The following is a 142045-nucleotide window of genomic DNA, read 5'->3' on the forward strand; positions in this document are numbered from 1 at the left end:
CAAAGGCCAGCCGTGGGTGGGGACTTTTGGGCGAGTGGGCTTATTAACGAAAGACCCTCCTCATAAATGTACAGCAGAGTAACTTATTAGCAGCAGCATGACCCAGCACCAGTTGCCAAAGATGATAAAAAGAACACACAGACCAATGTTATCTCTTCCATAGGAGGCTTTTCTTTGTAGTAAAATAATATGGTTGCACTATTTACAACAACAAGGTTTCCATAACACAAATAAAGTTCTCATGCTTCCTTCTTTGCTTCTACACTGGGCTTCTTTCTTTGAACAGAAAACCAGCTTCACTCTCACAGAGATTCTTCTCACACCAGACTTATACAGGAGCTCCACAAAGTAGCTTTACACACAGCAGCCTTCACACTGAAGCTTCACACACAATGGCCTTCAACCTGGGGCTTCCTCATAATGAGGCGTTCTCTCACACCAGGCCTACTCACACCTAGACCTAATAACGCTGAGGCCTACCTCACATTGAGGCATTTCTCCCACTGAGGCCTTCTCACACTGAGGGCTCTTTCACACTGAGGTGAACTAACACCTAACTAAGGTTTCCATAACACAAATAAAATTCTCATGCTTCCTTCTTTGCTTCCACACTGGGTTTCTTTCTTTGAACAGAAAAACAGCTTCGCTCTCACAGAGCCTCTTCTCACACCGAACTTATACAGGAGCTTCACAAAGTAGCTTTACACACAGCAGCCTTCACACTGAAGCTTCACACACAATGGCCTTCAACCTGGGGCTTCCTCATGATGAGGCGTTCTCTCACACCAGGCCTACTCACACTGAGACCTAATAACACTGAGGCCTTCCTCACACTGAGGCCTTCCTCACACTGAGGCATTTCTCCCACTGAGGCCTTCTCACACTGAAGACTCTTTCACACTGAGGTGAACTAACACTGAGGCCTACTAACACACTGAGGCCCTTCTCTCAGATCTGGCGCAGACTGAGGGGTATCTCAGAATGAGGCCTATCACACTGAGGCTTCTCTCACTGAGGTCTAATAACACCAAGGGCTCCCTCAGACTGGGGTCTACTAAACTACAGGAACACCTCCTTATATTGAACTGCAGCTTTTGCTGGGTCATTGTATCCATTTAAACTTTTCAGTGCTTGACTCACATTTTTGTAATTAAAAATACCTAGTTAATTTAATATTTCTGACAGGGGGCATCTTGGAAAAAAGAAGTGTTGAAGGGAAAGGCAGAATCCAGATGGCAGGAGTGTCTTCTGGAGAAGGCATTAGACCTCTTGGAGGAAATGCCAAGGGTGTGCTTTTCTGGCGCAGACATGCAGGGTGGAGGAGCCATAAACCTCTTTGGACAGGACTAAGCGGAATGGTGTAGAGTAGAAGCCATCCTGAACCAGTCTCACGGACCCTCCTTTGCCCTTGCTTCTTCCTTTGCAGAAGTGAATGCTGTCTCCTGCAAGCGCCCGACGTACCTTTCCCAAAGGCCCATCGTCGCCCTTGGGAATGTCTCCTTTGCCCGCTGCCAGGAGCCCTGGCTGAACTCCAAGGACTACGCCTTCTTCCTTCTCATCGGCCCCTCCACCTTCCTCACCAGCATCTGTGCCTGTGTCTTGGCTGGCTCACTGGCTGTCGCCCGCCGGAGGATGATGACAATGATGGCAGTGGCGCACAGGAGGCCAGGAACCCTGGCCAGGCGGGCAGAGCACCACCGACACTGAGGCCGCTGCAGGAAGACCCTGCCTTTCTGTCCATCCTGGGCGGTGGGCCAGGATGCCTCTTGGCTGTTGTTTTGCTGGAAGAGCCAATGGAAGAAGGACTCACAAAGAGGATCAGTCTCTCAGTTTTCAGTTGTCCCCTGAGCAATAGAGACGAAGATGGGTGGGTGGGCCAGCTTCTCCTCTATTCCTTGTTGCGGGTCACAAAGAGCTCTAGGGGTCTTCCCTGCCACTTTCTCTTGCATCTTCTACTTTCTCAGAAAGGACAACAAGGCAGAAAGTTCTCTTCCTTAAAATGCCAAAATCTCTGTACATGTTAAGAGGCCATGTTGCGAGCTCAGGGCATGGAATTGCATTTGTGGTAAGCGGGCAGGTGGGAACTGGGGACGTTTGGTCCAGTCGCTGTCTGGTGTTTGGAAGAGCAAGGCCTGAACTGACAGGAAGTCAGATGGGGAGATAAGTACAAGGGTTGAATAAAAAGTAATGCCTCCACCTTTTTAACTCCTCAACAGATGTAGTACTGGCATGCGGCAGGTCCTGGCTTGTTCAGTAGACTCTCCTCTACAGTTTCATTTTGGCGGGAAGCCTTAGTATTGAACGGTTGTGTTGTTAAAGTGCGAAGTATGGCACCCTGCACAGATGGTCTGTCAATGCGCCTTAAGCAACGTGCAGTCACTGAATTCTTGACAACAGAAGGTGTCACCCTAAAGCAGAGTCATCAGAGAATGCAAGCTGTTTATGATGATTGTGTTGATGTGAGTACTGTGTGTCATTGGGCGAGTTAGTTTAAAGATGTTGAGGTGGGAACATCTGACTTGCGTGACAAAGAGTTGGACGTCCTGTGACAGCAACCACCGAGTTTCACAAGCAAAAGGTTGACAGATTGATTCAGGACAATCGTCATATCACTCAAAAAGAAATTTCAAGCATAATCGACATTTCACAAGAACATGTGGGTCACATTATTGCTTTGCTTGGCTATCGGAAAATCTGTGCACGATGGGTACCCAGGATGCTGATGCCTGAAATGAAAGTGCACAGACTTGAAACTTCAGAGACTGGATCTCACCACCGTACGACATCCTCCATACAGTCCAGATTTAGCATCGCCTGACTTCCATCTGCCCCTTATAATTAAAGAAGATCTGTGGGGACATCATTATGCCGAGAGAACTGTGAGACGCTGGTTGCGGAAACAGAGTGTCGACTTTTCCCGTGACGGCTTCAGAAAACTTGTTCATCGTTGGCAGAAATGTATCCAATTGTCTGGTGATTATGTGGAAAAGTGAATAGTGGTAGTTAAAGAGCACATTTGAAAGATTATTTCTGCGTTTGAGTTATTAAAATATTCCCATCCAAACCCAAGTAAAGAAGGTGGAGGCATTACTTTTCATTCAACCCTCATAATCCAAAAGGGGTGTCGGTTGTATGTCCCATAGGTGTGTCTGTTGCGTTCCCCAGAAATGGGAAAATGGGAATCTAGTCTTGTCGGTTTTCTTTCTTTTCCCAAAGATGGTCCTACAGCTCTGCTTCTGGGTGTCTGCTATGCACATCGAAGCCACAGGTCCAGCCTTCCCCCGTCCTTTGTGGGGCCAGGAGTGTTGCCAGTTTTGCCTCTCCCTCCGCCACCCCTCCCCTTATCATTGGCTCAGGAACAGACAGAGACGCACACTCCTGTTGGCATACGAAGTTCATTGAAGAATACCCGTCAGCTGTTACAAAAATTCACAGTACAGTTGTAAATAAATATGGTGATTATTCATCATGTACAGATGCGGATGCCCCGTTAAGATGCCACCCCGACCTACCCAACATCTATTTACAGGAGAGTCCAGGGCAACCCTGACTGCATGTTCCATGTTGCTCTTACTGGGGAGATGTACCTCTACCTGGGAGCAAGCCCTGCACATGATGCAAGGGACCTGCTCCGAGGCTGAGCTGCTGTTCTTATCACAGAATGGCCAGTTGTGTGTGTGTGAATGCCTCTTCATCCATGGTAGGCACTCTGGCACATGTACTCCAGACTAACGTTGGTCTGGGACACATTGCCAGAGGAAGAGGAGGAGGAGGAAGGGTCACTTGGAAAAGCAAGAGGTGTCGTTGTGTGTTACTGTGGCTGTGCTGAGTTCCTTGCTTGCAATGAGAGGCTTCCTGGTTGGATTGTAGGGGCTTCCTGGCACAGCTGGCTTGGTTAAAGCTAGGTACCCCATCCAGAGACAAAGTTGAAGTACTTTGGCCACATCATGAGGAGACAGGAAAGCCTAGAGAAGACAATTATGCTGGGGAAAGTGGAAGGCAAAAGGAAGAGGGGCCGACCAAGGGCAAGATGGATGGATGGCATCCTTGAAGTGACTGGACTGACCTTGAGGGAGCTGGGGGTGGTAACGGCCGACAGGGAGCTCTGGCGTAGGCTGGTCCATGAGGTCACGAAGAGTCGGAGACGACTGAATGAATGAACAACAACAACCCCATCCAGGTTTCCTTTGCTGTTTTACACAGAAACATCACCAAAATCAAAACGTTGATCTAGCCCAGTGTTTCTCAGCCTGGGGATCGGGACCCACGGGGACGGGGGTCACAAGGTAGGCGTCATTAGGGTTGCCAAAGACCACCAGAAAATACAGTATTTTCTGTTGGTCATGGGGGTTCTGTGTGAAGTTTTCCCCAATTCCATTATTGGTGGAGTTCGGAATGCTCTTTGATTGTAGTGGAACTATAAATCCCAGCAATTTCAACTCCCAAATGTCAAGACCTATTTTCCCCAAACTTCACCAGTGTCCACATTTGGGTATATTGTGTATTTGTGCCAAGTTTGGTCCAGATCCATCATTGTTTAAATCCACAGTGCTCTCTGGATGGAGGTGAACTATAACTCCCAAACTCAAGGTCAATGCCCACCAAATCTTTTAAGTATTTTCTGTTGGTCTTGGGAGTTCTGTGTGCCAAGTTTGGTTCTGTTCCATCATTGGTGGAGTTCAGAATGCTCTTTTGTTGTAGGTGAACTATAAATCCCAACAACTACAACTCCCAGATGACAAAATCAACACCTGCCCCAACCCCATCAGTATTCAAATTTGGGTATATTGGGTATTTGTGCCAAATGTGGTCCAGTGAATGAAAATACATCTTGCATATCAGATACTGACATTACGATTTATCGTTGGTGGAGTTCAGAATGCTCTTTGATTGTGGGTGGACTATAAATCCCAGTAATTACCTTACATTGCATTTCATAACAGTAGCAAAATGACAGTTATGAAGTAGCAACGAAAATAATATTATGGTTGGGAGTCACCACAACATGAGGAACTGTATTAAGGGGTCGCAGCATTAGGAAGGTTGAGAAACACTGGTCTAGCCCATGGAAGCCAAATGTAGTTTTTGAATTCAGGCCTTGCAATCTGATCTCCTTGGGAAAGCCTTTGCATCTACAGTTGGGCAAACACCACCCTCATGCCTGTCCTCACAGATTCACAATTGCCAGAGAGACCAAACCAGGCCCAGAGTTTTCTTCTAGAGCCTGACTGTGCCTCTCCCAGTACTCTGGGCACAAAGTCATGCTTCAGAATGGGTGGCAGCCCTCGCCTGTTCTCCACCGAAAGGTCAGCTACACAGATCCTGGCCTTTTGAGATTCAGGGGTCACTGCTCACTGGCAGACCCCGGAATGAAACCACATTAGTTGGTATTCGTGCCCACCACCTGCCATAGGCTGAGCACAGGGGCCTCGCTCTTTGCAAGGATGGCCAAGGCAGAGCCTCAGGGAGATGCTTCCAACCAGAGCTGGCAGCCATGGGTTAGTCAGAGAATAGGGTGGCCTGATGTCTCTTTCTGTGGTAGCACAGAGAGGGCAGGAGAGTTTGCCCCAGACCTAGCCTTCTCCTTGCCACAAAGCCCCCTGCTGCCCAACACAGGATGTGAGTGTGGACAAGAGACCAGGCTCGGCTGCATGCTCAGCCTCACATGATCCTGGAGCCGGAGACCTCTCAGGATGGAGTTTGAAACCATGTTTTGCTGGCCTGCTTTCAGTTGCGTGCCCTGCTGCCTTGGCACCCATTCTGTAGGCTTTTCTAAGTCAGGTAGGAGCAGAGGGTCTGGGATCCAGGTGAGTTTCTCCTGCAACCCACCAGGATCCCAAAACTAGAGTGGGACAAGGAGAGAATCAAGCCCCTTAATATGGACAACCATCTTTAAGACAGTTGAAAACATTCAGAGTCGGGTGCTAGGAAATGTTTCCCTGCGCTGTCTGGAAAGGATGAAGGAGGAGGCTTTCCCCATTTGCCATCACTTTGGAGAAACCCTTCTTTACCAAGGCCACAAAGTCCAAAAAGTGGTCAGCAGGAAAGGAACGGCGCTGGCTCCTTGGTGAAAGAAGAACAGCTTCTTTTGGGAGGGATCTCCCCAAGAAGAGCCAGAGAACATGCATCGCCGAGGCACTCTCTCCGGATGAGATGAGCCTGAAGGGCTATGTACAAGATGGCCCACGAGAAGCCCCTCCATCTCCCTCTGTTGTGGTGTGAAGAGATTGGACGTGGTGGCCATGGAGTGGAAGAAGTCCTGCGCATGCGTGTCGGACGAAGAGGGTCTCTCCCACTGCCAGGGAAGCTCCATCCGCTTAGAGAACGCCCAGCCTCCCCTTTGTGGCTGTTGGGAGCCACAATCCCCGTCTCTGTTGGCATCACAAAGGAAGGTGACTGAAAAAGGAAGGGGGTCAAGTGGGCCTCGTGTTTGTGTGGTTCATCCAAAGGGCCCAGGACAAAAAGAAGGCCAGGAGGGGAGGAAGCAATGCAGACGCTGCGGATGGCTGGCCAAGCCTGGGCTTTGGTGCCTCCGGACAGGACCCGTCAGAGTCTCCATTGGTCTGTCCCCTTGGGGTCTTGGGCATCACACCACGGTGCTGACCGAGGGGTCGGAGAGGTTGAGCTGCCCGGCGATGTCTGTGGGGTGATACTGCTGCAAGAGACAAAACAGACAGACAGAGAGAGCTGGGCGTTAGGCAGGGCTGAGACCCGGTTGAGACGCACGCCCCGGGGAGGCCGCTCAGGGATGATGCAAGGGCCGCCGGTCCAAAGAGGCACTCGGGGGTCCTGCCGTTGTCCCACCATCACTGCTGCGGCTGCAGAACGTGGCACCTGGCGTGGGCCAGGGATCTGGGCCAGCCCATGCAGAGGGCGGCTCGCCAAATGAGGGCCAAGCTGGAAAGACTCCCACTGCCTCGTGACTCCTGGAGTCTGTGGCACAAGCCCCCTCCTCCCGATCCCGGTCGCAACCCCAGCAGCCTTGAATTTGGCCCCAGTGGCACCCATGGCTCTGCTTGTTTGGGCCATGGGCAATTGAAAGGTGGAAATGCCAGAGACAAGCCTACGAGTGGGTCTCTGCTGTCCTTGCCGGAGAAGGGTTGGTGCCGCCTTGGAGGAAGCACCAATCAGTTTTTGTTGTATTATGGATGGGGAAAATACCCCAAACCCTTTCGTCTTTGCTGTCTATGCGCATGTTTGCAAACACCTTTATGTGTTCATTTGAAGTCCCATTGACTTATTTCACCTTATTCCAAAACTCTTACTCTCAAACAAAATGGCAGACAGCCTTCCCTCTGCCCCATGGCGATGGTGGGCTGCAAAAAATGCAAGTTGCTGGTGCCGTCCCGGAAGCCCCCAGGCTTAGATTTGTTTTGGCCTGAGAATCCAAGAGGGTTCTTGTCTCCCTTTCCAAATTGTCTCTACAGGCCAGGATCTGTGTCACTGACCTTTTGGAGGGATTTGCTTCCCTGACCTCCCGCTTGACGCCTCACCATGTGGCAGAATTGGGGCTGCTGCCGGTCCCATTGGAGGGCCCCGTTTTGTCCTTGGGCCGGCACCTTCCCGGTCTCCCTGCCGGGACAGCAGAGACATGCATCATCTCTCAGGGGCTCCCCAGAAGACAGGGAGGGGAAGAGGACAGCATCATCATCATCATCATCATCCGCTAGACCCTTTGCTTTCCCTTCCACACAAAGCCAGCCAGCGACCAAAGACAGTCCTGGAGGGGAGCGTAGAGGTGCACCTGCGAAGAGGCTGCCGAGGGGCTCCTTTGCCTAGAGGAATGCTCCTGGCCCATGCACCTGACCGCCAGCCCCATGGCCCCCTTCATCCGTCCAGCCATCCGTCTGCCTGTCCCTCCCTGTCCCTTCTCCTCCTGCAGTCCCTGGCTCAGCCTCTGCGCTCCCTGGACCCCATTATCATCGTTGTCATGGTCATCATCGTCATCATCATCATCATCATACAGTAGGACTTTGGATACAGGACAAAAGTGCATGAACATTCAGGACAAGAGCCCCACCCTGTGCCGAGCAGCTCCTGAAGCCGGGGTTTCTCTACAGGGCTTATCTGCAGCTCACGGATTCTGGGCGTGGTGGTGGCATCGCGGGGCGGTCTGTAGGGAGCAGGCGCATCAGAGGGAGGGTCTATGACACAGGCATCCTCGGCCGCAGGTCCGGCGTCCCAGGCGGCACCCCCGGCCCTCCGTCCAGCCGCCCGCCCGCCCCAAGGGCCACAGAAGGGCAGCGGGCAGCACCCACCCGCACCCCCCACCCCACATGCACACGCATGCACACGCACACACACACATAGAGAGAGCCCCCCCTCCTCCCCAGACGCGGTGGGGACGGGAGACGACATGGCCCTGACTTTGGGGGTCAAGGGGCTATTCCTGGCCACAATGGGCCTCTCTGGGCCTGGGTCCTGTGGGACGGGCTTGGGCTATGTTTGCCTGCATGGGCCTTCCAACTCTGGGATTCCAGGATCTGAGGAGGCCTCTCTGGAGCTCATAGAAGCCTGGCATATATTCCAAAGCCAGCCATGAAAGGGCAACACCTCTCTCTTTCCTTCCTCTGATGTGAGACAACCTGGGAGTTTGGTCTCCCCTTTTCATTCTCTTAGGACAGCTAGGTCTTAACTTTCCTGAATGAAAATGTCATTCTTCCAATATTGTCCTGTTGTGTCTTTGAAAACTTGACTCTGCTCTGGTCATTGGTGGAGCTCATTTGCTCTACTGCTGCACTCAGAAGCTTCTGCTCTGCTAAAACTGCTGCTGTTGCTGCTTAACCTTTTTTTCCCTCCAGTTTGGAAATCCCCCAAAAGCTCCCTATTTCTTTGCTCTGGGGTAAAAAAGCTACACGGCCAGTACTTGGCTAGTACTTGGATAGTTTCCCATGGAAGTGTCCAAAGTGTCCAAAAAGGACACGGGCATTAGTGAGAAAGCCTATACCAAAGATAATACATGGAAGATGGGACTCCCCCTCCATCCATCTACCCATCTCTGGCAGCCCAGAACCCAGTGGAAGTTTATCGACTGACACCTTTGTGGGGAAACTTACAATATCTGCATCACAGAATTAAACACCATTCTTCTCTTTGTGCTTTTTGAAAATGCTGGCAATTTGAACCCTAAGCTGGCCAGGTTTGGGAAATTTCTTTTGGGTCTTTTCTGTGCCAGGCAAAAATTGTATTCAAGTGGACAAGAAACCTGGCAAAGAGCTCCATTATCATTATCATTATTATTATTATTATTAGAGCTGATAACCTCCATGATGGTGAAACAGCCCTGCAAGAAGGCATTGGAAACACATTAGTATTACTCATAGTATTATTATTAGGGCTAAGCAAGGGACTTGCAAGATTGGAATTGCAAGCTAACCTGGCCAAGAGCTCCATTATTATTGATGTTATTGTTATTATTATTATTATTAGAGCTGATAACCTCCATGACAACGAAAGAGCCTTGCAAGAAGGCATTGTAAACACATTAATATTACTAATAGTATTATTATTAGACCTAAGCAAGTGACTTGCAAGATAACCTGGCCAAGAGCTTCATTATTATTATTATTATTATTATTGACACAAAAACACAGTATGTCACAGCAAATGAGATCTATATGCTGGATTTTGTATCACAAAATCACAAGTTGAATCCTTCCCAAGCTCTAGGACTGTGTGATGTTTATTATTATTATTATTATTATTATTATTATTAGTTCAGCAAGGGAAGTGCAAGACTGGAATTGCAAGGTAACCTGGCCAAGAGTTCAAATATTGTATATTATATAATATATTATTATTATTATTATTATTATTATTATTTGTTGTACCCACCACGCGTTACTGTGGCCAACCTTCCCTCCCTCTTTCTCTCCTTCTTTCCCTCCTTCCTTCGCTTTCTCTTTTCTTCCTTCCTTCCCTTTTCTTCTTTCCTTCTCTCCTTCTTTCTCTATCTCCTCCCTCCCTCCCTTTTCCTTTTCCTTCTCCTTCCTCTTTCTCTCCTTCCTTCCTTCTTTCTCTTTCCTTCTCTCTCTCTCTCTCTCTCTCCCTTTCTTTCTTTCTTTCTTTCTTTCTTTCTTTCTTCCCTCCCTTCCCACTCTCTTCCTTCCCCTTTTTTCTGTATAGTAATTTAGCTTTTTGGGGTTTTTAAGCCCTTTCCGCTGGTTTTTTTTGGGGGGGGGGGGTTGTATGAGTGATGGTCACTCGGTCTGTTAGGGGTATAGTGTCCCAATTTCATGTCAATTCGTCCAGTGGTTTTTGAGTTATGTTAATCCCACAAATGAACATTACATTTTTATTTATATAAGATTATTATTATTATTATTATTAAAAGAGTTAAGCAAGGGGTGTGCAAGACTGGAATTCCAATATCATTGTTATTATTGTGTTGTCGAAGGCTTTCATGGACGGAATCACTGGGTTGTTGTGAGTTTTCCGGGTTGTCTAGTCATGTTCCAGAAGCATTATCTCCTGACATTTCACCCACGTTTATGGTAGGCATCCTCTGAGGTTGAGAGGTCTGTTGGAAACTAGGCAAGTGAGATTTATATATCTGTGGAATAATGTCCAGGGTGGGAGAAAGAACTTTTGTCACCTCCCAACAAAGGATTCCCCCAGGCAGGAAGCAGCCAGGCTTTGAAAACGCAAGGCTATTCAATGCTAATGAAGCTGGCCAATTGCAATATTCACATGTACCTCTTTCTCCCACCTTGGATATCATTCCACAGATATATAAACTCCACTGGCCTAGTTTCCAACAGACCTCACAAGCTCTGAGGATGCCTGCCATAGATGTGGGCGAAACGTCAGGAGAGAATGCTTCTGGAACATGGCCAGATAGCCAGGAAAACTCACGGCAACCTATTATTATTATTATTATTATTATTAGAGCTGATGACCCCCATGATGGTGAAGGAGCCCTGCAAGAAAGTATTACTAATTACTAATTACCTCTGAGGATGCTTGCCATAGATGCAGGCGAAACGTCCGGAGAAAAGCCTCTAGAACATGGCCATATAGCCCGAAAAAACCCACAAGAACTGAGTGATTCCAGCCATGAAAGCCTTCGACAATATATTATTACTAATAGTATTATTATTAGAGCTAAGCAAGGAGTGTGGTGGAGGCTCCTTCTTTGGAAGCTTTTAAACAGAGGCTGGATGGCCATCTGTCAGGGGTGATTTGAATGCAACATTCCTGCTTTTGGCAGGGGGTTGGACTGGATGGCCCATGGGGTCTCTTCCAACTCTTTGATTCTATGATTCAAGGGACTTGCAAGATTGGAATTGCAAGATGACCTGGCCAAGAGCTCCATTATTATTATTATTATTATTATTATTATTATTATTACAGTTCAGCAAGGGAAGTGCAAGACTGGAATTGCAAGATAACCTGACTTTTACACAGCCTTCCCCCACGTTTACCTCTCTTTTATTGCTTTTAAGAGCTTATTCTAGTATTTCCCATACTTTAGTTCCAATGTGTGAGTGACAGGCGGCGTGTCCAATGGGACACCGCTGAAGGTCTGATAGACAGGCCGTGTGTCCAATGGGAAGAGCTGATATTGAGGGAAGGATGGAGAAAGGCGCCTCCTTTGTGGACTACCACTCCCAGGATGCACTTGGCCGAGCGCTCCGCGGACGGCCACGGGGCCGCCGCGCAGGGCCTTCTGAGAATGGTAGTCCAGAGAGCCTCAGGTAAGAATTCGCCCTCTGTTGGCGGCGTCGAGGCTCCTGAGGAGACTCCGCCCGTTCTTTCCTCAGGTAAGCTGCAAGGCAAAGGAGTAACGTTACCAGTAACGCCACCACCGCTTGAGGAAGTTACTTCTGTCACCTCAAAGAGTTTTTCATAACACACTTTATCATTATAATTTGTATATTATTGTAATTGTGTAGTAATAATACTAATAAATATATAATATGTATATAATATATATATTATAATATATATAATTCTATAGAAATAATAAATTATACATATAATTATATATAATTGATATATACTAATATAATAGTATAGTAATTATAAGAAAATATATATAATTAATATATAATATGTTATATATAATTGTATAGTAATTATACTAAAGTAAAAATATAATAAATATAATAATTGATATATATATTATAATATATATAATTGTATAGTAATTATACTAAAGTAAAAATAATAGATATAATAATTAATATATAATATATTAGTATATTATAATTGTATAGTAATTACAATAATAAATAATATAATAAATATAATAATTGATATATATTATAATATATATAATTGTATAGTAATTATAATAAAATATTATATATATAATTAATATATAATATGTTATAGTATATATAATTGTATAGTAATTATACTAAAGTAAAAATATATCATTATATAATAGATATAATAATTAATATATAATATATTAGAATATATTATAATTGTATAGTAATTACAATAATAAATAATATATATATACAATAATATATATACAATAATAAATAATATAATAATTGATATATATTATACTATATATTATAATTGTATAGTAATAAGAATATAATAAATATATATATAATTGATATGTATTACAATTGTATAGTAGTTATAATAAATAATAATAATATAATTAATATAATATATAATTATATATTTATTTAGAAATATATTGTTATAATAATAAATCTATATATATATATATATATGTTATATATATGTATATGTAATATACATAATTATAAACATATAATTATGTAATATATATATATATAATATGTAATTCTAGATATATAATATATAATAAACGGATATGTATAGATTTATAATACAATATAAATCTATATATATACCAAATATATATATACCAAATATATAATTATATAATCATAGAATATATTATAAAAATATTATTTTTAGAATACATTTTAGATTTAACTCATTGGGTTCTTTCATAATACATTTTATTCTTTTTTGAATCTATCTATCTATTTATATAATATGCTATAATTATATCATTATATATTAGAAAAAATAATTTTTAAAATACATTTTAGATTCAACATGTTGAATTTTTAGAATACATTTTAGCTTGTTGCATTACTATTGGGTTGCTGTGAGTTTCCCGGGCTGTCTGGCCATGTTTCAGAAGCATTCTCTCCTGATGTTTTACCCACATCTATGGCTTCTTCAGAGGTTGAGAGGTCTTCTGGAAACTAGGCAAGCGGGGTTTATATATCTGTGGAATGATGTCCAGGGTGGGAGAAAGAAAGAACTCTTATCTGTGGGAGGCAAGTGTGAATGTTGCCATTGGCCAGCTTGATTAGCACTGAATGGCCTTGCAGCTGCAAAGTCAATCACTGAGGGTATTTGCATAGAGGTCTGTTGGAAATGAGGCAATACGACTCTCTCTATGTGTATGTGTGTGTTATAATGTCCAGGATGGGAGAAAGAACTCTTCTCTGTTGGAGGCAATGCAAATGTTACAACTGGCCACCTTGATTAGCATTTAATTGCTTTGCAGCTTCAAAGACTGGCTGCTTTCTGCCTGGGGGAATCCTTTGTTGGGAGGTGTTAGCTAGCCTTGATTGAAAGACAAGAGTTGGACATTATTCCACAGGTATATAAATCTCACTTGCCTCGTTTCCAACAAACCACACAACCTCTGAGGATGCCTGCCATAGATGTGTGCGAAACGTTAGGAGAGAATGCTTCTGGAACATGGCCAAACAGCCTGGAAAACAGTTGTAGTACAGTAGAGTTTTGCTTATCCAACTTTCGCTTATCTGACATTCCATCTTATCTGGCGCCCCCTTTTCCTCCAGCATTTCCCCTTTAATTAAAGGAATGCTCCCCTACTCTCTCTCCATTCCCAATAAGTGAAGAAGACAAGACAAGAAAGAGTAGGAGGGAGGAAAGAAGCAGGACCGGAAGCGGAAGCATCCTCCCTCTTTCCCACTATGATTTCCATGCTCCTTTTCCTCATCCGGGCACTTCCTGCTGGGCCGCTCTAGCACCGAGGCGTCACCTTGCCTTAATCCTTTGAGTCCCTATTGTTAATTGGTATTCTAGGTGTCTAGCGCCATGTCAGATGGGTAACAGTCAGAGACTCCGTATTATCCGACACTTGCGTTTATCCGACATTCTGCTGGCATGTTTATGTCGGATAAGCGAGACTCTATTGTACTTCTGTAAAGCTTGCAGCCACTACATAGTCATATCCAATTATTTTTCATGCTGGGACTCTACAGCAGCTGATTATCACTACTTATATACATACTGTATATATACTTGAGTATAAGCCTAGTTTTTCAGCCCCTTTTTTAGGCTGAAAAAGCTCCCCTCGGCTTATACTCGAGTCAAGGTTATTTATTCTTTTACTCTGTTATTAGTATTATTTTATTCCATTTATTATTTTACTATATTATTATTATATTTACAGTGTTTTACCCTATTATTATTACATTTATTATTTTAATCTTATTATTATTATTAATACATTTACAGTATTTTACCCTATTATTATATTTATTATTTTAATCTATTTATTATTATTATTATTATTATTACATTTACTATATGTTACACTATTATTACTACATTTATTATTGTACTCTATTACTGTTTTTATTGCATTTTCATTATTTTACTCTATTATTTTTATTATATTTATTATTTTAATAATAAGCACATTTACATTGAAGGAGGTTAGAATAATGGTTTAATAAGAATTGGGCAGTCATATCTTGAATTGCGGTTTTATGTAAATATTCAGAAACATTTAGCCTATTGATGTCTCAGTTAATGTAATTTTATTGGTATCTATTTTTATTTTGAAATTGACCCATAGTGGATGTATTTCCCACCCTTGGCTTATGATGAGATAGGATTGTTGTTGTGTGTGATTTCAGGTTGTTTCAGACTTAGGTTGACTCTGATCGAGGGCCAGGTAAATTACCTTGGAGGGCCGTATCCGGCCCCGGGCCTTAGTTTGAGGACCCCTGTTCTAGAGCACTGATTATCGTATTACTACTATAACTACTACTACTACTACTAATAGTAATAATAATAATGAAAAATGTGTCAGCAGTGCCTGCCCTTCTGTCAATAGGAAAGTGGCCTTTGTTGACCTGATGGGGATGGCGGCCCTGAGTCAGATCCCTGAGAGGCTCAGCATCCCCTGCTTCTCATTCTTCTGGGTAGAGAGTGCCAGAACTCCCAGAGGAACGACTCCAGGCCTTGCCAGTTCTCTTCTAGGGAACTGGGAAGCTCCCTCCTCCTGACCCCTTTCCCATCCCATGAAGGAAGGGAAGAGCACAGAGGCTAAACTGGCCTGGACTGGGTCGACTTTTCTCTTATTGTAAGAAGTTGAGGAGAGACTGTGGCATCGCTTTTCTATCTCTAAAGGATTCCTTGGGATGCCCACCCTTCCGTTTCCTTAAACCCCCCACTGTGCACCAACTATGGTATCTGTTGGTTGTTACTCTGCACTCTTTGGTGTCGTCCCCTCGCCAGCGTCTGCACCTTCCTAGGTGTGCAACCCATCTTAAAGCCTCCCTGACCAGGTCCTGATCCAGGAGCAAATGACCCCAAAGCCAACAAAAGAACACAGCCCTTCCCTGAAAGGAAATCAAGAAGTCTACTTCCAAAATAAAATGGGGGTTGGATTGAGGGGAAGGGGGTGAATGAAGGACAATTTAGAGGCAGTTTTGTGAGCCCGTTCTTTGTGCTGCGTAGCGCAAAACAGAAATTGCATTTCCCTGCTGACCAGATGTCCCAGCGTGCAATCAGTGGCATCCAGGCGAGGGTCCATGCAAATTGTGGCGGGGAGGAAGGGAGAGGTTTGTCCTGGTCTTGGTGGAGTTGTGCATGCAATTCCCCCCCCCCACCCCACCCCTCAGCCCTCCCCCCAGAGGGGCATGTTGGGAAGCAAGAAGCTTAGAGCAAGCAAAGGTTTCGGCGGTTGCATCTCTCACCCTGTGGGAGACGGCGTCCGCCAAAACGGAATAACTTTTCTTTCCAGTTGGGCCCCCTGCCTTCTTTTCCTTTTTTAAAAAATTGTTTCTTCCTGGTTTGGCTCTTTTTAATTTTTGTTACCTTCCAAAAAAAAGCTAAGGCTCCAAATCACCACTGGCTATTTTCCGGACCTGGTTAGTTGTGATCAGAGAGAGTTGTCACTTTAGTACAAAACCCTACATCAGGCATTGGCAAACTTTGGCCCTCCAGGTGTTTTGAACTTCAACTCCCACAATTCCTAACTGCCGGCAGTTAGGAATTGTGGGAGTTGAAGTCCAAAACACGTGGAGGGCCAAAGTTTGGCCACGCTCGCCCTATATCCTGTCTTCTCTCTCTCTTCCTTTGTTTAAAAACACAAACAAAAGTCACATGTCAGGGATGCAGTAAAGGTAAACAGGTGGCCTCCAGGTGAGGTAGGTTAGATAGACGTGGCCTGAATAGAACTGGGGCAGAATGGGGGTTAGAATAAGGGGCGTCGGGGACCGCTAGAGGCGTACAATGACAAAAACAGGTACAAGAACACTCAGAAAACAGCAGGAAGGGTGGGGGGGGGGGAGATCATTTTAAAAGGTCGGTGAGGAAAATTTAAGGAAGGAATAAAAGGATCCAGTTGGAAGAAGAAGAAAAAAAACGAAACAAAAACATAAACAGGAAACTCACTGCAGTGATCTCCAAACTCTTCACAGAACACTACAAGGGTATTCAAGCCTTTTCCTTGCCCAGCGGGGCTTTGAAACTTTTTCGAGGGACACGGGAATGACTGACTGACTGACCGACTGACTGACCGACTCTTGACGGACATGAGGCTATGGCAGCTTCGGGATGGGCGTGTGGTAAGTTGATGGGATGGCAGAAGAGAGAGGGGGAGAGAGAGAAAGAGAGAGAAAGAAAGAAAGAAAGAGAAAGAAAGAAAGAGGGCATAATTGTTTTTCTTCCTCTTACCGTATCTTTGGATGACCTACGTCTCTTGAAGCTGGAGGCCAGGGTAGAGGTGATGGACCTAAAAGTGGCTTTCTTTTTAGGGTCTGGTTCTGCTCTACCACTTTTTCTATCCTAAAATGAATATGTATATAAGCGATTAGATCTCCAGTGGGTGGCTTGGACCTCTACACCTACATGAACACTGCCCCACGGTCCTTGGTTTGCCTCGGTCTCTTTTTTATTTTTCCTTTCCGGCTCACTTTCTTTCATTGGCGGTGGCAGTGGTCAAGACCATGACTGAGTCATCCTTAGCAGCTGTCAGTCCCAAAAGTGGCACGTGGCCCCTGACTCTGGGTCCTGGCACTGGGCGAGGGCTTGGTCTGAATGAGGATTGGAGGAAAGGAGCCCCTGGAGGGGAATGGAGGGGCAGGGAAGGGGCCGTTGGGGGGCGCTACAGGTCAAGAGGCCTCCAGTTGGAGTGGTCTTCCCCGCGAGAGAGTGGGGGTCCCTGGGGGAGCCGCCTGCGCCCGACCCCTTTCCTGCCACGGCTGGCCTGACTAGAGGGAGAGGGCGAGACACTTTCACCTACCACTAAATAAAAATGCTCGGGGCCTTTTCTGAAGCTGAATCCTACGGCCACAAGAGAGAGAGAGGACTGCATTGAAAGAGAAGGTCATCGTGTGTTAAAAAAAAGGTATTCCAAAAAATTTCAATGACGCTAGGCGCAAAGCTTGAACTTGTTTGTTTTGTTTTTTCCGAAACAATATTTTGAAAACAACAATAACAAAAAATAATAATAAACTATAACAAGAACGGAACTTCTGAAACGAGGAAAAAGAAAGGGAAGAAGCAAAGCGTTTAGGCTTTGAATGATGTTAGGGTCAGCAGGAACTCAAAGGAACAGAACCAAAGAGAAAAAAAACCACAGCGGCAGAGCTGAGCGGTAGGCGGCCAGACCTGGTCCACGGGGCAAGTGACGGGGCAAAAGGGGACCCCAAGCCAATCTCCCTGCTTCCCCTGCTTCCCCTCCTTTTCCTGAATCCATTTGCGATGTTTGTGGTGGGCTATAATGGTGGCTGGGACCAGGTCTGGCCCTATCCGCCCATGGTGGGGGTGACCAAAAATGTATCCCGCTGGTGCACGGAGCATGCACAGGGGATACATTTCCTCCTCCTTTTCCGGTTATTTTTTTCTCGGTTTTTTGTTGTTGTTGCATGCATGCACAGAAAAAGAAAAGCTAGCGAGAAGAGAATGGGATGGGATGACTTTTTTTGTGCCTTCCCATGGCATTGCCAGAAATAGCCATGGCAAAACTGTGATATTCCCCCAGAAACAAAAGAAAAAGAAAAAAAAAGAACCCATTATAGATAAGATATATTTGCTTTTTTTGTTTTTTTTTTCTTGAACAAAGAAATCTTTCCACTTGCCTACCTTCTAGCAATGTACCAGATACTAGTGGTCTGAGGAATCCTCCTGTGAAAAAGTCTTACATTGTCAAACGGATCTAATGAGCGTACTTTCTTTGTATCTTTGTCATAATATCCCGTGGGGTGGCATGCTTGGCTGGCAGCCCCAAAAGAGTCTGTCCCCCCCACAATGGCCCCGGGCAGGGTTTTTTCTAGAAAGTTGGCAAGTGAAAAATGACAGTGACTAATGTGCTCTGGTTCCCTGCACATTGCGCCCCATTTGGTACGGCTGCCTGGGATTTTTGGGGAGCTGGAGAGGGACAGAACGAGGGAAGGAGAAAGAGAGGGACGGAGGGAGGTGGAACACAAGGACGTGGTATTAGTGAGGAGTTTTTGGTCTGTTTAACAGGGTCATACACAGCAGGCTTGACTTTCCCCTTCTGCTCTGCACCTTCTCTAGCAGGAAAGGGCATTTGGAGGTTGCCAAACCCTCCCTTGGGAAGGTGTACCCTGTTTCCCCAAAAATAAGACATCCCCTGAAAATAAGACCTAGTAGAAGTTTTTCTGAATTGCTAAATATAAGGCCTCTCCTGAAAGTAAGACCTGGCAAAGTTTTTGTTTGTTTCCCCTGGTGACTGGATCCTTACAGTCTCCAGACAGTGTGTGGGAGCCAGGGACTTTACAACCCTTTTTTTGTGGCCCTGTGTATGAGTCAGGCAACCAGTGTGACCAGACAACTATGGTGTTCCCTCACTTACTGCAGGGGTTCTGTTCCAGGACCATCCACGATAAGTGAAAATCCGCGAAGTAGGGACGCTATATTAATTGTAATATTTTTACATTATTTATACATTAAATATTACATTAATTGTAATATTTTTACATTATTTATATTTATATAATATTTATACATTATTTGTACATTAAGGAATGAGCAAAAAAATGACAGGACGCAACAGGCCGCACACCAGCCTCCCTTTCTGAGGCCCGTTGTAATGTAAATATTTTAAATTCTTTTTTAAAAAAAATTGTGAAACAGTGAGTCCATGTAAAGCGAACCGCGAAGTAGTGAGGGAACACTGTACTGTACAGTATATAATAAATGTTCAGTTTTTGTTCAACAATAAATGTGAATTCTTCATTGAAAAAATAAGACATCTCCTGAAAACAAGACCTAGAACATCTTTGAGAGCAAAAAATTAATATAAGACACTGTCTTAATTTTGGGGAAACAGGGTAGGCCTGGTTCTCTTGAGTTGACCTATGGGCCCCGTTCTCTCCTGGCTTGGTTGGTGCTCTTGATAGTGGGGTGTCTCCTTGGGAGATCCTGGTAGGCTTTGTTTACTTCTGGTTGTTGCTTCTTTAAGATAATAGAGAGGGCAGGGGTGCAGATCTTCCTGGCCAGAATGATATAACCCTGGGCTTTGATGGGAGAGACATGGTTACCCGAAGAGCAATAGCCCTTCGGTTGGGCTGACTGTATGTTAAAATGCCACAAAATAGATATGATAGGTAGGGGCACTGAATGACATGCACCAATAAGGCTGCCCATGGGGTGCAAAGAGGGGAAGTCAGCCCACCTCTTCTCCGATTCTGCTCCAGGCTCCTGCAGTCTCTTCTGCCAGCCGTTGGTGGCGCCAAATGCACAGGAGTTAATGCAGTGACCGGCGCTCTTGGTGGCGCAATGGGTTAAACCCTTATGCCGGCAGGACTGCTGACCGACAGGATGCTGGTTCGAATTGGGGTGTGGGGTGAGCTCCCATCTCAGCTATAGCTTCTCATGTGGGAACATGAGAGAAGCTTCCAACAGGATGGTAAGACATCCAGGCGTCCCCTAGGCAATGTCCTTGCAGACTGCCAATTCCCATCTGTCAGCCCCAAATTCTCATGCAGGGAGATGAGAGAAGCCTCCCACAGGATGGTAACACATCCAGGCATCCCCTGGGCAACGTCCTTGCAGACAGCCAATTCCTGTTTTTTAGCCCCAGCTTCTCATACGGGAACATGAGTGAGGCCTCCCACAGGATGGTAACACATCCAGGCGTCCCCTGGGCAACGTCCTTGCAGACGGCCAATTGTCTCACCAGAAGCGACTTGCAGTATATTCTCAAGTTGCTCCTGATATGAAAAAAAAAATGGAGTGACCCTCTCACAGCCCCCCCCCCCCCAAATCCTTCAGGTGTGGGCAGAGTCGCACATTTGGGCTGCTCTTGGGCCTCTTGCCTGGGGCCCTGAGGCTTCCTTTTCTCGGACAGGACCCATGAGGCAACAGGTTGTGACTTGCCCAAGCAGGCCCATCTCAGAGGGGAGGGCATGGCGTGGGGCGTGGCGGGCCATTCCTTGCCAGGGACCTGGGCCTGAATGGGGAGCAGGACGTGGGGCCGGGGCTCGAATGCAGATGCCAGCCGGAGGGGCAGGAGCGGATCTTTGCCCCCGTCGCCAGGGGCAGGCCTGTGGGGAAAGTGGGGCTGCAGAGGGGTTTGGGCTCCTGTCCCTGTGCTATTCCCACATAGCACTGTAGTCACTGGTTGGGTGAAGTAATGGGAAAAACAAAAACGAAACGGAAAAGAAAACCAACCGCACCTGTTTTGGAGGTTTTTTTTTCTCTAAAAACGGTCTGTCCTACCTGCAGGTTTTTCCGCCACACATTAACCGCTGCAAACGCCAGTTGCATCTGCTTCCTCCGGGCGTCTTTATGCCTTTTGTATGCTATTTCTATGAATATTAAAAATATCCCGGCCACAATACCTCCAGCCACCAGCATGAATACACCTGAAAGAAGCAGGAAAGTTAACGCCAGGGAGCAAGGAGGATGCAGGCCCCCAATGCCCTCCCTAACGCCTCCCCTTTGGCTTTGCGAAGGTGAAACCAGGCCTCTTCAGTGCAGTCAGTATAAATACACACAGCTTTCTGGGAGGGGGGGCTTTGTTTGTGCGAGGGGAAAGATTCTACCTGAACATGAGGAAGACCTTCCTGACCCCAAATGAGTGAAAAACTTTGCCTTGGAGTCCAGTGGAAGTCCCTGGATGACCATCTGTCAGATGTGCTTTGATCATGCCTTCCTCTATGGCCGAAGGGAGTTGGATTGCATGGTTCCAGGGGTCTCTTTCAACTCTAGAATTCTATGATTCTGGCTGTGCAGTATCTTCCCAGAGATATTTGTAACTCCTCTTGTTATTAGTATGCATGTTGTCAGTTTCCATAAACCAGGGAGCATACTATAGGCATTTAAAGAGGCAACTCCAGGGCAAAGTTGTCAGAAATATTAAAAATTAACAAGATATTTTTAATTACAAAAATGTGAGTCCAGCACTGAAAGGGTTAAATGAATGCAATGACTCAGCAAAAGCTGCATTTCTATATAAACAGGTGTGCCATCTTAGTAGCCATCAGTCTGAGGTAAACCTAAGTGGGAGAAAAGTCTCAGTTTGTGAGGATATTTCACAATGTGAGGTAGGCCTTAGTCTGTGAGAGAAGACGTCACAGTGTGAGGTAGACCTTAATCTGTGAAAGAAGCCTCTATGTGAGATAAGCCTCACAGTGTGAGGTAGGCCTTAGCCTGTGAGAGAAGCCTCTGTGTGAGGTAAGCCTCACAGAGTGAGGTAGGCTTTAGTCTATGAGAAGGCCTAGTGTGAGACGCCTGATGTAGAAAGAAGCCCCAGGGTAAAGGCCTCGTGTGTAAAGCTGTGTGTAAAGGTACTACGTGAAGCTTCTGTGTAATTACAGTGCGAGAGAAAGCTCTGTGCGAGTGAAGCTGTTTATCTGAATGAAAAAGAATCCCAGTGTGGAAGCAAAGAAGGAAGTATAAAGGAGTTTATTTGTGTTGGGGAAACCTTGTTCTTGTAAATAGTGCAACCATATTGTTTTACTACAAAGAAAACCCTCCAATGGAAGAGATAACATTGGTCTGTGTTTTTGTTCTTTTGTCACTTTGGGCTACTGGTGCTGGGTCACTCTGCTGCTGCTAAGTTACTCTGCTGTACATTTATGGGGAGGGTCTTTTGTCAATAAGCCCACTCGCCCAATAAAAGTCACAGAGAAAGAGAACTGAAATCAGGCAAAGGTATGGGCACTTAAGGAAACCTGGGGCCTTGTCTGACTGTGCAGTACAACTCAGATCTCATCAGTCACACAGTTTGGACCAGAGTAGGAGGGCAGTCTCTTTACTTGAGGGCATGTCATGGAAGGAGAGAAAGAAAGGTCTAGTGTGGGAGACATGTGGGCATCCAGTGCCAGGATAAACATGGGCTGGAACACGTGGCTGAGTTTTGGGTTTGGAGGAATTGCCGTTCCTAAATTGACCCAATGCAGCGCTGTCTACTTGGAGCTTATTGACCTCAGCTATAAATTTTATTGCAACACAGTAAGAGAAAGAAAGGGTTGCACTGCTATGTCTTTTGGCCCAGACTCATGTTTGCTGTGCCCTTCCCACATATGAATGACATGCTGTGAAAAGAGGGAGTGTAATGAGCCTCGTGATATTAGGGCCAGTGTATTTCGGGCAGGGGAGGGGGGTGGATTTGGAGCTGGATTGTGATTCAAAATGAGACAGGGGTGAGGACTTGCCCTGCTTAATGCACCCTTTTCTGCCGTGCTTCTTGTAGTTGCTTCTCTTTGGTGGCTCATAGCGCCTCTCAAGGGAGCCATAAAGGACTTGAGACACTCCCAGAGAGGCTAGTGTTTTCCTTGGGACTTAGTCTCCCAAAGGTGTGCATTTGGATAAGTACGGAGGGAGTGGTGAGCAGGCCGAACTTGGAGGAAATTGTTTTGTCAGAGGGTTTTCCCCCACTATATGTCTCTAGGAAGACAGAGGAATTTCTGAAAAGCCCTATGAGGAGCAGCTTTAAGAGCTGGGCATGTTTAGCCTGCAGATGAGAAGCCTGAGAGGAGACATGATGAGGGCCATGTGTCAAGAGGTGAGGGGAATATGTCATAGGGAGGAGGGAGCAGGCTTCCTTTCTGTTGCCCTCGAGATTAGGATGCAATGGAACTATGGCTTCAAACGACAGGAAAGAAAGGAGATTCCACCTGGAGGAAGAACTTCCTGACTGTAAGGAGTGGAACTCTCTGCTCTGGAGTGTGGTGAAAGTTCCTCCTTTGGAGGCTTTGAAACAGGCTGGGTGGCCATCTGTTGGTGTGTGTGTATGTGAATGCTACTTTCCTGCTTTTTGGCAGAAAGGGGTTAGACTGAATGACCCATGAGGTCTCGTCATAAAACAATGATTCTATCTCAGGCCAGGGAAGAGGTTGCCTTCCAAATGTGATTGGAGTGCCCTCCCCATCAGGAATGACAAGGGATGATGGGAATTGTAGTCTAGTGCCACCTGGGTTGTTACCCATTCCCCATTCTTCTTCTGAATCAACCTATCCCAACTCTAATTATTCTGAACCGTGGCTCCCACTATTCCAGATCGTTTGCTACACTGATTGCGGCCCACGGGATTCGTTGACGAAGATCTCGGGTCCTGAGGGCTCTCTCTCAAAGCAGGGGTGTGAGGTAGGCTCTAATCTGTGAGAGAAGCCTCTATGTGAAGTAAGCCTCCCAGTGTAAGGTAGGCCTTGGTCTGTGAGAGAAGGAGTCACAGTGTGATGCAGACTTTAGTTTGTGAGGGAAGCCTCTGTGTGAGGGAAGCCTCACAGAGTGAGATAGGCCTTAGTCTATGAAAAGGCAAGGGGAGGGAGGAGGAGGAGAGACCCACCTGCCATGTTCTCAAAGGTGAGGGTCGCTGGGGCGTTGCTGCGGGAGTCGCACTCCTGGTACCTAACCCAGGTTTTGTCCAGCTCTTCCATGAAGCCGTTCTCGTGGAGGCTGGGGGCAAAGGGAGAGATAATGTAGAGGGGTCACTAGGGCCGGGGACCCAATGGGGAAGGATGCAGGGTTTGCAGTGGCAATGGGAGAAATGCACAAGGTGGGACCTACTCTGCCATATATCCTAAGTGGCTTCAGTGAGGATTCAAAACTAGAGTCAGGTGTCACTATTATAAAGGGCCTTGCTCAGGAGAGCCTTCGTACCACAGATATGCAGAGGTCACTGAGCTGGGCCTGCTTCCTGAGGGAAGGTGCCAGAAATTGACATGGGAGCCAAGTTTGACCATTGGTAATTCAGGAGGAAGGTCCTGCAATAGGCTTTTCATACATGGCAGATGGCCCCTTCCTTGCAGGACATGTATGTGTGTGACGTGGGGGGGCTCCCGTGCCTCGTGGACTTTTGTAAGGATGCACTAGTATGCCCCAGTAGGCTTGTCCTATATTCCTGATAGGCAGATTCACCAGGTGGCCCCCAACGCCATCTCCTTTGATAGAGAGAATGTAAGAACCTCACTCAGGACCTCCTTCCCGGCCAAGCAACCCCCTTTGTTGCTCTTCTGAATGCCCCCCATGCAACATATGGAGCGTCTCGCGCTCCCTTTTGGAAGACATTAAGATACAGACTTGAGGATGGCCAGAGAGACGTTCTGCTTCCAGGGGCTGTCCTTGCGCATCCCGATGCCGAAGCCGGAGCGGAAGAAGAGCTCTCCTGTAGTCACCAGGTCACACTTCTGCGAAGCTTCGAACTCCAGCACTGCTGAGTCCCAGATGAAAGCGTGGAGTTTGCTGTTATGGGGAGGAAGCGGGAGGTATAAACAAGAGAGGTCAATGCTCCTTGACAGGAAAAGTCAAAATGTTCAGCAATGAACTAACAAAGCTCATTTGCAGAGCAGTCCTGCAGGTCAGTCTGAAATCAGCTGTGCAATGAGGCATCCCAACTCTAGGGATCCCAGGGATGACCTGGGAGGATGCACTGGAGCATTGCAGCACACCAAAATACCTGGGAATCACTCTGAACTGTGCTCTGACCTATAAGAAACGCTGCTTGACTATCAAGCAAAAAGTGGGTTCAAGAAATAATATACGAAAGCAGAACTTGGGGACCACAATCAGACACAGTGAAGACATCTGCCCTTGTGCTTTGCTACTCTGCAGCTGAGTACGCATGCTCAGTGTGAAATACATCACACCACGTCAATACAGTGGATGTGACTCTTAATGAGACATGCCACAGGATGTCTATCCCCCACACCGCTGGAGAAATTTTACTGTTTAATTGATATTGCACCACCTGACATCTGTCGGGAAGTAGCAGCCTGTAATGAAAGGACCAAGGCATTGACGTCTCCGGCCCATCCTCTCTTCAGATATCAGCCAGCATACCAATGCCTTAAATCAAGAAAAAGCTTCCTAAGATTGAGAGAGATACTTGCAGGAACACCTCAGCAAACGAGAGTCCAAAAGTGGCAGGTTAAAACCCAGTCCTTTAATCAGTAGCTGATGAGAAACTCCCCCTTGGGCACACAGAAGGTGCTGAACAGAAGGTGCTGAACAGAAGGTGCTGAACAGACTGCACCCTGGCACCACGAGATGCAGAGCTAACCTTAAGAAATGGGGTTACAAAGTGGAGTCCATGACATGTGAGTGTGGAGAAGAGGAAACCACAGACCACCTATTACAATGCAGTCTGAGTCCTGCCACATGCACAATAGAGGACCCTCTTACAGCGACACCAGAAGCACTCCAAGTAGTTTGCTTCTGGTCAACGGACATTTAGTGTTCCCTCACTACTTCATGGTTCACTTTTAGCGGACTTGCTGTTTCATGGGTTTTTGAAAATATTAATAAAAAATATTAAATATTTATGTCCAGTGGAGGCCAGGGAAGCTAGGGACCCCGGAAGTGCGGTGGCCTAAGGCGCACCAGGGAAGGCCAGCCTCCCTAGCCTGCTTCTGCCTGCACGGCTCCGGAGGCTCTGCGGAGGCCAGGGAGGCAAGGCAGGTGCCCTTGGATGGGCCAGGAGGTGGGTAAGGAAGCACGGGTAAGACAAAATATATAAAATAATGTATAAATATTAAAATTAATATGGCGTCCCTACTTTGCGGATTTTCACTTACTGCAACGGAACCCCCGTGATAAATGAAGGAACACTGTAATGCCAAGTTTTTAAAACTTTGTGTTTTTAAACACATTTTAACTTTACCCTCTAGTTGCTTCTGACATGATAAATAAAATCTCAACTCTAATAAACATTGTGATACGTTGTAGGAACTTCTTTATGCAAAATCACCTGGAAATCCTATTTCCTATTCCCTGAAGAAGTCCTGGACAAAGAGTGGCTATAGACTGCACTTGCTGGCCTTTTTTGCCAACTAATCCTGTTTGGAGATGCCTGTTCTCAAAATATGTTCTTTGTTCTGTTGCATCATCCAACGTTCCCAATCATTTGACTTCATCTGACCAGCTGACTATTCATCTGTAATAGTCCTAATACAGACCCTACTCCACTGTTGCCTCCGTTATGAGAACTGTCTCTTTGTTTCTGCTTGCTGCTTCATGTGATTTAATCATGGATTGATCCAAAAGTGGGACAGGGAAGTTGTGCATCTGGGCAGAAGCACAACTGAGGTGGACATTGAACATCACTGTTTGTGTGGGTCAACTCTCAGTCTCCGAAAGACCACCCGATCCCCCCACAGATGTGCTCCAGCCGGCCCCCTGATTTACTTGTCCCGGACGGCCTGGATGGCTTCGGCTGCGCTCTCATAGTTGTGCTTCTCCATGTGCCGGTACATCGTGCTCAGCTCCACCTGACGCCGGAAGTAAATGTCCACAGAACTCTGCTTCACGGTGGCGTAGATGAACTTGTCGGAAGGGTTCCGCAACTGGAAAAGCAAAGCAAGAAGAGTCCGTTCTTTAAAAGGAAAACGCCAAATGATGCTGGAATTTGGAATTTAAGGTGTGTGACTCCTGTTTCTCCCCTAAAGTAAAAACTCAGCAAATTGGATTGCTCTCAGTACAGTGTTGCCCCCGTCTCCTCCTGTGGCCACACCTCCAGCACCCACCAAGTTGCGTTCCTGCCAAACTGCTTCTGCTGCTGTTTATTACCCTGGGGTCGTTGATGCCAGTGATGCGTTCCTCCGGTCTGTCCAACACCAGGAAGGCAGCCAGGTTGGCAGTGTAGGAGGCAACGATGATCATGGCAAAACCGGCCCAGACCATCCCGAGGATCCGAGCAGAGAAACTCCGAGGAGCACCTGGAGGAGAAAGAGTATCATGGGACAGGAATCAACAATGAGGAGGCCTGGGGTGGAACTGAGGCACAGAAACCCCAACAAGAGGAATGGCACTGGCGCTCTCCATCCAACCTTGTTGGGACCTCACGTTTTGCCCACTAATGAGCTGAATGCTCAACTTTTGTATCCTGTTTGTTTTTGGATGCTCTGCTATATTTTAGTTTTCCCTAACATCCTTAAGCTCACATTTCTGTTGCCCTGCCATGTTAAACTTCAAATGCTTCTGGTTACTCCCTTCTACCTCTTGTAGTCTCTTGTACCTGCCTGAGACCCACCTTCTCCAATACCAGAGTTCAGGAGGACTCCCCAGGAAAACCACATGGCAGAAGAGAGCGTCAGGGCATCCTCCTCCTCTTCTTCGCTGTTTACTTTAAACCGGCCAAATGGACTGGAAGAGAACAACCAAGTACAGCAGAGTCTCACTTATCCAACCTTCACTCATCCGATGTTCTGTATTATCTGATGCAGTTTGCCTCCCACCCGGAACCACAGCAGTTTCTACTGTAGATGGTTTCGCTGCTCCAAGGTAGTCATTTGAAAATGGGTGGTTTGCAAAAGGAAGGAGGCTGGAAACTTGAGGAGAGGTGGGATCCTAAGGATATCAGTCTAAACATCAAAAATGAGGGCAAAACTGATATTGAGAGAGGGAGGGGAAGTCAGGGGATGAGCTTCCTACCCGTTATGGCTCTTCTCGCGGCCTGGGTCGCCCCAGAGTTACCTGAAGCGGTCCAGGAGGTATAACATCACCGCCACCACATGCACCGAGAGCCCCACTAGGAGCCAGAGAGTGCTCTGGAACGGCTGCATGAATGAGTCCAGTGTGCTGCGGGGAATTTCCTGGAAAAGAACAGGACCAGAGAAATGGGCCGCAGCTCTGAAACAGCCCAAGGCAAATCTCGCCAGCGTGTGACTACACAAGGCAGCTCTCTGTTTGGGGGAAAACATGCTGGTGAATCCCTGAAAATATGTGTGTGAAATGGCATTCTGGGTCTGCCTCCTGACAGGCGGCAAAGGGAGCCACCACTAGCCATCCGGCTATCTAGGAGAGGATTACCTGCTGGGTCAGGCCACAAATGGTCCATCAGGTTTCCTGCTGCGAGCAGCCGGGTGCTTCAGAGAAGTCTGCAGGTGACAGCCTGGGGCTGGACTGTTTCATGTGGCGGATTTTCCCACACCCACATTACCTTTTTGACGAGGATGGTGAGCCCCTGGTACTTGAAAGGCTTGGAGAACTCAATGTACTGTGCCCGCTCATTGTTGATGGTCAGTGGGGCCACAATCATGTCGGCTTGGCCACTCAGCAGCTCCCCCATCATCCCATTCCACTCCTTCTTGTTGCTGTTGTTCACCTGCCGTGAGAAAGTAATGCACCCATCTTTGAGAAAGGGAAGAAATCTCGCATTTAGAGGTACTCCTGAGTCCTCCACACTGAAATACCGAATTAGTATTCCCACTTTGGCTCATTGTCTGTTGTACTTTGGTGGAATCGTGAGGTGACATAGCTCACAATGCTCAGAAAGTGGAAGAAGGGAATGGAAGATGGCGTTAGGGAAGGAGAGATTCCACCAAGGAAGCCATGGCTGCTTGATGGAGTTTGCAAGCACTGTGAGCAACAGAGAGAGCTGGAGGGTTTTCATTTTGGGAGGTTTGGCCTAAGCAGTGTTTCTCAACCCTCCTAATGTTATAACCCCTTAACACGGTCCCTCAAGTTGTGGTAATACCCAACCATAAAATTATTTTCGTTGCTATTTCCATAACTGTAATTTTGCTACTGTTATGAATTATAATGTAAATATCTGATGTGCAGGATGTATTTTTATTTAGTCGACCAAATTTGGCACATATATGCCCGATTTTGAATACTGGTGGGGTTGCGGGGTGATTGATTTGGTCATATGGGAATTGTAGTTGCTGGGATTTATAGTTCACCTACAATCAAAGAGCATTCCGAACTCCACCAGTGATGGAATTGAACCAAATATGGCACACAGAACTCCCACGACCAACAGAAAATACTGGAAGGGTTTGGTGGGCATTGATCTTGAGTTTGTAGTTTGCCTACTTCCAGAAAGCACCATGGATTCAAACAATGATGGATCTAGACCAAACTTTACACAGAAACTCAATATGCCCAAATGTGAACACTAATAGAGTTTGGGGGAAATAGATCTTGACGTTTGGGAGTTGTAGTTGCTGGGATTTATAGTTCACCTGCAATCAAAGAGTACTCAATGGATCTGCACCAAACTTGGCACACTACCTATATGACCAACATTGAATACTGGTAAGGTTGGGGCGGGGCTGCTTTTGAATTCTGGGAGTTGTAGTTTGCCAACACCAAAAAGGAAGAGAAGGACAAGCAGAAAGATCTTCAGCCTTCTCTACCAAAGGGGTTTCTAAGACCATCAGAAATATGTGTTTTCTGATGGTCTTTGGTGACCCCTCTCAAGCCCCCCTCATGAGCCCCCCAGGGGTCCCAACGCCCAGGTTGAGAAACACTGACCTAATGGGTCAAAGGCACCTTTCAGTGCCATTCTGATTATATAATCAAATTCAACTGAGCCAGTTGGAAACATGTCAGGTGGATTGCGGGATTCTGGGACTTGGAGCCCCAAAATATGGCTTTCCCAGCTCTGGCTTGGAGTCACCATCTCAGGCTGGAGTTTGTCTCTGGACTGGGTTGAGTCCTGGCAACAATGCAGAATCCAAGGCTTGGCGTGAGCCAAGATGGTTCTCTAGCTGCTCCTTCCACCTGCAAAGGAAATGCCTGGAATAGGAGGCACTTTGAGAATTGAATGTTTTCTCTGGGACTCTTTCTCTACTCTCCCAACCCAAACCGGGAGGAAGAGGTGCTTTCGCAGCCCACACTTACCCGCTCTTGGGTGCCAAATTTGCCATCAGCCACCAGGTGGACTTCATAGGTGAAGTTCATGGTCTTGGCGAGCTTGATGAGTAAGTCAATGCAGAATCCGTAGCAGCACAACATTACGCTGGGCCGGCCTGCGTCGCCAAATTGGGAGAAAGCAAAAAGGTTTTATGGCAGCGTTTCTAGGATCCGCCATTCAGGCCAATCAGGGATTACCTAATTCCATGCCATCCAACAGCTGTCTGCTGTCGGAAAGAGTGGAAAGCAATCCCAGGCTGGGCTTCATCACTCATTCGTTCACTTTGTTAGCACGCTCTCCTAGAAAATTGTGGTCTTAGCTGGTTTTGGCTTGGACCTGATGTCTCAAATTTTGCTTATGGCTGTGTGATCAAGTTTTCAAAGCATGCACAGAGTCCTGTGCTGCAGCACCATGGGATTTTGAGTGAAACCCATTCTGCCTCTGCCCCTTGCATCGTTCCCCACAAAACAGTTCTGGGCCTGTTTGGGGTCAGGGAACAGCCTGCAGAGGGCTCGGGAGGCACCTTGTGAGCTCCAATCTACCCCAGGGATCTGGTTCCACTGCATACTTGAATGAGGGGAAAGGGTCTGAGAGAATGTGTGTGTTTTTATGACACAGCATTTGAGTTACCAAGAGACAGCCTGCTTGGGGCCTCCACCCAACCCCTAGTCCCCCATGGCATGCAAATAGTCTCTGTGGCAACCTGCCTGGAAATGTATAGGAACACAGTCCTCTCAAAGACGCAGAGGCTTCCCTTTGTGTAAGGAAACACATGGTGATGCCAGTTTCCTTACAACTTTGTTTGGAGGTTAAATAAGATCTGTTTTCAGTTGGATTTACATTGCAGGGCACCGGCTCAGGTGAAGGGCAACAGGGCTCTGCTTGGAAACTGTGGGCACGTTTTGGAGGCAGAGCCTGCCTTGCTCTTGAGCAGGAATGGGCAAACCTAGGCCCGGGGGCTGGATGTGGCCCCTTGGGCTCTTTTCTCAGGTCCTCTCTCTCTCATCATCCCATCCTTCCTTCCTTATCTCTTTGCTTCCTCTTTCCCTCTTTCCCTTCCTTCCTTACCTCCCTCTTTCTCCCTCCCCCTCCTTCCCTTCCATCCTTCCATCCGTCCTTCCTTCCCTCCCTCCATTCCCTTCCATCCTTCCTTCCTTCCCTCCCTCCATTCCCTTCCATCCTTCCCTTCCATACTTTTGTCCTTCCTTCCCTCCCTTTTGTCTTTCTTTCCTTCCCTCTTCCCTTTTTCCTTCCCTGCCTTCCTTGCCTCCCTCTATCTCCCTCCCTCCATCCTTCCATTTCAGCCTTTTGTCCTTCCTTCCTCCCTTCCTTTCCTCCCTCCTTCCATCTCTCCCCGTTTCTCCTTCCTCCCCTTTTGTCTTTCTTTCCTTCCTTCCTTCCTTCCCTCTTTCTTGTTCGCTCCCCCTTCCTTATTTCCACCCTTTTGTCCTTCCTTCCCCTCCCTTTTGTCTTTCTTTCCTTCCCTCTTTTCTTTCTCCTTCCCTTCCTTCCTTGTCTCCCTCTATCTCCCTCCCTCCTTCCTTCCCTTTCAGCCTTTTGTCCATCCTTTCTTCCTCCCCCTCCCTTCTTTTCCTCCCTCCTTCCCTCTCTCCCTGTTTCTACTTCCTTCCCTTTTTTCTTTCTTTCCCTCTTTCCTTCCTTCCTTGCCTCTTTGTTGCTCACTCCCTCATTCCTTCTTTTCCACCTTTTCATCCTTCCTTCCTTCCTTCCTTCCTTCCTTCCTTCCCTTTTGTCTTTCCTTCCTTCTCTGTTCCCTACATCCCTCTATTCCCTTCCATCCTTCTCTTCCACCCTTCCTTCCTCCTTTTTTCCTGGGGGATGTTTAGCTGGGAGAAGAGAAGGCATGAGAACCATGTTTCACAATTTCAAAGGGTCTCCCATTCAGGAAGAGGAGGAGGAGGGGGACAACTGGCTTTCTGCTGCTCTAGAAACCAGGGCACAAGGGACCAATGGGTTCACATGGCAGGGAAAGAGATTTGACTGAAAAGATGAGGAAGAACTTCCTGGAGAGTGGCCTGGGCTGCCTGGGAGTGTGGTGGATTCTCCTTCTCTGGAGGCTTTTCCGCAGAGGCTGTCTATCGGGAGTGCTTTGATTGTGCCTTCCTGCATGGCAGAGGGTTGGACTGGATGGCCCTTGAGGGGGTCTCTTCCAGCACTAGGATTCTATATCTGGAGTAGGCAATACAGGGTCTAATGGATACACTTTTTCTCTCCTGTCCACCATCTCATCTTGATCAAGGCCAACCCTTTTTTAGGATCCAAATGTTTCCCATCTTTCCTTCACTTTCTGCCTCCAAAAGAGAAGAAGAAAGGGAGGAAAGGGCATGGAGGGGACTTGGGGAGAAACCCTTCCCTCCCAGCCCCCAAGTTAGAAAGTTTGCCCATGCCTGCTCTATAGCAGCCTTCACAGCATCGAAAGCAGACTTCCTGCACTCTACCAATTCTCCACTCCAAATCTTAGTATCAAACACCAACATGGAAAAGCTTGAACATTGCAATATATTAGCTTCTAACATGTTACTTTCACACTTATTGTCAGTGCCACCATCCTACTTTTGGTCAGAGACAAAGAGCCCTGACATGAAGCTCATTCGGTGACTTTAGGTGACTTTCCTTCACACACAGCCTGACCTAATGGTGAGGGCAACGTTCACCTCTCGCAATATGGATGTCAGTTATGACTTCAACCTTTGATATTGAAGTCAGAATGGCCAAACGTCCTCCATGGCTCTTGGCCCAGACTGGCTTCCAGCCCAAATGCCTTTCACAGAGCTGGGCCTCACCTGGCATGGTCTCATTGGGGCCGGTGCAGAGGACCTGCTGCACCAAGCCCCCAGTGCTGTTGTGCCGGGCCTCGCACTTCCCATCCAGCTGGGTTTGCTTCACATAGACAAACGGCTCTTGGTGGATTGTGACAATCTGTGGAGAGAGAAGGTGGGCATTCACCACTTTGGACCCAAGGCTCCCTTGCGAAAGGGGAGCGAGAAGGATGTGGTGTTGACCTAGATTCAGCCTGAACCTTGCCGACAGTGAGGGAGGTGCTAAAAGGTCCATTTGGGGGGGGGGGGTTCTGCACCCCTACCCAAGTGCAAGTGCAAATAGAACCTGACTTGTCTTGCATTTCTTGCATAGAGGGAGGTGCTAAAGGATCCATTTGGAGGGTTTCTGCTCCCTTCCCCAAGAGCAGGTGCGAATCAAAGCTGATCTGCAAGTGCAAATAGAAGCTAACCTGTGTTTCTTGCACATAAGGCTGGGACACACAGAGGAAATATCCCCCCCCCCCCCCCCCGCCGCCGCCAATCTCCTTGACTGATGAAAGCTTCTGGGGAACTTTCTGTGATATTATAGTGCTCCTGACAAAGGTCTTACCTAACATGGATATTTGGATTGTCGAAGGCTTTCATGGCCAGAATCACTGTATTGTTGTGAGCTTTCCAGGCTGTCTGGCCATATTCCAGAAGCACTCTCTCCTGACATTTCACCCACATCTATGGCAGACATCCTCAGAGGTTGTGAGGTTTGTTGGAAACTAGGCAAGTGGGGTTTATATCTCTGTGAAATAGTGTCCCAGGTGAGAGGAAGAACTCTTGTCTTGGAGGCATGAGCGAATGTTGCAATTGGCCAGCTTGATTAGCACTGAATAGCCTTGCAGCTTCAAACTGGCTGCTTCCTGTCTGGGGAATCCTTTGTTGGGAGGTGTTAACTGGCCTGATTGTTTCCTGTCTGGAATTCCTCTGTTTTTTAGTGTTGTTCTTTATTTACTGGCAGTAAGAAGCCAGACAGTAAAGAAAGAGCAACACTCAAAAACAGTGGAATTCCAGACAAGAAATAATCAGGGCCAGCTAACATGTGTCAACAAAGGATCCCCCAGGCAGGAAGCAGCCAGACCTTGAAACTGTAAGGCCATTCAGTGCTAATCAAGCTGGCCAATTGTAACATTCACTCATGCCTCCAACAGACAAGAGTTTTTTCTCCCACCCTGGACATTATTCCACAGATATATAAACCCCACTTTCCTTGTTTCCAACAGAGCTCACAACCTCTGAGGATGCCTGCCATCGATGCAGGCAAAATGTCAAGAGAGAATGCTTCTGGAACATGGCCATACTGCTTGGAAAACTAACAACAACCCATGTATATTTGGCTTAAGCGGAATAAAACCACATGCATTAAAAGAGTATTAAAACTGCTCTGGAAATAGGGCTGGGAGGTGCATCGGTGATGTTTGTGTAGTGCATTACACGCACATCACCCTGGACATTATTCCACAGGTATATAACCCCACGTGCCTAGTTTCCAACAGACCTCACAACCTCTGAGGATGCCTGCTATAGATGTAGGCGAAACGTCAGGAGATAATGCTTCTAGAACATGGCCATATAGCCCAAAAAGCCTACAACAACCCGGTATTTCCAGCCACGGAAGCCTTCAACAATACAATGCATAGATATCTATGGCAACGACCAACAAAACAACAATGTATGTGCATGACTCGCAAAACTCTGCCTCAAAATAGGTTACTTCATGCTGTATTACTATGTCAAAAGGACTTCAAAATTCACAGTAGTAAAAGTACAATTCTCATATTATAATTCACCAAAGGATAGGCTATGAATGAAATAAGTAACAGACATAAAGAAAAGCATACAAAAACAACAAATCCTAATTAGTCCTGGAGCTGCGAAAGGTCTTGAGTCCAATACCAGTAGTAGTAAAAAAAAAAAAAAAACAGCCTCCAAAATAATGACTTCTATATTACAGTGGATTCTTCATTAACTTGTAATTTTGTTTAAACTTAAAAGTAAAATCTATCCCAATACCAATAATATTATGATTTTTTTTTTGTCGTGTCAGGAGCGACTTGAGAAACTGCAAGTCGCTTCTGGTGTGAGAGAATTGTCCGTTTGCAAGGATGTTGCCCAGGGGATGCCTGGATGAATTGATATTTTTATCATCCTTGTGGGAGGCTTCTCTCCCATATGAGGAGCTGGAGCTGATAGTGGGAGCTCATCCGCCTCTCCCCGGATTCGAACCTGTGACCTGTCGGTCTTCAGTCCTGCCGGCACAGGGGTTTAACCCACTGCACCACCGGGGGCTCCTAATATTATGATATTATGATAAAATACTATGATAAAAACATTTGAAAAAATAGTGGAATGAGATATTAGTAGACTTTCAACATCCAAGGCCAAAACCTTTCCTAACATGTCATTGTCAGAATTCAGTATCATCAAAAGATATAGCAAATATATCTGGAAACCAGCAGATAAGGGAGCAATGGTGGTATTGCTCAACAGACCTGACTATGTTAAGGAAGTAGAAAGACATCTTTCTGATAATCTTTTTTACAGGCGCATTCCTAACTATCCCATAAATAAAATCCGATCCTTCACTTGCGTAGTTTGGTCTGAAAGTCTCTCTTTGGTATACATTTCACTATAAACTTATGAATTCCTCCAGAATCAATCCCCGAGAACACCAGTTTTTTATGTTCTTCCTAAAATCTACAAAAGGTATCATTCCTCCACCATGTAGACCTATCGTTTTAGGCACTGCATCTATTTTAGAACCTTTAGCTCAGTATATTGATCATTTCTTACAACCCTTTCTCCCATTAACTACATCATTCATGAAGGATAAGTTTTCCCTCACTTATCGCGGGTGTTACGTTCCAGGACCACCCGCAAAAAGTGAAAATCCGCAAAGTAGGGATGCTATATATGTATATTGCATTCCAAGGGTGAGGCAGAAGCGAGGAGAGATTTAACGGCACCATGCACTTTTTTTTTTGCAAGCTATAAGTAAGCAGCTATGATTTACATACTGCTTGGTATCTCCTTTCTCTCTTGATTGGCTGCCTCTCCTGAGAGGGAGGGTGAAACCTCCTTCCACACTCCATCGTTGACAGGAGGCGGGATTAGAACGTCACTCTGGGCAACAGCAACTATTCATAAACTGGGAGGCAAAAACCCACGAAACAGCGAGTCCGCGAAAAGCGAACCGCGAAGTAGCAAGGGAACACTGCTTTGACAAACAACTTTATTTGCAGACCTTTGGGATAGTTATGGGCAGTCCTCTGGCATCTTCAGTAGCCAATCTATTTGTTTCCCATTTAGAAACTAAATACATTTTAAACACAATTACCAATCAATTTGTGCCATATATTGTATATTATGGAAGGTATATTGATGATATTTTTGCAGTAGTTCTCAATCTGTAGCCAACCAATTCTGCACCTGGATCAACACACTTCACAAACATATTAATTTCACTAGCCATTGTAGTCATACCAACATGAACTTTTTGGATATGATGGTAATCAAGAATGGACAAAAACTATTAGTGAAAAATTACAGCAAGCTGACAGATACAAATTAAATCCTTCATTTTTCTAGTTTTTACCATAATTCACTGAAATGCACAGCTTTTAAGATCGAAACATACAGTGTTCCCTCACTTATCGCTGGTGTTTGTTCCAGGACCACCCGCAAAAAGTTAAAATCCGCGAAGTAGGGACGCTATATATGTATATCACATTCCGAGGGTGAGATTTAAAGGCACCACGCACTTTTTTTTTGCTAGCTATATCTGCTTTGCTTTGCAACCTCTCTTGATTGGCTGCCTCTCTCCCAAGGGGGAGGGTGAAACCCCCTTCCACACTCCATCGTTGCCAGGAGGCGGGATTAGAATGCCACTCAGGGCAACGGCAACCATTCATAAACTGAGAAGCAAAAATTCGCGAAACAGCAAGTCTGCGAAAAGCAAACCGCGAAGTAGTGAGGGAACGCTGTAATTCTAGCACTCAAAAGGATTTTGAATAGCAAATATGTTGGGGAACTGTATTTGGGATTTTAACCCCCCCCCCCCCCCCCCCAAATCTATCAATGTATGAATCTTTATGTAAAGAGGGGAAGCATCACTTATCTTTGCCTCCCTGTTCCTCCTGCTCTGAAGTTTTTACCTTTAGCTTCGTAGACATTTCGTAGCCCTGTGGCGTCTCCGTCTCTCCTCCGGGCCAGATGATCTTGCGGTCGTTGGGCAGGAACTGGGGAAGGAGAGGGGAAACGGTAAAGTGCAAGGCTGGCCAAGGGCTGCAGTGGGGGTCAGTTGGCCTGCAAACCCACATTAGTGAGAGTGGTGTCGTGCATTTCGCTCTTTCATGGCATGCGCTTACAAACTAGTATGAGGCACAGGTGTCAATTATAAACACTGAACAACATCTTAGCCCTGAAGGCAGGAAAGGCTTAAAAGTAACAGTCAACTCTCAAAAGATATGCTAAAATCAAGAGAGTTGACTATGTATGACTATGTATGTTGGCTAAGCATGTTTCCCAGAGTCAAAGGCAGGATTTCAGTAACCTGTTCATTCTCTTGACTAGAATCATAGTCAAGGGAATCATAGGAAGAGACCTCGTGGGCCATCCAGGCCAACCCCCTGCCAAGAAGCAGGAAAATTGCATTCAAAGCACCCCCGACAGTTGGCCATCCAGCCTCTGTTTAAAAGTCTCCAAAGAAGGAGCCTCCACGACACTCCGGGACAGAGAGTTCCACTGCTGAACAACTCTCACAGTCAGGAAGTTTTTCCTAATGTTAAGATGGAATCTCCTTTGGCGAAAACCAGAATGATTTGGGTACAGTAGGCCTTTGAATCAAGGAGTAATTTGTACAGTTTCCAGCAATTGGGATCTGGATGAAGAGGGTGGTTTATGGCCCTACTCCTTCTTTACCTTCCCTTCCCTTTGCCACCTCTAAGGATTGGCCCCTTATCCACCACCCATCCGGGTTCCACAGGGAGTTGTGATTCCATTGGCACTTATGGAGGAAAGGCCCTGAGAGGTGGGAAGGGACCCCAGCCTAGTGTCCGCCCTACGTACGTGGCTACCATTGTAGACTCCAACTTGAACCAATTTGTTGTTCTGTAGGTTCATGACACTGTAGTTGGCGTATTTCCTGTCGCCATCCTCATTGAACTCCACTCTGCCGGTCACGCCATCGGCATACTTGGTCTGCATCAGCACCCTGGGGAGAAAGGCCCCTTGTTTAGGCATCTGGAGTGATATGCTCTCTGGTCCGGAGAGTATTTGGTGTTCATCTTGGGTCAGCGGAACAGGAGGTGGTCATAGAATCCTAGAGTTGGAAGAGACCTCATGGGCCATCCAGTCCAACCCCAGTCTGCCAAGAAGCAAGAAAATCGCATTCAAAGCACCCCGACAGATGGCCACCCAGCCTCTGCTTAAAAGCCTCCAAAGAAGGAGCCTCCACCACACTATGGGGCAGAGAGTTCCATTGCTGAACGGCTATCACATTCGGGAAGTTCTTCCTAATGTTCAGGTGGAATCTCCTTTCTTTCTGTAGTTTGAAGCCATTACTCCACTGCACCCTAGTTTCCAGGGCAGCAGAAAACAAGCTTGCTCCCTCCTCCCTATGACTTTCTTTCACATATTTATACATGGCTATCATGTCTCCTCTCAGCCTTCTCTTCTGCAGGCTAAACATGCCCAATTCTTTAAGGCGCTCCTCATAGGGCTTGTTCTGCAGACCCTTGATCATTTTAGTCACACTCCTTTGGACACATTCCAGCTTGTCAATATCTCTCTTCAATTGTGGTGCCCAGAATTGGTTACAGAGAGCCAGCAGGTGGGAGAGAAGCTCTGCTAGGGCTGCTGGGTCATCCAGCAAGGCTCTAATAGAAACCCCAGTGAGTCTCCGTCTAGGTTGGAAGCAGCTATACTATGATATGTCCCCACCCCAACCGTCAGTGTGCCAAGGCCCCTTCTCCCTTGGTGGACCTTTCTGATGGGTGTAGAGAGGGAAGCCACACAGAGGAGGATTTGTGGGGCAGGGAGCAGAGGCGCAACAAGGAAGTGGCATTTCAGTCACTGGATAGCTCCGTAATGAGTCAGAGTGAGCTGTGCAGCAAGAGGTGGGACAGGGCTGGGCTTGATAAGTGTGTGCCTATAGTCCAGAGTATTTGTTTGTTAAAGGGTTGTGTCTTCCCCTTAAAGCAACGTTTCTCAACCTGGGGGTCAGGACCCCTGGGGATCGGTCATGGGGGATCTGTGTGGGAAATTTCTGTCGGTCATGGGGGATCTGTGTGGGATGTTTGGCCCAATTCTATCATTAGTGGGGTTCAGAATGCTCTTTGTAGGTGAAATATAAATCCCAGCAACTACAACTCCCAAATGTCAAGGTCTATTTTCCCCAAACTCCACTAGTGTTCACATGTGGGCACATTGAGTATTCATGCCAAGTTTGGTCCAGATTCATCGTTGTTTGAGTCCACAGTGCTCTCTGGATGGCGATGAACTGCATCTCCAAAAAATGAGGTCAATGTCCACTAAACCCTTCCAGTATTTTTTGTTGGTCATGAGAGTTCTGTGTGCCAAGCTTGGTTCCATTTCATTGTGGAGCTCAGAATGTTCTTTGATTGTAGGTGAACTATCAATCCCAGCAACTAGAACCTCCAAATGACAACATCAATCCCCCTTAAACCCACCAGTATTCAAATTGGGGTGTATCAGGTATTTGTGCCAGATTTGGTCCAGTGAATGAAAATACATCCTGCATATCAGATATTGGTTCAATTCCATTGTTGGTGGAGTTCAGAATACTCTTTGATTATAGGTGAACTATCAATCCCAGTAACTACAACTCCCAGACTCAAGCTCAAAAGCCCACCAAACCTGTCTAGTGTTTTCTGTTGGTCATGGGAGTTCTATGTGCCAAGTATAGTTCAACTCCATCATTGGTGGAGTTCAGAATGCTCTTTGATGGTAGGCGAATGATCAATCCCAGCAACTATAACTTCCAAACGATAAAATCAACCCCCACCAACTCCACCAGTATTCAAATGTGGTTGTATTGGGTATTTGTGCCAAATTTGGTCCAGTGAATGAAAATACATCTTGCATATCAGATGTTTACATTAGGATTCTTAACAGTAGCAAAATTATAGTTGTGAAGTAGCAATGAAAATAATATTATGATTGGGGGCCACCACAACATGAGGAACTGTATTAAGGGTCGTGGCATTAGAAAGGTTGAGAAACACTGCCTTGAAGTGTGGACCTTACTCTTCCTCCCTGCCTCTCCTTCCTCCAGCCTCTTCTCCCCTCTCCCACTTCCAGCGCCATTTTCCTCCACCTCCTGCTTCTTCTTTGCTTTGGTGGTAAAGGCAAGGTCTGAAGTGGTGGCCAGGTGTGATGCAATGGGCTTGCAGCTCCTGTTACCTTTTGAAGAGAGGGCCTGTCTTCCAGATGTTGGTGTTGCCCACGCAGCCCCTTGGCGGGTCTGTGATGTTCTCCTTCTCAAACAGGTCGTGCACGGCTTGGGCCACCACAGCCACCGCATCCCTGATGTGAGCCGACTCGTTCTTCCCATTCATGAGCTGCAAGCCAATGAGTCCTGGAACAGCAGAGGGTCAGTTAGGCTGGGCACAAGGGGTCTGGGTTCTGCCTGTAGCTCATGATAGGGTCATGAGCTAGACGCCCAAGCCGTGCACGACCTTCTCCCCTTCGGCCGCTTAAGCGGAAGCGTGCTGGGCCAACTTGCCTCTTATCATTCAATTAACCAACTTCAGACAGTTGTTTCTGCTTCAGCAGCAGCTCTTATTGCAAATAATGAAATGTGAATAAACATAAGAGCTGCTGTTGAAGCAGAAACAACTGTGCTTGAAGTCAGTTAACTGGATGATAAGAAGCAGGCTGGCTAGCTAATGGCATTGATAAGGGTTATGGGCCCAGCACGCTTCCGCTTTGAACTCTTTTTCACACATAGTGGAACCTCTGTGATTAATGGCCAGTGATAGATGAGTCTGATTTTTTTCCTCTAAGCTACTGACCCTCAACCCCAGTGCCCTATATGAAGGGCCAGGTCTGAGGCAGTGGGCAAGCAGTATCCATGCTTGACTTGGTTTGGGGTCTTTGGGCACTGAATATGACACTGCTCTGGTTTCTCTGCACTGTGGGTCACTCAGGGGGAGTGAGATGTATCCGTTAGAGGCATGCCACTCATAGAATTATGGAAACATAGAGTTGGATGAGACCTGGTGGGCCATCCAGTCCAGCCCCATTAAATCAAGAAGAAGGAAGATCACATCCAAAGCACCCTTGACAGATGGCCATCCAGCATCTTCTTCAAAGCCTCCAAAGAAGGAATCTCCACCACATTCTGGGGCAGAGAGAGAGAGAGTTCCACTGCTGAACAGCTCTCACCATTAGGAAGTTCTTCCTCATATTCAGGTGGAATCTCCTTTCTTTCCTGCAATATTCCATTGCGCCCTAGTCTCCAGGGCAGCAGAAAACAAGCCTGCTCCCTCCTCCCTATGACTTCCCCTCCCATCTTGATTCTGGCCCTCATCCTGTCTCCTCTCCGTCTTCTCTTCTGCAGGCTAAACATGCCCAGCTCTTTAATCCGCTCCTGATAGGGCTTGTTCTCCAGACCTTTGATCCTTTGAGTCTCTCTCTTCCAGCTTAAAGTCAACCTCTCTCTTCCATTACAGTGCCCAGAATTGGACACAGTGTGATTCTAGGTAAAGTGGTCTGACCAAGGCAGAATATAATTGAGGGGGAGAATGACTTCCCTGCATCTGGGCACTTGGCTCCTATTGATGCAAGCCAAAATCTCATTGACTTTTTTAGCCGGAACATCACATTGTTGCGGTAGCTACAAAAGCATAGGAGGCCAGCCCTGGGGGAGACGCATCTGGTAGTAGGGGAGGGTCGAGGGGTACCTTCTGGGGCGCTGCGCAGGGCGTTGCCCGAGATCTCCCTCTCTCCCACCAGCCAGACGTAGCCGGGACCAGTCATGTTCTCTTTGGCTGCCGCTGTGTAGACCGTAGTGGCATCATCCTCACTGGAAGAGAGCAGAGAACTGTGGGCCGGGTGGCGCAAACATAGGAGCCCTGGGCTTAGCCAAGGAGTGCTTGGAGTGGCAACCATGGGACCAGGGGCCTTGGGGCTGTCTCTCTGTGAGTGTCTGTGTGTGGACACACACTCTGTGCTTCTCTCTCTGTGCTGATGAGCGATGCCCCAAGCCCCCACCAGTTCATGCCATATGGGAAGAGGAGGGTTGTCCCAGCAGAGACACCTGCATCCCATTGGGTTCAGTTTCATCTTGGGGGAGGACCCCATCAGCAATCCCTTGAGATGAAACCAGCCGTGCTGTGTTTCATTCCTAGACTGCACAAGTGTCTTGTGTCATCAAGTCTCCAGTCCTCAAAGAGTAGCAAGACTAGAGATAGGATTAAGCTGAGGGGTTCCGCCCTCACATTCCTATGCATGTTTCCCAAAAGGGCTTTCTCTTTCCTCTTTGTGCCAGCTACTATCTCCTCCCCACAGTGTAGCAATGGAATTGATATCGAGCTGACTTCCTTTTTGAAGATATTTCCCCCGGGCGTGGCCATGTGGCCATTCACCACCATTGTCTTCTGCATTTTTTTCTTCCAGTGAGTACACATTTTGTGTCTCTTTTTAGGCAAAATGTAGCTACATGGATTTTTTGACTATTAATTTTTTGAGATTTAGTAAGCTAGTGAGCACCAAAACCTGTTTCATCTAGAATATATTTCTTTTACTTCAATAAATATTTTGAACCTAAAGTTCTGACTCTGCAGTCCTGTGCCATCCTATGGAGTAAAAGCTTATCCCATCTCACCACATGTAAGTTTCTGCTGGTTATGAAGTTTGCTTTTGGTACTCTGCTATATTTATGGCAGAATCACCCCAACAGAGGTTTTTTTTGTTTTTTTTTTTACCCTAACAGCTCAGATTCCCCAACAGGCCATGAAACACATTTGAGAGAGAAGGTTCCCAACTATCCAGCCTCATGAGTGCAGGCTCTCAGCTTCACAAATGGTCGTAAATAAGATTTCCTCCTCACTGGACGTTTCCAGTTTGAAGTGGAGTCTGACTGCCCATCTGCCTGTCCTCTCTGTCATACACTCAAAGCAGTAAAACTTTCATGAAAACAGAACTATTCCGATTAGTGGACATTCCTCCCATTTTGGAATGTGTGAAATGTGTGTGCACGAGTCTCTCTTTCTCTGTGTAGGTGAAAAGGTGAAAAACAGGCCGGTAGAGTCTTGGAAGGGAAGTATGGTCCCTCAAGAATTCTGCCCTCTCTTTGACTGCAATGTCCCCATTCCGCAGCTTGTGACTCTTTTGCAATAATGTGTCCTAGTCCACTCAAAAGGCGCAGTTCAGCTATTTGCCTCGTCTTCCTTGAGTGCAAAGTAGGGGCTTTTTGGGCAGAAAGAACACATGGGAAACATGGGAGGGCTAGAAATGGAAGACGCCACCCTCAGTCTGGACTGGCTGTTGGACGGGGGCCATGCCGTGCGCCCCGTGAGCAGTGCATGGCATGACACCCATGCAGAGCACTTGTCCGCACATCTTCAAATGGGTAGCAATAGGACAAGGGCTGACACTCACTTGGCTATCCTTTCGTTCTCTATCTGGTGAGAATTGCCATTTTTTGTGGTCCTCCAAATGCTGGACTCTTAAGTCATGTATTCCTCATCATTAGTTATCGATCATGACCAAACTCACAAATTGTGTATCTTTCTGTTTGTTTGCTTTGTTCTGTTAGAAATGTAATATAATGGACTGGTTGCTCTGACACGACAAATATATGACCAGAGCTGATGGAAGTTGCAATACTTGAACATCTGGAATGATGCAGTTTGTTGTGTTGAGTTAGGAGAGTGGGGTTTGCACTTAGACCAGGCATGGACAAACTTTGGCCCTCCCTCCAGGTGTTTTGGACTTCAACTCCCACAATATCAGTGTAATGTCAGTAGTTTAAATGTCTATGCTGCTAGCTGTGAAAGAGTTAATCTTTGGAACATTATGAAGCATGCATAGAACAGACAAGGAAGATGTTGTAATAGACTAGGAGGCTGGGCACTGAATTAATGAGCTGATAACAATGGGGTATAAATATAACAGACGCCATTTGTTCTGACTCTTTGCTTTTGCATTGTGACCATGCTAATGAGTAAGGATTATTGTAAAGAATGAAATGTAAATAAAGGTAAGAGCCGCTGTTGAAGCAGAAACAACTGTCTGAAGTCAGTTAATTGGATGATAAGAAGCAAGTTGGCCAGCTAATAGCATTGATAAGCTTTCACTTAAGCGGCTGAGGGGGAAAAGGAAAGGGCCCGAGGTTGTTAGGAATTGTGAGAGTTGAAGTCCAAAACATCTGGAGGTTCGAAGTTTGCCCATGCCTGATTTAGACACAAGGCTTGTGGATATATCATCTGACCTTGGCTTGCAGCATGCACAGAATGACTGAGACCTGACAGGGGAATCCAACCTTGTACGCTGCATAGCCATGGCTATCTATCACTGTGTCTTATTTTTGGGGTATGGCTTATATAAGATCTTCTGGGGAGGCCCTGCTCTCGGTCCCGCCTTTCTTGCAGATGTGTTTGGCGGGATCGAGAAACAGGGCCTTCTCAGCGGTGGCCCCTCAACTGTGGAATGCCTTGCCTAAAGATCTAAGATCGGCTCCCTCCCTCTTGACCTTTCGAAGAAAGGTGAAAACCTGGCTTTTTGAGCAGACCTTCCCACATATGGCGTAGTTATACGAATTAATGGAATTACTTGATGACACAATTGAATAATGACTTGATATGGAGATGCTCATGACAGCTTATATGTTTTTTTTCCTATTTTTTGTTAATGTTTTTAATAGTTTTTATGATTGTTTTACTTTTAATTATTATGACTGTTGAGGCATTGAATCGTTGCCACTTGTAAACCGCTTCAAGTCACGTCTGGGCTGAGAGGGGCAGTATATAAATATGGTAAATAAATAAATAAATAAATTGTGCAAATGCTTAGAAACCCTGCTATGGCTTATTTTGTGGGTATGTCTTATTTTAAGGGAAACAGGGTTTCTGCATGGTTATGGGGCCTATGGGAATTGTCTTATGGGGGAGCGGGGGATGATTTGGAGGTGTCCTCCCTTCCCAAAGGCAGCCGCTTGTGTCTCAAGGCCTGGATCCATCTGTCCATCTGTCTGTTGCAAGGCTCACCTGGCAGAGAGGATGATGACGCGGGCCTCCAGTTCCTTGGCCTCCAAGAGCAGCGAGGTGACATTTTTGGTCCCGGGTTCAAACTGCAGCACCTTCTCGGCCTGAAAGGGGTGCGAGCAAAGCAGGTCAGTGGGGAAGCCAGTTGCCCTTGGGCTGAGAGCCATGCTTTCTAGGAGGAAAGAGGGTCTCCTTAACGCTTTCCAAGCACTGCTAGGTATGGAAAGGAAGGGTGGCCGCTAAGTCGGTGGTCTCGTCTTTTTCTCTTCCTCCCCTTTCTTTTCCTTTTTTTCTCTCTCTTAACGGTTCTTTCTTTTTTCCCCCTTTCTTTCAACATTTTCTCTCTCTCTCTCTACTTTTTAAAAAGGTATTTTGCACTCGGCATGCAAACTGAAGTCACGCAAGACCCAAAAGAGAGGCGTGCATTTGTACAGGAAAGAGGAAAAAAAGGCATATATAGATATAGATATATATATATAGATTCATATATTTATTTTTTTGCAATGCAATTGAAAACTCAAACCAGTGTTGTTTTTCAAAAAACCAAAACAAAACCAAAACAAAACAAAGAAACAAACCACGGGAAACTGAGAAATGAAAAGAACCGAAAGAAAGAAATGCACAAGGTTGACCTCCAGAGCGGGGAGGGGAGATACCAAAGTGAGCGAGATTCACACCAAGGAACTCTTTCCTTTCGGGGCAGGAAGGAGGGGGAGGGACGGAGGGGGGGGGAGCATTTGGGGAGGGGGTTTGGTTCAACTCTCCAAGAAAGAAAGAAAAGAAAACTTGCAAGTTAATTATTGCTCGACATGCATGTCTCCAAAAGAAATGCTTCCAGGGCTGGCTTGCTACGGTTCCATTCTCAAGGTCAAACCAAACTTATCCCAACATAAAAGAACGTGCTGCCAAAAAACATGGAGTTTGCTCGCTTGCTCAATTAGAGGCATAGACAGATAGATAGTATTTGTTTTTGGATTTTCTTTTCTTGATATTATGATTATTATGATTATCAGTATCTTTATTATTATTATCATTATTTATTTTTATCATTATTATTTATTTTTGTGCCTGTGGCCAAGTTCATCATTTTTGCTAGTTAGGTTGGTGGGCGGCGTGCATTGTCCATGCAAATATACCTTGGGTCCTCGCTTGTTGTCATAGGATAGTTGTTCGAGGCTGTCATAGTTCCTTTTTTTACTCTGATGAATAATGTGCACAGAAAAAATATGTAGACACAGAAGAATATTATAAACAGTTGAAAAAAAATGACGTGTAGTAAAGCAATCCAATATCCAACTCCTCCTCCACTGTTTGTGAAAAAGGGGGCCGAATAACCCTGGAGCTTGCAAAAACCGGCCGGGGGCATCTCTATGACAAACCCTGATAGTGCTGTCAGTTTTGCTTTTTCCTCAGGCTTGTGTTTATTGATTACCTTTGTTTTTATTGTTTGCTTGTGAATAGTAAACACTGCTACTTCTCTATATTTATTGTTAACGTTTCCAATAATGGTTCTATACGAGTTCAAGGGGTCTTCCAAGGCTAGGATGAGATCGTCTGCAAATGCCTTTATTTCAGTGCTTCCCAACCTGTGAGCCCCCAGGTGCTTTGGCCTACAGCTTCCAGAAATCCCAGCCAGTTTACCAGCTGTTTGGATTTCTGGGAGTCAGAGGTCAAAACATCTGGGGACTTATAGGTTGAGAACCACTGCTCTAGAGCTTTGGAGAGCTTCTGTCCAACCATTTTAAAGCTCCCTGCCAAAGTGGTGATGGCACGATCATCAGCATAGATCTCAATAACCCCATAAGTTGAGGGGTTCTCAACTTATGGATCACCAGATGTTTTGGCCAACAACTCCCAGAAATCCCAGCCAGTTTACCAACTGTTAGGATTTCTGGGAGTTGGAGGCCAAAACATCTGGGGACACACAGGCTGAGAACCACTACTTTATTTTATAGGCTTGATTTGGAGTGGAGAATCAGCAGAGTGGAGGAAGACTGATTTCGTGGCTGTGAAGGCTAGTGTGGAGAAGCACAGGCCTATAGAGAAGACATGGGCAGACTTTCAAACTTTGGGGCTGCATGATGGGCCGCAGCAGGGTGGATGGGCCGGGAGGGCCCAGGGGCTTCTACCCAAGTTCCCTCCCTGCCCTTCCCTTCCCTCCCCTTTCTCTTCTCTTTCAGAGGCAGAAAGTGAAGGAAAAGATGTTTGGAAACATTTGCATTCCAAAAAGGTTGGTCTTGGTTAGGATGAGATGGTGGACAGGAGAGAAAAAGTGTATCCATTAGACCCCATATTGTCTTTTCCTGATATAGAATCCTAGAATCCTAGAGTTGGAAGAGATCCCCAAGGGCCATCCAGTCCAACCCCCTACCATACAGGAAGGCACAATCAAAGCACTCCCAATAGACAGCCTCTGCGGAAAAACCTCCAGAGAAGGAGACTCCACCACAATCTTGAAACATGGTTCACATGTTTCCTCTCTACCTTCACTTCTCCCCACTAAACTTCCCCCAGGAGGAAAGGAGGAAAGAAAAAGAGAAGGAAGGAAGGAAGGAAGGAAAGAGAAAGAGAAGGAAGGAGGGACGAAAGAGAAGGAGGGCATGACGAAAGGGAAGGGAGGGAGGGAGGGAGGGAGAAGAGAGAGGGAGGGAGGCAGGAAGAAGAGAGAGGAAAGGAGGGAGGAAAGAGAAGGAACAAAAAGACAACAGGGAAGGAAGGAAGGAGAGAGAAAAAGGGAAGGAAGAAGGAAAGAGAAGGAAGGAAAGACAAAAAGAAAGGAAGGAAGGAAGGAAGGAGAGAGAGAGAAAGAGAGAGAGAGGGATGGGGAGGGAAGGCAGGATGAAAGAGTGGAAGGGAACGAGGGGGAGAGAAAAAGGGGGAGAAGGGGGGGGAGGGAAGGAGGAAGGAAAGAGAGAAGGAAGGAGGGATAGGATGGTGAGAGAGAGGAGGGCCTGAGAAAAGAGCCCAAGGGGCCACATCTGGCCCCAGGGCCTGGGTTTTCCCATACCTGAACTAGACTATAGCAGCCTTCTCTGAACTTGGAGGTTTCATTTTAAGACCTCTATGAAGTGTTTCTAATCCTTTGATGGTTGCATTTTGAACGTAAACTAAAACCCCATGCATTGGATCATAGCTAGGTGTCATTATTAAATGTATTGGCCGCAAGAATCATCTCAAGTCTCTGTGTAAGTCCTCATTCAGCCTGAGAGGACTTCTAGGACTTGGGAGCAGGAAGAATGATGACCCTGTTCTCTGAATTCAGTGGTCAGTGATGTACGATCTGCATGGCTCAATTGAGTCCAGAGAAGCCAAGGTTGCTGCCTGTTGCCTCTCTGTCTGATTGGCCGCCTCCTATTTCACCCAGTGCAGGAAACATCTCCTCAATGAATGTAGTTGGATCACACGGTCACTAAAGAAGAAACCAAGCTGTTCTGTGATCTGTGCCAGCCTCCTCTTAGTATGACATAGCATGTCTTTCCGGGGCTCACCAGGAAGTTCCCCCAGGCTTGTTTCCATGCGCCCATTTACTCTGAGTTCAGATGGTTCTCCCAGGAGTAAGAACAAACCATATTCCCTTGTCTCCTGATAGAGAGTGAAGCGGCTAAGTGTTGCACAGGCCTTGCTTTTGAACTGCATGTTCAGGATTAGAATGGGACAGCTAAATACACTGGGACAACAAACGTTGAAAGAAATCCATAATAAATTGAAACTTCAGTCAATCAGAAGTAGGTACAGTAGAGTCTCGTTTATCCAAACTTTGCTAATTTGACATTCCGTCTTATCTGACGCACCCCTTTTCCTCCAGCCTTTCCCCTTCAATTAAAGGAGTGCTCCCCAACTCTCTCTCCATTCCCAATAAGTGGAAAAGGCAAGTCAAGAAGGAGGAGGAGGAGGGAGGAGAGGGGGGAAAGAGGCAGGACCGGAAGCGGAAGCGTCCTCCCTCCTTCCCTCTGTGATTTCCATGCTCCTCTTCCGCATCCGGGTACTTCCTGCTGGGCGTTGCCTTGCCTTTACTCTTTGAGTCCCTATTGTTAGCATTCTAGGTGTCTAGCGCCACGTTGGACGAGTAACAGTATTATCCGACATGTTCGTTTATCCAACGTTCTGCTGGTTTGTTAATGTTGGATAAGCGAGACTCTACTGTATGTGTGCATTTCTAAATGGGAATTTCTATTCTCATTTCTTTTGAGCCAGTTTGGACTTTGTGGGCTAGGATCTGAAACTCTAGGTGCCCATCTGACAGAAGGTAGTAGCTTTCCTGCACCATTTCCAGGGCACGGCTTTAGTGTCACGTAACACATTTCTCCCTGAGTCTCTTGGAAAAGACAGGTGATGGGTCTGAGCTCTGCCTGCCTGCTGACCAATGGCCTGCTTGTTAAGCGCCCAGGGCCAGTTTTGTTTCCTGCTTCCTGCTTCCTGGTTTGGCCCTTTTTGGGAGGGAGAGAGGGTGAATGGGCTTAGCTGTGTAATTCTCTATGGAAATTTGATTTATTTTTTTTTGTGGCTGAAGTATGCATGACCCTCAATGTGTGCTCATGCACAAGGGGGTGCCATGCGGTGTGCAGATGGCCATTGCAAATGCCTTCTGCAGCTCCTGGCATGGATTCGGACAACGCAAAGTAGGGCATCCATGTTTCCCGTTCTGTCCTTGAACTGAAAGATAAGGCCTGACTTTGCTTTTTGTCAGTGGAGGATGAGATCTTTTGCAAAATGAATGACTCGAGGAGGGTTATTTTATGATTATTTTGCAGAGCTCCAGGTTATTCTCCCCCTTGTTTCACAGTTGTTGCTGGGTTTTGCTTTTTGTTTTTGTTTCAATGTAGGAGATTTTTCGACCATGGCAAAGCAAGTGAAATGAATAAGAGTACAAACTTTTGTCAGGTACTACTCAAGAGACACTGTTGATGCTTAAAGCATAATGTTAGTCATGTTAACAATGGGAAGAAGAAAGAAGGTGTTTTACATACAGAAGTCTACATACAGACAACAAGTCTGAGACTTTAAAAAGGTTCTGCTGCGTATCGGCAGCAACAACAAGAACAACAACAACAACAACATTGTAGACAGCAGGGCAGGTGCAATACTGACCTTTGACTCTTTCTCTTCCAAGAGGGTCTCCAGTTTCTTCTGGGCTGCCCGCCCCTCATGGTCGTCGCTAACAATGAGGATGATGTGGTTCCACTTGTAGAAGCGCATCATCTCAAACCAGACGTTGGACTGGTGGGAGTATGGCGGCACCGTGCGCAGGAAGGACAGGTGGATACTCTGCGGGAGAGGAGGCCGTGAACAGGAGCCCCACAGAGCCCGGCCCCACAGCTCCCGCCCCCTCTAGCATCCCTTCCCCATGGGGCTAGTTGGGGCGCAGCATTAAGATCCCAATGGGATTTGGGGCTGCATCAGTATCTAGATTGAGAGAAGTCATGGTGCCCCTCTGTTCTGCTTTGCTCAGACCTCTTCACTTGGAATAATAACCCTGTGTCCAATTCTGGGCCAAACAAGTCAAGAGGGATATTGACAAGATGGAACATGTCCAGAGAAGGGCCACCGAAATGGTCAAAGGTCTGGGAACCATGAATCCCTCTGAGGAGTGGCTTCAAGAGCTGGATCTGTTTAGCCTTCTGAACAGAAGCCTTAGAGGGGATGTGGGAGTCATTTATTTATTTATTATTTATTTATTTACGACATTTATATGCTGCCCTTCTCACCCCGAAGGGGACTCAGAGCAGCTTACAAGATATATATACATACAATATATTATATTATTAACATAGTACAATATCAGTATTATATATTACTATATTGTACTATACCATTATATTGTAATATTATTAGTAATATTACATGTAATATAAAATATATAATTATCTTGCGGTAACACCAGAGGCACTCCAAGTGGCCAGATACTGGTCACAGGACATTTAATCAACTACCAAGGTTGCAAATTTTGTGTTTTGTCTGTTTGGTTTTTTTTTTGTTCTGTTAGAAATGTAATACAATTGTCTGGTTGCCCCTGACATGATAAATAAAATAAATAAATAATAAATAAATAAATAGTAGTAGTAGTATTTTGTATTACATTATAATATTATAAATATTATATGTATATACAATATATTACATTATATTATATTGTATTGTATTACATTATTAGCATAGCACAGTCATGTCTCAATATTGGAAAGGATGTCCTAAGGAAGAGAGAGCTGCCCTGGAGACGAGGCCTCAACGGAGCCATGGGTTCAAATGACAGGAGAGAAGATTCCACCTTAACATGAGGAAGAACTTGCCGACTGTAAGAAGAAGAGCAGGTCAACAGTAGAACTCTCTGCCTAGGAGTCCAGGGGAGGCTCCTTCTTGGAGGCTTTTAAACAGAGACTGGATGGCCATCCTTTTGTAGGAGGCGGGGGGGCGGCGGCTTTGATTGTGCTTGAATGGCAGAAGGGAGTCAACCTTTGGATTGCAAGCATCTCCTCCAAAGCCAAGAGTCACTCTGACGGAATTACCTTATCGGAGTAGATGGACATGCGCGTCGTCAGCCCAATGACTGGGATGCGATAGAAGCCCGCCGTGTAGGAGACAGGGGTCGGCGTGAGGTGGTCGTTGGGAGCTGGAGGGTGGCTCACGAGGATGGCATAGACCTGGGGAACACAGCATGCAGAGTGACTGAGGCACGCACCTGGGGGAGCTTTTTTGTAGAGTCCAGGATCAGAGAAGCAGAAGGCAAAACCAGAAGAACGGCCTGCTTCAAGGAAGTGTGCTTGCTCCATAAATGTTTAACACTTACAAAAATGATCAGCCACTGCCAGAAGGGACAGCGAGTTTCATCTATGCTGACGATCGTGCCATCACCGCCCAAGCAGGGCGTTTTGAAATGATGGAACAGAAGTTATCTGAAGCTTTAGGTGCTCTTACTGCCTATTACAGGGGAAACCAGCTCATTCTTAATCCATCTAAAATGCAGACGTGTGCTTTTCACCTTAAGAGCAGGCAAGCATCTCGAGCTCTGAGGATGACCTGGGAAGGAATCCCACTGGAGCATTGCAGCACATCCAAATACTTGAGAGTTGCCCTGGACTGAGCTCTGACTTACAAGAAGCACTGCTTGACTATCAAACAAAAAGTGGGTGCTGGAAATAATCATACGAAAGCTGACTGGCACAACCTGGGGGTCAAAACCAGATACTGTGAAGATATCTGCCCTTGCGCTTTGCCACTCTAGTGCTGAATACGCATGCCCAGTGTGGAATACATCTCACTATGCTAAAACTGTGGATGTGGTTCTTAATGAGACATGTTGCATTGTCACACGTTGTCTATGCCCTACACCACTGGAGAAATTATACTGTTTAGCCGGTATTGCACCTCCTGACATCTGCTGGGAAGTAGCAGCCAATAATGAAAGGACCAAGGCATTGACATCTCTGCCCCATCCCCTGTTCAGATATCAACCAGCATGCCAACAACTCAAATCAAGAAATACCTTCCTAAAATCTACAGAGATACTCGTAGGAACTCCTCAGCAAGCAAGAGTCCAAAAGTGGCAGGCTCAAACCATGGCTGATACCAAATTAGAGACTCCTTCCTGGGCACACTTGGAAGGAGCTAAACAGACTGCACTCTGGCACCATGAGATGCAGAGCCAACCTAAAGGAATGGGCCGCGGAGTGGAGTCCACGACATGCGGGTGAGGAGAAGAGCAAACCACAGACCACCTACTGCAATACAGCCTGAGCCCTGCCACATGCACAATGGAGAACCTTCTCACAGTGACACCAGAGGCACTCCAAGTGGCCAGCTTCTGGTCAAAGGACATTCCCTCACTACTTCGCGATTTGCTTTTAGTGGACTCGCTGTTTTGCGGGTTTTTGAAAATATTAATTAAAATATTAAATATTTATGTCCAGTGGAGGCCAGGGACCCCAGAAGGACATTTAGTACACTGCCAAGTTTTGAACTTTGTTTGTGTATTTAAATATATTACAACTGTACCCTTGGCTAACTTCTGAGATGATAAATAAATTAACCCGGGGGAACAGGTGAGGCAGGCTGTGATAGAGGAAGGCTTCCTTCTGCTGTCAGTTGGAAGGGAAATGTGCAGAGGAATGATTAAGAGAGGGAGGGATACGCTCTTGACTGTGCCAATTGGTCCCTCCACCCACAGGGCTTCCTGATGTAAGGTGGCCTGTGTATTCAGCTGAGAGGCAAAGGAGCTGTGGGCTCCATCTTGCATTGGTTTGAAGCCGTTCCTTATACTGGAAAGATGGATCTGGGAGTGCAAAGCGCAGGAGCTGGTGGACTTCTCTCTCTTAGTGCTGTTAGTGGACGTGCCACTTGCCGACAGAGGTTTAGGAGCCCTCTTTCAAGAGGGAGTGAGCAGAGCATCTCTTTTTGGTGGAGGGATCTGGACTCCTTTGCGCCAGCCTTCCTGGGAGCATTTCCCTCTCCTATCATGCCTTGGCAGGGCTCAGACAACCTTTCCCCGCTGGACAGGCCTAATGTGATTTATCTAACCGCACATTTAATGCGTAAGTGTAATTCCCCTCCAAGGACAGTTTCAGATGAAACGAAGGAAGACGGAGAGATGGAGGAGAGGTGCCAGGGAGGGAGAGGCTGCCAAGATGCTGTCCACAGCCACTGGCAGCGTCCTTGGGCAGGAAGCCAGGAAAGGGGGTTTGTTTCAGGGTCTGCTTCAGGCATGGACCAACTTCGGCCCTCCCTCCAAGTGTTTTGGACTCCAGCTCCCACAACGTGGGTAAGCAGATGATCCCTTGACTGACTGAAGTGTCCAGTTCCAAGAGGACAAAGGCCTGGGCCAACTTCAGCCCTCCCTCCAGGTGTTTTGGACTCCCAACTCCCACCACTCCTGAGGCTGTTAGGAATGGTGGGAGTTGAAGTCCAAAGCACCAAGAGCAGTGTTTCTCAACTTCCTAATGCTGCGACCCCTTAATACAGTTCCTCATGTTGTGGTGACCCCCAAACATAAAATTATTTTCGTTGCTATTTCCAAAACTAATTTTGCTACTGTAATGAATTGTGATGTAAATATCTGATCTGCAGGATGTATTTTCATTCACTGGACCAAATTGGGCACAAATACCCGATACGCCCACATTTGAATACTGGTGGGGTTGAGGGAGGGATTGATTTTGTTATTTTGGGGGTTGTAGTTGCTGGGATTTATAGTTCTCCTACAATCAAAGAGCATTCTGAACTCCACTAACATTGGAATTGAACCAAACTTGGGACACAGAGCTCCCACGAACAACAGAAAATACTGGGAGGGTTTGGTGGGCACTGACCTTGTAGTTCACCTACATCCAGAAAGCACTGTGGATTCAAACAATGCTGGATCTGGACCAAACTTGGCACAAATACTCAATATTCTCAAATGTGAACACTGGTGGAGCTTGGGGAAAATAGACCTTGACATTTGGGACTTATAGTTCACCTATAATCAAAGAGCAATCTGAACCTCACCAATGATGGAATTGAACCAAACTTGGCACACAGAACTCTCACGGCCCATAGAAAATACTGGAAGGGTTTGGTGGGCATTGACCTTGAGTTTTGGAGTTGTAATTCACCTACATCCAGAGAGCACTGTGTACTCAAACAATGATGGATCTGGACCAAACGGATACTCAATATGCCCAAATGTGAACACTGGTGGAGTTTTGGGAAAATAGACCTTGACATTTGGGAGTTGTAGTTGCTGGGATTTATAGTTCACTTACAATCAAAGAGCATTCTGAACCCCACCGAAGATAGAATTGGGCTAAACTTCCCACACAGAACCCCCATGATCAACAGAAAATACTGATGGTCTTTGGTGACCCCTCTGACACCCCCCTCCCAACCTCCCCCCCCCCCCCAGGGTTCCCAAACCCCAGGTTGAGAAATGCTGACCAGAAGGAGGGCCCAAGTTGGCCCATGCCTGGTCTATTCGGAGAGAGGCTCAGTTTGGGACAGTTCTTCTAGCTCTCAATGGCTGGCAGTGGACAGCTCCTGGTGCTGCCTTCCCTCCCTCCCTCCTTCATTCCTTCCCACTCAGATCTCCCTAATCCTAGGTGTTTTGGACTTCGACTCCCACCATTCCTAACAGCCTCAGGCCCTTTCCTGTGGCTGTTAGGAATGGTGGGAGTTGAAGCCCAAAACACCTGGAGGGAGGGCTGAAGTTGGTCCAGGCCTTTGTCATCTTGGAACCGGAGACTCCAGTCAATCAAGGGAGCATCTGCATCCCCATGTTGTCTGAGTTGGGAGTCCAAAACACCTGGAGGGAGGGCTAAAGTTGGCCCAGGCCTCTGTCCTCTTGGAACTGGACACTTAAATCTTGGAACTGGACACTCCAGGCAATCAAGGGATAGAAACATAGAATCACAGAAACCTCATGAGCCATTCAGTCCAACCCTCTGCCAAGAAGCAGGATCATCTACATGCCCACGTTGTGGAAGCTCAAAACACCTATAGGGAGGGCTGAAGTTGGCCCAGGCTTTTGCCCTCTTGGAACTGGACACTCCAGTCAACCAAGGGATCATCTGCATACCCAAGTCGTGGGAGTTGCAGTTCAAAACACCTGGAGGGAGGGCTGAAGTTGTCTCATGCCTTTGTCATCTTGGAACTGGACACTTCAGTCAACCAAGGGATCATCTGCATACCCACGTTGTGGAAGTCCAAAACATCTGGAAGGAGGACCCAAGTTGGCCCAAGCCTTGGTCCTCTTGTAACTGGACACTTAAGTCAGCACCTGGGGGGCAGGGGGGCTGAAGTTGGCCCAGGCCTTTGTCCTCTTGGAACTGGGCACTCCAGTCAATCAAGGGATAGAATCATAGAGTTGGAAGAGACCTCATGGGCTATTCAGTCCAACCCCCTGCCAAGAAGCAGGATCATCTGCATATACTCGTTGTGGAAGCCCAGAGCAGAGGGAGGGCTGAAGTTGGCCTATTCCTCTGTCCTCTTGGAACTGGAGACTTTGGTCAACCAAGGGCTCATCTGCATACCCACGTTGTGGAAGCCCAGAACACCTAGAGGAAGGGCTGAAGTTGGCCCAGGTCTTTGTCCTCTTGGAACTGGACACTTCAGTCAACCATGGGATCATCTGCATACCCATGTTCTGGGAGTTGCAGTCCAAAACACCTAGAGGGCCCAAGTTGGCCCATGCCTCTATCCTCTTGGAACTGGACACTCCAGTCAACCAAGAGATCATCTGCATACCCACGTTGTGGGAGTTGCAGTCCAAAACACCTGGGGGGAGGGCTGAAGTTGGCCGTGCCTTATGTTTGGGGGGTCAGCACAACATGAGGGACTGTATGAAGGGGTCGCTGCGTTAGGAAGGAGGAGAACCACTGATCTAGAGCCCCTTCCCCTCGACAGTCATGGGAATGCCCCAGTCGATCCTGTTTGGAGAAGGGACGGGCATGGGGCGCGCTCCCGGGGCTGCATTCCTGAGCCAGGCGCGGCCCCGTGTCCTCTCCCCGACGACGTCACCGCGCCAAAGCGCGCCCCCGCGAGAGAGGGAAAGGGAGAGGGCTTCCCTCCCTCCCTCCCTGCGTGCCCACCTGGCTGGAGATGAGGTCCTCGCAGACGGAGAGGGCCATCTGGATGGCGTTGGGCTTGTGGGTGACGGAGGTGGCGTTGAGCTGGATCTTCCAGGCGCCGTGCCGCTTGTTGGCCTGCAGGACGGCCTCGCGGAAGACCGCCTCGTGCCGCTTGGTGCTCAGCACCGCGCCCAGGTTGACGATCTTGGGCTCGCAGCCCGCCCGGGCGAAGGACGACGAGAGCAGCGCCGCCAGCACCAGCAGGCGCATGGCTGGGCCCCCGCGGAGCCCCGCGCCCCCTCGCCCCGCCGCTCACTCGCCCGCCAGCCCGGCGACCAGCCCGCCGCTCTCCGTGGTGCTGAAGCGCCCCCCGCGCGCGCACATGCACCCGCCTGGCGCGCGGCCCCGACGCCGCCCAATGCGGAGAGTCCAAAAGAGGGAGGGAGGGGGAGAGATTGAGGAGTGGAGGGACCCAGCCCCACCCTCACGCATCATCACGTTGGAAGGGAGGGAGGGTGGAAAGGCATCTTTTGGAAAGGCACCTCCCTCTCTTCTTTCCCTCCTTCCCCAAAAGAGCCCCCATGGGCAGGGGAAATGCATTGCTATTGAGTCACTGTGATTTCTCCCCACACGGGCTGCCTGGCCATCTGTCCGGAGGGCTCGGCTGGGCCCTGGGAGTCTCTTCCAACTCTAGAGTTCTATATCGTACAGTCCTGTAACGGGCAAAACCCAGGCTCAGGGGGCGGATGCACCCCCCTTGAGGTCTTTCCTCAGGCCCTCCGCTCTCTCACTGTCCTGTCCTTCCTTCCCTCTTCCTCATTCCATCCATCTCTTCTTTCCATTCTTCTTTCTCCTCAGTCCTTTCCTTCCACCCTTCAGTCCGTCCTTCCTTCTTTCCTCTCTCCTTCCCCCTCTCCCCTTCTCCTTCCATCCCTTTTGACTTTCCTTCCTTCCTTCTTTCCTCCCGCCTTCCCCCTCTCCCCTTCTCCTTCCTTCCTTCCTTCCTTCCCTTTTGACTTTCCTTCCTTCCCTCTTTCCTCCCTCCTTTCTCCCTCTTTCTCCTTCTCTCCCTCCCTTTCTTCCTTCCCTCCCTCTTTCTACCACCCTCCCTCCTTTCATCCTTCCCTCCTTCCCTCTTTTCTTCCCCTCTCCATCCCTTCCTTCCTTTCCTCTTTCTCCTATCCTTCCCTTAACCCTTTCGTCTGTCCTTCCCTCTTTCCTCCCTCCTTCCGTCTCTTTCTCCTTCCTACCTCTCTTCCCAATTGACTTTCCTTCCTTCCCTCTTTCCTCCCTCCTTCCCTCTCATTCTCCTCCCTTCCTCCCTTCCATTTTGACTTTCCTTCCTTCCCTCTTTCCTCCCTCCTTCCCTCTCATTCTCCTCCCTTCCCTTTTGACTTTCCTTCCTTCCCTCTTTCCTCCCTCCTTCCCCTTCTCCTTCCATTCCTCTTTCCTCCCTCCTTCCCTCTCATTCTCCTCCCTTCCATTTTGGCTTTCCTTCTTTCCCTCTTTCCTCCCTCCTTCCTTCTCATTCTCCTTCCATCCTCCCTTCCTTTTTGACTTCCCTTCCTTCCCTCATTCCTCCCTCCTTCCCCTTCTCTTTCCTTCCCTCTTTCCTCCCTCCTTCCTTCTCATTCTCCTTCCTTCTTTCCTTCCTTTCCTTATTACTGCCTCCTTCCCCTGAGACCACTGCAGTGCATACCAATGACTGATCAAGACCAAACTTGGCATCCAGAGCCCCCATGACCCATTCTGCGTCTTGGTGCAGTTTGAAAGCTGTAGTTCACCTGCACCTACTGAACTCATGCGACAATGGACCTAGACTACACTTGGAGCACAGGCAAATAACTCGGGCATTTGTAAGTAAATAAATCCAGGGCCAGGCAGGGAAAGCACACACAGAGAGATGGTCCTCTGCCTCTGGCCTTGTCCTGAAGCAAAACAAGATGTGGCCCTGGTTGGGTGGCTTTCCCAGCTCATGGGAGGGAAGCCCAGGCCTCGCCTCGCTCTCAAGGCCAGGAACAGAGATGCGATGGTGGAATCGAGGAGGAGGCTTGGCACAAGAGCCCACTCCTGCCTTGAATGTGAGAAGGTTTGCAGAGAGGGCGCCTGGGCTGCTTCTGCAAAGCGAGTGGGACCTGGGAAGGCCTTGGAGCGCCCGCATAGGAATGCCACGCACCCTTTGCACCCTTTGCACCCATTCTAGTCTTTGCCTTTCTGCATGGCAGCAGGAAGGAGGGAGGAAGGAAGGAAGGGGCCTATAAATATCCTTGTGCTGTGCTGTGTGCGCGTTCTGACAGCCCCCTCCCTCCCTCCCTCCTTCCATGCCAATGTGCCCTGCTGACGTGCTCGAAAAAGAGCCTGTTGCCATGGCAACCGTGCAGTGGCCCACATTCTCCCAATGTGCCCGGAGAACAGAACGAGCACAAAATCTAAAAGCGGATTTAGGAAGCGAGGGAAGAAGAGGGAGAGGGAAGGAGGGAGGAAGCCTGCGGTGCCCAGGGAGTGGGGTGACCTTGACCCCGCACTCTCTGCACCCAGGCCTGGCCCTTGGGGGCTTCTCCTCCTTGCCAAAGGCAGTTCCGACACAATGCCAAGCATTCAGCGCAGGGCGGGCAAAGGCACTCATGGGATGCAAGGCAGTCCTAAGGCACGAGGGGCTGAGAAGGGGTCTCCCTCCTCTCTGCAGCCGTGGCTCCTCCGAGGCTCACTCCGCAAGAGGACCACATCCTGCACAAGTGTATAGTCCTCATCGAGGAAAACACACAGGCTCACATGGGGAAGCCCTTTCCTCATTAGGACAGTAGGCTGATATTCTCACGTTGCACCCCTTTGCATATAAGCTGCTCCCTCTATATGATCAGTCTGTATACTTGAGAGTTAAATGCAGCATGTAGTCAGCTGAGTCTTTCCCTCTTTGTTTGGCCTTAGATTCAATGTAGAGATCATGTCAATTAAGTTGCTGTGTGTTTTCCTTTGCTGTGAGTTTGTTTTCCGTTGCTGTGAGTTTTCCGGCCTGTCTGGCCATGTTCCAGAAGCATTCTCTCCTGATATTTCACCCACATCTAGAATCACAGAATCATAGAGGCCTGGAGAGAATTTGGTGTTCATCTTGGGTCAGCAGAACAGGAAGTGGTCATAGAATCAAAGAGTTGGAGGAGACCTCATGGGCCATCCAGTCCAACCCCATTCTGCCAAGAAGCAGGAAAATTGCATTCAAAGCACCCCCGACAGATAGCCACCCAGCCTCTGCTTAAAAGCCTCCAAAAAAGGAACATCCACCCCACCCTGGGGCAGAGAGTTCCACTGCTGAACGGCTCTCACAGTCAGGAAGTTCTTCCTAATGTTCAGATGGAATCTCCTCTCTTGTAGTTTGAAGCCATTGCTCCATTGCGTCCTAGTCTCCAGGGCAGCAAAAGACAAGCTTGCTTTCTCTGACTCCCCCTCACATATTTATACATAGCTATCATGTCTCCTCTCAACCTTCTCTTCTGCAGGCTAAACACGCCCAGCTCTTTAAGTTGCTCCTCATAGGGCTTGTTCTCCAGACCATGGATCATTTTAGTCACCCTCCTCTGGACACAGAAGAGGGTGACTATGGCAGGCATCCTCAGGGTGGGTAGGCCGGGAAGGAGGGTTTTGTCCCCAAGTCCCTTTCCTCCCCTTCCTCTTCTCTTTCGGAGGTCAAAAGTGAAGGAAAGACGGGAAACGTTTGGATGCCAAAAATGTTGACCTTGGTCAGGAGGAGATGGTGGATGGGAGAGAACAAGTCTATCCGTTAGACCCCGTCTTGCTTACTCCTGATCTAGAATCCTAGTGCAGGAAGAGACCCCCAAGGACCACCCAGTCAAAGGGAGGGAAGGGGTTGAAGGGAGGGAGGGAAGTAGGGAAGGGAAGAAAGAGAAAAGGGAAGCAAGGAAGGAGAAAGAGAGAGAGAGAGGGAAGGAAGGAGGGAGGGAGGAGGAAAGAATGAAAGGGAAGGAAGGAGGGAGGGCAGTAGAAAGAGGGAAGGAGAAAGAGGGAGGGGGAAGGAGGAAAAGAAAGGGTGGAAGGGAAGGAAGGAGGGAGGGTGGTACAAAGAGGGAAGGAAGGAAGGAAGGGAGAGGGGGGAAGGAGGAAAGAAAGAGGGAAGGAAGGAAAGATAAAAGGGAAGGTAGGAAGGAGAAAGAGGGAAGGAGGAAGGGAGGAAAAGGGAAGGAAGAAGGAAAAAAGAAGCAAGGAAGGAAGGGTGAAAGAAGGGAGGGAAGGGGTTGAAGGGAGGGAGGGAAGGAAGGAAAGAAAAGGGAAGCAAGAAAGAGAGGGAAAGAGGGAGGGAAGAGGGAAGGAGGGGAAGACAGAAGGGAAGGAAGGGGACAGAGAAGAGGGGAAGGAGGAAAGGATGAAAGAGAAAGAAGGAGGGAGGGCAGTAGAAAGAGGGAAGGAAGGAAGGAAGGAAGGAAGGAAGGAAGGAAGGAAGGAAGGAAGGAGGGTGGTAGAAAGAGAAAGGAAGGGAGAGAAGGAGAAAGAGAGGGGGGAAGGAGGGAGGGAGGGAGGAAAGAGGGAAGGATAGAAAGAGAAAGAGGAAAGGAAGGAAGGAAGGAAGGAAGGAAGGAAGGAAGGAAGGAAGAAGGGAAGAAAAGAGGGAACCCGTGGGCCTGGATTTTGTCCAATACAGGATTCTATGGTAGAGAACCCTAGCGTTGGAAGTGACCCCAGGGGCCAGGCGAGCCCTCCTGACAGATGGCCAGGCAGCCTGTGTGTGTGTTGGAGGCCTCCGAGGAAAGAAGGCAGGCAGTGGAAGGCGCTCCCCTTCACCTGCCGGGCTTGGGCTTCGGGGCGGGAAGGGAAGGGAGGCAGGGCAGGGCAGGGGGCGGGAGAGGAGTCCTGCCCGCCCGGGATAAGAGGCCGGCCTGTCCGCAGAGAGAGAGAGAGGGGCAGGGCAGGGCAGGGCAGGGATGGCGGAGCCTCTCTCCGTGCTGCTGGCCCTCCTGCTGGTGGTGGTGGTGGTGCTGTGGTGGTGGTGCCGGTGGGCGCTGGGCCCGGAGCGCCTGCTTCGAGGCCCGGAGGCGGTGGGCTACTTGCCGGAGGAGGGATGGACCCGCGCCCAGTCCGCCCTCCGCGCGCGGAAAGCCCGCCGCCCGGGACACCCCCGCCCGCCGCCCTTCCCCAACGGGTGGTTCTTCCTCCTCCAGGCCGACAGCCTCGCCCCCGGACAGGCCCGCGCCCTCGCCGCCCTCGGTCAGTCCCGCAGGCAAGGAGCAGAGGGAGGGAGGCAGGGAGGGAAGTGGGGGGGGGGGGGGGCTCCGAGACCCCTGCATTGCCCCCGGTCAAGGGGAAGGGGGAGAGGGAGAGGTTGACTCTTAAACTGGAATGCTGTGTCCCAGGAACAAGGGTCTGGAGATCAAACCCCATGAGGAGCGGCTCAAAGAACTACGCATGTTAAGCCTGCAAAAGAGGAAGAGGTTGACTCTCAGCTGGAATACTGTCTCCAGAGGAAGAGGATGATTCAAAAGGATCCAGGGTCCGGAGAACCATTCTCATGAGGAGTGGCTCAAAGAACTATGCATGTTGAGCCTGCAGAAGAGAAAGAGGTTGACTGTCTCCAGAAGAAGAGGGCAACTCCAAGGAACAAGGGTATGGAGGACAGGCCCCATGAGGAGCGGCTCAAAGAGCTAGGCGTTTAAGCCTGCAAAAGGGAAGGTGGTTGACTGTCTCCAGAGGAACAGAGAGACTCCAAGGAATAATGGTATGGGGAACAAGCCCCATGAGGAGCGGCTCAAAGAGCTGGGCATGTCAAGCCTGCAAAAGCGGAAGAGGTTGACCATCTCCAGAGGAAGAGGGTGACTGCAAGGAACAAGGATATGGAGAACAAGCCCCACGAGGAGTGGCTCAAAGAACTATGCATGTTGAGCCCACAGAAGAGGAAGAGGTTAACTCTAAGTTGAAATATGGTCTCCAGAGGGTGACTCAAAGGAGAACAAGCCCCATGAGGAGCGGCTTAAAGAGTTTAGCCTGTAGAAAAGAAGGCTGAGAGAAGACAGGATGAGGGCCATGTATACATATGTGAGGGGATGCCATAGGGAGGAGGGAAGAAGCTTGTTTTCTGCTGCCCTGGAGACTAGGACGTGGAACAAGGGACGTCCCGACAAGCTTTGCCCTTTGCCTAAAGAAGTGGTTCTCACCCCTTAATACAGTTCCTCATGTTGTGGTGACCCCCAACCCTAACATTATTTTCATTGGGGCTTCATAACGGGAATTTTGCTACTCATGAATTGGCATGTAAATAGGAGGGAGGGCAGGATGGGATTTCATTCACTGACAAAATTGGACACAAATACCTGATATGCCCAAATCTGAATACTGCTGGGGTTGGGGGAGGGGATTGATTTTGTCATTTGACAGTTGTACTTGCTGGGATGTATAGTTCACCTACAATCAAAGAGCATTCTGAACTCCACCAACGATGGAATTGAACCAAACTTGGCACACAGAACTCTCATGACCAACAGGAAATACTGGAAGGGTTTGATGGACATTGACCTTGAGTTGGGGAGTTGTAGTTCACCTACACTGTGGACTCAAACAATGATGGATCTGGACCAAATTTGGCATTAATACTCAGTATGCCCAAGCATGAATACTGGTGGAGTTTGGGGAAAACAGTCCTTGATATTTGGGAGTTGTACTTGCTGGGATTTATAGTTCACCTATAATCAAAGAGCATTTTGAACCCCATCGACGATAGAATTGGACCAAACATCCCACACAGAACCCGACAGAAAATATTGTGTTTTCTAAGGGTCTTTGGTGACCCCCCTGACACCTCCTGGCAACCCCCCCCCCTCCAGGAGCCCCAATTTCCAAGTTGAGAAAAGCTGTCCTATGAGGATAGAGCAGCTGAAAGAGCTGGGCATGTTTAGCCTTCAAAAGAGAAGGCTATGAGGAGGGCCATGGATCAAGAGGTGTGGGCAAGTCATATGGAAGAGGGAGCAGGCTCGTTTTCTGCTGCCCTGGAGACTAGGACGCAATGGAGCCATGGCTTCAAATGACAGGAAAGAAAGGAGATTCCACCTGAACATTAGGAAGAACTTTCTGACTTTGAAATCTGTTCAGTAGTGGAACTCTCTGCCGCGGAGTGTGGTAGAGGCTCCTTCTTTGGAGGCTTTTAAACAGAGTCTGGAGGGCCATCTGTCGGGAGTGCTTTGAATGCCATTTTCTTGCTTCTTGGCAGAATGGGGTTGGACTGGATGTCCCGTCAGGTCTCATCCAACTATGATTCTATGAGTGGCACGCCTCTACCCAGAGTGTGGTGGAGGCTCCTTCTTTGGAGGCTTTCAAGTAGAGACTGGATGGCCATCTGTTGGGGGTGCTTTGAATGAGATTTTCCTGCTTCTTGGCAGAATGGGGTTGGACTGGATGGCTCTTTGAACTACATGATTCTATGATTCTAGGGAGGAAGGGCACGGCTGGCTGCCCTCCCGCTGACCCTTTGCCCAGACCTCGCCTTGCCAATGCGGCCCAGCAGGAAAAGCTGGTCGGGCGGCAGAACCACATAACCAGGCCCTGCCTGCAAATGGCCCACAATCTAACACACACACTGGGAAGAGAGACCACAAGGCAGAGTGGCGGCTTGAGCTTTAGGAAGGAGCAAGGCCTGCTGCTGGGGGCTCCCTCCCCTCTTGCCCTATTCAGTTTCCCCTGCTCTAAGGCTTTCCTTGCCCTTTGTGCAGGTTCACCTTTCTGGCTTTGGTAATACTTTCCCAAGAGTGACACCAATATAGCATGACCCAAGCATGAGTTCTACTTCTGAAGGGAAGGAGAAGAGAAAGATGAAGGAATGGGTTGCGGAGTTTTCTGGGCCGTGTTCCAGAAGCATTCTCTCCTGACGTTTCTTCCACATTTATGGCAGGCATCCTCAGGGAATTCCAGACAGGAAACAATCAGGGCCAGCTAATCACTTCCCAACAAAGGATTCCTCCAGGCAGGAAGCAGCCAGGCTTTGAAGCTGCAAGGCTTTGCAATGCTAATCAAGGTGATTATATCAGTAAAGTGAAATATCTTGTATCTGAGTTTTCTGGGCTGTATGGCCATGTTCCAGAAACATTCTCTTCTGACGTTTCACCCACATCTATGGCAAGCATCCTCAGAGTTTGTGAGGTCTGTTGGAAAACTAGGCAAGTGGGGTTTGCATATCTGTGGAATGTTGTCCTGGGTGGGAGAAAGAAATCTTCTCTGTTTGAGGAAAGCGTGAATGCTGCAATTGGCCACCTTAATTAGCATTGAATAGCCTTGCAGTTTCAAGGCCTGGCTGGTTCCTGCTTGGGGGAATCCTTTGTTGGGAGGTGTTAGCTGGCCCAGGAATTGCCGTTTTCTGAGTGTTGCTCTTTATTTACTGTTCTGGTTTTAGTTTTTTTTAAAAATACTCGTTCATTTTCATGGTTTTGAAATGGTCCACATGCTTCTTGTGGATTTCAATGGTTTGTCTGTGTCATCTGACATGGTGGTCCTATTGTATCCCTCTTTTTCTCTACCAAAGGAGACTCAAAGCAGCTATCCCTGAAAACTGTAACCATGTGTGACTTGAAACCTAGCACATATAAACATGTTGCAATTAATCAACTTGCAGTTTCAAGGCCTGGCTGCTTCCTGCTTGGGGGAATCCTTTGTTGGGAAGTGATTAGGTGGCCCTGATTGAGGATTCTATGAAAATGAACACAATCTGGCTACTAGTATTTAAAAAACTGTAAAATAAGGACAGTAAATAAAGACAAGAAACAGGGTCAGCTAATCACCTCCCAACAAAGGATTCCCTTGGACAGGAATCAGCCAGGCCTTGGAACTGCAAGGATTTTCAATACTAATCGAGATGATTAATTTCAGCATTCACACTTGCTTCCAATGGAGAAGAGTTCTCTTTCCCACCACAGATATATAAACCCCATTTTCCTAGTTTCCAACAGACCTCACAATCTGTGAGGATGCCTGCCATAGATGTGGCCGAAACATCAGGAGAGAATGCTTCCGGAACATGGCCAGACAGCCCAGAAAATCCACAGCAACCTAGTAATTCTGGCCATTATAGCCTTTGACAAGATATAGAATAGAATAGCATATGGACCTAGCATTCCAATTGTTTACATGGTGTAGCTCTCTGCTGCCACCTGGTGGACAAGCTTTGTAATAGCATCCCACTATTTTATTTGACTATTTGGCATGGGCAAACTTGAGCCCTCCACGTGTTTTGGACTCCAACTCCCACCATTCCTAACAGCCACAAGCCCTTTCCTTTTCCCCCTCAGCCGCTTAAGCGTTATATCTATCTATTTATGTATTGGGACATGAAGGTAGGCCTCTCTTAGGTCTATCACTCTATCACAGAAGGGACAGAGTTTCATCTATGCTGATGATCGTGCCATCACCACCCAAGCAGGGAGCTTCGAAATGGTAGAACAGAAGCTTAAACGGCTAAGGGGGAAAAGGAAAAGGTCTGATGCTGTCAGGAATGGTGGGAGTTGGGAGTCCAAAACACTTGGAGGGCCCAAGTTTGCCCACGCCTGCTCTAGATAGAAGCAGAACTTGCCAGAGGGCAAGAAGCCTGTAGGTGGAGGCTGGAAACATGGTGACTCAAAGGCGCTCTACGTGTCCACCCTTAGGATTGTAAGAAAGTCTACCTACCACCTCATCTCTCTACCTCAGTCCTCCATCACTTTGCTCGCCATGGCATAGGAACAGGCATGGCTATAACTATGACTTTGAAGATGATCCCTATGGACAGATGATTATCGCATTTCACTCTCAACAGCTGCTCAGATTGTGTATTCAAGGTGGGATAGCAAAGCAGGGTGTCCTGAGCTATTAGAAGATGGCTATGAAGATACAGAACATCGCTATTGTATCTCTCAGCAGTTGACTGAAATACAAAAAGCTCAGCTCGAGTCGTGCCTTGACCATACGACTTGCCAGAGAGCTGTCAATAACCACAGGTCCTTTGGATACCATAGCTGGTAAATCACCACCAGCAGTGATAAAATTTACCAAGAGGTTGCCAGTTCAGGTCGGAGTGAGCACAAGACTGTCAGCCCAGCTCACTGTTTACCTAAGCAAGTTGGAGACAGCTTAGAACTGTAAGTAGAGAAATTACAATCTCACGTCGGCAAGTAGCGTCTCAAGCAGCCGCTGCACAAATCCTACTTTCGTTTTTAATGTGTATTCATCCACTGAGTAAATACGCTATTTACTGTAAATTGTAATTTTTTATTATTTATAATATTATTTTAGTGTTAGAATTCTTTAAAATATATATTTTATACATTTTGTGATTTTTAATGTGATTTTTAAATCACAAAACAGAAAGTCCGCAAAAAGCGAAATGCGAAGTAGCGAGGGAACACTGTGTATATGTGGACGGAGGGCTTGCACTGGTAATGCGGAGGCCTGGTACCACTGCAGCAGCCTCCTCTTCTTCTCCTGGGGCGTCCCTTGGTGGCCTCTCTGGGTGCTACAGCCCTTTCCAAGGCTTCACTGTGCCCTTGGCCTTCAGCACCCACAGGCTCTATACCCACAGACCACACCCTTCAGAGACTGAAAAAATTCCCCACACCAAATTATGAATTCCCAAAAGCAGGCCTTGATTTTGTCATTGCATGTCATGGGTTTTGGGCATCCCCTGGGGTTCCCAGAATCCAAACCCAGCAGGGCCCACAGCATTCAGAGTACCATCAAAGGGCAGAAGGGCTCCGCAGCAGAGCTGCTCGGTCTGCAAGGAAGGCTCTGGCGGGCGACTCTCCTGGCCAACTGTGCGTGGGCCTTACCTCCTACTTTCCTGTCTTGCTTTTGCCACAGGGGAGAATTTTGCTGTCTTCCGGGACATGGAGGGGTGTGTGCACGTGGTGGATGCCTATTGCCCTCACCTGGGGGCCAACCTGGCCGTAGGGGGCCGCGTGGTGGGCAACTGCATTGAATGTCCCTTCCACGGCTGGCAGTTCCATGGAGAAGACGGGCGTTGCACCCGCATTCCCTACGCCGAGAAAGGTGAGCAAGGGGTCAGGTTCCCAAAGGAGCATGTGACCCCTCTCAGTTGGCAAAGGCCTCTCTGACCTCTATTCTGTGCCCACAAAGGGCAACGGGTCTCCGTGAGTCTGACTTTTCTTCCTCTCCCTGCAGTGCCCACGTTTGCAAAGGTCAAAGTATGGCCCTCGTGTGAAGTCAGTGGCATGATCCTGGTCTGGTACCACTGTGATGGCCTGGACCCAACCTGGCAAGTCCCAGAGCACCAGGAGATGCTGTCACACGAGTGGGTCTTCCGTGGCATCACCGAACACTACGTCAGTGCACACATTGAGGTAGGGAGGGTGGGCTGGGAGTCCAGCTGGCTGCTGGACAAGTTGCCCCTTTGCCTCGGCCTTTCTGTTCCAGCCATAGCCCACTAACTGGCCAAAGGAGGCCCATGTTCCTATCTTCTGGTGAGTGGGTGAATCCAAGAGCTTGCTTGCATTGGGACAGTGAAGACACAGTAGTCCTATGGAGGCCGCCAAGTAGCCCCCCCCCCCTCGTCCTCCAGCCTTGTGACGGTGCCGTCTTCCTTATGCCAGGAAATCCCAGAGAACGCGGCCGACGTGGCCCACCTGGCCTTTCTCCATGGGCCCTCCATCCTGAGCGGTGTAGACCTCCGGTACAGCAACACACAGTTCTGGGCCTTCTTCAAGCATTACTGGCAGGTAACCAATGGGGGTGCGCTGACCGGATTGTGCCGGATGTGTCAGCAGCCTGCTGACAGACCTTCCATTATGGCGACCGTTTGGGAAGGTCCCCAAGGTTCAAAAGTGTGTATGTGTGTGCAGCAAAGGCCCCTGACCTCTCCTGTCCTCTCCCAGGCGCAATGGCAGCCAGAACCAGAGCCGGAGGCACACTGTTCCAAGTTGTTCATGAAGCATTACGTCACCGTGTTTGGCAAGCGCTTACGCCTTCTTGACCTGACCCTGCACGTCAAGCAGGTAGGGTACCTGGGCAGGGAGGAGTGCGGCATCGGTGGAAGGGGAGCACCAGCCAGGCCAGGCAGTGGGGTCTCTGAGCAGCAGAGCAGCGCCCAGGTCCACAACGCAAGGCAGTCCCCAGTTTCCCCAGGGAAGAAGTGGGCTGTAGGCTCTTGAATGTGGCCAAATCTGGCCTCCTGGGGCCAGTTGGGTTCTCTCCAACCTGCCCACCCAAGAGCTGGACATTCACTCTGCATGTCCAAGGAGGACCACCCACAGCTGTCTTGTCAGTGCCCGCCTGGCAGTTCTAGCTGTCTCCCCTCCGAGGTGGGCTTCCACAAAGTGGGACACATACAACCCTTCTTCTTGAACGGCTGGGGGTCTGCCAGCTGAAGGTCTCTTCCTCTTTTCTCTCTTCTCGCTGGACCCAGGTGGGGCCTGCCCTGGTCTTCATCATCTTTGAGCACCCATTCCTGGGCCGGGGGGTCATCATCCAGAGCGTGACCCCTGTGGAGCCCCTCCTGCAGCAGGTGGTCCACCGGATGTACTACCAGCGCAACATCCCGGCCTTCGTGCCCAAGTTCATCCTCTGGGGAGAGCGCGTCCAGGTGAGGACTGGCGAAGAACTGGGAGGCCCAGCGAGGGCCCACACTGTCCAACCTTGCCTGAACTCTCCTCTAGTTGATAAATGCGTTGGGATCACCTGGCCCCTGCAGGGGGTCCTAATGTCCCCTTTCGCTCTTTCTCCTTCCCAGTTTGAGCGGGATATGATGATCTGGAACAACAAGCAGTACCTCTCCAAGCCGCTGCTGGTGAAGGAGGACGGGCCAATACAGAGGCATCGACGCTGGTACGCCCAGTTTTACAGTGAAGGCAGCGTGAAGCCAAATGGTCCAGCGACTGGCCTGGACTGGTGATGCTCTTGGGGCCTCTCTTTTGGTCTTTCCCTTGATCCGGGGACCACGGCAGGGACCCCATCTGTGGGGTGGAGCAACACTTCCACCCCTGTGCCTTCGACCGACTGATTGTGCCACTTGGGAGGCCACTGGGTCTTCCAAAAGACCCCTCCACCTCACAATACTTGGGGTGCCTCTGCTTTTGCTCTCTGCTTGTGGTCTCTCCTTCTCAGGCCTGTTGGGAGCCTGTCCGGACCCTTGAAGGGAGTGCCAGAAATGTGCCCAGACTTGAACCAAGAGGGGCGTTTGTGTGTGTGGTTCTGGGGACAGAGGAGGCTGCGGATGTTGCAAGGTGGCCTCTTGGAAAGGGCCAGCTTTGTCCTTCAAACCAAGAGAAGGCACCCAGCCTTTCTGCCATATTTGTAGAAATGCTGAAACTGGATTCGAAGCCTTCAAGACTCTGAGAAGCCCCCAAGTGCCCTCTGAGGGCAGCCACAGTGGCCCTTGGACAGTGAAGTTGGGTATTTTCAGTGCTGTGCAGCAGGCTTCACAAATAAATCTCAGGAGTGGTTTGGATAGTTTGCCTTGGCGACCCCAATGGGATGCACGGAGCCTAGGTTGTCAGGAGTATTGCTCTGACGTGACCTCCCGGTCAAGCCCTTCGGTTTCCTGTCCTGGAACACACAAAGGTAATCCCACCCCAGATTTTGGCGACACAAGTGCCCAGCCCCCTCCCGAGAGAGAACACTGGAGCAAGAGTTCCTTGTTTATTATTAACACACAGCAAGCGTGACAGTAGATAACTTTCCTCTTTTTTAAATACAGTACATGGATGCGCAGGAGGGCCGGCGCCCGCCGCCCGGGACCGACCCCTCCCTCCTCGATCACGACGACAAGCCCGTGGCGGCCATTTTTATAAAAATAGTGTGTCGCTACAAAAGTATAAATTAATGCTACCGGTATTAAGAAATATTAAACACAGTAAAACTTATAAGGATTAAGAAAAATATTCATTAATACCTGTAGAAAAACTCTGGCCTAAAAAATATTCTTGTATATATTTTTTAAAACTTTTTTTTCTGTAATTTTTTTTTCTTTTAAGATGACTTTTAGATTTCTGCAACTCTCTCCAGGAGAGAGAGAGAGAGAGAGAGAGAGGGTCCTCTGACAAAGGCGCCCTCGGTATTGCCGGGAACGCTGCTGCTGTTGCTGCTGCAGGGAATGGGGTCGCGCGGCTCAGGTGGGCCGGGGGTACAGGGGTGGAGGGGCTCTCCTTTCATGCCCCCCTCACCTTGACCCACAGAAGCAGGCAGGGCATGGACACGGGGAAGGACGGGGATGAGGAGCTGCTCTGGGTCCCATTCTCACTAAGTACCCATTCCCCTGCCCCAACACCAGGGCCCTCCCATTGGGTGGATTCAGGAAAGCCTAGGGTCCCCCTTGGAGGTAGCAGCAGCCCCCAATGCTGTGGCCACAAAGGACATCCCAGGCTGCATAGCTCCTTCCACTCCGACTCTGGGTTGGGGGCACTGAGTGGAGTGCTCACGTTCTCTCCCAAATCTGTGAAGAGGAAAGAGCTTTCTGGATGGAGCAGAGTAGTCTTAGCCCCAGCCTACCTTCTCAAGTGATGCCATGATCTCCATCTCATGCCATCCAACTATCCATTCTGACACACAGCACATGGCCATGGGCCAAAAGGGAGGACACGACATATGAACCAGCCATAAAATCAATTGCCCCAAGATTGGGGAGGGAATATGGAAAGGGGCAAGCTCCAGGCGCCAGGATTCTTGAGTGATCAATGATATTGTAGCTAATCTATGGAGCTCCTGATGGTGCAGCATATTAAACCGCTGAGCTGCTGAACTTGCTGAAAGGTCAGCGGTTTGAATCTGGGGAGTGGGATGAGCTCCCAACGTTAGCCCCAGCTTCTGCTAACAAAGCAGTTTGCAAATATGAGTAAATCAATAGCTACCGCCTCAGCGGAAAGGTAACAGCGCTCCATGCAGTCATGCCAGTAGCCACATGACCTTGGAGACATCTATGGACAACGCCAGCTCTTCGGCTTAGAAATAGAGATGAGCACCACCCCCAAGTGTCGGACACGACCAGACTTAATGTCAAGGGGAGACCTTTTGGCTAGGCCTATCTAGGGCAGTAGTGCAAGGCCATTGACTTCTATGGCTGGCTCATATGTCCTGTCCTCCCTTTTGGCACATGGCTGAGAGTCGGAGAGTTGGATAGTATGAGATAAAGATCATGACAAGTGCCTTGCACCAAGGGGAGTCGTTGGGAGCCTCGCTTTCAGCCCGTGTTCCTCCCATGGGGCTCCCTTTGGGTCCTGCCCCCCCAGAAAAGCCCCTTTGCAGGGCAAGGGCTGGGGGGGGGGGAGTGTCTCTACTTGGGGTCCTGCTGGAGAAGCCTGTCCTCCCAAGAGCATGGCTTCCCGTTTGGGGGAATGCCCTGTCCCTGTTCCCCAGTTTGTCCTGTCTATTCCAGTGTGTGAATGGGCAGCCCTCCCAGCATTTACTTCCCACAAAGCCCTGCTCTTCTGCCTCACAAAGCCACCCTCTGAGTTGGCCAGTGCAGAGAGGTGGGCATGAGGTTTTCCAGGCATTGCATGGGACCAGCACCACGTGGTCCCCCCCGGCCACAAACCAAAGCCACATGGAGGCCCTGAGGAGATCTTATGGTTCCTTTTTAGAGTGAGCTTGGAGCTGCCTGGGCCAGTGTTCTGCCTCTGGTTGCCCTTTGCCCACCTTCAGGCAGACCCTCCCTGGGCCACCTCCACTTGGCCTTCCCTTCTCTGCTTGAAGAGGCCAGCTATTGCTTTGAACATGAACATGGCACAGGGACACAAAAAGACATGCTCTGAGGTGGCTGAGTGCTTCTCCTCTTAGGAGAGACCCCTGCGCCCCATCCCTCCTTTGCCGGAAGGGCCCAGGAGCAGACCCAAGCACAGAGAGAACGGGAGGGAGGAAGGGAGGATGGAAGGGAGGGAAGAGGGAGAGAGGGAAGGAAGGAAGGAGAGGAAGGGAGAAACGGAGGAAGGGAGGAAGGAAGGGAGAGAGAGAAAGGGAGGAACAGGTAGGTAGGGAGGACGGAAGGAAGGAGGGGAGGGAGTGAGGGAGGGAGATGGAGAAAGGAAAGGAAAGAGGAAGTGAGGGAAGGAGGAAGGAAGGAATGGAGAAAGGAAGGAAGGAGGGAGGGGAGGGAGGGAGGGAGGGAGAGAGAGAGGACAGAAGGGAGGAAGGAAAGAAGGAAGGAAGGAAGGAAGGAAGGAAGAAGGAAGGAGGGAGGGAGAAGGGAAGAAAGGGAGGGAGGGAGGGCAGAAAGAAGGGATGGAGGAAGGAAGGGAGGAATGAAAGAAGGGAGTGAGGGCGGAGGGAAGGAAGGGAGGAAGGAAGGAAGGGAGGGATAGAAGAAGTATGGAATGGAGGGAAGAAGGAAAGGAGAGAGGAAGGAAGGAAGGGACGGAGAAAGGGATGAAGGAAGGAAGGAGAAAGGAAGAAAGGGAGGGAGGAAGGGAGGGCAGAAAGAAGGGATGGAGGAAGGAAGGGAGAGAGAGAAGAAAGATGGGAGGAAGGAAGGGAGGGCGGAGGGGTGGGAGGGAGGAAGGACGGGAGAGAGAGAGGAAAGATGGAATGGAGGGAAGAAGGAAAGGAGAGAGGATGGAAGGGGGAAAGAACCTATGAAAAACAGAGATTGGTTACAGACATTCTTTGCTGTAATAAATTACCGTATTTACTCGAGTCTCATGCTCACCTTTTCTGGCTAAACGACCTCGTTGAAAATAGGATGTGCATATGACAATTGCATCATAGAGTCACCTTAGTGCGGAGCCAAAGCAAAGAAGAATCTGTTTCAGAAGCTCCTCTTTGTGGGATGTCACCTGGAATTTAATGTCCATGGGTCAATGCTATGTCATCCTGGGATTTGTAGTTTGGTGAGTCATCAGCCTTTTTTGGCAGAGAAGGCTCAAGGCCTTAGAATAATAGAGTTGGGAGAGATCTTGTGGGCCACCCAGTCCGACCCCATTCTGCCAAGAAGCAGGAAAATTGCATTCAAAGCACCCCCAACAGATGGCCATCAATACTCTTAATGAAGGCTTTTAAGCTACAGCCTCATAGCATTGAACCAAGGTGGGTTAAAGTGGATTCCTTCTGCAGAATAGATGCACCCCAAGGTTTCTTTTACTGTGGGAATTTGAAGCATGTGGCCACTGTGGCGGCCAAGTGACAAAGAGTGTACTTTTTGCAGCTGTATGTTATATTCAGCAGCAAATACCTTTTTTGGCTTCAGGGTCTTGAAAACTGAGGTCTGTGTTAGATTGGATGGTGCATGAGACTCGAGCAAATACGGTACTTCAGGTCTCTCAATCAACCACCTCTTCTGCAAAAAGGAAAGTAACGTTGCTAGTTCTCAAACTCAAGAGAAGAGAATGGCTTTTCTCTTTCCAAGAAGGGGGAGCAAACCCAACACAATCAAAAGCAATTTACTGTAAAAAAAATCCTTCAAGTCTCCGTTCCCGACTTCTAAGAGATGTGGATGTGTCTGAAACGCAGCTAGCTGCCTGCAAAGGGAGAGCGCTCTGCGCCCAAAGGCCAGGACACAAGGGCCCCGGGCGCAGTTGCTCTCGGAAGCAAAGTCCAGTGTGGATCGGGGCTGAGGGGAGTCCCTGGCAGGAGGAGGAGGAGGCCCCAGAAAGGCCTTCTTTGGGAGGAAGGGACGGAGGGAGTGGGACACAGAGAGAGAGCAGGGGAGAGAGGTTTCCGGTTTTCAAAAAGGAGAACAATAACAAAACAACCTTTCAAGTCAATTGAGAAACTCAGCTGCCGGAAGATGCCGGAGGAGAAGCATCCAATGGGACTGCCCTCGAAAACAAGCGTGTTGTGTCAAGTCCACGCACTTTTCTCAAGCGCGGAGTGTGTTCCTCGTGCAGGAGGCGCCAGCACTCCTTCCAAAGGTAGCTTTTTATATACATATTAATATATATATCTATATACGAGGGTTCTCCGGAAAATAAGGTTACAAGGCATGTAGCTCTCATGGGGTATTTTCGTGGAGGAAGTTGGTCTCACTGCTGTGTAGGAAGAAGCCAGTGGAAGTGAAGGAGCAGTGCTAGTCGTCAGTAGCTCATCAACTGGCATTGTGGTGAAGGTTGGAGATGAGCGTCCTCATTCCGTTTCCCTCGAAGTACTAAGTTCACGCTGCAATATGCTCCCTAAATGCTAAGGGCATGAAATTCATCACAAAATAGTTTCAGTTTATGGAGAGGATGTAATGTCAAAACAGCATGGGACAAAATGGGTACGGAATATATTGTGCAACCACGAAGAAACTTCACAGAGCCATCCAAAATAAATGTGGGATGCTGACGGCAGGAATCTGTCTCCTTCGTGACAATGCACGTCCGCACACCGCTCATGCAACACAAGAGTTGTTGACTTCCTTTGGTTGGGATGTTTTCAGCCACCCCTCTCACAGCCCTGATCTCACACCCAGTGACTATCATCTGTTCACTAAATTGAAAGAACACCTGGGTGGAAAATACTTTTCCGACATCAACGAGGTGAAAATCGAAGTGAGGAACTGGCTGAAAAAGGCGGAGGGAAACTTCTTATGACACAGCATCAAAAATCCGTCCCATGGATGACAAAATGTATTGAACTGAATGGGGATTGTGTGGGAAAATAATGTGATACCTAGGCTACAATCCATATAAGTTGTATTAAAATATATTCATTCTTTGTATATTTTTTAAAAACCTTGTAACCTTACTTTCCGGATAACCTTCGTATCTATAAAAAGCACTTTCTTCTTCTCTCTTGGTTTGTGTCCCGGGGCATTCAGAATGAGGTCCACAGTGTTTAGAACTGACTGAAGCGGGGCTCTTGCTTTGGAGGAGCACTGTTTGGCCCGAGGCGCCCCACCCCAACCCTCCCCCCCCCCGTCCCTCCCACCCGCACTGAGCCTTAAAGCATATTGGACTTCAAGAACATGAGCTTGTTCATATCCTCGGCACTGAGGAGCCGCCGCCGCTTGATCAGGAGGGCCTGTTCGCACATATTTACACAGTTGCTGCGGGCACCCACAGCTGGCACGGCCAGGAGCCAGAAGGCCAGCTTGGCCAGTTTGGTGTGCTTCTGGGTCACGCAAGACCAGTACTGGAAGAGGTCCGGCGGCGCCTGGAAGAGGGGCTCCTGCAGGTAGTCGTAGACCTCGTTCTTCCCAGAGCGGTCCTCCTCCTGCGCTGGGGAGCCCTCACTGCCGCCACCTCCGCCACTGCTTCCGCTTCCTCCGCCAGAGGTCCGTGGCTTCTTAGAGGCGGAGGGCTCGAACTCGGCCTCCTCGGACCAGGACTCCTTGACCTCGCCGATCAGCTCGCAGACCTTGCCGATGATCTCCTCGTGCTGGTAGGGCGGGACAGGGCGCAGCTTCTGCTGGGGGTCCAGGATCATGGCCACCTTGTGAGCCGAGTGGACCTTGAAGTTCTCCTTCAGGGCCTCCAGGAAGAGGTGGCAGAGCTTGCTGACGATGCCGGCGTCGTTGGCCTTGGAGGTGAAGAGCTTCTCCAGCTTGACGTAGGTGGGCAGCACCAGCTGCAGGGTGGGCCGGCTCTCGCCACTCAGCTCGACCACCGCCTGCTTGACGGGGGCCAGGATGGCAGCCAGGTTGCTGAGTAAGTGCTTGTTGAGGTTCTGGATGAGGCTCATCCTCTTGGCCCGGCTGTAGAACTCGCAGATCTGCTCGTAGCGCTCGTGCACCAAGAGGAGAGAGTCCGTGACCGAGTTCCAGCAGGGCGGGGGCGCCGTCTCCTCCAGCGAGCCAAAGGTCTCCTTGGCGATGCCGGCCGAGCCCGCCAGGTCCTCGCAGACGTTGAGCAGCTCGATGACTTCATGCATGCTGCGGGCCTGCAGTGTCCGCTTGCTCAGCACACTCTGCACTACTGCGTTGAGAGCACAGGCCGAGCAGCGAAGGCAGAGGCCCGCCTTGGAGAAGGCAGGAGAGCCCGCCTTGCAGTCCGTGACATAGACCGTCCGGATCTCGGGCATCACGAACTCCGAGAGGACGTTCTGCGCCCAGTGGTGGACCAGATCCCCACTCTCCCGGATGTCCACTCCCTTGACGCCTAGGACGTAGCTCCGGATGCTGTTGCCCTCCGCCTGGTAGGCCGTCAGGATGTAGCAGGCATCGGGTCCCACGCTCTGTGAGTGGCAGGTCACCCCGATGCCCAGGCAGGCGTTGCTGCCCAGGGCGCAAGTGACTTTCACCTTCACCTGATTGTACATCCGGGGCAAGTGCTTGAGCGCCAGCGAGTGGAAGTTGCCCAGGGCCTCGGTGACCGAGAAGGCCCCGTAGCGGGCGCCGCTGTCCACCAGTGTCTGGGCCAGCTTCACAAACTCCTTCCCGCTCACCACGCTCAGCGTTCCCAGGTCGGCGCACATCACCCGCAGCAGCCGCTCTGCAATGTTCTGCCGCTCCTTCTCGGGGATGGCGCTGTTGGCCAGGGAACTCCCGCCGGACACTGCAGCAGCAGAAGGGGAGAAAGGACAGACCACCTTTAGGACAGCATGCGGCAGAGGATCAACGGCTCTGGTTGCCTCCTCTTCCCATATAGGGCTTTGCTAGAAGTACCTGCTCTGGCAGTGACAAAATGCTCCTGTTTCTGAGGGCAGACCGTTCCCCCTGGGGCCAGAAGAGCCAAGTCCAAGGGGTTGGCCCCAAAAGAGTTCCTTTTAAGAAGGAACCTTGAGTCAGGGGGAAGTCATCCTGCGGCAGGACGTAGAGATCCACCCAGAGGGCCACAAGGCACAGCAAAGCCCCCAGGAACGTACCGTTGTTGGTGTTGTTGCGCTGGGGCTGTGGCTTCCACTTCTCTTCGATAACGGCTGGCGGAGACCTGGGCTGGTTTGAGGTAACGCTGTTCTCGTTGTCAGCTGAGGAAGGGAGACAAACAGGCGATGAAAGCAGTTGCCCAGACAAGAGACAGGAAAGGCTTGAGGTCTCTTTGCCTGGGCTCTGCCTGCCTTTGATCAGCCTGATATTAATAATAAATAATCAAACCATTTTTAAAAATTCCCATCGGGAGCTATGTTTCTCTTATCGTAGGTGAAAATAATGTTTGCCTTCTCTGCTTCACCGTCAAATCACAATCCGCAGGAACCCAAGACCTTTTTTGCAGACAGAACTGCAGAGCCCCATGCACTACCACAGGAATATTAAAAATTAACTGGGTACTTTTGATTACAAAAGTGTGAGTCAAGCATTGAAAGAGTTAGTAGGCCGAAGCCTGTTAGTCAGTGGGCCAGAGCTAGTGTCGTCCTGTGGAGAGTGAGTAGCCGAAGCCTGTTAAGAGTCGGTGGGCCAAAGCTAGTGTTATCCTGAGGAGTGTGAGAGAAGCCTCATGTGAGAAAGCTCCAGTGTGAAGGCTGCTGGGTGTAAAAGGCTACTGTGGGAAACTACTGTTTGGTGTGGGAAGAGGCTCTGTGAGAGTGAAGCTTTTTCTATGCATGAGAAAGAAGACGAGAGTGGAAGCAAAGATGGAAGTATAAAAAACTTTATTTGTGTGATGGAAAATTCATTCTTGGAAATAGCCAAACCTATTAAGAGTCAGTGGGCTAGAGCTAGTGTCGTCCTGAGGAAAGTGAGGTAAACCTCTGTGTGAGAGAAGCCTTGTGTGAGAAAGCTCCAGTGTGAAGGCTGCTGCATGTAAAGCTACTATAGATCTGTTTATATATGGTATGGAAAGCTTATTTTTGTAAATAGTGCAACCATATTATTTTACTACAAAGAATAGCCTCCTACGGAAGAGATAACATTAGTCTGTGTGTTTTTGTTCTGTTTATCACTTTGGGCTACTGCTGCTGATAAGTTACTCTGCTGTATATTTATGGGGAGTCTTGTGGCCTAAATACAGGCTTTTTTTGTTGAATGTCCTTTCATTTGTTCCAGTCCCACAAGGAATCCCCGTTCCGAGTTCTGGTCCCCTTCTCCCTACACCCATTGGGCTCTGCCCCCCCCCCCCCGGCCACCCCCTTTACCTGCATGGGATTGCATGTGCTCCAGGAGGTTGTTGTAGAACTGGAACTGGATGCCGCAGGCCCCGCAGGTGTATGGCTCTGGAAAAGGGAGTCCGAGAGAGAGGAAGAGGGGTCAGGCCTGGTCACAGCCTAACAATCCTTGAACACCCCCGAGGTCAGGGCCAAAGGACTGGGCAGAGTCCGCACTCAGGTCAAAGGAGGGCTGGGCACGGCGCTGTACCAGGCAGCCCCCAAGTAGAGCCGCAGGACCCTCTGCCACACCTGCTGCAGCCCCATAGAGAAAGGGGGAGTGTTTACTGAGGAGGGACGTCATGGGGGGAATGGCTGACCAAACCCTAGCAGGTTGAGGAGATGGGAGGGCATTGGAGGCTGATGGGCCAGAGGGCAGAATGAGAGAGGTGGGGGAGGCACTGCCTAAAGGACTTCTGTTATTGGCATGGTGTACCTCCCACTTGGAAGGCCTTCCTGACCTCAGAAATATTAAATATGAACTAGGTATTTTTAATTATAAAAATGTGAATCAAGCACTGAAAGGGTTAAATGGATGGAATGACTCAGGAAAAGCTGCAGTTCAATATAAGCAGGTGTGCCTGTAGCTTAGTAGGCCTCAGTCTGAAAGAGGTCTCTGTGGGAGAAGGGCCTCAGTGTGTTAGTAGTCATCAGTATGAGAAAGCCTCAAGTGTTAGTTCGCTTCAGTGTATGAGAGGCATCAGTTTGAGAGAGCCTTCAGTATGAGAAGGCCTCAGTGGGAGAAAGTCCTCAGTGTGTTAGTAGTCATCAGTATGAGAAGGCCTCAAGTGTTAGTTCGCTTCAGTGTATGAGAGGCATCAGTTTGAGAGAGCCTTCAGTATGAGAAGGCCTCAGTGGGAGAAAGTCCTCAGTGTGTTAGTAGTCATCAGTATGAGAAGGCCTCAAGTGTTAGTTCGCTTCAGTGTATGAGAGGCATCAGTTTGAGAGAGCCTTAAGTGTGAGAAGTCCTCAGTTAGTAGGCCTCAGTGGGAGTAGGCCTGGCGTGTGAAAAACTTCAGTGAGAGAAGCCCCATGTTGAAGGCCTCATGTGTAAAGCTCCAGGATGAAGGCCGCTGTGTATAAAAGGTTACTGTGTGAAGCTCCTGTGTAAGTTTGGTGTGAGAAGAGGCTCGGTGAAAGTCAAGTTTTTATCTGCATGAGAAAGAAGCCCAGGGTAGAAGCAAAGAAGGAAGTATAAAGAACTTTATTTGTGTTATGGAAACCTACTTCTTGTAAATAGTTAAAGCATGTTAAGAGTCAGTGGGCCAAAGCTAGTGTTGTCCTGAGGAGAGTGAGGTAAACCTCTGTGTGAGAGAAGCCTCATGTGAGAAAGCTCCAGTGTGAAGGCTGCTGCGTGTAAAGCTACTATAGGTGTGTTTATTTATGTTATGGAAACCTTATTTTTGTAAATAGTGCAACCATATTATTTTACTACAAAAAAATAGCTACGTACAGAAGAGATAACATTGGTCTGCATTTCTTTTTCTTTTTATCACTTTTTGGCTACTGGTGCTGGGTCCCGCTGCTGCTAATAAGTTACTCTACTGTACATTTATGAGGAGGGTCTTTTGTTAATAAGCTCGCTCGCCCAACATCCCAAACCCAGCTTTTCCTGACTCCGTCCTCTGTTTGTGGCAGCAGAAGCCCAATGGGCCCCAAAGCGGAGGAAGGACCCCCTTCGATCAGGGCCATGAAACACTCTTGTATCAGGAGGACCACAGAATAAACACACCACATCTGCACAGACCTCCTCCTCCTCCAAATTTAGCAATCAAGTGATTGTAAATAAAATTGGGGGGGGGGGCACACGGAGAAGGCGATCTGATGTGGCCCACAGGTCTTTATTTTGAGCCAGGCCCTTTAAGCAACATGAAGCCTGGGTCAGCCCCACTTGCATGGGGAATTGGTGAAGGGCCAGCCCAGTTGAGGGATTGACTGGGGTGGGGGGTCAGGAGGCCGGGTCAAGGCCGGCCCCAAAACGCAGGAGCACAACAGCCATCCTCTGTCACACTTACTTTGCAAAAGCAGTAAAGGGTTTGAGGCCAGGGGACTGGCGGGTTCTGCAAAAGAGAGAGAGATTCAGATATTGAGTCTGATCCAGGGACCTTTGCGGAGGAGGCTGTGGGCTTATTGTTCTGTGGTCTGTCTGGGAGGAGAGCATTTCATGGCCACGATCCCGCCACTGAACTGTCTTTGACTGCTCCTTCCCTGCTCCCAGTCGCAGGAGGGTCTCTCGGCAGATTTGGCCAAAGGGCCTGGGCTAGAAAGGGGCATCCACTAGCCGTTCACTGCACTGGGGCTGCTAACCAAACCAGCTCAGACGTACTTGATTGTGCCAGCAAGACTGCTGACCAAAACATTGGAGGTTCGAATCCGTGGAACTCGGTGAGCTCGATCTGTCAGCTCCAGCTTCCCATGCGGGGACATGAGGGAAACCTCCCATAGGATGGTTAAACATCCAGGTGTCCCCTGGGCAACGTCCTTGCAGAAGGCCAATTATCTCACACCAGGAGCGACTGGTGGTTTCTCAAGTTGCTACTGACAGGAAAAAAGATCTATTCCAAGACAACACTGCGTTCAAGGAGGGCCACGTGACAGGGGGAAAAGAGGCACCTGGGTGTGAAAATGGAGCAGGTCCTTACCACTGGAGTTTTGGGAGCTGCTGTTGGTTTCTTCAAAGTTGTTCTGCAACTTGTTTTCCACTCTCCGGCTGAAAGCGCTCTCTGCAGGGGAGAGAACAAGGGGAGATGGGCCCAGAGGGCGGTCAGGGTTCGGCCAAGACAGGGTTCCTAGGAGGATATGGGCCTTGTGCTCTCTCTCGATGGGCCCACAGCTTCCTGGGGGCAAAGGGCAGAGGGTCTAATGGCTGCAATGCTTCAGGGGTCCCCAAGGACAGCAGAAAAGCTGCAAGGGAGAGTTCGGCACTTTCCTTTCCTGCCTGGGAACTTCTCATTCCCTTGCACGCCACCAGCTCACGAGAACGAACCATCCCTGCACCATTCTCACTCAAAAGGTGAGACTCCTCTTGCACGCTGTCCCCAGCTGCCTGCCACCAGTGCAGGACATTCCCATTCTGTCCCTGCAGGAAAAAGGCCGAATTGGGGGCAGCAATGGCTCCGGCGGTCCTGAGATGTTTCACACTTCCTATCCTTCCACTTGCAGAGCACCCACTAATAAGACAGATCTTCACCATGCAGAATGACCCGCCCCCCTCCCAGAACAACTGCCCTCAAACCAGCCCTGGCCCTTCACAGCAGCAAGCTCCCCCGGTCCCTGCCATTGGGATACAAAGAGGGGCTCTCAGTGCTTTCCATTTGGTTTCGGAGGAAGTGTCCCAATGCAACGGGGAACACAGCCCTCACCCTCACGCCAGTTAAGTCCTGACTGACCCTGGCCTTGAGACCAGCCTTGGCAAAGCAGTTTCTCCCAGTTCTGAAGCTTCAAGCAGCCATTCCTTGTAGTCCAGGGAAAGCGACTGGCCAATATCTCAAACCCACATCTGTGCTGTGCCTTTCCAATGAACTATGGAAACCAAAGACAAAGGAGCCCAGCGCTCCATGTAAATTCCAGCCAAAGGCCTCCGCCTTCCTCAGTCTGGTCCACTCAACCCAGCGCCAAGGCCTGCGCAGCATTCTCCCCACACAGTTTCCAGGTGCCACCCTTGGCCCAAGACACCCCAAGGCCTTCCCTATCCCCCTCCTGTACAAATCCCTATGCAAAATCGCACTACGTATTTTTAACATTGATATTTACATCTGAAATACATCTGAAGACAGACAGCCTCTGTATAACTGACTTTCTGTTCAAGCCAAGCCTCCTTCCCACAGGAATTAATAATAATAATAATAATAATAATAATAATAATAATAATAATACATCACACAGTCCTAGACACTTGGGAAGTGTCCGACATGTGATCCAATACAACAGCCAGGAGAGTGTCTGCAGTGGACTCATATTGCTGTGTTTCAAATAATAATAATAATAATAATAATAATAATAATAATAATAATAATAATTTGTTTATATTCCGCCCTATCTCCCCTGGGGGACTCAAGACAGATTCCAGCAAACAGAAAGGCAAGCGTATTGTTGAAGGCTTTCATGGCCAGAATCACTGGGTTGCTGTAAGTTTTCCAGGTTGTCTGGCCATGTTCCAGAAGCATCACCTCCTGAAGTTTCGCCTGCATCTATAGCAGGCATCCTCACAGGTGGCTACCAGTATTAAAAAACTCTAAAATCGTAACAATAAATAAAGAACAACATTCAAAAACAGGGGAACTCTAGACAAGAAACAATCACCTCTCAACAAAGGATTCCCCCAGGCAGTAAGAAGTCACACCTTGAAAACTGCTAGGCCATAAAATCTAATCAATGTGGCCAACTGAAGCATTCACACCTACCGCCAACAGACAAGAGTTCTTTCTCCCACTCTGGACATTCCACAGATATATAAACCCCGTTTTCCTAGTTTCTGAGGAGGTCTGCCATAGATGCAGGTGAAACATCAGGAAATAATGCTTCTGGAACACGGCTATACAGCCCAAAAAACTTTCAGCAACCCAGAAAGGAAAATATTCAATGTCTCAATAACAGTAATTACAAATCTAAAAACCCCAAATAACTCCACAGCCTCAGCCAAAGCCAAGGGCCGCCTCCCCTCTTCCCACTGACCAAGCCTCTCTTCCCCTTCTAGAAACCCCAATGACCCCTCCCCTCAGAAAGGGGCCCCTTCCCCATATTGAGCTCCCAAAGCCTCCAATGCCACTGGCACACTGGATGTGTTTGGGGAGGGGCCGAAAAGGCTTAACACTGATCACAAAATCCAGACCCATTAAGGAGCCACAGGAGGAAAAGGTCCAGATTGCAACTAGAACAAGACACAGGAATCCATCTGAGTCTTGGGGCACAACATGGGGGCTTGCCAAAGATTCCCCTGGGGCACGATTCCTAATGCGGATGGGAAGAGTGAAAGCCAGCCAGTCTCCTAACCCACTTCCTGACTCAAAAATAAAATCAACATACAAGATTTTAAGAGGATTTTCAAACCTCTGAGTCTGGGAACAGGAGTGGTTGGAGGCTTGGGGGGGGGGGGGTCTGTGTCTGAGTGTCCCTCTCTCTGCAAAAAGGGGTCCAGCAGCCCTCTATGGGACCCTGAGGCTGGGACTGGGGGTAGGAGGGTCCTGCTTTTATTTCGGAACAGGGAGCGGGATTAGAAAGGCAAGTGGTACCTGTGGTGGCCTTGCTTCCAGGGGATCCAGAATTGGGCGCGCGGAACATCTGGGGTTGGGAGGCCGGAGAGGCCCCGGAGGGAGAGCGGTGGAGCAAAGTGGAGCACCGGATTATGGAGGCCGACGGCGTTTTTTTGCCCGATTGGCTCCCGGGGGTCTTCACGGCCACGAAGAGTGGAGATCGGGAGTACTCTGGATGGGGACACTCAGAACTAGTGCCGGGACACACAAGACACCCCAGAAACCCCTCTCTCTTGGGAAGGGGACAGGTGGGGAAGTGGGGGGGGGACTCTCTCCCTTGGGCCTAAGTGTTGCCCCCCTGGCTACAGCCTCCGGGCCTCAGGGCTCCTCCTCACAGCCCACCCCCCACTGGGCCCCACTTCCCAGGCAAAAGGGGGCTGGAGAGGGGAGAGGCCTGGATGGGAGACCCCTGGATGCAGACTGGTCATCTAACGGGCCACCTGGACGTCACCCTCAACAGCCTACTAAGCTATCTCATTCCAATATGCCACAAAACCTAGCCAGCAGCACAACTAACGGACCCTCACCCATTTATTGCAAGAGCTCCGGCCGCAATCAGTCCCATGTCACTTGGCTCATTCACCAGTCCATAAGCACTAGGACTGGCTTAGAGGGATGGGGGCCCAAAATGAAAGACCTCTCCCCACCCATGAAATAAAGGGGATTCCTCTCTCAGGGCCATGAATCTCGGGGCCCTTCTGCTTCTCCCCACTGGCTTGGCACACATTGCAACAGGTCCCACAGATATACTTTGATGTCCCTTAAAACCGAGTTGTGCAGGCACTGGGCCTAGAGGAAGCAAGGGATGCCACCCAAGGCTCATCATGAGGGAGATAGTACACCCCCTGTCAGAAATATTAAAAATTAACTAGGTATTTTTAATTACAAAATGTGAGTCAAGCACTGAAAAGGTAAAGTGGGTGTAATGAATCAGCAAAAGCTGTAGTTCAATATAAGCAAGTGTGCCTGCAGCTGCTTATAGTGTTAGTTCGCCTTAGTGTGCGAGAGGCGTCAGTCTGAGAGAGCCCTCAGTGTGAGAAAGGCCTCAGTGGGAGAAAGACCTCGGTGGGAGTAGGCTTGGAATGAGAAGCTTCAGTGAGAGAAGCCCCAGGTTGAAGGCCATCATGTGTGAAGCTTCAGTGTGTGTAAAGCTGCTGTGTGTGAAGTTCCTATGTAAGTTCGGTGTGAGAAGAGGCTCTGTGAGAGTGAAGCTGTTTATCTGCATGGGAAAGATCCAAAAATAACACATAAAACAGCTCTGTACTTAAGCAAAACAATAAGTCTGAGAACCACATATGTAGGGCTGATTGGGGTAAATTGTAGGGATGATAATGAAATGTGATGTATATACTCAGGTTGATCAGTTTATCAGTTTTATCATGTCTTATCATATTTATTTATTATATTACTATAAGTGTCTTATTTTAACTTACTACGTTGAGTGTGATCGGGTCTTGTCAGGCCTTGTTGTTTTGTTTCTTATTGTGATATGGCCTAAGGGCTAATCAATAAAAATTACTACTACTGCTGCATGGGAAAGAAGCCCAGTGTGGAAGCTGTTCAAAGAAAGAAGTATAAGGAACTTTGTACTGTCGAAGGCTTTCATGGCCGGAATCACTTGGTGTTGTAGGTTTTTTCGGGCTATATGGCCATGTTCTAGAGGCATTCTCTCCTGACATTTCACCTGCATCTATGGCAAGCATCCTCAGAGGTAGTGAGGTGGCCATACAGCCCGAAAAAACCTACAACACCCAATAAAGAACTTTACTTGTGTTCTGGAAATCTTGTTTTTGTAAATTGTGCAATCATATTATTTTACTACTTTGGAAGAGATAACACTGGTCTGTGTTGTTTTGTTCTTTTCTCACTTTGGGCTACTGGTGCTGGATCACACATTGCTACTAGTAAGTTACTCATGGGTAGGGTCTTTTGTTAATAAGCCCCCAAAGTCTACTGACACACCTGAAATCATAAGCTCCTTTCACATTGCTTTCACTCCCTATAAAAACAAGCACAGAATGACCCCCGTAATCATGTGGCTGGTAGCCATGCCTTGTTGATCCACGTCTCAGTACATATGTTCTCTCTAGGCCCTCCAGTGCCATTGTATAGGATGTGTCTACCAAAGTCACCCTCCACATCCGTTCGTGACTTGCGGGCCCCCTTCACCCTTTGGTTCACATCCGCCCAGCACTGCCTCTCCCTCTACCCACACACACAGAGGCACAAACACACACAGAGCTTCCAAATGTCCCCTCAAAGGAGCCCAGAGACAACCTTCCTGGCTCTGCCTAGACAACGGCTGCAACGGGGCCAAAGCCAGGGCTTCTGAACAACCAATGAAAGAGAGCCATGTTTAAATATCTGATGGGATGCCACATTGAGGAGGGAGCAGGCTCCCTTTCTGCTGCCCTGGAGACTAGGACTCAATGGAGGCATGGGTTGAAATGGCAGGGAAAGAGATTCCACCCAAACATTAGGAAGAACTTCCTGACTGTAAAAGGAGGTGCCCAACATCTCCCTTAATGTCGCAAGTCAACAGTGAGCCCCATAAGGGAACTCTGCTTCTTAAAGAGGATTCCAGTTTATAATGTTCATTTTCACTGAACCAGAAGTAGATTTATGGCTTCTTCCAACTGATGGGGAGGATCATAGACTCCTAGAATTCAAAGAGACCTAGTGGGCCATCCAGTCCAACCCCATTCTGCCAAGAAGCAGGAAAATCACATTCAAAACACCCCCAACAGATGGCCATCCAAAACCTCACAACCTCTGAGGATGCTTGCCACAGATGCAGGCGAAACATCAGGAGAGAATGCTTCTAGAAGATAGCCATACAAGTTGAAAAACCTACAACCACCCATCCAGCCTTTGCTTAAAAGCCAAAGAAGGAGTCTCCACCACAGCCCGGGGCAGAGAAAGAGAGAGTTCCACTGCTGAACAACTCTCTCTCATAGACGAGAAATTCTTCCTCTTGTTCAGGTGGAATCTCCTTTCTTTCCTATCGTTTGAAGCCATGGTTCCATTGCGTCCTTGTCTCCAGGGCAGCAGAAAACAAACCTGCTCCCTCCTCCTTATGATTTCCCATCATATTTTGATTCCTGGCCCTCATCATGTCTCCTCTCCGCCTTCTCTTCTGCAGGCTAAACATGCCCAGCTCTTTAAGCCGCTCCTCATAGAGCTTGTTCTCCAGATCCTTGATCTGGACACATTCCAGCCTTTCAACATCTCCCTTCCATTGCAATGCCCAGAATTGGACACAGTGTGGTTCCAGGTGTGGCAAAATAGAGGGTAGCATGACTTTCCTAGATCTAAGCACTAGACTCCTATTGATGCAGGCCAAAATCCGATTAGCTTTTTTAGTGGCTGCATCGCATTCCTGGCTCATGTTCCCCTTCCTCCCCATGAAGACTCCAAGACCTTTTTCACACACATTGCTCTTGAGCCAGGCAACGTCCCCCATTCTGTATCTGAAAGGCGATCTGTTGGGAAGGCTTTGATGGTGCTTTTTTCCTGCCTGACAGAAGGGGGTTGGACTGGATGGCCTTTAAAGATCTCTTCCAACTCTAGGATTCTAAGGGAGTAGCCAACTGAATGGCAAATGCAGTTCAGTGGATTGCCAGAGCACGGAGGTCACAGTGGATGGCAAAATAACTGGCAAAGTAGCCTTGGGACTGGAGGGGAGAGTCCCAAAATCAATGAACGAATCAGTCAGTCACCCAATTGATTGGTCGATTGATTAACCAATGTGCTGACATTGGCCACAGCAGCCATTCTTTTTATTTATCTTCTCCTCAAAGAAAGGAAAAGGGAGGAGGTGGTCTGCAAATGGAGGAAGAGTGAGGTGGAAGACCCACAAAATCTGGTGCAGGAAGCTAGGGAACCGGAAGATAAACAACCACAGCTACTGCAGGAAAAAGGGGGAAAATTATATTGCATTACATTATAATAGTATAAATATTATAATATATTGTATATACATATAATATTTATAATATTATAATGTAATGCAATATTATACTACTAATAATATTACAATATAATGGTATAGTACAATACAGTAATATTTAATACTGATATTGTACTATGCTAATAATATAATATAATGTATGTATATATTTATATGTATCTTGTAAGCCGTTCTGAGTCCCCTTCGGGGTGAGAAGGGCGGCATATAAATGTCGCAAATAAAATAAATAATTTTCCATAACGACAACTCTGCTCTTTTGCACACGGATGCTCTGCAAATACTGGGAAAGGATGCTGGGGAGGAGGAAAACACCCACCATCCCACTGGTGCCCTAAAATGCTGCCTCTCTTGGCCACTCCTGCCTCCAATCCCACAAAGGACATGAGTGTGAGAGCCCCATTCCCCCCACTTCCAGACGAAAAGGGTGTCCCTGTGTTAGATACTCACTGATGGGGGCGTGGAGGGCCACATGCTCCTGGTAAGGAGTGTAGTACTTGTACTGCTTGCCACAGAACTCGCAGGTGTAGTTGCCTGTCTCTGCAAGGAAGGATGGAAAGAAAGATAGACACTGAGTTTGGAAAGGAATATGGAGATCTTCCAGCCACATCTCCCAATTGGATGGATGCTCCCGCCCCTGGACAAGGTCAAACTTCATCCCGATCCCTCTCACCCCAATCAAAAATGGTGATACCCCATCCTGGAAGCTGCTAGAAGGAAACATAATTAGGAATTGATGCGTTGTTGTAGGTTTTTCAGGCTATATGGCCATGTTCTAGAAGCATTCTCTCCTGACGTTTCGCAAGCATCTATGGCAGCCATCCTCAGAGGATGCCTGCCATAGATGCAGGCAAAACATCAGGAGAGAATGCTTCTAGAACATGGTCATATACAGTGTTCCCTCACTTATTGCGGGTGTTATGTTCCAGGACCACCCGCGAAGAGTAAAAATCTGCAAAGTAGGGACGATATATATACACACACATACCCGCCACATGTTGCTGTGGCCAACCTTCCCTCCCTCTTTCTCTCCTTTATTTCTCTTTCCTCCCTTTAAGTCTTTCCTTCTCTCCTTCCTTCTCTTCCTCTTCCTTTCCTCCCCCCTTTTCTTTCACTTCTTCTTTCTCTACCTATTCTTGGAATGCAGCTCCCAGCAGTCCTCCTAATCAATCTACATACCTACCTACTTATCTCAATCTAATCTAGCCATCTGGAGGATTGCTGGGAGTTGCAGTCCAGGAATAGGAAATTGGAAATATGTAGGGATTGGGATGCTCTCAAAGAAATCCAAGGAGAAGAAAGCTTGGAGCTTGGAAGAGTGCATTAGGATCATTCATTTTCTAGACCCAATTCAAGTTGCAGGTTCTTACCTACAAAGCCCTGAACGGTTTGGGACCTGCCTACTTACGTGGCCACATCTCTATATACGAAGCCACACGATCTCTTCGATCATCTGGAGAGACCCTGCTCTCGATCCCACCTGCATCGCAGGCACGATTGGTGGGGACGAGAGAGAGGGCCTTTTCGGTGGTGGCCCCTCGACTCTGGAACTCACTCCCTAAGGACATCAGGCAGGCCCCAACTTTGGCAGTCTTTAGGAGGAGTTTGAAAACGTGGTTGTTCCAGTGTGCCTTCCCAGAATAATGTTCCCATAGCACTTTGTCCTCCAAAGCACTTTACATTTAGGTCTGCTTGTATGTTTTCCACAAACGCCACTTTCACCTTATTGCCCATGCCCCGACATTACTTCCAATTTTAACTTTACATTTGGCCTACCCACAGTTTTAATTGTGTGTTGTCTTATTGTTAATTGTTACATTTTTTATTTTATTTTTTATTTTAATTGCTTGTATTGTTATTATTATTGCTTGTATTGTTGTATTTGGGCTTGGCCTCATGTAAGCCGCACCGAGTCCCTTGGGGAGATGGTAGCGGGGTACAAATAAAGTGTTGTTGTTGTTGTTATTGTTGTTATTGTTGTTATTGTTGTTATTATTATTATTATTATTATTATCATCATCCTCTTCTAAAGGGCCTGGTCTAGGGACTGCTGGGAGTTGTAGTCCAGAAGCGAGTGTAGATGTGCTATTGTGTGTTTTGTTTCCTGGGGAGTCGTTTTTGCGCATGCACTGCCGTGTCTTTTTGCTTTTTTGGCTTTTTAAGTCCCTTCTGCTGTGTTTTTCGGTGTTTGTATGAGTGATGGTCATTCATTGGCCTGATAGGTGTCTTGTGTCCAAATTTGGTGTCAATTTGTCCAGTGGTTTTTGAATTATGTTAATCCCACAAACGAACATTACATTTTTATTTATATAGATATATGGCATTCCGAGAGTGAGGCAGAAGCGAGGAGAGATTTAAAAGGACCGCACATTTTCTCTTTTTTTGCTAGCTATAAGGAAGGGGGCTATAAGCCCATGATTTACATACTGCTTTGTATCTCCTCTCTTTCTTTTTTAACGATTGGCTGTGTCTCTCCCCTTTCACGTTCCATCGTTGCCGGGAGGCAAAAACCCGCGAAACAGCGAGTCTGTAAAAAGTGAACCGCAAAGTAGCGAGGGAACACAGTAGCCTGAAAAACCTACAACAATCCAGTGATTCTGGTCATGAAAGCCTTCAACAATATATGAACTGATGCATTATCCATCCAAGGGGGCCAATGCAGAACTGTAATTGAAACCGCCTCTATAACACAGTTCTCTGAGCATGAAAAGCACCACCTGGGTGCCACTGAATACGTTTTCATTTGACAAAACAATGCAAAGGAAGTGCAAAATATGAACCCAATAAAAAACAACTTGGAAGTCAGGCTTGCATTAGTTTCCTTCTTTTGCACAGTCACATTTTAGGTGTGTCTGGGGAGTCTCCTGCCATCAAGGTACGCCCTTGCAAGTCTGAAAGGACCTTTCCAGAGGGATCTCTCTTTCCATGAGGTGGAAAGGCAAGGCAACGTAGGCAACTCTAGACATGGCTCTTTTCTGCAAGCTGGACTGCAGAGGTTGGAGAGACCTCTCTTCCTGAAAGTGGAGCACCTGTAGCACTAAGGCCCTCCCTCATCCCCCCCCAGAAGCTGGATGGCCATCTGTTGGGGTGCTTCAATTGTGCTTTTCCTGCAGGTCCCTGGGGTCTCCCCACCCTTCAAAATCCCCCTCATGGCAGCTCTTTATGGCCCAAGGCAGGGTTCCATATGAACAAGGAGCAACCCCCCGCCCCCAGGGTAGACTTCGAAAGCTGGTTAATTACTTAAGTTGCAAACTCGGTAAGTCATACTTGGACCAATCTTCTGAAAGGGCTCAGGTTCCTCTTCTTTGACCTCCTCCTTGGCGATCATGGCCTGGTCGTAGGGATCTGCCGGAGGAGAGAAGCAAGAGAGAGCTCACCAGACGCCTCTGCCCATCTCGTCTCCTAATCCAGATACAGCTGGATCCATTCCCTTCCCACTCTGTCCCGTTCATTGGAATGGCACATCTGTACCATTTTTCAGAAGGGTTTATCTGCAGTTCCTTCCCCCGAGATCTAGCCTACCTTGCTTGGGATTCCTTGGTGCTCTCCCATCCAAGGACGAGCCAGGACTGACCCAGTTTTGCCTCCAATTTGAAACTAATTGGCCCAAAGCGCCGCCAACATGAGGGAACGCCAAACCATAACCATCTGGCAGTTTCAGCCCCAACATGAGGCATCTTCAGACCTTCTGACAGGCGCATGCAGCCTCTGTGTGTGAGGGCCACGCTCCCCAGGGCCCCACAAACGACACTGCCCTGCATGGGCCAAACCCAACCAGAGGCTTTGGGCAACAATCCAGGTCAGCGGTTTAGCAGCAAAGCCAGTTTGGGGGGATGGTTTTGTAGTAACACACCAAAGAGTGCTTTCCGCTTCAGTCTGCTTGCTCCAAATTACAATCCAACCTAGATTGGGAACACTTCTGGCCACCTCCTCCTCCTGGGCCCTGGAGAAAGCAACGTGGCCCCTCCAGCCCCCCATATCCCTCAGCTGTGGCTTTGGGCCCAACCAACCCTCACCGTCCACGGCATGCAGGTCCCGGTGCTCCTGGAAGCAGCTGTAGTACTTGTACTTCTTCCCACAGATGTCACAGGTATAACGGAAGTTGTCTGCAAGGAGAGAGAGGAGGAGCCACGCTCGGAGGGGCCCAGTGCCACCACCTTTCCCCCCAAGCCCTCCCTAGAGCCCCCTTCCATCACAGCGATGCAAGGAGGGCCTCCAGGAGAAAGCCCCCACTGCACAGAGAAAGGTATGGGTCCAGCAGGGCCAAGCAAACGAGTCTGGAGGCTCCTAATAGAGGGCATGCCTTGTCAAAAACATTACAAAAATGTGAGTCAAGCACTGAAAGAGTTAGTAGGCCGAAGCCTGGTAGAGTTAGTGGGCCAAAGCTGGCATTGCCCTGAGGAGTGATTAGTGTTAGTGGGCCTCTGTGAGGGAACTCCTCAGTCCTCTGTGAGGTAGGCCTCACAATATAAGAAGGCTTGGGATGAGAGAAGCCCCGTGTGTAAAGCTCTAGTATAAAGGCTGCTGCATGTAAAGCTACTATGTATTTTTGTTATGGAAACCTTGTTCCTGTAAATAGTGCAACCATATTTTACGTAGAACCTCCTATGAAAGAGGTCTGTGTGTTTTTGTTCTTTCTATCACTTTGAGCTACTGGTGCTGGCTCACCCTGCTGCTAATAAGTTACTCTGCTGTACATTTACGAGGAGGGTCTTTTGTTAATAAGTCCACTGGCCCAATATGTTTTCCCCATAACTTTTCATTACTGGAGCAGGGAAGGGATTAAAGAGAGAGAATGCCCTTCTACTGCCTTGCATTTCAAAAAGCAGGCCCTTCTCTGCACACTGGGGCTGTACTGTTTCAAAACACACTGGGGCCTACTAACACACTGAGGCTTCTCTCACTGAGGTCTGCTATACTGAGGACTCCCTCAGACCGATGGCTACTAAGCTACAGGCACACCTTTTTATATTGAACTGCAGCTCTGCACACTGGGGCTGTACCTGTTTCAAGATACACCGAGGCTTACCTCACACTGAGGCCTTTGTCCCACTGAGCCCTTTTCACAGACTGTGGGTGAACTAACACTGAGGCCTTCTCATACCGAGGCCTACCAACACACTGAGGCCTCTCTCACTGAGGCCTGCTAACACTGAGGGCTCCCTCAGACGGATGGCTACTAAGCTACAGGCATACCTACTTATATTGAACTGCAGCTTTTGCAGAGTCATTGCATCCATTTAATCCTTTCAGTGCTTGACTCACATTTTTGTAATTCAAAATACCTAGTTAATTTTTAATATTTCTGACAACACCTATCCTCAAAAACAGCCTCCACGGCTGGGAATGTGATCAGTGACCCCATAAAGAGGAGGGGGGGGGGAGGGCTAGTAGGACCAAGTAGGCCATTCTCTGGCAACCAGACACACCTTTAGGTAGAATGCTATCAACCAGGTGTCTGTACCCACCTGCCTGCTGCTCATGTCGCCTTTTGTTGCCTAGCCGCTTAGTGGAAGTGTCAACCCAGCAGTGGTGGCCCCAGGTGGTAAGAGCCCCAGCTTTTGGAAGTGAGAGCAGAGGCCCCATGGTGGGAGGGCATTTGGGGGGCGCCTAAACAGAAAGCACCTCTGCTTTGGTCACTCTGGAAACCTTCCCATGGTGCCTTTGCTTGGGCTCCAAAATGCTGGCTCTGCCGGGACTCCACTCAGCCCCATTCTGCATAATGTGCTTTATTCTATGTTCATGCAGCGGTGCCCTCTGGTGAAGACTGAGACAGGGGTGCAAAAGAAATCACCATCTGCCTCCTCACACTAGTGTGATGAGGTCCCATAACTCAACATGCCCTCATTCCTTCATGGAGCTCAGGAATCTCTTCCTACTGAATCCTCCCAACAAGCCTTTGAGGCAGAGATGGCAGAAGGAGCCAGGGAGGCCCAGTGGCTACTGGGAAGGGGCCAAGGACCAGTCTCCAGCCCTCCCAGCGTGCACTGTGCCTCCTCTAATGCAAGCCCTCTCAGTGGAGCCACAAGTGCTGTGCGTCTCTTTCCAGCCAATTGGTGGGCAGCGAGGGAGGAGAGCGAGAGAGAGAAAGAGGGCATGGGGCAGCCCTAGAGCCTTTGGGGAGGGAGCAACCACTACGTGTCCAGTGGCACCGCTCTTGCTCTGGCCCCAAAGCCCCCCTAAACTCCTGCGCCCCTTTCTCCCCTGCAGGAAGGCAGGCAGACAGACAGGAAGACGGATGGTACTTACTGCCTTGGGAGGCTCCTTCGCCCGACGTGGCTTCCGTGTCTACGCAGAGAGAAAGCCTCGCTTTAGAACGACTACATTGCAAGTCTGTACAGCACATTGCCCGCAGAGAGGCACCCATCCCCTGCCAGAGCCAGGGCCAAGCGCTTGGCCCAGGAAGGCCTCCCCCTCAGCCTGGACTGAGCCTCCAAGGAGGGCCTGGAGCTCAGGGCTCAGAGGACGCCGCTCCCTCCCTGGGACCCAAACATTAGCCCTGCGACTCAGAATAAGCTACGGGCTCTCAAATGGATCTCTGACATAAGAGACGGTGCTACTGAGAAGAAGCCCCCTGGCAATGCCATCTTTCCTCATCTGTTGTAAAGGACATCCTCTGGTCTGCAAGATGGCAAAGATAGGTTTGGGAGAGGAAGGCATCTCCAGAAGCCAAGGACTCCCCATGACTGCAGGGAGGACGTCAGTACCCCTGGCCCTCCCATGAGGAAGGAAACCACACTAAGGATAGGCATCCCCCTTGCAATAACAGAAGGGGGCAAAAGAGACTCTGCAAACCTATGTCATTTGAGCAATTTGCACAGCCTCTACGCTGGGACACCTGGGCCTCCCTGCTCTCCTCACTTTGGGGTGGGCTCCTAGCCAATAAGGCACAAGTCAATCGAAGGACCACCAAAAACAAGGGCCTGCTTCCCATCTGCTATGCAGCCAAGTGGCAGCCATCTTTTTCCCAGCTTCAGCTTTGTGGCTAACAGGCAATGCGGACATCCCAGCTTGGGTTGGAAGTGGATCTCAACTGCTTCTTCTTTGGCAGGAGAGATCTGTCAACAATTCCAACTTTGGGGTGCCAGGAGACTTTCCGCAGCCCCTTCCCAACCCCTCCAGTGCTCTGCCTCAAGACTGCTTCCCAAGACAGCTTTGGGGACTTTCCTAAGAGGCCCAGCTTTGTCTCTCTCTCTCTCCTCCTCCCCGTCCCCTTTATGGAGCCTTCCGCTGAGCTCCAAAGCTTGCTCTCTGCCTTGCGAGTTGTTTAGCCACTTCAACAGAAGGATATGCTCTTCTACTGAGGCTTTTGCAAAGGAGGAACATCCTGGAAACCAGGTCGTGAGCACAGCCCGTCTCAGGATAACCTCAAAATCCCAATTGCACCAGGTTTTGGGAGAAGCAAAGCGCAGAGCAAGTTAAAGTCCAGGGATTTACCTCTGTGTGCACGAACATGGGTCTGGAAACAATTGTAATACTTGTATTTCTTTCCACAGATGCCGCACTCATAAGATCCTGGAGGAAAAAAGAAAACACAGATGAGATGAGATTCAAGCAGCACCTATAGTAATCGTCCGTGTCCCTAAAACCAAAGCACTTTTATGGGTTTAGCCTTAAAGGAACCCTACACTGGAACTTCTGGCCAATGTCATAATGTTTCTGTTGCCAGAAATATTAAAAATTAACTAGGCATTTTTAATTATAAAAATGTGAGTCAAACACTGAAAGGGTTAAATGGATGCAATGACTCAGCAAAAGCTGTAGTTCAATAAAAGCAGGTGTGGACCTCTGTTAGTTTGCCTCAGTGGGAGAAAGCTCTCAATCTGTGAGAAGGCCTCACAGTGTGAGGTAGGCCTTAGTCTGTTGGAGAAGCCTCTGTGTGAGTTAAGCCTCAGTATGAGAAGGCCTCTGTGTGAAGCTCCAGTGTGAAGGTTGAATGTTATTTGTGTTATAGAAACCTTGTTCTTGTAAATAGTGCAACCATATTGTTTTGCTATAAAGAAAAGCCTCCTAAGGAAGAGATAACATTGGTCTGTGTGTTTTTGTTCTTTTTATCACTTTGGACTACTGGTTTCTGGGTCACGCTGCTGCTAATCAGTTACTCTGCTGTACATTTAAGAGGAGAGTCTTTTGTTAATCAGCCAACTCGCCCAACATCTTTAACACAAGTAGGGAGAAGACATCTCTCCCAAGTCACAGTATGCTTCTGGAGGGAAGGAAGGAAGAGGCAGCAAGGGCCCTGGCTTACCGAGCGTCTGCTGGTTGCGCACGCCCCCAATCACCACGCAGATCTCTGCTGGCACCTCTCCAGTCCCGTCCTTCAGGCCCTTCTTAGGCTCTTTGGCGCCGCTGCCATTGTCCTGCCAGACCACCTCCTGGACGTAGTCATCCGGGAGCTCCGTCTTCACCTTCACCTCCGGGGTCAGGGCTGCTCCTGTGGCCTCCTTCTCAGGTGTATGTGGCTGGGTGGGGGCTGCCTCGGAACCCTCTGCCTTCATGCTCTTCTGGGTCCGCTTCAGGCGCTCCCTGGGAGGGAGACAAGACAGAATGTGTGTGAGAGAGGATTCAATTTGAGAGAGCCCTCAGTCTGAGAATGCCTCAGTGTGAGGTAGGCCTCAGTATTAGTAGGCCTTGGTGTGAGAAGCCGCAGGTTGAAGGCCTCGTGTGTAAAGCTCCAGTGTGAAGGCCACTGTGTGTAAAAGCTACTGTGTGAAGCTCCTGCTTTGTAAGTTTAGTGTGAGATGAAGCTCTGTGAGAGCGAAGCTTTTTATCTGCGTAAGAAAGAAGGCCGGTGTGGAAGCAAAGGAGGAAGTATAAAGAACTTTTATTTGTGTTATGGAAACCTTGTTCCTGTAAATAATATTATTTTGCTATAAAGAAAAGCTTCTGTCTGTGGTCTGTGTGTTTTTGTTCTTTTTATCACTTTTGGCTACTGGTGCTAGGTCACACTGTGCATTTATGGGGAGGATCTGTTGTCAATAAGCCCAACATAAACCACTGGATGGGACCGAGCAGACTGCACCAGACACAGGAGAAAATTTCCACAGCATCACCTACCGGCTGGTGGAGGACCTGGTCCCAACGCTGCTGCCACTCCCTTCGGCCTGGGAAAGAGAAAAAGGGGGAACAGATTAGATTTCATGGCAGCCAATAACCATTTGGAAACATTGGAAGATTTTGGAAATGTTGTAAAGAATACAGCACCCAAGTTTTGAGTGCAGAAATAAAACGAGGAGACAAGGGAGGACTCAAGGGCGACCTGCTCTCAACAGAAGAACTGCCTTCCTCCAGATTCATGGCTGAGCTTGCCATAGCTTTAGGTCTCCCTCTCTTCTTGTTCAGCTGCGGGCAAGACCACAAAGAGGGGCAAAGCACAACCTCTGTGGGATGGAGGAAGGTGATGCTGTTGGGGCCCTGCTGGTTTCTGTGGCACGAAACCAGTGGAAGTGCCCTCTTGGGCCAAGAAATCCCAGGCTTCTTTAATATCCAGAGTATTGTGCAGGCAAAGGTTTCTCTTCGGCAAGTGGACCAGGAGTCCAAGGGAAAGGGTAGCCCCGTTGGAAAGTGGGGTGGAATATGCACAAACAGGGATCAAGTGACCCACTGCTCCTCCATCTGGATCAAGATTGAAAGCCCAGGGTCCGGTTGACACGTCCCCTTCCCCTTGAGGACTTAGGGGCTTCCTTCCAGGGCCAAGATCTTCCAAAAGGGGGGCATTAGGGGTTGCTGAAGACCCTCTGTGTGCCCTGGCTGTCGCAAGGAGGGGGCTTGTCTCCCAGACACCCCTTTATGCAGCGTGTGGGGATGGAGAAAGCAGACCCTGGGGAATGAGCTCCAGAGGTGGAATGAGCAAGGCCAGGCTATCAGGCACCAAGGGTCTATGCTGTATCTGTGCTCCATTTGAGCCAATTGGGAAATCCAGCCCCCCCTCCAAGTCGAGACCCCAGCCCAGACTGTACCCCATTTCTCTAGAGCAGGGCCTCCAAAGTAAGGCCCACCAGCCCCCGCTCTAAACCTGAGACGGAGGGTCGCCCTGATCTGAAACATTTTGAAGGCCCACAACAATAACAACAGCAACCCTAATTAACTGGACTCTCTCACCAGCCAAAAGCAAGCCCACAACACAAATTGGTAAGTTGATGTTGGTTAGCATTATCCTAAATATTATATTGTTCTTTCATGTTTGCTTTTTTTTTTTGGCACTACAAATAAGATCGTGGTTTTTTCAAACTGTAGTCCCCCCCCCCCCCCAACAGTGTGTTGGGCAGAGAACTGGCCCTCTGCTTAAAAAGTTTGAGGATCCCTGCCCGAGAGAATCATAGAATCCTAGTTGGAAGAGACATTACATAGCCACCCAGTTCAACTACAATCATGCTAGGGAGGAAAAGCACAATCTAAGCCCCCCCCCCCCAAAACAGATCGCCATCTATCCTCTGCTTAAAAGCTGCCAAAGGAGACAGTGAGTTCCACTGTTGAACATCTATTCTTCTTATGGTCAGGAGGTTCTTCCTAATGTTCTGGTGGGATCTCCTTTCCTGTCCTTCAATTACTCCCAGTTCTCCCCAAGTCCCCTCGCTGCTCTTTCCTCCCCTTCCCATTCTCTTTTGGAGGCAGAAGTGATGGAAAGATTGGAAACATTGGGATCCCAAAAGAAGGAATGGAGGGGAGAGAGTGAAGGGAGAAGGAAAGAAGGAAGGAAGGAAGGAAGGAAGGAAGGCGAAAGAGAGGGAAGGAGGAAGGAAAAAAGGAAGGAAAGACAAAAAGGAAGGAGAGGGAAAGGGAAGGAGAAAGAGCGAAGGAGGAAGGAAAGAAGGAAGGAAAGACAAAAAGGAAGGAAGGAAGGAAGGAGAAAGAGAGAGGGAAAGAGGAAGGAAAGAGGGAAGGAAGGAAAGACAAGAAGGAAGGAAGGAAAGAAAGAAGGAAGGAGAAAGAGGGAAGTAAGGAAAGACAAAAAGAAAGAAGGAGAAAGGGAGAGGGGGAAGGAGGGAGAAAAGAGGGAGGGAAGGACGAAAGGGTGAAAGTGAAGGAAGGAGGGAGGGAGGGAGGGAAGGAGAAAGGAAGAAAGGAAAGAGAGGAGGAAGGGAGGAAGGATGGTGATGGAAATGAGGGCCTGAGAAAAGAGCCCAAGGGGCCACATTCGGCCCCCGGGCCTGGGTTTATTCATACCTAATCAATAGCCAAACAGCACAGCATTGCCCCCTTTGCAGCATCAGCAAATGCCCATTGAGCTGACAAATCTTTGCTGATCAATTTGTGTTTTCAAGCAACTGCTTTGAATTTTAAATTCAGCCCCTTCCCTCCTCCTCCTCCACAAAAAAAAAAAAAAGACCCTACTGCACCACAGAGTGCCCTAAATCTATCTATTCAATATCTGTATCTGTCTTTTCTCAAACACAATATTATTTCAAACCTCAATTTTTTTTTATTTCAGAATTTGTGTAAATGTACGTCAGGAGTCTGGGCACATTTCGCTTTTTTTTGTGTGCGCGAATAGCAAAAACCAGCCAATTCAGGGGCTGCGAGGGAAACGAGTTCGATAAAATAACCCCCTTTTTTAATTTAAATGCTAATGCGCTGAATTAAAATTTAATAACTGAGGAAATTGAAAAGCCAAGCTGGAATATTGGAAATAAATCCAAGCAGAAACAGCTAAAATTAAAAATTCTAGAGAGTGGGAGGACAGAGGCTAAGCTGCCTGATGCGATTACGTTCCCCCCAGAAAGAAAGGAAGGAAGGAAGAAACGGGGAGAAAACAATCTTGTCTCCGGCTGCCGCAAGGCAGTAAATCGAAAGCTGGGTGATTTATTGTCCAATTTTCCTGAGGGGGAAAAAGACCCCCTCCTTTCAGGCAGAAATATTTCATAAATTTCAAGACGGCATAAATTCTTAATTTAAAAAGTTATAGAGGTCACTTCCAGTGCATGGGCGCAATTTTGAAATCTGAAAGGAATGCCAATAACGGAAAGGGAGAAAAAAAGAGGGGAAAGAATGGTAATTTCAGTTATTATTTCCATGCAACACAACCGAGATTTCCCAGCCACAAAAAGGACAGAGCCCGGATCGGGGAGGGGGGACGGGGACGTTGGTCAAGAGTAAGTCCCGCTCCACACTTGACCCCAGGACAGCCGCCATTTTGGAGCAATCAAAATCTCATCGTTATCACAAAATAGGGATTCAAATTCTGCTCTTGTTCTTTCAAAACCAGATAGTTCCTAATCCGTTTTCAATACTTCACATATCTATCTATGCCAGTGGTTCCCAACCTTTGGGCCTCCAGGTTTTATGGACTTCAGCTCCCACAGTTCCTAACAGCTGGTAAGCTGGCTGGGAATTCTGGGAGTTGAAGTCCAAAACACCTAGAGGCCCAAAGATTGGGAACCACTGATCTATACACATAATAGAAGTGGGAATATATACGTGTTTATATGGCTGGGGTGTTCACTTACACAGACAGGCCCCCAACTCCACGAACAGCTATAGCTCCCACCACTCAGCAGACACCAAAAGCCCTTCCTCCAATGACATTGCAGGTTACAGAGAGCGCCGTAAACGTACAAGAGCCCTGCTAATATCCTCCATAGACAGCACACTGCCCACCACCCAAGTGAAGGCTTACATATGGGGACAATTCCATCCTAGATTTTCTGTGTTAACTCCACCACAGACATCCCAGTGTTTCTGACTCTCTCCACTAGTGTGGAATTTGCATGGCCCTGCCCAATGCCTCTCCCATAACCCTTTCCTACCCTTTTCTATGTTCAAGAGCCCTGCCAATGTCTTCCACCAACACCACACTGCCCACTCCCAAGTGAAGTCATTCATACGGGGACAATTCCATCCTTGATTTCATGTGTTTCCTCCACCACAGTCATCCCAGTGTTTCTTACTCTCTCCATTGGTGTAGAATTCTCCCTTAACCCTTTTCCTTAACCCTGTCCTATTCAGCAAACAGAGGAATTGATCAGCAACTCAACATACTAGAGAGGTTTGAAGAGAATTCACCATAATTTATAGGAGTTGTAGGTACTGGGATGTATAGTTCATCTACAATCTAAGAACTGCACTCTGAACTCCACCAACAATGGAGATGGAATTAACTTGGCACACAGAACCCCCATGATCAACAAAACATATTGGAGGTCTTTGGAGGGATTTAGAGAAATAAAAGTTCACCTACATCCAGAGCACACTATGAACCCAATGACAGATCTGGGCCAAATTTGGCATGCATACCTGATATGTCAAAATTTGAATACCGCTGGATTTTGGAATTGGTCTGGATAGTGTGGAGTTGTAGGTACTGAGATTTATAGTTCACCTGCAATCAATGAGCACTTTGAACTCCACCAAAGATTGAATTGGACCACACTTGGCACACAGAGCCCCCATGACCAGCAAAAATTACTGGAGGTTTTTGGGGGAAAATTCACCTTGATTTGGGGGAAAATTCACCTTGATTTGGGGGAGTTGTAGTTCACCTATATCCACAGATAACTGTGAACCCAAACACTGTTGGATCTGGACCAAACTTAGCACACACACTTGATATGCCGACATGTGATTACTGAAGGGATTTGTGGGGAACTGGCCTTCCTTTCTGAGAGTTGTAGTTCACCCACAACCAAAGAAACTGTGAACTCCACCGATGATGGACCTGGACCAAACTTGGCAACAGAACCTCCATGACTAACTCAACCTTCTAGAGGGGTTTGTGGGGACCAACTCACCATAGTGGAAGTTATAGTTTACTTTGCAGCCAGAGAGCACATGATGCATCTAGAGCAAACTTGCCCAACATAACGAAGTGTAAGTACTGATGGAGTAAGTACAGGGAGTTAATCTGGCATGATGGGAGTTGCAGTTTATCCACAACCTTATGCATTTTGTACGATTACAAAATCAAATTTTACAAATAACTTAGGCAACACCGGGGACCAAGCCAGTTTGTCTGAAAATACATCAAAGCGTACAATCCTATACTGACCTTCTTCAAAGGCTAGAAGGTCTCTATAGGTTCACCGTTATTGAGGACAATCTTATATTTATATTCTCAACAAAGATCCTTCTGAGAACATCATTCTTGAAACCATTCTTTATATTTTCATACAAAATAACATCATGCCACCCAAATCGTATATTTACAAATCTCCAGTTGTAACAATCTTTTAATTTTCTAAAATCATCCAATCCTTAGATCAAACGAAATTACAGGGCAAATAGTACAGTTTGTAAGACTGGTTTAATTTTTGTCATCCTGTCGTAGTTTAAGCTCCTGGCCCTAATTTTGACATTTTCCCACCTCAACCCCTTTTCAATGGAAAGGCTCCATGAAGGAGGAGGCAATTGCTTCTGTTTTTTACTCCAGGCCTCCTGTGGTCATCAGTTTGTCCCTTTACCACAGAGATTCAAGGCCTGATTCAAGGCAATCCGTCAAAAGTTAATTGCCCTGCTTGCACAATGAAGAAGGGGAAACGGGGATTTCATGGACTCAAAATTGGTAGATTTCCCAAACCATCAAGCAGTTCTGTACCAAATTGGAGACACACAGGATGCCTAGAGCTGCAAGCCAGGCCAAGTCCAAAAGCAAAAGCAAAAGCATGGCATCCAGGAAGAGATGGCTGCAACAGACCGGGAGGACTGACTCTCTCGAAGGTGGAGAGCCACAGGCCTCAACCCAGCACTGGTCCAAACTGCACTTAATGCCCAAGCAGAGAGGCATTGAGCTCTGCGTGAACGTTTCTCCTTTTCCCCTCAAGCCCCCTCTGCACCCAACTTACAAACGACTCCAAATGAAGAACAGGGGAGACAACAGGAAGTGAGAGAAATCTGTCCCTTGGAAGGAAAATCCACTTCTGGACGTGTTTTATCATCATAGGGAAAAGGGGTCTCCACTGAAGCTTTCTCTCCAATCCTTGATTCCACAACAAGCCAAATTTTCCAAAATCCAATGATCACAGAGTCAGAAAATGAGGTGTAATCTCCTGAACAGGGGCACAGACATCAACACCATAGGGGTGTTCACCCTTCCCTATGCTATCCAAAGCATGCATGCACACACACACACACACACACACACACACACACACACATATATACACACACACACACACAAAATAAAAGTGAAAATACATATGTGTGTATGTGGCTGGGGTGTCCACTTAACAGACAAGCTCCCGCCTCCACAAACAGCTATCACTCTCACTACTCAGGAGACACTAAAGGCTCTCTGTCCAATGACATTGCAGGTTGTTGTTGTTGGTTTTTCATCATATCAGGAGCGACTTGAGAAACTGAAAGTCGCTTCTGGTGTGAGATAATTGGCTGTCTGCAAGGACGTTGCCCAGGGGACGCCCAGATGATTTGATGTTTTTATCATCCTTGTGGGAGGCTTCTCTCATGTCCCCGCATGAGGAGCTGGAGCTGATAGAGGGAGCTCATCTGCCTCTCCCCGGATTTGAATCTGCGACCTGTCGGTCTTCAGTCCTGCCGGCACAGGGGTTTAACCCACTGAGCCACCGGGGGCTCCATGAACATGTCCCAGAACCCTGCCAATGTCCTCCACCAACACCACACGGCCCACTGCCCAAGTGAAGGCTTTCATACGGAGACAATTTCATCTTTGATTTTGTGTTTCATCCACCACAGGCATCCCAGTGTTTCTTACTCTCTCAATTGGTGTGGAATTTGCATGACCCACTGCCTCTCCCTTAACCCTTATGTATTATTTTCCATGGCACACAGCAAACAGAAAGGAATTAATCAGCAACTTAACATACTGGAGATTTTATTTCCTCCACCAGAGGCATCCCAGTGTTTCTTACCCTCTCCATTGGTGTGAAATTTCCACAGCAATGGAGAGAGCAAGGAACCCTGGGATATGGAGGAAAATAGAACATCTAGGATGAAACTATCCTGCATGAAAACCTTCACTTGGGTGGGGGGCAGTATGGTGTTTGTGGAGGACCCTGGCAGGGTTTAGGGTACATGTTCATGGTGCTCACTATTACCTGCAATGTCAGTGGAGAGAGGGACATCGCTGTCTCCTACTCAGTGGGAACTATAGCTGTTTGGAGATGGGAGTCTGTCTAAGTGGACATCTCTGCCACATACACACATGCACATTTTCACTTTTATTATGTGGATAGATAGATATATTTTAGCAAAGCAGGGTACCCCAGACCCAAACACCCGTCTTCCCTCCTTTCTGCCTTAAGAAGGCTGCCACTGCTTCAGTTCAGCCTTAAAACACACACACAGAAGCCGATTTCTGAGATATGAGATACAGAATTATATAGGGCTGTGGGGCAAGTCCCAGCCTCAGTGAGAGCATCAAGTAAGACTCACCTCCGGGACCATTTTGTCTCACTGTCCGGAATGCTCTCCCCTGTCCACGAAAATACAACCCACTGGAGACTGGGGACCCACCAGAAGGCTCCACACCATTGGCCAACAAAGAGGTCAAGCAGGCAGTCGGTGTGCCCCCCTTCAAGAACACCTTGCGTTCTGTAATTGGGCTGGAGTTCTACTCTGCACTGGGGGCCACAACTAGATGGTTTTCCATAGCCTAATGTAAAACATAGCAGAGAGGGATCAGGGGCTCTTTTTGTCGGGGAAAGGAAATCCATTTGCCAAAACCAACTCTGAGAAGGATGAATTTCCAGATCCGGCAAGTTAAAAAGTAACCAGCCTTCTAACAGGGAGCTCAGGTGGGAACCTGCTGAACTATTATTAACCGGAATACGTAACTTATCACCAAAACCAGGAGACTGGGAAGCAGCCAAATCAAACACTCGCACAAACGCACATGCAATGGCCCATGTCTTCGCTGCTTCCTTGAAATGGACCCAGGAAGGCCTGAATGCAACGGCTACTCCTCATGGATGAAGGGCCCCATAGAGCCCAACAAATATTATGCTGCCATAGAATCATAGAATCCTACAGTTGGAAGTGACCCCAAGGGCCATCCAGTCCAACTCCCTACTGTCAGGAAGCACACCATCTAATCCTCCCCAACAGATGACCATCCAGCCATAAATAGATGACAATAGATTTGATAGATATGAGAGAGATGATAGACAGATATGATTGATAAATCAGTGGTTCCCAACCTGTGGTCCGTGGACCAGCAGTGGTCTGCAAGAATGGAAATATGGTCCGCGGCCTCACCATTACTACACTGTTGCCTCGAAACCATGCAGCAACGAGAGCGACTCGTCTCACAAAACCTTTTTCTAGTGCCGAGGCAACAGGGATGTCAGGAGGGGAGAGGTTGACAACTCGCAAAAGATTACTACTACCACATCAGCTCTAGATTATTAAATATAGTTTTCTGTGGGCAAGCAGATAGCGATTATGGGATGGCACATGTTCTGTGTCAGAAACTAGAGCTGAGGTGGTCTATCAAATGCAGTTATCTGAATCGGAACCCCAAATAACCAAACTGAGTCTAAAGTTAATCAAAAAGTGATTTGTAACCCTTATGGTACTAATGCTGGAGAATGGTCCCTGGTAAAAAAAAAAAAAACAACCAAAAACATTGGGAACCACTGAGATAGATATATGTATATGACAGCTATAAAATCCTAGACTTGAAAGGGACCACAAGAGCAATTCAGCTCAATCGTTTTCTGCCAAGAAGATCACCATCCAATCCCTCCTGACTGATGGCCATCCAGCCATATTTATTTCTTTATATAAATAAAAATGTAATGTTCGTTTGTAGGATTAACATAACTCAAAAACTACGGGATGAACTGACATGAAATTTAGTCACTATACTTCTAACAGACCACTGAGTGACCATCACTCATAACTCCCCCCAAAAAACAGCAGAAAGGACTTTAAAACCCAAAAAAGCTCAATGACAATACAGTGCATGCATGAAAACGACAGCTTCCAGCATCCCCTAAACCAGGCCCTTTAGGGAGGAGGAAGATCCAAATGCACTGTTTCCAAGCTGCAAGCTCGTTTCTCCTTGGATTTCTTTGAGAGCATCCCAATTCATGCATATTTCCTAGTTCCTATTCCTGGACAGCAACTCCCAGTAATCCTCCAGATAGATATGATAGATAGATTAGACAGATATAGATAGTAGGTAGATAGATCAACCAGGAGGACTGCTGGGAGTTGCAGTCCAAGAATAGGTAGAGAAGGAAGAAAGAAGAGAAAGTAAAAGGGAAAGAAAACGGGAGGGAGGGAGGAAAGAGATAGAGAAGAGAGGAGAGGAAAGAAAAAAGGGAAGGAAGGAAAGAGGGAGGGAATGAAGGAGAAAGAAAGGAGAGAAAGAGAGAGGGAAGGTTGGTCAAAGCAATGCATGGCGGGTACAGCTCGTTTATTTATAGATATATACCAACAGATTTGATAGATATAAGAGAGAGATGAAAGATAGATAGATAGATAGATAGATAGATAGATAGGATTGAACTAGATATACGTATATGATAGATAGGAGGCTCATATTGCAGCCTTCTGCCGAAACAACTTTGGCAACCCCTCCAAACAAAACCGCATAATGTTCTGAGTAATATATGGACAGAGTTTTCTCTTCCTACAGAGAGGCAGTAGAAAGTATGGAAGGTTCTGCATTGGTCCCAGAATACAAATCTAGGAGGCACTGTGTTTTTCTTCACATTAACTCCCAAGGCAGATAAAAGAAAAATTATAGGGCAACAAAAGACAAAGATAGCATTTTTAGAAAAAGAGCAGGGAAAAGTCAGGCTGAATGTGGAAATCTGAGAAATCCTTGTCGCAAAATAACTCGCTTCCGCCAACCACAAAGCTATAAATACCCTGCGATTAATTTCCCAAGAAAGGATAAAAATACGCAGACTCAAAGTTTATTAAAAGGGAAAAATGGAATTGTATTTTCACTTTTTTAAAAACTGGAGTTTTGCAATGGCTTGTAAAACATGGAAAGGGAGATGCATGCAAAACAATGGAGCAACGAGGAAATTACACATTTTGGATCGGCCAAATTCATGTGCATTGATTTTAGCATTAATAACAGTGTTTCTCTGTTTCAACTGTATCTGGGGAGACAAGGCAGAACCCCAACAACACAAGGCTGAGGATGATTCCCATTCACTTCCATGGGGTTGCTCTAAGGAAGACTAGGTCTAGATTCGAACCCAGAACCAGAGACAACCCCTCCATCCATCCAAATGCAAAGAATGCCCTCTGCAACCCCATTTCTCCTTGTTCAGGTTCCCCAAAGGAAAGGACTTAAAAAAAAAACCCTCCTTGTTTCCGAATCTTAGATTTGCTCTTTCGCTTCCTTTAGAAACCCACCTGCTTGAGGGACCTGCTCCCACCTGACCCTCCCTCCTCCTTCCATCCTTCCATCCATCCAATGTTTATCCCGCCCTACATCTGAAGACCTCAGGGTGGCAGACAATATAAACCAATTTAAAGCTAGAAATAATAATAATATTTTTTTTTTGTCATGACAGGAGTCACTCCTGTTGTGAGAGAATTGGCCGTCTGCAAGGACGTTGCCCAGCGGACGCCCGGATGATTTGATGTTTTTATCACCCTTGTGGGAGGCTTCTCTCATGTCCCCGCATGAGGAGCTGGAGCTGATAGAGGGAGCTCATCCGCCTCTCCCCGAATTCGAACCTGCGACCTGTCGGTCTTCAATCCTGCCAGCACAGGGCTGTAACCCACTGCACCACCGTAATAATAATCTATACATCTTCTATACACATAATCAAAGTGAAAGTATGTATGTGTGTATGTGGCTGTGTATGTACACAGACAAGCTCCTGTCTCCACAAACAACTCTAGCTCCCACTACGCCGGAGACACCAATGGCCTTCCCGCCAATGACATTGCAGGTTATAGTGAGAGCCATGAACATGTCCAAGAGTCCGGCCAGTGTCCTCCACCAACACCACGCTGCCCACCATCCAAGTGAAGACTTTCATACAGTGACAATTTCAACCTAGATTTCTTGTGTTTCCTCCATCACAGACATCCCAGTGTTCCTGATTCTCTCCATCGGTGTGGAATTTGCATGACTTGCTTCCTCTCCCTTAACCCTTTCCTATTCTTTTCAGTTGCACGCAGCAAACATAAAGGAATTGATCAGCAACTGAACAACTCCATGATTTACAGGAGTTGTAGGTACTGGGATGTATAATTCACCTGCAGTCTATGACCACTCTGAACTCCAACAATGATGGACCTATAAATAACATGGCACATAGAACCCACATGACCAAAAAAACCCCAAAAACTGGAGGTCTTTGGACTGATTTATAAGAGCTATAGTTCACCTACATTCAGAGCGCACTTACTTACTTACTATGAACCCAAACAATGATGGATCTGGACCAAACTTGGCATGCATACTCGATATGCCTACATTTGAATACTGGTGGGTTTGGAGGGGAATGGACATTTTGGAGTTGTACGTAATGAGATTTATAGTTCACCTGCAATCAAGGAGCACTCTGAACTCCACCAAAGATGGGATTAGACCAAACTTGGCACACAGAGCCCCCATAGCCAGCAAAAATAGTGGTCTTTGGGGAAAATTCACCTTGATTTGGGCAAGTTGTAGTTCACCTACATACACAGAGCACTGTAAACCCCAAAACCAATGGATCTGGACCATGTTTGGTACACATACATGCTGAAATTTGATTACTGGAGGGGTTTGGGGGGAACTGACCTTCCTTTCTGGGAGTTGTAGTTGACCCACAACCAGGGAAATGGTGACCTCCAAAAATGATGGACCTGGACCGAACTTGGCACACAGAACACCCATGACTAACTCAACCTACTGGAGGGGTTTGAGGGGACTGACTCACCATAGTGGGAGCTGTAGATTGCCTTGCAGCCAGAGAGCACACTGAACCCCACTGATGAGGCATTCAGAGCAAACTTGCATAACATATAACAAACTGTAGTTTCTCGGGGTTAACTTGGTATGATGGGAGTTGTAGTTCACTCACAACCTTATGCATTTTGTACAATTAAAAAAATGGCTTGTTCAAATAACCCGGGCAATGCCAGGGACCCAAGTTAGTAAATAATAATTTTAAGAGACTAAAATAATACTAAATCATTTATCATGTAAAATAACTTAGAATTGTACTGCAAGTGACCAAAATACAAGACTTGCTAGAACAGAGGGGGTGCTCTGGACACTGACTTGGAGGAAAGGCAATGCGGGGGGGTATAGGAGATGGGCCCCAGAGTTCCTGCAGGAGGGGACACTTGGAAAGGGGGGGGGGAGACCCAGCCCCCTTCCCTTCAGAGAGAATCAGAGAATCCTAGAGTAAGAAGGGACCCTAGGAGTCATCCAGTCCAACTCCCCTTCTGCTGGGAAAGACACCATACAATCCCTTAGCAGGTTCATTGGGAAATAGGATTAAAGAATCACAGAATCCTACAGTTGGAAGAGATCCCAAAAGCAATCCGGTCCAACCCCATTCTGCCACTAGGCAGGGAAAGAACCATCAAAGTCCCCCCAACAGACGGCCATCCAGCCTCTTTCTAAAAGCCTCCAAAGGAGCCTCCACCAGACTTCAAGACAAAGAGTACCACTGTTGAACCGCTCTTCTTCCTATGCTCAGGAAGTTCTTCCTGATGATCAGGTGGAATCTCTTTCCCTGCCATTTGATTCCATAGCTCCATTGAGTATTAGTCCTCGCATGCACCAATATTTGCCAGAAGCCCTGCACCCCAACAAACCAGAGTCTGGTGCCTTCCGCCAGGCAACCTTCCCATGCAGACACAGGTACAGTGTTCCCGCACTTATCACGGGGGCTCCATTCCAGGACCGCCCGTGATACATGAAAGTCCATGAAGTAGGGACGCCAGATTAATTTTAATATTTATACATTATTTTATATTTTTAATATATTATTTTCTTATCTGCGCTTCCTTACCCGCCTCTCGGCCCATCCCAAGGGTGCCTGCCTGCCTCCCTGGCCTCCACAGAACCTCCGGAGCCACAAAGGCAGCAGCAGGCCAGGGAAATAGGCCTTCCCACCACGCCTCAGGCCGCCACACTTCTGGAGTCCCTTGCCTCCACTGGACATAAATATTTAATATTTTTTATTAATATTTTCAAAAACCTGCGAAACAGCGCGTCCGCTAAAAGTGAACCGTGAAGTAGCAAGGGAACTCTATAAGGGGAGGGGCTTTCCCACCTGTGCCAAAGGGCTTCCTCCTTCCAAGAACAAACCCCAGCAGAAGAAGACATGACAGGCAGGATGCCCCGGGCAACGTCACGCAGGTTTAGGAGGCCAAAAGGATTAAGCACACTTTAAAAAATGGAAGTGGAAAACAATTACTCCTGTTAAGCGTTTGCTATTTGGGATAATGAGCGTCTTGCAGTGCTTGGTGACATCATAAGGACACGAAGTGACTCAAGCCAAGCCAGGTGATGCAGAATTCCCCCCAATCCTCTCAAGGGTCAGGCAAGGTGGGGGTCCTGCCCTTCACCAGGAGCCCCTCTCCATCCCATTTCTAGCTCCCACAAAGCATACGTTTATAAATGCCTCTTTGGTATGATTCAACAGAAATAAAAATATGAAGGACAGGTCCATTTGCAACGCCTTACTGACTTTTCACATTAAAAACTGAAGGCATGCATGAATTGGTCTCAGCCTCCGTCTTATAAGAGGAAGCAGCACAGGGCTCACTGCTCACCCCACTATCCACTGCTGGGCACAAGTGGGGCAGGGCCCCCAAGGAGCCACAGGCAAGAGAGATTCCAAAAATTGAAACTGAGCAAAAACGCAAAAGTAAACACTACCCAAACACATCCCTTTGCCTTCCCAAGTGCAAAAGGGTCTTCTCTCAAAAGAGGGAGGGTTAGAATGGCTCCCTCCCCTGCAGATTTAAAAATGTAATTCAGGGGGGCTTTTACTGACCTGATGAGGAGGAAGGGACTCTTAACCCCTATGTCTTTGGAAAGGACTTGGAGGGAGGGATTGGATTGTGCAGAAACTAAGAGCCTCCTGTGTTCTAACAGAATACATTCTTATCTTCATGTTTGTACCTTGCTGAAATTAATCTTACTCTGAGCTGCACCCCAGTTTTGGCAGGAGGAGAAGACACAAATGACTTACCTATGTCTGTGGTCAGACTCTCAAACCTTGTCTGGCACCATCTGACCAAGACTGACCATCCAGAAGGGCAAAGATACCCTGATTCACCATTCTGTGGCTGTGAAAAACGTTGTGTTATGGAAACCTTGTTCTTGTAAATAGTGCAACCATGTTATTTTGCTATAAAGAAAAGCCTCCTAAGGAAGAGATAACATTGGTCTGTGTTTTTTTCTTCTGTCACTTTGGGCTACTGGTGCTGGGTCATGCTGCTGCTAGTAAATTACTCTGCTGTACAGTTATTAAGAGGATCTTTGGTTAATAAGCCCACTCGCCCAACAAGTTCACAAGAACAAGGTTTCCATAATACAAATAAAGTTCTTTATACTTCCTTCTTTGCTTCCACGCTGGGCTTCTTTCTCATGCAGATAAACAGCTTGGCTTTCACTGAGCTTCCTCTCACAGGAACTTTACACAGTGGCCTTTTACACCCAGCAGCCTTCACACTGGAGCTTTACACACAAGATCTTCAACCTGGGGCTTCTCTCACCAGGCCTCTCACACACTGAGGCCTACCTCACACTGAGGCCTGTCTCAGACTGAAGCCTTTTCATACTGAGAGGAACTAACACTGAGGCGTACTAAGCTACAGGCACATCTACTTATATTGAACTGGAGCTTTTACTGAGTCATTGCATCTATTTAACCATTTCAGTGCTTGACTCACATTTTCATAATTAAAAATACCTATACATAGCTATACATCCCGGAAAACCCACAGCAACCCACTGATTTTGGCCATGAAAGACTTTGACAACACATTAAGAATACCTAGTTAATTTTTTATATTTCTGACATGTTCCCCACCAGCAGTCAAGGTGGGTGCAAGGAGGCCAAGCGACGGATAGAGAAACCCCTTTTGCCCTGGCAGCCCTGCTTGCTTTGCATGGAATCCAGACCTTTGGCGCCTCAGATATTGATAGAAACGGCTCTGTAAATCCAATAGTTTCCACCACAGATTCGCTCAGCACTGGGCCCAGCCCTTCTGCTTCACCTAAGAGGGCACTGACTTTACAGGCCTAAAAACCCAAATCAATAACAGCTTGTTTCAAAACAACTGTGCAGGCCTACATCTGACTTACGAGTAAAGTCTCGCGGAGTCTAATGATGCTTGCTCCCAGGAAGGTGAGCAGGGGATCATGGCCCTATCCATAGGAACGGTAAATGTGATTTGCCCCTGACAAAATGGGGTGCGCATGAGATTTATGTCACACGGTGATTATGCTGAGCCAAAGCAAAAGGAGGAGCTGCACCCTGAGGTCCTATCTCTCATTTAATGGCCACAGCTCATTGCTATGGATCCTGGGATTTGCAGTTTGGCGAGGCATCAGGATCTTTTGACTGAGAAAGCTCAAGACCTTGTCAAACTGCATGACTCCATAGTAATGGACCAAGGCAATTAAAGTGGACTCATTCTACAGCAGAGATGCACCCAGGGTGTTTTGAAGAAGTGATTCCAAGCAGGTAGTAATTGTAAAGCACACCTTTTTTTGGTCAGCAAATACTTTTTCTGGTTTCAGGATTTTAAAAATTGGGGTGCGCATTAGATTTGGTGGCACATGAGACTCAAGGAAATGTGATCATAGCTTGGCTACACTCCTTCCTTCTTCTGCTATCATAGAGAAAAGCAGGCACTCTGAGTCCTATCCCAAAATCAATAGGAGGAGGAGGAGGCCTGGTTTACAGTGCGCCCCCCCCCACAGAATGCCATAACCCCCCTCCCCAATCTGCAGCAAAACTTCAGAGCAAGACCCCTGCCTTCCTGGAGCAGAGCCAATGCTTCCATGTGTTTCTTCCTCGCTACTTAACTGCTCTTCACAGTCATCAAATAATGATTCCGCTGAAAGAATGTTTCTTCCCTTTCTAAAAAAAAAGATTTTTTTAAAGATTTCATTTATTGTGTTCATATTTTACAAATTCATACATTGTTGTAGAACTGTAAATGAAAACAAAAACAGAAAACAGGTTACAGTTCCAAACCCTCAAAAGAGAAAAAAGGAAATTAAAAATTTAAAAGAATTTTTTTCCGTTTGTTTGTTGAAAGCACCCATTTCCATTGATGTTTACAGCAGACTCTGGAATCTCCATAATCAAAAATTGATTCAACTGTCTGTTAAGAGCAAAGGCAGAGGCTTCTGTCAGCGCAAGCGCGGAGAGGAAGCAGAAGGGGATTATTGCATTTGGTGAGAAGTTGGAGTATTGTTGCATTTGGTGAGAAGCCCACTGAAGAAAACCCCCCACTTCCTGGTCCTAAGGCCTGGACAAGGCCTTTCCAAGGCAAAAGTAATAATGGTCACACTTTAGGCCAGTGTTTTTTAACGTGGGGGTCAGGACCCCTGGGGGGGTCATTATTATTATTATTTAAAACATTTAAAACATTATTATTATTATTTAAAACATTTATATTCACCCTTCTCACCCCGAAGGGGACTCAGGGCGGAGCACAGCATATACACGGCAAACATTCAATGCTGGGACGGGTTCACGAAAGACCATCAGAAAACAGCATTTTCTGTTGGCCATGGGGGTTCTGTGTGAAAAGTTTGGCCCAATTCTATCGTTGGTGAGGTCCAAAATGCTCTTTGATAAATTCCAGCAACTACAACTCCCAAATGTCAAGATTTCTTTTCCCCAAACTTCACCAATGTTCACATTTGGGCATATTGAATACTTGTGCCAAGTTTGGTCCAGATCCATCATTGTTTGAGTCCACAGTGCACTCTAGATGTAGGTGAACTACAACTCTAAAACTCAAGGTCAATGCCCACCAAACCCTTCCAATATTTTCTGTTGGTCATGGGAGTTCTGTGTGCCCAGACTGGTTTAATTCTATTGTTGGTGGAGTTCAGAATGCTCTCTGATTGTAGGCGAACTATAAATCCCAGCAACTACAACACCCACATGACAAAATAGACCCCCCCCCCCCATCAATCTCACTAGTATTGAAACGTGGGCGTTATCGGGTATCTGTACCAAATTTGGTCTAGTAAATCAAAAGCCATCCTGCATATCAGATTTTTACATGACGATTCATAACAGTAGCAAATTCACAGTTATGAAGTAGCAACAAAAATAATGTTATGGTTGGGAGTCACTACAACATGAGGAACTGTATTAAGGGGTCGTAGCATTAGGAAGGTTGAGAAACATGGCTTTAGTAGAGTCTCGCTTATCTGACATAAACGGGCCAGAAGACGTCGGATAAACGAAAATGTCAGATACTATGGAGTCTCCTACAGTTACCAGTCCAACATGGCACTAGACACCTAGAATACTAACAACAGGGACTCAAAGGGTTAAGGCAAGGCAATGCCCCGGGGCTAGAGGGGCCCAGCAGGAAGTGGGAGCATGAAAATCACAGAGGGAAGAAGGGAGGATGCTTCCACTTCCGGTCCTGCCTTTTTTTCCCCTTTCCTGCCTCCTACTTGTCTTATTGGGAATGGGGAGAGTTGGGGAGTGCACCTGTAATTGAAGGGGAAATGCTGGAGGAAAATGGGGGTGTCGGATAAGACAGAATATTGGATAAGCGAAGGTCGGATAAGCAAGACTCTATTGTATAAACATAACAGAAAGCTTCAGGGGAAATGGATTATAGGACCTTCCTTTTTAGAATAAATAATACAACACTGAAGCCTGTGATCTTATTTCTAAAAGCCAGGTAGTGGGCAAGCTGCACCTGAGCCTCTGAGACCATTCCCAGGCCTGGTTTCCTGCCTCAGTTTCTCTTTAGGAAGGAATGCATTCCGTCAGCTTGGCTTGACAAGAGGAGCAGAGGCTCACAGCCGTTGCTTTATTCACATTGGCAATTGCTCCTGTTTCTATAGCAGGCCTCTTTGCCAACTACCCTTAAACTGCCAAAACAAAAGTGATTCCTCAGAGTTCAATGGTTCCTTAGAGTTCAGGGCCCTGTGCTCCATCTGTTAAGACACTAATAATAATTTAAAGAGCAAATCCAATTGGTTATCTTGGGAAGGGAGGGAAATGTCCTTTTAAGATCAAAGGTGGCCCTCTTATGCTAAGCCAAGCGATGCCCGATACATTTTATGTTCTGAAAATGCACAAAGATGGAAAGGGAAAAACTTCATATCAACGTTTGGAGATATAAACTGCTGAGATATTTATTTGCTAATGTTAAAAGAAGTAGAAGTAAATCATTTGTGGGATACAAGGTGGAAGAAATAAAACCCAACATTATAGAGAAAGCGAAAAAAACAGAAGCAGGAAATCTACGTTTAAAATCAATTTATGTATATATGTTTGTAGTTTAGACTCATAATTAGAGTGTAGATCAGGCATGGGCAAACTTGGGCCCTCCAAGTGTTTTGGACTTCAACTCCCACCATTCGTAGCAGCCTCAGGCCCTTTCCTTTTCCTCCTCAGCCACTTAAGCTTCTGTTCAACCATTTCAAAGCTCCCTGCCTTGGTGGTGATGGCACGATTGTCAGCATAGATGAAACTCTCTATGCTGAGGAGGAAAAGGAAGGGGCCTGAGGATGTTACGAATGGTGGGAGTTGAAGTCCAAAACACCTGGAGGGCCCAAGTTTGCCCGTGCCTAGTATAGATATATGTTGTGCAGTTTGAAATGTGATTGTTGTGGGGTATGACCGTATTGATGTATGTCAAAAGAAAGTGCTATTTAACATTTATATGAAACCGCTGGGAGAGATCATCCAGAGTTTTGGAGTTCGGTGTCAAATCTATGCAGATGACACCAAACTCTTTTACTCCTTTCCACACAATGTTGAGGATGCCATCCTGCACCTGAACTACTGCTTGTCATCAGTGATGGACTAGATGAGGGCTAACAAGTTGAAACAAATCCAGACAGGACAGATTCACTCCTGGTCAGTCGAATGGCAGATCAAGGTGTGGGATTACAAGCCTGTGTTGGATGGAGTCACACTCCCCCTGAAGACACAGGTCTGCAATCTGGGGATGATCCTGGACTCATAGTTGACCCTGAAGCACCAGGTGTCAGCGGTGGCCAGGAGCGCCTTCGCACAATTAAATCTTTTGTGCCAGTCCTGCTTTGACTACTGCAAAGCTCTCTACGTGGGGCTGCCTTTGAAGATAGTTCTGAAGCTTCAACTGGTTCAGAGATCGGCAATTGAGCCCTGTACACAGAGAGATCCACTCCCATGTTACAACAGCTCCACTGCAGAATTTGCTGACCAGAAGGTCGGCGGTTCGAATCCATGGGATGGGGTGAGCTCCTGTTGTTAGCTCCAGCTTCTGTCAACCTAGCAGTTCAAAAACATGCAAATGTAGGTAGATAAATAAGTACTGCTTTGGCAGAAAGGTAACAGCACTCCATGCAGTCATGCCGGCCACATGACCTTGGAGGTATCTACGGACAATGCCGGCTCATCGGCTTAGAAATGGAGGTGAGCCCCACCCCACAGTCGGAACTCACTAGACTTAATGTCGAGAGGAAACCTTTATCTTTACTTTAAGGCCAAGCCCAGTGACAGGATGAGCCCAAGGTCCTGCCTACCTTCAACACAAAGTCATCCATACCAATACACATGGTGTACTTGGACTTTAAAAAGTTTTGTTTGGTAAATATCAGTCAAATGAGCATGCAAACTCAGACTGTGCTCTATTTAGGGCACTGGAACATTTTCCAATCTTCCCACTGCCCAAAAGGGCTGTCCTCCTAAACATGGAGGTTCAGAACACAGTTTAAATGGATACAAAGAAAAGGTGTATTCCCCTTTCTGGTAATCGAGTCCATTTCCCAAATTACAGGTTGCAGCCATTTCAATTAAAGCACCAGGTTATGCAACAACTGCATTGACCAAAGCTGACCCCAAGAAACGGGGCCTGGGTCTTCGCTGCAGTGGGTCGGTCTGTGAAAATATACGGCTGCAAACTCACAAGTCCTACGCAGGACTTCCTTCCTTCTTTCTCTCTGCGATGGGGAAATTGGGTGGGTGGGAAAGGGGAGCCCCCTCTTTCCAAGGGTCTGCTCTGGGTCCTTTGGGTACTGATCCCTCCTAGGAAGACCCTTCTTAGGAAGGTCAACGTTGCAAGCTGTACAAGGTGCCTTGAAACAGAATGTGCAAAACAGTTCCCTTGCAAAAAGAAAATAAAAAGTCCCTTAATGCATTTGCAGGCAGACCCTGCATTGATGGGAAGGGGGCTGCCAACTTTCCCAGTTTGTGTGTTGCTTTTTTTGCCACAACTGTCTCTAAAACATGAAGCATCCTAAGGAAATCCAACATGGCTTCTCCTCCGTGGCACAGCAGCCAGGGGGACGCCTCCTCCTCCTTCTGCTGCTCTGGAGTCAAATGGATCCCCCTCCACCAAAAAATAGGCAAAAGGCAGGAGCCCCCTCCCTTTCCTCCTCCTCTTTGGTCAAGCGCTCTCTCCCTGAGGCCCCCCTCCTCAAATTCCTGCAGATCTTTCAAAGGCAAGAGCAGGGAGAGGCAGGCAGGCGAGCAAACAGCCAAAGTCACCCGTCACGTGACACAAATTATTTATTTTTAATTGGAAATTTGAGATCTGCGTCCATGGCGTGTCCCCCCCTCAGCCATCCCATGCCATTGTCAAAACCTGTTGCTGGAAACCAGCCACCCGAAACCAGTTCGGTCCAGTCTGGTGGACCCAGTCCTAATTACAAATTTCCCCCCCTCCCCTTTTGAAATATTTCTCAAAGTGTGGCCCTTTTTTATTTTTCTGTCCAAAAAAATTAAAATATTCCCCAGGATGGATTTTTTTTTCCCTTAAGAGTTGGAAAAATCCAAAGCCACTGGGTCTGTTTGTAAAAATTGTTTTTTTGTTTTACTGTTTGTTCCAGAAGCTTCCATGATGCCCAGCAGCCCCCCTGAGGAGGGGGAGGAAGGAAAGGGGGGATCCGATTGGTCGGGGATGAAATCTGCAATTGCAGCCCCCCCTCCCAAAAAGAAAAAAAGAACACTGAATTTGCCACTGAAATCCAATTAAATGTGAGCAATTAAAACAAAATGAGCCAAAGCACCAACTTTTTTCCTCAGGATTTCCCTCCAAATTCTGAATTTTTTGTTTAATTTTTTTCCAGAACTCAGAAATGAAAAATTTTCTCAATTTCCTAAGACATTTGCCTGAATTGAGCTCTCTGGGTTTGAAAAAAAGGGACTGAAGCTGCAGAAAAATGTGTCTTGTTTCCTTACAGAAAATGCCCTTTTCAAATTCCCTGCTGCTGCAGCTGTTTTGAGTCGGCCATCTTGATATTTTGTTCCCATTTTAAAAAGGGGAGGCTCTGCAAGATTTGCTCTTTTTCCTCTTTCAAATTCGAACCCTTTCCCTCCCCCCTTAAATTTTTTTTTTGGGTTTTCTGCCCCAGGCGCAGAAGTCTTTCCTTTGAGAGAGAAATGGTTTGACTTTTAAATAAACCTTTCACAGTAATGTCTCTCTATTTGAAAATGCAAAACAGAAAAGAAAAAAAAAGAAAAAAACACAAGAAGAGCAAGGAGCAAAATGATTTTGCAAATTTCACAACACCAACATAAGATACTCAAACAGGAGACAAATTCTGAAATGCAAATCCAGTAAAAGGCTTGCCAGAGAGAGAGAAGAAAAAAAATCGGTATTTAATCAAGAATAGGGGGGAAATTTCCATGATTTAATTTTAATTTATTTTTTAAAAAATTTGCAAAAAATAAAAAAAAATGCAACTTCATCCCTGTTGCAGTTCTGGATATATTTTGCACAAAAGGAAATTTTTATTTGATTTTGCATATTTTGCATTAATGGAAATGAAGGAAATTCGGCTTTTTTTTTCCTTGTTGCACAGAACTGTTTCAAAAGGGAGAATTTTTTGCACAATCTGGGGCTCTTTTTCAGGGGGGAGGAAGAGGGAGGAGCCTAAATAATGGCAAGGGAAGGAAGCCATATATGCATACACACATTATATACATATATTTCTATATAAACCCAAATTTCCTAGTTTGCAACAGACCTCACAACCTCTGAGGATGCCTGCCATAGATGCAGGCGAAACGTCAGAAGAGAATGCTTCTGGAAAATGGCCAGACAGCTCAGAAAAGTTACAACAACCTAGTGATTCCGGCCATGGAAGCCTTCCACAATATATATTTCTATATATTGATCCACCCCCCACATCTCTCTCTCAGAGAACAAAAGGCCAAGAGGAAGGAAAATGGGGGGGGGGGCTCTCTCTAAAGGCGACCCCCTCCAAAAGGGGCGTGTCCTGCTTTGCTTTCGAGACTTTATTAAAAAAATTAAAATTAATTTTTAAAAAACACAACATTTGCAAAAAGCATTTTCCATTCGTCTCTCAAAACAATAACACTTAATAATAATACTTGTATGTAAAGTACTGGTTCTGACCCCCACACACACACACACAAATAGTCTAAAGCGGATTTGATTTCGGCTTTAGAGACACAAAAAAGGACTGAGAAAGAAGCCCCCCCTTTAGGATCAGGGAGGGAACAGTTCCAAAGGGAGGGGGAAATCAGGAGGGGGCGTCAAAGGCCGGAAAAGCCTCCCCTAAGGCCTCGCTTGTTTGTTTCCCCGCAATTTGCATATCTCTCCTTTCGAATGAGGCCGACAGGGGGCGCTGCACTCGGCGGAGGAACGAGGCGAGGAGTCCTGAGGGGAAAAGAGCCCCTGAGGGGAAGGAAGGAGGGAGGGAGAGGGGCAGGAAGGCCGCCCAAGCCAGGCCCAGGCCCTCCCCGGCTCACCTGCGGCACAGCGGGGGCCGCCTCCGGGGGGGCTTCCGGGGGTGAGGCCAGGACTTCCCCTTCGCCCTCCTCGCCGGGCTCCTTCATGGCTTCCAGGTTTCCCTCAGGAAGTAGGCCGCCGCCGCCGCCGCGCCCTGGCCTGGCCTGGCCTTCCATCCCGCCTCGGCCTCCCTCAGGGCTCTCCGCGCGGCTCCCGCGGCTGCGGAAGGCGAAGAGGCTGAGGCGGACGCCAAGGAGCGCGCGCGGGAGCCGGAGCCGCGGCCGAGAGCGCCGCCATCGCGGGAGGGCGGGGCCAAGCGGGGAGTGGGCGGGGACAGGGAGGCAAGCCCCGCCCACTCCTCGCCTCTACTCCCTCCCTCCTACGGAACCAAGCGAAGAGAGTAGGGGCGGGGCCGGCCAGGCAAGCCCCGCCCTCTCTTCGTCCTACGGAACCAGGCTGGGCAATAAGGGGGCGGGGCCAGCTAGGAAAGCCCCGCCCTCTCTTTCCTACGAAACCAGGCAGGGAAAGAAAGGCGGGGCCGGCCAGGCAAGCCCCGCCCTCTCTTCATCCTACGAAACCAGGCTGAGGGTAAGGGGGCGGGGCCAGTTAGGAAAGCCCCGCCCATTCTTTCCTACGAAACCAAGCAGGGAAAGAAAGGCGGAGCCGGCCAGGCAAGCCCCGCCCACTCTTCGCCTCTCGGAACCAGACAGGGAGAGAAGGGGCGGGGCCAACAATGCAAACCCCGCCTCCTCTCTGCGCCTCTCCCATGGAGAGATCCAGCCAGGCAAGCCCCGCCTACTACCTCCCACGGAACCGGGCAGAGAGAAAGCCACGCCCCTATGTGCGCCTCTCCATCCCATGGAGAGATCTAGGCAGGGAAATCCCGCCCACTCCTCCTTCCTATATAACTAGAAGGGGTGGAGCCAGCCATGCAAGCCCCGCCCCTCACTGCGCCGCTCCTTCTCTACCACGGAACGCCCCCTTTGTGTCTCTCCCTCCCGTTGAGCAGAAGGGGCGTGGCCATGCATATAGGCTCCGCCCCCTTCACTTAATGATACGGGGCGGGGCCAGCGAGCCAGGTCACGCCCCTTCTGCTCCCCCCCCTTCCGAAGGCTGCTCTCCTCCCTCCCACTCCAGCAGGACAAGAAAGGGGCGGGGTCTTGAAGCAGGCCCCGCCCCCTCCTCTCCTCCGCGCGCCCCCTCCTCCTTACCCCGCACCCGGGTGTAGTCCCCATCAGAGCACTCCCAGCAGATGGTCAACCAGCTTCAACTAATAATAATAATAGAATCCCAGAGAGGAAGTATGTGTGTTTGTATGTATATGTGTATATATAGCATATATATAAAATGTATATGAGAGACAGATTATATAGTAGAGTTGGAAAAGACTCTAGGGCCATACAGTCCAGCCCCCTTTCTTCCATCAGGCAGGGAAAAACACAATCGGAACACCCCCGACAGATGGCCATCCAGGCTTTGCTAAAAATAATCATAATAGAATCCCAGAAAGAGAAAGAAGAGATACAGTTGGAAGAGACTCCCAGGGACATCCAGTCCACCATCCAAACCCTCCCGACAGATGGCCAGCCAGCTATAGATTGATGGCTGTTGGTATGATATGACTTATATATGATTGATAAAGGATCTTAGAGTTGGAACAGACTCCCAGGGCTATCCAGTCCAACCTTCTTTGATCATCCACCATACAAACCCTCCTGACAGATGGCCAGCCAATTATAGATTGATGGCTGTTGATATGATATGACTGATGTATCTGTGTGTGTGTGTGATTGATATAGAATCTTAATTGGAAGAGACTCCCAGGGCCATCCAGTCCACCATCTAAACCCTCCCGACAGATGGCCAGCCAGCTATAGATTGATGGCTGTTGATATGATATGACTTATATATATATATATATATATATATGATTGATAAAGAATCTTAGAGTTGGAAGAGACCCCCCAAGGCCATCCAGTCCAACCTTCTTTGACCATGCACCATCCAAACCCTCCCGACAGATGGCCATCCAGGCTTTGCTAATAATAATAATAATAATAATAATAATAATAATAATAATAGAATCCCAGAAAGAGAGAGAAAGAAGAGATACAATGTTGTAAAAGACCCCCAGGGCCATCCAATCCAACCTTCTTTGATCATCCACCATCCAAACCCTCCTGACAGATGGCCAGCCAGCTATAGATTGGTGGCTGTTGATATGATATGACTGATACATGTGTATGTGTGTGTGATTGATATAGAATCTTAATTGGAAGAGACCCCCAGGGCCATCCAGTCCAACCTTTAACCATCCACCATTCAAACCCTCCCGACAGATGGCCAGCCAGCTATAGATTGATAGCTGCTGATAAGATATGACATATATATGATTGACAAAGAATCTTAGAGTTGGAAGAGACCCCCAGGGCATTCAGCCCAACCTTCTTTAACTATCCACCATCCAAACCCTCCCGACAGATGGCCAGCCAGCAATAGATTGATGGCTGTTGATATGATATGACTTATATATGATTGATAAAGAATCTTAGAGTTGGAAGAGACTCCCAGGGCTATCCAGTCCAACCTTCTTTGACCATCCACCATCCAAACCCTCACGACAGATGGCCAGTCAGCTATAGATTGATGGCTGCTGATATGATATGACTTATATATTATTGATAAAGAATCTTAGAGTTGGAAGAGACTCCCAGGGCTATCCAGTCCAACCTTCTTTGACCATCCACCATCCAAACCCTCACGACAGATGGCCAGTCAGCTATAGATTGATGGCTGCTGATATGATATGACTTATATATTATTGATAAAGGATCTTAGAGACTTAGAGACTTTATCCAACTTTAGAGTTGGAAGAGACTCCCAGGGTTATCCAGTCCAACCTTCTTTGACCATCCACCATCCAAACCCTCACGACAGATGGCCAGTCAGCTATAGATTGATGGCTGCTGATATGATATGACTTATATATTATTGATAAAGGATCTTAGAGACTTAGAGACTTTATCCAACTTTAGAGTTGGAAGAGACTCCCAGGGCTATCCAGTCCAACCTTCTTTGACCATCTACCATCCAAACCCTCTCGACAGATGGCCAGCCAGCTATAGATTGATGGCTGCTGATATGATATGACTTATATATGATTGATAAAGGATCTTAGAGACTTAGAGACTTTATCCAACTTTAGAGTTGGAAGAGACTCCCAGGGCTATCCAGTCCAACCTTCTTTGACCATTCACCATCCAAACCCTCCCGACAGATGGCCAGCCAGCTATATATTGATGGCTGCTGATATGATATGACTTATATATGATTGATAAAGGATCTTAGAGACTTAGAGACTTTATCCAACTTTAGAGTTGGAAGAGACTCCCAGGGCTATCCAGTCCAACCTTCTTTGACCATCCACCATCCAAACCCTCCCGACAGATGGCCAGCCAGCTATAGATTGATGGCTGTTGTTATATATATATAGATGGCCATCCATCCTCTGCTTCAGAGACTTCAAAAAGGGGCCTTTGTTGTTCTGCCCAGCAAACAAGGATGGAAACGACACTGTACATGATCAGAAATAACCTTCAGGTTCTCTTAACGTCTTTGGGTTGGAGGATGCCTTTAAAATTGTTTTCATCTTTTCACCAGAGGTCAGATGAGAGATAATGATTTGAGGCTGCAACCGGCCACACCGAGCGGTATAAATAGCTTTAACCAGCCGCTCCTTAGAGGAGGACACCCATTATGGCTAAGGTGGCTACCTCCAGGTGAAGCCCATAAACACCTTTATAGCTGGCGCCTCTTTCTAAATCGAGACCGTAATGAGCGTCTGCATCTCATTCTGTCAACAGGGCCGTCAATGTTGTGGATTAAGTACAACTGGCATCATGCCAGGTTAACTCCGAGAAACTCCACTCGTACTTAAAAGTTTGTTTATGTTGGGCAAGTTTGCTCTGGATGCATCATTGGTGGGGTTCAGTGTGCTCTCTGGATGCAGGGTAAACTACAACTCCCGCTATGGTGAGTCAGTCCCCTCAAACCCCTCTAGTAGATTGAGTTTGTCATGGGAGTCCTGTGTGCTAAGTTTGGTCCAGATCCATCATTGATGGACGTCACAGTTTCCCTGGTTGTGGGTGAACTACAACTTCCGGGAAGGAATTTCTGTGTGCCAAGTTTGGTCCAGGTCTGTGTGCCAAGTTTGGTCCAGATCCATCGATGTTTGCGTTCACAGTGCTCTCTGGATGTAAGTAAACTACAACTCCCCCCAATCAAGGTGAATTTTCTCCAAAGACCTCTAGTACTTTTTGCTGGTCTTGAGGGCTCTGTGTGCCAAGTTTGGTCCAATTCCATCTTTGGTCTAGTTCAGAGTGAGCCTTGATTGCAGGTGAACTATAAATCCCAGTACCTACAACTCCAAAATATCACGGCCACTTTCCCTCAAAACTCACCAGTATTCAAATTTGGACATATCAGGTATGCATGCCAAGTTTGGTCCAGATCCATCACTGTTTGGGGTCATAGTGCGTTCTGGATGTAGGTGAACTACAACTTCTCTAAATCCCTCCAAGTACCTCTAGTTATTTTTTGTTGATTATGGGAGTTCTGTGTGCCAAGTTAGTTCCAGGTCCATCATTGCTGTTCAGAGTGCTCTTAAATTGCAGGAGAACTATACATCCCAGCACCTACAACTCTTATAAATAATGGTGAATTCTCCCCAAACCTCTCGAGTATATTCAGTTGCTGATCAATCCTCTGTTTGCTTTGAGCCATAGGAAAGAATAGGAAAGGGTGAAGGGAGAGGCAGTGGGCAGGGTGATGCACATTCCACACAGTGGAGAGAATCAGAAACACTGGGATATCTGTGGTGGAGGAAACACAGAAAATCTAGGATGGAATTGTCCCTGTATGAAAGCCTTCACTTGGGTGATGGACAGTGTGGTGTTGATGGAGGACATTGGCAGGGCTCTTGGGCATGTTTACAGCACTCACTATAACCTGCAATGTAATTGGAGGGTGGGCCATTGGTGTCTCCTGAATGGTGGGAGCTATTGTTCTCTGTGGAAGTGGGAGCTTGTCTGTGGAAGTGGGAAAGAGAGAAGAACGGAAAGACAAAAGGGAATGAAGGAGAAAGAGGGAGAAAGGGGGGAAAGAGGAATGGAAGGAAGGACAAAAGGGGAGAAAGGGAGAGTGAGCTGAGGAGGAAGGAAAGAGAGAAGGAAGGAAAGACAAAAGTGAGGGAAGGGTGGAAGGGAAGGGAAGGAGGAAGGAAAAAGAGAAGGAAGGACGAAAAGGTGGAAGGGAAGAATGGAAGGAGAAAGGGAGGGAGCTAAGGAGGAAGGAAAGAGAGAAGGAAGGAAAGACAAAAGGGAGGGAAGGGTGGATGGAAGGAAAGGAGTCAGGAAAAAGAGAAAAAAGGAAGGAAGGACAAAAAGGTGGAAGTGAAGGATGGAAGGAGAAAGGGAGGGGGCTAAGGAGGAAGGAAAGAGAGAAGGAAAGACAAAAAGGAGGGAAGGATGGAAGGGAAGGAAGGGTGGATGGAAGGGAAGCAGGAAGGAAAAAGAATGAAGGAAGGAAGGACAGAAGGGAGGGAGCTAAGGAGAAAGGAAGAGAAGGAAGGAAAGACAAAAGGGAGGGAAGAGTGGAAGGGAAGGAAGGAGGGATGGAAGGAAGGGAAGGAGGAAGGAAAAAGAGAAAGAAGGAAGGAAGGAAGGACAAAAGATAGGGAGCTAAGGAGAAAGGAAAGAGAGAAGGAAGTAAAGACAAAAAGGGAGGGAAGGGAGGAAGGGGAAGAAGGATGGATGGAAAAGGGAAGGAAAGAAGGAAGGAAAAAGAGAAAGAAGGAAGGAAGGACAAAAGGGAGGGGGCTAAGAAGAAAGGAAAGAGAGAAGGAAGTAAAGACAAGGGAGGGAAGGGAGGAAGGGAAAGAAGAATGGATGGAAAAAAGGGAAGGAAAGAAGGAAGGAAAAAGAGAAAGAAGGAAGGAAGGACAAAAGGGAGGGGGCGAAGAAGAAAGGAAAGAGAGAAGGAAGTAAAGACAAAAAGGGAGGGAAGAGGGGAAGGGAAAGAAGGATGGATGGAAGAAAGGAAGGAAAGAAGGAAGGAAAAAGAGGAAGAAGGAAGGAAGGACAAAAGGGAGGGGGCTAAGAAGAAAGGAAAGAGAGAAGGAAGTAAAGACAAAAAGGGAGGGACGGGAGTAAGGGAAAGAAGGATGGATGGGAAAAAAGGAAGGAAAGAAGGAAGGAAAAAGAGGAAGAAGGAAGGAAGGACAAAAGGGAAGGGGCTAAGAAGAAAGGAAAGAGAGAAGGAAGTAAAGACAAAAGGGAGGGAAGGGAGGAAGGGAAAGGATGGATGGAAGGAGGGGTGGTTGGAAAGGAAGGAGGAAGGAAAAAAGAGAAAGAAGGAAGGAAGGATGAAAGGGTGGGTGGGAGGATGGAAGGAAAAAGAGGAATGGAGGAAGGATAGAATGGTGAGAGAGAGGAGGGGTTGAGAAAAAAGCACAAGGAGCTGCATCTGGCCCCCGGATAGATAGATAGATAGATAGATAGATAGATAGATAGATAGATAGATAGATAGATAGATGCAGTGGCCCCCCATTACTTCACTGTTAGCTTTTTGCAGACTCGCTGTTTCGCGGTTTTTCAATATGGACTTAAGAGCGTTTGTCTGTATGGAGAGGCTGTCTCTGCGGATATAGCTGGAGCCGAGGATTACGTGAACAACACATTCAAGGAGGGTTATGTAGTGTATAAGTGTGTGGGGAGGGTTTATAAAGACTTAAAATAGTGTATAACTACTAAAATAATGCATAAATATTAAAATAAATATAGCGTCCCTACTTGCCAGATTTTCACTTTTCGTGGATAGTCCAGAAACATAACACCCATGATAAGTGAGGGAGCTACATACTCTAGTTTCTCTTTGGCTCGTATAAATTGTTTGCCTGCTTTCCTTTCCATCAGCGGCACAGGTAGAACTATTCCAGGAGAATAATATCATCAAAGCTAATAATATCAATTATTACTGTATTGTATTAGGGAGTGGAGATTAGGCCTGACACAATTAGAGTGGAATAATAAATGCCTTTTTCTCCCCAACTTCTCTCCCCACCCTTTTCCTGCAAATCATAGGTGTGTTTCCGCATTAGCCTCCTGCAGCCTGTGCTTTTGCATCGAGGGGCTAATCTCCGGCGCCTTTGCAACCTCGCCCCACCGCTGCCTCCCCTTCAGGTTTTAAATGTGTCGAAAATAGGATTATGTTTTGGGGGTTTTAAACATTGTTTTCTGAATTCAGCATCTCGTCTCCTTTCTTTTCAACAGAGACTGGATGGCCATCCGTCGGGAGTGCTTTACCTGCATGGCAGGGGGTTGGACTAGATGGCGCATGGGGTCTCTTCTATGATTCTATAGGGAGAGGGTCCTGCGCATGGGCCATCCTTCCAGCCTATGCAGTCATTGCTGGCATGACATACCTGTATCCTACATTTGAAACATACGTCATGTGATGAACACTGTAGATTGCTGTTTCTTAAGCGGGTGGCTCAGTAGAATTTAATGCATGGGGGTTCTGTGTGGGAATTTTGGCCCAATTCTATCAATGGTGGAGTTCAGAGTGCTCTTTGATTGTAGGTGAACTATAAATCCCAGAAACTAGAAAGTCAGAGCAAAGGCCAGGCTCTGGCCTAGTAGCCCTAGCTCCTCTTTGGGCAGCCAAGTGCCCCTTTAGCAGTGTTTCCCAACCTGGGGGTCACAACCCTTGGGGGGGGGGTCGCGAGGGGGTTTCAGAGGGGTCGCCAAACACCATCAGAAAACACAGTGTTTTCTGTCAGTCATGGGGGTTCTGTGTGGAAATTTTGGCCCAATTCTATCATTGGTGGAGTTCAGAGTGCTCTTTGATTGTAGGTGAACTATAAATCCCAGCAACTACAACTCCCAAATGGCAAGGTTTATTTTATGCAAACTCCACCAGAGTTCATAACTGGGCATATTGAGTATTCGTACCAAGTTTGGTCCAGATCCGTCATTGTTCCAATCCACAATGCTCTCTGGGTGTAGGTGAACTACAACTCCCAAACTCAAGGTCAATGCCCACCAAACCCTTCCAGTATTTTCTGTTGTTCATGGGAGTTCTGTGTGCCAAGTTTGGTTCAATTCCATTGTTGGTGGAGCTCAGAATGCTCTTTGATTGTCAGTGAACTATAAATCCCAGCAACAACAACTCCCAAATGGCAAGGTCTATTTCCTCCAAACTCCACCAGAGTTCATAATTGGGCATATTGAGTATTTGTACCAAGTTTGATCAAGATCCGTCATTGTTTGAGTCCTCAGTGCTCCCTGGATGTAGGTGAACTACAATTCCCAAACTCAAGAATATCCACCAAAATCTTCCAGTATTTTCTATTGGTCGTTGGAGTTCTGTGTGCCAAGTTTGGTTCAATTCCATCATTGGTGGAGTTCAGAATTCTCTTTGATTGTAGGTGAACTATAAATCCAAACAACGACAACTCCCAAATGGCAAGGTCTATTTTCCCCCAAACTCCACCAGTATTCACATGTGGGCATATTGAGTATTCATGCCAAGTTTAGTCCAGATCCATCATTGTGTGAGTCCACAGTGCTCTCTGAATGTAGATGAACTACAACTCCCAAACTCAAAGTCAATGCCCACCAAACCCTTCCAGTATTTTCTGTTGGTCGTGGGAGTTATGTATGCCAAGTTTGGCCCAGTGCTATCATTGTTTGAGTTCAGAATTCTCTTTGATAGTAGGTGAACTATAAATCCCAACAACTACAACTCCCAAATGACAAAATCAATATCCTCCCAACCCCACCAATATTCATATTTGGGCATATTGGGTATTTGTTACAATCCACAGTGCTCTCTGGGTGTAGGTGAACTACAACTCCCAAACTCCCAAATTTGGTCCAGTGAATGAAAATCCATCATGCATATCAGATACTTACATGACAATTCATAACAGTAGCAAAATTACAGTTATGGAAATAGCAACGAAAATAATGTTATGGTTGGAGGTCACCACAACATGAAAAACTGTATTAAGGGGTTGCGTCATTAGGAAGGTTGAGAACCACCACCCTTTAGGGTCACTTAGGGTCCCTCCGAGGAGCCCCCGGTGGCGCAGTGGGTTAAAGCACTGAGCTGCTGAGCTTGCTGATCGAAAGGTTGCAGGTTCGATTCCGGGGAGCGGCGTGAGCTTCCGCTGTCAGCCCTAGCTTCTGCCAACCTAGCAGTTTGAAAACATGCAAATGTGAGTAGATCAATAGGTACCGCTCCAGCGGGAAGGTAACGGCGCTCCATGCAGTCATGCTGGCCACATGACCTTGGAGGTGTCTACGGACAACGCTGGCTCTTCGGCTTAGAAATGGAGATGAGCACCACCCCCCAGAGTCAGACATGACTGGACTTAATGTCAGGGGACTACCTTTACCTTAGGGTCCCTCCAAGCCTTTCCTTAGTCCCTTCTGCCCCCAAAGACGACCCCAGGGCCCCCTCCCCAAAGGAGAGGTTCCCAGCGGAGCATCCCCAAGTGCCTGCCTGCCTGTCTGGTACAAAGACGCTCCGTACTTTGCCGACATGACACCTCTTTTAACATCCCTTTTAAGGCATCTTGCTGCTGACAGGGCTGACGGGTGATCCCCCCTCTTCCCTCCCCAGTCAGAGCTTCTTGCAAAGAGGCAGATTGAGGAGTGGGGGTGTTGAGAGAGAGAAGAAATCCTCCTTTGCACCAGAAATCCTTTCCTTGTCACCGGGAAAGGTGGCTGGGTCAGCAGGGAAGGGGCTAACGCTGCATCAGAGGTGGCCATTTTTATCAATCACACCAAGCATGGGTTGTGGCGCAGCTGCATTAAAATCACCACTGAGATCGAAGCCAGCCCAGTCGGAGTAAGCTCCCGACCATTTGTCTAGCTTGCAACCTGAAAGACAATTGTAGGAAATTTAGGCTAATCTAACTAATTTACGATGCCATAAAAATCTCCAGCAGCATGCAAAAGAATGAGGAAGTACTCCATCGGTGTCACAATTGGACAGTGAAGCGACAGCTTGTACGCTGGCCGGAATTCAGTCATACCCTCATTAAGCTGGAAAGTTAAATAGCCTCTGTGTCTCTGTCTATATATGTTGTGTGTCTACGGCATTGACATGTTTGCCATGTATGTGTGCATTGTGATCCACCCTGATTCCCCTGTGGGGTGAGAAGGGTGGAATATAAATATTGTAAATAAATAAATAAGCATGGGCAAACTTCGGCCCTCCCTCCAGGTGTTTGGACTTCAACTCCCACAATTCCTAACAGCCTCCGACCCTTTCCTTTTCCCCCTCATCCACTTAAGCGGAAGCGTGCTGGGCCCATAACCCTTATCGATTACACTAAATGACAATACAGAAAAAAGGGAGGGAAGGGAGAAAGAAAGAAAGAAAGAAAGAAAGAGAAAGGAAGGAAGGAAGGAAGGAAAGAGGGAGGGAGGGAGGGAAAGAAAGAAGGAAAGAGAGAAGGAAGCATGGAACCAAAGAGCGAAGGAAGGAAGAAAAGAAGTCGAGAGGGAAGAAAGGAGAGAAAGAGAAAGGAAACGAAAAAGGAGGAAGGAAAGAGAGAAGGACAGAAAAAAGGCATGGAAGGAAAGAGGGTGTGAAGACAGGAAGGAAAGAAGCAGAAAAAGAGGGTGGGAAGGAAAGAAGGAAAGAGAGAAGGAAGGAAGCAAAAAGCAAAGGAAGGAAAGAGGTAGAGAAGGAAGAAAGAGAAAGGAAAAGGAAAAGAAAGAGGAGGAAGGAAAGAGGTAGAGAAGGAAGGAAGAGAAAGGAAAAGGAAAAGAAAGAGGAGGAAGGAAAGAGGTAGAGAAGGAAGGAAGGAGAGAAGGACAGGAAAAAAAGGAAAGAGGGAGCGAAGGAATGAGAGAAATAAGCATAAAAAGAGGGAGGGAAAGAAAGAAGGAAAGAGAAGGAAGCATGGAACCAAAGAGCGAAGGAAGGAAAGAAGTCGAGAGAGAAGAAAGGAGAGAAAGAGAAAGGAAACGAAAAAGGAGGAAGGAAATAAAGAGGTAGAGAAGGAAGGAAAGAAAGAGAGAAGGACAGAAAAAAGGCATGGAAAGAGAGAGTGAAGGAAGGAAGGAAAGAAGCAGAAAAAGAGGGAGGGAAGGAAAGAACGAAAGAGAGAAGGAAGGAAGTGAAAAGCAAAGGAAGGAAAGAGGTAGAGAAGGAAGAAAGGAAAGAAAGAAGGAAAAGAAAGAGAAAGGAAAGAAAGAGGTAGAGAAGGAAGGAAGGAGAGAAAGGAAGGAAAAGAAAGAGGTAGAGAAGGAAGGAAGGAAGGAAGGAAGGAAGGAAGGAAGGAAGGAAGGAAGGAGAGAAGGACAGGAAAAAAAGGAAAGAAAGAGGGAGCGAAGGAAAGAGGGAAAGAAGCATAAAAAAGAGAGAGGGAAAGAAAGAAGGGAAGAGAGAAGGAAGGATGGAGGCAAAGAGCTAAGGAAGGAAGGAAAGGTAGAGAAGGAAGAAAGGAGAGAAAGAGGAAGGAAAATTAAAAGGGGGAAGGAAAGAAAGAGGTAGAGAAAGAAAGAAAGAAGGAAGGAACTGGCTACTTCCTAATTTTGCTACTGTTATAACGTATATGTAAATATTGGATATGCAGGTTGTATTGTCATTCACTGGACCAAATCTGGCACAATACGTGATACACCCAAATCTGAATACTGGCGGGGTTTGTGGAGGGACTTCATTTTGTCATTTGGGAGTTATAGTTGCTGGGATTTATAGTTCACCTACAATCAAAGAGCATTCTGAACTCAAACAATGATAGAACTGGGCCAAACTTGGCACATAGAACTCCCACGACCAATAGAAAATACTGGAAGGTTTTGGTGGGCATTGACCTTGAGTTTGGGAGTTGTAGTTCACCTACATCCAGAGAGCACTGTGGGCTCAAACAATGATAGATCTGGACCAAACTTGGCACAAATACTCAAAATGCCCAAATGTGAATACTGGTGGAGTTTGGGGAAAATAGACCTTGCCATTTGGGAGTTGTCATTGATGGGATTTATAGTTCACCTGCAATCAAAGAGCATTCTGAGCTCCACCAACAATGGAATTGAACCAAACTTGGCACACTGAACTCTCATGACCAACAGAAAATACTGGGTTTGCTGGGCATTTGAGAGTTGTAGTTGCTGGGATTTATAGTTCACCTACCATCAAAGAGCATTCTGAACTCAAACAGTGATAGAACTGGGCCAAACTTCCCACACAGCACCTCCACGGCCAACAGAAAATACTGTCTTTTCTGATGGTCTTTGGTAATCCCTTTGACACCCCCTCGCAACCCCCTCAGGGGTCCCGACTCCCAGGTTGAGATATGCTGATTTAGAGTAGGCAGGTATTCCTGGACTACTTCTTTACCAATATTGGCTTGCATTTCCCCTTTTAGCCCTAGTACTTGAGGGTTTCCTTGGGAGATGCCCCCAAAACACACACCGAGGTCCAAAGAACAGAGATCACGGATAGCACAAACCTCGAGGCACATCAGTGTCGCCAGCAAGTCCTTACGACATGAAAAGCCTGTCACCCTCAAGGCGCTTCCCCAGGAACGCAACACTCCCAATTATACAACAATAAAATATACATAACCTGCTGCAGCGCCTGCATTTTTAATTCCTCTCTCCCTCCTCCTCCTCCAGATTGCAAGGGAAGGCGGTGGGTTGAGATAATTAATGATTTCATCATTTTAGGTTACTGTGTTGAGCCTTTGCTTTCTTTTACATGTCAAACTGGCAGCAGATCACAAAACACACAAAAGGCTTCAATGATCGCTTCTGGCAGAAAGGGGCAATCTTGGGACGTCGGCTGGGTTCAGTGCTCTCTGGATAAGGGTGAACTACAACTCCCAGATTCAAGTCCTTTCACCCCTGTATACACAGTTGACCATGTTGGATCTGTGTGCCAAGTTTCGTCCAGATCCATAATTGACTGGGTTCAGTGCTCTCTGGATAAAGGTGAACTACAACTCCCAGATTCAAGTCCATTCACCCCTAACCCAAGCCTATATGCAGATGTTGACCATGTTGGGTTTGTGTGCCAAGTTTGGTCCAGATCCATCATCGGCTGGGTTCAGTGCTCTCTGGATAAGGGTGAACTACAACTCCCAGATTCAAGTCCATTCACCCCCAAACCAAGCCTGTATACACAGTTGGCCGTGTTGGGTCTGTGTGCCACGTTGGTCCAGATCCATCATCGACTGAGTTCAGTGCTCTCTGGATAATGGTGAACTACAACTCCCAGATCTAAGTCCATTCACGCCCAAACCAAGCTTGTATACACAGTTGACCATGTTGGGTCTGTGTACCAAGCCTGGTCCAGATCCATTATCGGCTGGGTTCAGTGCTCTCTGGTTAAGGGTGAACTACAACTCCCAGATCCACGTCCATTCACCCCCAACCAAGCTTGTATACACAGTTGACCATGTTGGGTCTGTGTACCAAGCCTGGTCCAGATCCATCATCGACTGGGTTCTGTGCTCTCTGGATAAGGGTAAACTTCAACTCCCAGATCCAAGTCCATTCACCCTCAAACCAAGCTTGTATGTTGTGTCTCAAGATCCATCATCAGCTGGGTTCAGTGCTCTCTAAATAAGGGTGAACTACAACTCCCAAAATCAAGCTCCATTCCTAGAAACCCCTGCAGCATGTTCAGTTGGCAATGGGGCTTTTCTGTGCCAACTTTGGTCCCAGTCCATTTTCGGTGGGGGTCACAGTATCTCTGGATGCAGGCGAACTACAACTCCCAAAATCAAGGTCCATTCTCAGAAATCCCTGCAGTATGTTTCAGTTGGCAATGGGGCTTTTCTGTACCAAGTTTGGTCCCAGACCATTGTCAGTGGGGACATAGTTTCTCTGGATGCATGTGAACTATAACTCCCATCACGGTCAATTTCCTCCAAATGTCTGTGTGCCAAGTTTGATCCAGGTCTATCATTCTTGGGGAGTCATGAATTGGGTGAAGGTACTGCAAAATGCTGCACTTGCAGAGTTCAGACGGTATTGCATTTCAGTGTCAATGTTGACTTTTGTGGAGAGGTAGCTGCCAAGGTAGCGGCTTCATTCAGAAAAATGCTGCACTTGCCGAGCTCAGGCGGTGTTGTATTTCAGTGTCAATGTTGGTTTTTGTGGAGAGGTGGCTGCCAAGGTAGTGGCTTCATTCGGGAAAATGCTGCACCTGCAGAGCTCAGACGGTGTTGTATTTCAGTGTCAATGTTGACTTTTGTGGAGAGGTGGCTGCCAAGGTAGCAGAAATGGTCCACATTTTCTAATGTTACACCGTTAAGCTGTATTTCTGGCATTGTAGATGGATCGGCTGGTGCGTTTTGCTGGAAGAGCACTTTGGTTTGGGACCAGAGGCAGCCCTAGGTAATTTTCAACAGTAAGCAAACAGTATTTTGGAGCCCCCCCCCCCACCCCAACCAGTCATTGATATATATTTTCTGTTACTTTCTCCTCAGCCATTGGGTCCGAGAGAGAGAGAGAGAGAGACAGAGGTGGAGATGCCCACCTTTCCTGAAGGTAGGTGCAAAAACAAAGGAGGGAGCGGAGGTGGGAGATACCTCCAGCCGGAGGGGCTCTCTCTCTCTCTCTCTCTCTCGGTCCCAATGGCTGAAGAGAAAGTCAGGAGAAGAGGCTACTTTTGGTGCGCACGCTGGGGTCTTCAGATACACCTCCGGACCTGAAGCAGGCCAGAGATGGCGGCTCCGCCCCTTGGCCCACCCGCGGATTGGGGAGAGGAGAGGAGGTGGGTAGAGCGCCGGGGAATCAGGAAAGGGAGCCGGTCATAGGGAAGGGATCAAACACAGAGAACGATTGAGCGCCAGCTCTGCTCGCGCAACCGGTGGCCGGGAGGAGCAGGAATGAGAGGGGCTAGGCGAGGCTCAAGGGCCCGGCCCCTTTGGGAACAGGATCGCCCGGCAGCGAGGCAAGAAAGCTGAGGCCCCCCCTGGACTGCTAGGGCTGTTGTGAGCTGTCGGGGCGCTCCTCAAGTGGCAGTCGAGGGGCATTTACAGAGGCGCCTCTGCGCCCCTGGCAAAAAAAGTGTTCTGCAACCTCTTACTTCGCGTAATGGACGAGCCGCCCCTGTTTGGGACCCCTTTCAGAAGGAGGCGAGGGGAGGAACGGTGTAATTTCATGATCAAGACAGAGATTGCAATGTGGGCTGATGCCTCCCAACTGGCAGGAGCCCCAGCGGACACACGTTCCAGGTATTTCATGGAGTAGGAACTGGGTCAGTTATTCTTGTCATTCCTTATCACTCATGAGTGCAGAAAATGCAGACTTAATTTGGGAAGCTTTCGGGGATGGGTGCGTCCAAGTGGCCTTCGTTTCCTGAGTAGCCGTCTTCCAAAAGCCTGGCACATTTGAACATCTAGGGAGAGGTTAAAACCCCATTTGTTGGGTGCGTGTGTGTCAGGAGAAAGGAAAGACGTGGATCTTAACTTAGCTATTGATTTTTGGACAGCAGAATCCTTCCCCCAATATTTCCACTTGGAGATCTGAACGCTTCTGCAAGCAAGGTGCTGAGAGAAGCCCTCCTAGAAACCTGTGGCGAGGAATTCAGCGCCCAGATCAGTGGCCAGGGATTCCACCTGGATGAATTTCCATTTTCCGTCCTTTGCCGGCATTTCGGTGGTGGCCTATTTATAGCTCCGGTGGCTGAAGGAGGAGGAGGAGGAGTGGGCGGTATTCTGCCAGCCTCAGCAGAAAGCAGGCCATTGAGGATGGCCTTTCCTTCCCTTTCCCTTCCCTTTCAGCTCTTCTTCCAGCCAGGAAGTTCTTCCTGATGTTCCAATGGCATCTCCTCTCTTGTCACTTGGACCCATGGCCTCATTGTGTCCTGGGCAGCAGAACACAAGCCTTCTTCTCTGGTCACAAAGTTTATGTGTTTTAATTATGTTCTAACCCATCTTGAGCCATGAAGAGAGGCGGGTAGGAAGTATTATTATTATTTAATTATATTATTATTATTATTATTATTATTATTATTATTATTATTATTTTACCTTATCTATATCCCATCTAACCCATCTTGAGCCATGAAGAGAGGTGGGTAGGAATTATTATTATTATTATTATTATTATTATTATTATTATTATTAAATTTACCTTATTTATATCCCACCTTTCTCTTGAGGAGGACTCAAGGCGGCTTATAAATGGAACCGATTCAGTGCCTCAAAACATACAACATTCACTTTCAAATATTTAGATTAAAATGAGTAAAGGTAAAGGTTTTCCCTCTGACATTAAGTCCAGTCGCGTCTGACTCTGGGACTTTACACTGAAATACAACACCACCTGAGCTCTCCGAGTGCAGCATTTTTTCAAATGGAGCCCAATTCTTGATCCGCATCAGTTTCCAAATGGAAGGCAATCCCGATTGGAGTTGTCTTGACATGCCTTCCTCTTGACGCGTTTCTCCCTTTCTCCCTCCACTTGTGCCTCTTTGAATTCTGCAGCACTGCTGGTCACAGCTGACCTCCAGTTAAAGCGCTTAAGAACCAGGGCTTCTCAATTCTCAGTGTCAAAGGCTGGCTTTGAGCCCATCTTTAAATCTCTTTTCCTGCCCACCAACATTCCATTTTCCATTCTTGAGTTCGGAATAGAGCAACTGTTTTGGGAGACGGTGATCGGGCATTCGGACAACGTGGCCAGTCCAGCGGAGTTGATGGTGGAGGATCATTGCTTCAATGCTGGTGGTCTTTGCTTCTTCTTCTAGCACACTGACATTTCCCCGCCTGTCTTCCCAAGAGATTTGAAGGATTTTTCGGAGGAGCGCTGATGGAATCGTTCCAGGAGTTGTGTATGACGTCTGTAGACAGTCCATATTTCGCAGGCATATAGCAGGGCTGGGAGAGCAATGGCTTTATAAACAAGCACCTTGGTATTCCTTCGGATGTCCCGGTCCTCAAACATTCTCTGCTTCATTTGGAAGAATGCTGCGCTTGCAGAGCTCAGGCAGTGTTGTATGACGTCTGTAGACAGTCCATATTTCGCAGGCATATAGCAGGGTTGGGAGAACAATGGCTTTATAAACAAGCACCTTGGTATCCCTTTGGATGTCCTGGTCCTCAAACACTCTCTGCTTCTTTCGGAAGAATGCTGCGCTTGCAAAGCTCAGGCGGTTTTGCATGATGTCTGTAGACAGTCCATATTTCGCAGGCATATAGCAGGGTTGGGAGAACAATGGCTTTATAAACAAGCACCTTGGTATTCCTTCGGATGTCCCGGTCCTCAAACACTCTCTGCTTCATTTGGAAGAATGCTGCACTTGCAGAGCTTAGGCGGTGTTGTATTTTGGTGTTGTCAATGTTAACTTTTGTGGAGATGTGGCTGCCAAGGTAGCAGAAATGGTCAACATTTTCTAATGTTACACCATTAAGCTGTATTTCTGGCATTGGAGAGTCTATACGGGATGTAACCAGAGCATGGACCAGCATGGCCAAGTCTGACTTCCTATTATTATTATTATTATTATTATTATTATTATTATTATTATTTTAGTGGGGGTCTCCCATGGGCTGCATGTGGCCAAGGCATGCCTGGATCAGCCCTGTTTTCTTGGAGGCAGGAGTGTGCGTTGGCAGAGACAGCTGCAACGTATCTAGGTTATATATAATGGATGCATACATACATATCTAAACATATATAAACACTTAAACACTTGCAAGGCACATTTCGCAGATCGGCGCAATATGCAAATCTAAACTCCTGATGAAAATCACAAGCCGTCAGAAACGGGAACAGGTGTCTGAAAGAATAAACGTGAGGCTTTAATAAATATTTTAGCGCCGACAATTTCCAGAAGTGTTGTTTTTGAAAACATGGAAATACTGTAATGCCTCGGGAAAGAACCTAAAGGTTTAATGTTTGCAGGGATGCGCTGAAGCGAACCATTCCGCATCAGGCTTGCACCAACCGGAAGCAGAGTTTTCCATGCGCAGCGTGCCCCGAACTTGGGGGTCATTTGGGGAGTGGATTCCTTGATCCAATGGCCCCAACCCATCACTCTCTGTTGCAAACATAACAGTGCCCCGATTCCCCTGTATGGCACACACTACAGTGCTTAAAACTGAGACTCTTCCACTGTTTAGCTCCATGGGTCATCTAGTTCAACGTCATTCTGCCATGCAGGAAAAGCACAATCAAAGCACCCCAACAGATGGCCATCCAGCCTCTGTTAAAAAGCCTCCAAGGAAGGAGCTTCCACCGGACTCCAAGGCAGAGAGTTCCACTTTCCCCCTCAGCTTAAGTGGTGAGTGGGAAAAGGAAGGGGCCTGAGGCTGCTTGGAATTGTGGGAGCTGAAGTCCAAAACACCTGGAGGGCCAAAGTTTGACCACATCTGCCTTTGAGGGATCTCTGCTGGGGCAAGGCTTCCTTTTGGATGATAGCTAGTGCGGATCTGTTAGTAGCTGGGAAGCAGGGGGCTTCCTGTGACCACTGCCAACCATCTGGGAAGCTCGGGGGTCCCCAATGGGGGCTTTCAAGAGGGTTCAACTCCATGCAACCTGCACTAAGCCCTGCCATATCCAGAGGAATGGTCTTCTCTGCATCATGCGCAGATCTGGACTGGTTTAGATTAAAGAGCTGAGCCAAAGTGTCTACATGAAGAGGGGAAGGGGCTTCATGGGGTTGGGGTTTGTTGCTGGTCTGGGAAGGTTGGAGGGAGGCCTCATGTCATGGACGGGGGCTGTTGCAGTTCATCCTAGCCCTAACTTCCTTTCAGAGTCAAACTATGTCTCTCTTTCATCTATCTTTCTATCTCTCTCTCTATTGTGACCTGAAGGTAGGCCTCTCCTAGGTCTATCACTCTATCATTTCTCCATCTATCTATGTATCTTTCTATCTATCTGTCTGTCAATCTATGTATGTATGTATGTATGTATGTATGTATGTGTGAAGGTATATATGTATCTATGTCTCTATCAGGACCTGAAGGTAGGCCTCTTAGGTCCATCACTCTTTTATCTATCTATCTATCTCTGTATCTATCTATGTCTCCATCAGGATTTGAAGGTAGGCTTCTCTTAGGTCCATCACTCTATTATCTATCTATCTATCTATCTATCTATCTATCTATCTATCTATCATCTATCTATCTATCTATCTATCTATCTATCTATCTATCTATCTCTGTATCTATCTATGTCTCCATCAGGACTTGAAGGTAGGCCTCTCTAAGGTCCATTACTCTATCATCTATCCATCTATCTAAATATCTTTCTGTCTGTCTGTCAACCTATGTATTTTTCTATGACACTTTGGGATCTGGATGGGCCTAAGATCACTCTTTCATATCTCTATCTGTCTGTCTGTCTATCTGTCCATCTATCTATCTGCCTATCTATCTCTCTCTCTATCTATCTATCTATCTATCTATCTATCTATCTATCTATCTATCTATCTATCGAAGTCTCTATCGTGACCTGAAGGTAGGCCTCTCTAAGGTCCATCACTTATGTTCCACATCTATCTTTCTATCTGTCTGTCAATCTATGTATCTATCTATGTCCCTTTCGGATCTGAAGGTAGGCCTCTCTAAGGTCCATCACTCTATCTATCTATCTCTGTATCTATCTATGTCTCCACTAGGGCCTGAAGGTAGGCCTCTCTAAGGTCCATCATTCTTATCATCTATCCATTTATCTATGTATCTTTCTGTCTGTCTGTCAACCTATGTATCTATCTATATCTCTTTGGGATCTAGATGGACCTAAGATGGACCTAAGACCTCTCTTAGGTCCATCACCCTTTAATCTATCTATCTCTCTACCAATCGATGTCTCCATCGGGACCTGAAGGTAGGCCTTTGGGATCTGGATGGATCTAAGACCTAAGATGGACCCAAGGCCTCTCTTAGGTCCATCACTCTTTCATCTATCTATCTATCTATCTATCTATCTATCTATCTATCGATGTCTCCGTCGGACCTGAAGGTAGGTGTTTGGGATCTTGATGGGCCTAAGACCTAAGATGGACCTAAGGCCTCTCTTAGGTCCATCACTCTTTCTTCTATCTATCTCTCTATCTATCGATGTCTCCGTCGGCACCTGAAGGTAGGCATTTGGGATTTGGATGGGCCTAAGACCTAAGATGGACCCAAGGCCTCTCTTAGGTCCATCACTCTTTCATCTATCTATCTATCTATCTATCTATCTATCTATCTATCTATCGATGTCACCATCGGGACCTGAAGATAGGCCTTTCTAAGGTCCATCACTCTTTCATCTATCTAGCGATTGATGTCTCCATCAGGACCTGAAGGTAAGCCTCTCTAAGGTCCATCACTCTATGTTCCCCCATCTATCTATGTATCTTTCTATCTACCAATCTATGTATCTATCTATATCTCTTTCGGATCTGAAGGTAGGCCTCTCATAGGTCCATCACTCTATTATCTATCTATTTGTCTGTCTGTCTATCTATCTATCTATCTATCTATCTATCTATCTATCTATCTCTATGTCTATCTATGTCTCCATCAGGGTCGGAAGGTAGGCATCTCTAAGGTCCATCACTCTTATAATCTATCCATCTATCTATGTATCTTTCTCTCTGTCAATCTATGTATCGGTCTATGTCTCTTTGGGATCTGGATGGACTTAGGTCCATCTTAAGTCCATCCAGATGGTTTAACTTCTTGCACCACCACAGTAGCCATGTTTGATAACAAATCTAAGTGGGTGAGTTTGCAAGATGCAAGCCAGAGCCAGAGGTGGGGAGGCCAGGGTGCAAATTCCCTCTCCGCACCAAAGACACTCGGCCAGCTGGCTATTCTAACTTGCAGGGCTTTTCCGAAGCCTTTCTCTGTGTGGGTTTCCCTTGGTGCTCCACAGGGCCCCTCGGTTCTGCGAGACGCCTCTTAAGAGAGAAGGGGGCCTGCCTTTGTGGCACTGCCTCCCCCTCATTAGGCGCCTTCTTCAAGAGTCCCGGGTGCCCCTCCTTGGCAGCCGCCATTCTCCTTGGCAGCCTTTCTTTCCCCTTTGATCTGCAACATCCCAGATTCTTCTGCGCGCAGTTGTTTTGTGACAGCGCCTGCCTTATTTTTCTATTTGCCATTTGTCAACCCAGTAACACAGATTCAAATTCCTTGTTTGATGTTTGCATGTTATCTGAAAACACTTTTAAGTCCTGGCTGCCAAACAATGCTTAAAGAGGGTAACATTATTGATTAGCACCTGCTAATTAGCAGCGCCCCCTAGCGGCCATTGGAGGAGCAACACACAAGAAGAGTCCTATGGTCAGGCTTTGATGTGCTATGTGTTCCTCCAGGTTAAAAAAATAGCAATTATTATTATTATTATTATTATTGACACAAAAGCACAGTATGTCACAGCATACGAGATCAATATGCTGGATTCTGTATCACAAAATCACAAGTCGAGCACTTCCAAAGTGTCTAGGACTGTGTGATGTATTTTTGAATGATGCGCGCAGATCCAAGTCAGGTGGCCTTTTATTTATTTATTTATTTATTTACTTTATTTGTATAGCGCACTCTCTCAGCCCGTAGGCGACTCAGTGCGGTTTACAACCAGGTCAATATACAAGTGCACAACAATAGTATTAGCATTTAAAAAACAGTAACTAAAGCAACTAAATCACATAGCAAAAATCAGTATAACAATATAACAACAATACATCCATATAACTAATCCATCACGTCTCATCAATAAAGTCATAATCCGATCTCCTCGTCTATTATTCCAAGTTCCAAGTTCCAATCTCAATCAATTGATTGCACTGCTTAATTAAACGCCTGTTCAAAGAGCCAGGTCTTCACTCTTCTCCTGAACGCCAGCAAGGAGGGGGCCGATCTGATGTCTGCGGGAAGGGCGTTCCACAGCCGAGGGGCCACCACTGAGAAGGCCCTGTCTCTCGTCCCCGCCAGTCGTGCCTGCGAGGCTGGCGGGATTGAGAGCAGGGCCTCCCCGGACGATCTTAATGTCCTAACTGGTTCATAGGGGGTGATGCGTTCGGACAAATAGGTCGGGCCAGAACCGTTTAGGGCTTTAAAAGCTAAAGCCAGCACTTTGAATTGTGCCCGGTAGCAAACTGGCAGCCAGTGGAGCTGGCGCAACAGAGGAGTGGTGTGCTCCCTGAGTGCCGCTCTCGTTAGCAACCTGGCTGCCGCCCGCTGGACCATCTGAAGCTTCCGAGCAGTCTTCAAAGGCAACC

At 47.7% G+C, this 142045-nt stretch overlaps 4 protein-coding genes across 31 annotated transcripts in view; 2 read left to right on the forward strand and 2 right to left on the reverse strand.

The window, feature by feature from the left end:
- Window positions 1-1851, forward strand: part of LRRC26 (leucine rich repeat containing 26) — a 3249-nt gene extending 1398 nt beyond the window's left edge. The window contains exon 2 of the mRNA XM_060757267.2: window positions 1427-1851. Coding sequence (XP_060613250.2) covers window positions 1427-1707 — 281 coding nt within the window. The 3' untranslated portion in view covers window positions 1708-1851. The remainder of the gene's footprint in view (window positions 1-1426) is intronic.
- Window positions 1852-3376: 1525 nt separating this feature from the next.
- Window positions 3377-57268, reverse strand: GRIN1 (glutamate ionotropic receptor NMDA type subunit 1). Of its 21 annotated transcripts, none has more exons than XR_010910337.1 (23): window positions 56930-57268; window positions 51878-52012; window positions 50463-50639; window positions 46511-46573; window positions 45378-45478; window positions 42072-42193; window positions 40570-40744; window positions 38215-38359; window positions 37302-37385; window positions 33123-33259; window positions 30307-30442; window positions 28619-28783; window positions 28153-28271; window positions 27710-27822; window positions 27247-27395; window positions 26866-27023; window positions 24763-24924; window positions 24029-24138; window positions 20956-21101; window positions 17513-17578; window positions 16945-17055; window positions 8021-8113; window positions 3377-6652 (listed from the first exon to the last, which is right to left on the reverse strand). XR_010910337.1 is itself a non-coding variant. In XM_060757250.2 (22 exons), exons 1-22 carry the CDS (start codon window positions 57176-57178, stop codon window positions 6587-6589), a joined length of 2883 nt encoding a protein of 960 aa, XP_060613233.1. In that variant the 5' UTR covers window positions 57179-57268; the 3' UTR covers window positions 3377-6586. The 21 variants fall into 21 exon arrangements, 17 of the variants coding, with proteins under 17 accessions (XP_060613233.1, XP_067328022.1, XP_060613236.1 ...); XR_010910336.1 differs by having other exon boundaries at window positions 3377-6655; XM_060757250.2 differs by lacking the exon at window positions 8021-8113 and having other exon boundaries at window positions 3377-6655; window positions 30307-30434; window positions 33124-33259.
- Window positions 57269-61825: 4557 nt separating this feature from the next.
- Window positions 61826-70705, forward strand: LOC132763612 (cholesterol 7-desaturase nvd-like). Its single transcript, XM_060757247.2, has 7 exons — window positions 61826-62122; window positions 67727-67915; window positions 68048-68226; window positions 68476-68601; window positions 68758-68877; window positions 69288-69464; window positions 69612-70705. Exons 1-7 carry the CDS (start codon window positions 61840-61842, stop codon window positions 69771-69773), a joined length of 1236 nt encoding a protein of 411 aa, XP_060613230.2. The 5' UTR covers window positions 61826-61839; the 3' UTR covers window positions 69774-70705.
- Window positions 70706-75710: 5005 nt separating this feature from the next.
- On the reverse strand, window positions 75711-120140 carry ZNF618 (zinc finger protein 618). 8 transcript variants are annotated; one of them, XM_067471914.1, is made up of 14 exons: window positions 119830-120140; window positions 97082-97128; window positions 96273-96550; window positions 95462-95539; window positions 94274-94312; window positions 92041-92130; window positions 91292-91369; window positions 88475-88564; window positions 84037-84228; window positions 81448-81528; window positions 80821-80865; window positions 78797-78874; window positions 77591-77692; window positions 75711-77280 (listed from the first exon to the last, which is right to left on the reverse strand). In XM_067471914.1, the coding sequence occupies exons 1-14, from the start codon at window positions 119983-119985 to the stop codon at window positions 75728-75730; spliced, it is 2907 nt and encodes a 968-aa protein (XP_067328015.1). In that variant the 5' UTR covers window positions 119986-120140; the 3' UTR covers window positions 75711-75727. The 8 variants fall into 8 exon arrangements, with proteins under 8 accessions (XP_067328015.1, XP_060613226.2, XP_067328016.1 ...); XM_060757243.2 differs by having other exon boundaries at window positions 91265-91369; XM_067471915.1 differs by lacking the exon at window positions 94274-94312 and having other exon boundaries at window positions 91265-91369.
- Between the last annotated feature and the right edge of the window lie 21905 nt (window positions 120141-142045).

The sequence above is a fragment of the Anolis sagrei genome, chromosome 11 (genome assembly GCF_037176765.1).
Source record: "Anolis sagrei isolate rAnoSag1 chromosome 11, rAnoSag1.mat, whole genome shotgun sequence".
In the NCBI taxonomy this organism is placed as follows: domain Eukaryota; kingdom Metazoa; phylum Chordata; class Lepidosauria; order Squamata; family Dactyloidae; genus Anolis; species Anolis sagrei.

Coding starts and splice junctions, on each gene's coding strand:
- GRIN1 (XM_067471921.1), bottom strand. CDS start 57,178: ATGCGCCTGCTGGTGCTGGCGGCGCTGCTCTCGTCGTCCTTCGCCCGG. Junction 38,360..40,569: donor ACAGGCCCTCTCTTCAAAAG/GTAACAGGAGCT, acceptor CTTTCTCCCCAG/GGTGCTGATGCAGACCAAGT. Junction 27,396..27,709: donor GAACTCTGGTATTGGAGAAG/GTGGGTCTCAGG, acceptor TTTCTCCTCCAG/GTGCTCCTCGGAGTTTCTCT.
- LOC132763612 (XM_060757247.2), top strand. CDS start 61,840: ATGGCGGAGCCTCTCTCCGTGCTGCTGGCCCTCCTGCTGGTGGTGGTG. Junction 62,123..67,726: donor CCGCGCCCTCGCCGCCCTCG/GTCAGTCCCGCA, acceptor CTTTTGCCACAG/GGGAGAATTTTGCTGTCTTC. Junction 68,227..68,475: donor ACGTCAGTGCACACATTGAG/GTAGGGAGGGTG, acceptor TCCTTATGCCAG/GAAATCCCAGAGAACGCGGC.
- ZNF618 (XM_060757243.2), bottom strand. CDS start 119,985: ATGGAAGGCCAGGCCAGGCCAGGGCGCGGCGGCGGCGGCGGCCTACTT. Junction 95,540..96,272: donor GCGCAACCAGCAGACGCTCG/GTAAGCCAGGGC, acceptor TTTTTCCTCCAG/GATCTTATGAGTGCGGCATC. Junction 88,565..91,264: donor TTACCGAGTTTGCAACTTAA/GTAATTAACCAG, acceptor CCTTCCTTGCAG/AGACAGGCAACTACACCTGC.